General features: G+C 41.3%; 5 protein-coding genes across 7 annotated transcripts; 2 read left to right on the top strand and 3 right to left on the bottom strand.

Moving 5' to 3' along the window:
* Nucleotides 1–10,552: 10,552 nt before the first annotated feature.
* Nucleotides 10,553–19,701, bottom strand: LOC124259889 (polycystic kidney disease protein 1-like 2). Its single transcript, XM_046694111.1, has 6 exons — nucleotides 19,428–19,701; nucleotides 18,313–18,798; nucleotides 17,361–17,493; nucleotides 16,272–16,528; nucleotides 14,739–14,910; nucleotides 10,553–13,066 (listed from the first exon to the last, which is right to left on the bottom strand). Exons 1-6 carry the CDS (start codon nucleotides 19,614–19,616, stop codon nucleotides 11,637–11,639), a joined length of 2,667 nt encoding a protein of 888 aa, XP_046550067.1. The 5' UTR covers nucleotides 19,617–19,701; the 3' UTR covers nucleotides 10,553–11,636.
* Nucleotides 19,702–24,664: 4,963 nt separating this feature from the next.
* Nucleotides 24,665–86,605, bottom strand: LOC124259887. Of its 2 annotated transcripts, XM_046694108.1 has the most exons (27): nucleotides 86,502–86,605; nucleotides 86,380–86,410; nucleotides 74,111–74,628; nucleotides 72,521–72,695; nucleotides 70,117–70,283; nucleotides 68,798–69,422; nucleotides 66,917–68,344; nucleotides 66,289–66,468; nucleotides 64,085–64,308; nucleotides 62,807–62,960; nucleotides 61,833–61,933; nucleotides 60,252–61,124; nucleotides 58,828–59,057; nucleotides 56,692–56,888; nucleotides 56,047–56,055; nucleotides 50,855–51,124; nucleotides 50,088–50,260; nucleotides 48,910–49,078; nucleotides 45,674–45,777; nucleotides 45,479–45,544; nucleotides 43,968–44,093; nucleotides 31,795–31,914; nucleotides 30,867–30,972; nucleotides 30,528–30,598; nucleotides 29,273–29,521; nucleotides 25,985–26,370; nucleotides 24,665–24,747 (listed from the first exon to the last, which is right to left on the bottom strand). In XM_046694108.1, the coding sequence occupies exons 1-26, from the start codon at nucleotides 86,538–86,540 to the stop codon at nucleotides 26,044–26,046; spliced, it is 6,732 nt and encodes a 2,243-aa protein (XP_046550064.1). In that variant the 5' UTR covers nucleotides 86,541–86,605; the 3' UTR covers nucleotides 24,665–24,747; nucleotides 25,985–26,043. The 2 variants fall into 2 exon arrangements, with proteins under 2 accessions (XP_046550064.1, XP_046550065.1); XM_046694109.1 differs by lacking the exon at nucleotides 56,047–56,055.
* Nucleotides 86,606–91,936: 5,331 nt separating this feature from the next.
* On the top strand, nucleotides 91,937–96,364 carry LOC124259852. Its single transcript, XM_046694068.1, has 2 exons — nucleotides 91,937–92,011; nucleotides 95,966–96,364. Exons 1-2 carry the CDS (start codon nucleotides 91,937–91,939, stop codon nucleotides 96,362–96,364), a joined length of 474 nt encoding a protein of 157 aa, XP_046550024.1.
* A 2,528-nt stretch (nucleotides 96,365–98,892) lies between these two features.
* LOC124259880 (toll-like receptor 4) lies at nucleotides 98,893–120,308 on the top strand. Its single transcript, XM_046694102.1, has 2 exons — nucleotides 98,893–98,921; nucleotides 117,387–120,308. The coding sequence occupies exon 2, from the start codon at nucleotides 117,398–117,400 to the stop codon at nucleotides 120,038–120,040; it is 2,643 nt and encodes an 880-aa protein (XP_046550058.1). The 5' UTR covers nucleotides 98,893–98,921; nucleotides 117,387–117,397; the 3' UTR covers nucleotides 120,041–120,308.
* An 8,331-nt stretch (nucleotides 120,309–128,639) lies between these two features.
* LOC124259877 (toll-like receptor 4) lies at nucleotides 128,640–141,568 on the bottom strand. 2 transcript variants are annotated; one of them, XM_046694097.1, is made up of 2 exons: nucleotides 141,505–141,568; nucleotides 128,640–131,497 (listed from the first exon to the last, which is right to left on the bottom strand). In XM_046694097.1, the coding sequence occupies exons 1-2, from the start codon at nucleotides 141,515–141,517 to the stop codon at nucleotides 128,865–128,867; spliced, it is 2,646 nt and encodes an 881-aa protein (XP_046550053.1). In that variant the 5' UTR covers nucleotides 141,518–141,568; the 3' UTR covers nucleotides 128,640–128,864. The 2 variants fall into 2 exon arrangements, with proteins under 2 accessions (XP_046550053.1, XP_046550052.1); XM_046694096.1 differs by lacking the exon at nucleotides 141,505–141,568 and adding an exon at nucleotides 139,696–139,799.
* Between the last annotated feature and the right edge of the window lie 2,611 nt (nucleotides 141,569–144,179).

The following is a 144,179-nucleotide window of genomic DNA, read 5'->3' as shown; positions in this document are numbered from 1 at the left end:
GAGTCTGGACCAGACAGCCCAGAGACTGATATCATGAGCATCAGATTTGGATTCAGTGTCTTTCGTACAAGCCATATAACCTGACCACGCGATACATTTGATTCCATTTTTATAGGGCCCGTAAGTAGGTCACGGCACTTCGCGAGACGTTAGTACTTCCGGTGACAAACAACGTTTCATACCTTTTCGATTGGTCTCATGGTTGTCATTTTACATTAAGGAACCGATAATCCTTGCAGGTACCATCCCCAAATTAGCCAACTTTTACGCCTGTAAGAAGTTGTGACAGCCAAGCAAGGTTGTCCACTTGGTCCGGTCTAGTTAATTCATATTTGGCGGTCGCGCAATTTGGATGCAGAACTGGTTCTTCAATATAGTACGCTTGTCACCGGAAATCTAGTACCGGAAGTAAGCTGAGCCCCGTCTCACAAGTTGGCGCGCGTAAAGTAACGGCTCGCGAAACTTACAGGCCTTTTTGCATGCTCTCTTAAAGTTGTACTTTTATTCGGCAGGACATACCCACTAGTATTGATACACATCGACTGTCATGCTCCGTATAACTTTCTTTGAAATATTTGTTTCAGCTTTGCATGACCATTATTTCACGTAACATTGTCACGATTATGAGCGCATTTCAAGGTTTGTGCAAAACTGCGTGAACCTTGTATCTGTTCAGTTTCTACGACGTGGTTTACTAAGTTTCAGACTCCAAACGAGGTACTTTCAGAATTGATTTTACAGTTTAACGGGAAACTGATAGCATCGTCTTTAAATATTTATCCCAAGAAGGTCGTACATGGCAGACCAGAATGGATTTGTGAAACAGAACACCAGATACCAAAGTGAAATGTCAGGTGCGATGACACCTGCTATCTCAGCTTATATTGGCGATGTGTATGGTTTTGTTTGGATTCATCTCTTTGGAGTTTGTTACGTAACCTTAATGCCTTACATTGTTCTAAACCTACCCTGGTTCTACAATGAGTCACAATAAGTCACCCTGTATCTAACCATGGCTATGTTGCACTATAGAATATACTGAGCCCAATATCAAAATCAATACTTACACGTCGAGGTTGCTTTATACCTACGCAAAACCAACAAAACAACAGAATAGGATACATTCGGTACATAAGAATTTCCGGTTTGGATCTGGTCTAACCTCAATATATTAAAAAAGATTTAACGGAGATCGCCATATCTCCTTCTGTCATCTAAAGATATAGATGATATCATTATCAATATACGTTTTACTTTATTGATTAAAAAATGAAAGAAAAGCAAAAAAGAAAAAAAATATGAAAAAAACCCGTAGAAGATGAGACTTTTGATTGGTAACATATTTTTAAAAATCTTTTGAATGATGACTTTCAAATATGAAAAGAGGGGAATTTTCCACAGCAACATAAAGCCTAGGCCAGTAAGGTCGACTGCAAGAGCTGTTACCATTTCAAGCCAAAAGCTCATGAATAAAATAACGTCATATCTGTTTCAGGCTTGTGTCGAAATTGACGACTAATGAACATATTTGTGTTACTGCAAAGACTAAAACGCTAATAATATGAAACCAAGTAATTATGACTTTCTTGTTTGAAGAATAATTTCGATTGTTGCTAGGTAGGGAAGCAATGGTTGCCTTGGATATTACGTACAAATCGAGTAAACTCCATATCGACTTTTGTTAGTTCACCTTTAGCGAATTTTCTCAGCCCGCTCACTCGCAATAACAGGGTACATCAAACCGATGTCTACTGTAACATTTGTTTGTAATGTTTTTTAATTAATATAATATAATAATCATCATGTGTTTTCCTCCAGTTTCTTGATGTAAATCGATGATAGTGGTACTATGTCGCTTTTATTTCAGCAATGTAAATCACGACGGGGGACACTATAAATGATCTTCAAGTCGTACCCAGATTGGGAATTGTACCCCGATATTCGGCATGACGACTGAACACTTTAACTACTAGGCTAGCACACACTTTTCCCTATTTTAAAAAAAATAACAAAAGCATTTTACATATGTGCCTACATTTCCCTATTTAATTATAAATAAAAAAATACTTCTATGGTACTTTGTTCAAATATTTTGAAAAATGACTCTGAACAACAAATTCATGGTGGAACACATAAGTGGTCAAATGGGTAGAGCATCTGCCAGGAGAATGGACTTATGGTGATTCGATTCCCCTGTCCCGCCATACCAAAAGACGCTAAAGGACATTGTTGTACCCTTCCTGGCACTAAGGGGGTACAACAAGGACGTGTTACCATGGAGGCAATATACCCACCACAAATCAATGATATTTAAATAATAAAGTTTGACCTTGGTATTTATTTCTCGGATGACCTCTTGGCAAAAATGTTAAACCTTCATGTATAAATTGCTGTTTAACATTTGCTTTGTTTTAGAACAACATTAGGGAAGCGTGAAATATATAGGTTCAGTCTATTAGTTTAAGATATTCCAGACAGGAACTGGCGCGCAAAGGAAAGAATACTTGTAGTTGACTATGGAGACGTGTAACGTTTATAAATACCCATCTACAACACCGACAATAACAACGACAACAACAACAACAACGACAACAACAACAACAAGAAGACAAATTTAACAATAAACCATGTCCTCAGTTTGGTGAATTGTGGATCAATAACCCGTCCGAAAGGTCAATCAAAATGCACCCGCCACTAATGTTTAAGATTATGCATCATATCTTAAATTACCACTTTTAAGAATCACATATATCCAAATTCACCCGCTTTTAAAAATCATATTTTGCATAATGTGATATTTTACAAACCACCGGATTTTAAAATTACTTATTAACAATCCACCGCTTTAGAAAATCACCTCAATACACTCCCTTTTAAAAATCAAAGCGAATTGCAAAATTGATTAAAAATGGTTTTACACCAGCTTGTGTAATGTGCCAGCTTTACCAGGACGGGTGTTGATGAAAACGGCAACTTGACACCCGTCTTATAGACAATGAACCCCTACCATATACACCATTCCTGCAGGTGATTGTATTCTTACAATGAACATACGATATACGGTACATACCTGTTTGACCCAGTTTTAAAAAAGCCAGCTGAAAATACAAGCATATCATAAACAAACTGGCCGTTGGATTGAAACATCAGAGTAGTTAATGTTTCAAACCTGGAGAAAAGATCACACACTGTTAAATAAGAAGAATACTTACAGATATGATAACAAGCGGCACAGGTATGGAGGCAGCCATCACAGCATACTGACTGTGCGCTTTGTGGTCGCTATCGCCCTGAAACGGGTAGGAATGCCAGGAACATGACGTCACAGGTGTCCTGCGTTCTGATTGGTGCACGTGACCCATCTACCCCATGAGCTCATATAGCCAACCGGGAAGGCTATTCTAATGAATAATTACAAGAATCCTAGAGGATATGTTTCAAACAATTATCTCTTCAACACCTGGACTCATTTTGTAACGTTTTCCCTTAACAGACATTGAGTACATGTCTAAGATTCAGTTTGGTAATTGCCTGATAAGTAAGTAATGTGATACTTTTTCTCTTTCTTTCACTCTTCCTTTTATATATTTAAAAAAAAATTCAATTTACAGTTGTACTCTCTCTGCCAGTCTCTCCCCCCCTTAAATACACCCCACCCCACCACCCACACACCGTCTTTCTCACGCTCCCCCTCTCCTTAGGGTTGTGATGGGAGGGTTCTGTCGTGTGATTACTGGTTAGTGTCCCACATTACTGCCCCAGGCCTACAGTTGACATTGCCACCCCACCAATCTCTCTCTCCCCTCCCCTCTCTCTTTCTCCCCCCTCTCTTTCTCTCTCACAATATACATGGCTTTAGTAGCTTATTGACAGAGATTTGATTAAGATAATTTGAAAGAACATTTTCTATCAAAAATAACTCCAAGATTGTTATACACAATAACAGTTTTCCTTAGGTTCAACTAACTGGATGAAATATCCAATTGGGACATTCCCATTTATACATGGGTATTGCCCTAATTAATCCCTAGTCCAGTGTCTGACAATTGGGATGTCTAGCTAATGGGACGTCTAACTGATGGGAGTGAACCCTCTCAGGAGTCGGTTGTATCATTTTCAAAATTCAATTCACAAGACTAAGTGTACTCTTTATTCTGCTCGACAGAATACATACTGCGATACGATATACATTAGACTGCAATAAGGTATGACGGACAATATCGCACATACTTACAATACTAGCAGGGCCAATTACACTTTAGTATATTAAACATAACACCCATATACAATGACATTGAGCAATATAATGTACAGTGCATTCACTGTGCATATGAATTCACTGTCTGTATGTAAGTTTTATGGTTTTATCAAAGTTATTTTAAAATATCGTGCATATGAAAAGATCTAGTCAATATTTGGCATAAACAATATATTTTTGATCGAATGTATATAAGAAAGGGACGTATGTACACATCAATTTCGTTGATGTAGATGAACCTAAATATTAGTATCAGTTACGTGGTAATACTGATCAGGATATCGCCCCATCTGTCTCTCTCTCCCTGTCTCTCTCCTTCTGTCTCTCTCTCTCCCACACTCATACAGGGCGGTGGGGTAGCCTAGTGGTATTCACGCCATCTTCCGGATAAGTGGGATGGCAATCTGACCTTGATGTCCGACTGACTGACTGACTGAGTTTTGGTTTTACGCCGCTTTTAGCAATATTCCAGCAACATCACGGCGGGGGACACCAGAAATGGGCTTAACACATTGTGCCCATGTGGGGATTCGAACCCGGGTCTTCGGCGTGACGAGCCAAGGCTTTAACCATTAGGCTGCCCCACCGCCCCTTAATGTCCGAGAACAACGCTCACCAAACATAGCATTAGACATCAGTGTCTCGGAACAATGAACATCACGGTTGCCCAAACTCCAGTGCGCCAGCTATCAGGTCATGTCATTCCAAGACAAGGTGCCGTTTACAACTCGGAAACAATCGATGCGGGTAGAGCCATAAACTAGCCTTGGCATTTCTCAAGTACCAACCCGTGCGTATGGTATTCAGAAAATGTGCCGAAACTAGAGGTGTGATTTATGTTAAACATGGATGCTGTTTCATGTATTCTAATGGACCAGGTCATATTTCCACATAGTGTTCCTTTCATCACCGGGATTCCGGGGCCCAAGCAACCTATGCTGCTTGTAAGAGGTGACCAAGCGGATGGTTGGTCAATTTCAGAGTTATGTTTGGTTTGTAGCGTGTCATTGTACCAAGACGGCGTGGGTGAGTGGGTGGTGAGTGAGTGGTTGAGTGAGTGGTTGAGTGGTTGAGTGGTTGAGTGGTTGAATGGTTGAGTGGTTGAGTGGTTGAGTGAGTGGTTGAGTGGTTGAGTGAGTGGTTGAGTTGAGAGTGGTTGAATGGTTGGGTGAGCGGTTGAGTGGTTGAGTGAGTGGTTGAGTGAGTGGTTGAGTGAGTGGTTGAGTGGTTGGTTGAGTGGTTGAGTGAGTGGTTGGGTGAGTGGTTGAGTGAGTGGTTGAGTGGTTGAGTTAGTGGTTGAGTGGTTGAGTGGTTTGGTTGAGAGTGGTTGAGTGAGTGGTTGAGTTGAGTGAGTTGAGTGAGTGGTTGAGTGGTGTTGTGGTTGAATGGTTGAATGGTTGGGTGAGCGGTTGAGTGGTTGAGTGAGTGGTTGAGAGTGGTTGAGTGGTTGAGTGAGTGGTTGAGTGAGTGGTTGAGTGAGTGGTTGAGTGGTTGAGTGGTTGAGTGAGTGGTTGAGTGGTTGAGTGGTTGAGTGGTGAGTGAGTGAGTGAGTGAGTGAGTGAGTGAGTGAGTGAGTGAGTGAGTCCAGATATCCATGTCATACGGCGGCATGGTATCTCACACTACGTAGTCCATCCTTTACACAGTGTACCTATATGGGGAATGGAACCCAGGTCTCGCGCTTTAACCACTAGGCTACCCCGCCACCCATGAAAACTGGCAGGAACAGACATGGCCAATAATATTCGCACATTCCTCCCATTCTGTGACCCTAAATCGGGTATACAGCCTGAGAAGCCAACTCTCATAGATTCCCATGATTAAGAAGAATATGTAGAGACTACGTGTAATAGGAGAATACCACCAGCGACACATTATCTATTATACATCGGAACCGAGTATTAGGTGCCAAGCGCACACATAAATATCACTGACAAACCCCTTTCAATATTTATATCTCTGCTGAAAGCAAAGTCGACTGTACAATTCCGACTTCATCACGAGCGTGTATTTTGTATCACAGTCACGTCATGATAAAGTGGTGGTGTGTGGACCTATGCATAGCGCCCAGGTCACAAATAAGCAACGTTGAGCGTGGAGAGTCCTTGGGTAAGTGGGTTTAATTTTACGCCGCACTCAGCAATATTCCAGCTATATGGCGGCGGTCTGTAATTAATCGAGTCTGGACCAGACAATCCAGTGATCAACAGCATGAGCATCAATCTGCGCAATTGGGAACCGATGACATGTGTCAACCACGTCAACGAGCCTGACCACCCGACCCCGTTAGTCGCCTCTTACGACAAGCATGGGTTACTGAAGGTTCATTCTAACCCGGACCTTTACGGGTTGGAAAGTCCTTGAATGGGTGACCGTGTTTGGCAGCTTAAGTCCTCGGAATTTCTAAGACTTCGGTCCTGCCCCACTACGAAGCACAAGTGAGTTTGTCCATGAATTGTCTTTGTTCACCCAGCAGTGAATGGGTTCCCGGTGGGATAGGTAACTGGGATGACTGTAAACCTTCTAGCGCCTAACAGGCAGCTTGGGTTATCTGGGTTAATAATACGTTAGCGCTTTGAGCATGCACAGGTGCGTGGATAAAGGCGCTTTATATATAGCCATTATTATTATGATGATGCCGCTGAAAAGGTGAGCGTTCCCCTGGCACCTATCACAAACACATGCAATGGCAAGTCAGTTGTTTAACTACAGATAATCTTAGGGTGCATGTATAATACGAAGTGATGGTCATCCAACCGATACGGTTTTACCTTCTAGTTGGAATCGTTAGATTATTGAACGTGAATAGAGACGTGGATGTGTGTGTGTGTGTATGTATGTGTGTGTCAGCGTGTTCATGTGTGTTTGTGTGTGCATATGTGTTTGTTGTGTGTATGTGTGCGCAAGTGTGCCTTGGTGTGTGCATTTTTGTCTGTGTGTCTCTGTGTGTGTGCACGTGTCAGCTTGTATCAGTTTAAACTGATGTTGGTTTAATGTCCAAGCCGACCAGTTCTTGTTCCATCTCCTGCACTGGCAGCAAATACCATGCAACGTCTTCTGGGGCTTCAACTTCAGACGCTCTCTCCACTAGACTACGGAGACAGTCCTTTCTGGACACGTTGATTGGGAAAACATTCTGGACAGTTCATATGGAAAAACTTACATGCATGCATAATTACATGAACATCACTTTCTAACACTAAAACGAAATCTAATGTAGCCAAGTCCTCTTAGGCGCCGCAATTCACATTTGAGTGAGTGAGTGAGTATGATTTTAGCAATATTCCAGCAATATCACGGACACCAGAAATGGGCTTCACACATTGTACCCATGTGGGGAATCGAACCCGCGTCTTCGCCGTGACGCTTTCGCTTTGGAAAGTTCCGTCCCTTGGGTACGCCCAACAGCTATACCATATGTTCAAAACCCGATTATATTTCTGGGCGTGGCACAACCATAGGCGTTCTCGAGAGTCTCACCACAGTGGTTAATTGTTGAGACCTTCATTACCCCGGGTCTTCCTCACACATCAAGATGAATAAGGCAACTGGAAAACTGATCAAAGCGGCTAAAACCCAACTCACTCACTAATACGGACACCTGTTTATGCGGATCCAGCAATCAGAATGCCGACCGCAATAACAAGCTTCACCTCTGCATACCAAGTAGAAAATTGCAATTTAGTCCCATTCCCACTCCTCAAATGTTATGCTATGACGTGTATTATACATCTATACACATATAAAGATTATAAAGGATATAAAAATTAAGGAATCCATCTGTCCATCTATCATTCACCGGAAGTTATCATCCATATCAATGATTTATTATACTAGCCACATAAAGAAAGTATGCACACAGAATATTCCTACAGAATTGGAATACAACACAGAAAAGACGAAATGATGTTGACACTTTATAAGCTGAAGTATCGGGCCACAACAACATGTCAAAAAGAACATGAACAATATCCGTAACGATGACGTCAGAAGTTAACAATTGAGTAGGGGGTCACACGTCGAAGTCACAGTCAATAACGAGTATGACCATCATGCGCGTGAAGCACAGTAGTGCATCGACGACGCATAGATAAATGAACATTGAAGGCCTGGGGAATGGTTTGGGACGTGGTCACTGCCGTCTGGAACCTGTGTCTGAGATGAGTCACCCGAATCCATCTGTCCTGTCTTGGCGTCGTTACTCGGGGACGCCAAGAACGGGGTGGTCGGCGACGTCATTACTGTTTCCCTAACGCCTGACAAATGCAGATATCGTGTTACGATGGCATTGGAAATGTGCTGCCACCTGTTGTTGGCTCATTCCTGCTCGAACCATTCCAATGGCTTCATGACGTTGAGCAGATGTTAATCTTGGCATGATGTGCATGTGACTTTTCATGTGAATTTGTGAACGTTTGAATGAGCAAAGATCAAGCTTTCGACAGTGACAGCAATTTCTGAGTTTCACATGTTGTGTGCAGCTGCACAGGCTGCACGTGCAGTAACACATTACAAGTCCATAGGCCACCATCAATGACGTCACGTCGCCTGGCACCTGCATGAGCGTTTGATTGTCTCCAATACTTGCTATGTTCACACCTATATTTATGTATGAAGACACTGTCTGAATATCTTTATATTTTCTGTGTGCACAGTTTCTTTATGTGGCCAGTATATACATTATATACACATCGAGTGTTCAAAATGCGATACATGCTGTCAAAGAAACGAGTGAATATTGCTTAATGCCGCATCAGCAGTTTTTCAGCTATAAAAGTCGACAAAACTGACTTGTAAGAGCAATCGATACGAGTTCCTGTACAAATCAAGATAGCCGGGAAACAATCGCAGTCAATAACTACTGTATTATTAATTGAAAATCCATTATATTCAGCTTTTGTTAAAGGCCAGTGTCCGTAACCCTACACACTCAGTAGAGATAACACAAGGTTGGAATTTGGCACAGTGTCAACGTGGGCTCTTAAATGGAGCTGAATTATCAACCAGACATTTGTAGCTGTGCGTCAGATGGTTTGGGGTAATGATAGAGGGCGTGAGAGAGTTATGAATCATCCAGGAACATTATGGCACCATACAAAAGCTTTAATTTTTAAATTATGTGAAGAACTGAACACATGTATTAGACATGACGACTAAAAGCCATCACCACTTGGTACCCCTTTAGTGTTATGTGAACCGGAAATCTGTAGTGGGCAACTACGCAACTGGGATTCTATGGCGTGTCAACCACGTCAGCGAGCCTGACCACCCGATCCCGTTACTCGCCCATTACGACAAGCACGGGTTACTGAACATCGATTCTAACCCGGATCTGCACGGGTCTTTTGCGTAAAGTGAGTGAGTGAGTGAGTTAAAATGTAACGTCACCTCGGCAATATTTCAGCCGTATAGTGACCTACTGTGTAAAGAAGGAGTTTCAGGTTGGCGTAATATACTCATGCCAAATTAATAATGGTTGTCACCCTCTCCCCCAAACCCCCCCCACACACCTCACACCCCACTTTACACCCCACACCCCGTCACCAATTAAAAAAATTGAAGGGGGTGACAACCATTATTGGCATGAGTATATGAAAAACGTAAGTCTGCTGTAGTATAACGTGAACCAGACATTTTGATTTGGGCGTTAAGTGAACCGGAAGAAGGACTTCGGCTTAATGTAATGGATTTTGTCGTTGTGTTAACCAGAGTTCTGGAGTTTTGGAGTAATGTGAACAGTCCTCGGCTGTAAACATTGTACTTGATGGCAGATTGGTTTCCATGCTGCTTTCCTTGTCAGTGGCGGTTGCTACCATTAGGGCAGGACATACTCAGCTTTTCATGAACACCTGGTGTCATGACTGATTATCAGTCGACCTTTCACATACTATTCCCCGCTAATTCACCTTACATGCCCAGTGAGCCTGAAACTGATAAAAGATGACCCGGATATTGGTCTTCAACAAACCATGTCCTAAGAGGCAACTTGCGGGTGGTCTGGCTCACTGATAGCTGATGCATCTCATCGTCTTCATATAGTTGGAACGTTGTTGAGGGTGGATGGGTGCATGAGTGAGGTTTTACGCCGCTTATAGCAATATTCCAGCAATATCACGACGGCGGACACCAGAAATGGGCTTCACACATTGTACCCGTGTGAGGAATCGAACCCGGGTCTTCAGCGTGACGAGCGAACGCTTTTACCACTAGTCTACCCCACTGATCCCCTGTTCAGGATGACATTAAACAAGACCCAAACAAGCAAAACAATGAAAAACAACTAACTACACATGCTGTCTGCTACTGTCTTTTTATTGATTTGATAAAACCTTTAACAATGCAACAGATATGTAGGTCTCTATTCAGAGATACCAGATGGACGGACGCAATAAGGAAAAATAAGTTTGCATCAATGAAACAGCAGTTTTAATATCACAGTATCTTGACAATGAAACAACAGAAATATAATAAAATCTATCCAACATTAGTTAAATTTGCAGGAAGAAATCTATATGGTTGTCAGGATGTAGGCTCTTCCTCATATGAAAATAACATTGTAATTGATATTTCAGCTTTAAAAGTTCCACAAAACGAGTGTTATGCTAAGTATATTACATAAAAACAAAATTAATGAATCAATTAAATAGTTTCATTTGATATGATTTCGTTGAGAAGCATTCATCACTGATTGGTTGAAAGGCCAAAAACGTTCGTATAATGACTTGTACATTATCATGGAGAGAACACCAGGTGTTCTAATGTGAGACCAGTTTATCTCAAGTATCAATAAATTTAAAGCAACAACATAACAAACATTAACACCATAACGAGTTTCTAGAGTATCCCATTGTAATTATAATGACATAGATGGAATATTGCCGATTGGATCATGAATTATACAGAAGTAAAGCTTGACTTGTAACATGTTCGACAGGAGACATTAGAATTTCAATTCACATAGAAATTTAGAAATACACAATGTATTCTGTTTCGACTTCATAAAACGCATTTTCTTTCAAGTTACTGGTATGGTATTGACTTCAACAGTTCTCATACCGTACGGAGAGTGTATTGTATGCATTTCTGTAACTGGCGTATATAATCACAGGCAAATTTAAACTGAAACACACTGAAATATTGTGTTAGATTTTTTTTCTATTGAGATACCCGCGTCGTATTTGTGTAATAGTCTATATAAGACAACACAGCTTTTCTTCCGAATCGTTACTAACTGAACTACGATGGATACACAGAGACTGAACTAAGGAAAAACTTGACATCAAGTCGGTATGACAGTATAGGCAAAGCAGCTATTATAATGTCCACGCATGTGAGTGTGAGACTAGTGCTGGGCCTATAGAACCAGTTTAACCCACACTTAGTGAGTGTGAACTCTCGTGGGGCCGGCTCGTGTGCTGCTCGGGGCTGTCGGTCTCATCATGTTCTTCATCGCCATCTTCTTGGATTCTCCTTTGCTTTCCAGCAGCGCCCCGATGTTGTCGTCCATGTATACGTTGGAGATGGAGTTGAGGAGGCGGTCGATGCGGTCCGGGAACTCCTCCACAGTGGGTGGCTTGTTTCCAGCGGCGTTGGTTGGTGGAGTCGTGTGTACGGTCCCAAGTCCTGTCCATTTCTTGAACCGATTGACCATAAAGCTGACGATTTCGTAGTCATTGTTCTGTTTGCTGATGTCCACGCGTACCGAAGCAAAGGTCTCGTTGAGGATGGACAGGAACATGTTGACGAGGATGAAGGTGCAGGTCACGACGAAGAAGAAGACGTAGATCTGGGTAAGGATTGGTTCCACCATCAGCATCCCATAGATGTCAAATTTGCCCATCATCATCAGGATTCCGGACTCTGCTGAGATGACCATTGTTATGAAGGCAGTGCTGACGTTCTTGAAGGTAAGGTAGAAGAGCTGCATGAATGCCAGGAACATGATGCTGAACAAGACGCTGAAGTGTATAATGCTGTGAGCTCCGTTCTTCAGGGTGGAAGCGAGGAGTGACATTCTTTTGTTAAAGCGCAGTAGTTTCAGGAATTTCAGAGTGCCAAAGAACACTAGCCAGCCAATCATGTACGAGAAGATCTCATTCCAATACCCAGCATATTGGAACTTCATGTATTCGTTGCCATGGTTACGTTTGAACTCGTTAGTGAGGGAATTCGTAACGATCAACCGGTAGAAGTACACAACGACAGATGAAACTGACATTGCAATGATCGATATCTCGACAAGATTCCAAAAAGACTTAAAGTACTTCGTTCTTTCTTTGAGGAACGTACGGAACTCTTTGACGATGAATACGATCGTGAAAATAAGGTAGATAACCTCACACACGATTTGGAACAGCATCACCGACGTCATGTACGGCAGCAACGTCGCAGGTTCAAAGCGATACGACGTCAGGACACCCCCACTCGGTTCAAACTCGGCTAAAATGGTCGCGATCGCGAACAGGTTGACCTGGGGGTTGTAGACCGTAAACTCCACAAAGACTGCCCGGGTGTATCTATCAATCCAGCCTTCATTCTCTAGAGCTATCATTTTCTGTTCAAGTGTGGTTTTCGAGCCTCTGAGCTCAACGACATAACCTCCTCCGCCATAGAGTTCCCTCAGGCCTAAGTAAGGATAACCGTTCAGGTCAGAGGCGGTCCTGTACGAGTATTCCATCCTTGCTGTCTCGTTTACGCCTAATGTTTTCCATCCTGGAGAGAAACTGTCCTTCGACTCGCTGAATAGGGAGTAAGCCTCGTTACATTCGCTAATCACTGTCTGCATCACATCTACTGGGTGGCATAAACCTACAACAGAGCCAAACATGCGTTAAAAGGTTGCATTATTTTTCACAAAGGAGTGAGTGAGTGAGTATGGTTTTACGCCGCTTTTAGCAATATTCCAGCAATATCACGGCGGGGGACATATCATATTTCCACTGCAGTGCTCATTCCGCGTCCCTTCATCACCGGGATTCCGGTTAAGAGAGAGAGTTTTTGAATTTTTACGCCGCTTTTAGCAATATTCCAGCAGTAACACGGTCTTTGAAACCAGGAATGGGCTTCAAACATTGTACCCGTGTGGGGAGTCGAACCCGGGTCTTCGGCGTGACGAGTGGACGCTTTAACCATTAGGCTACCCCACCGCCCCTTCACAAAGGAAGTTGACACGTCAACAAATATGTTCTCATGCTTTTCAACATTTCACGGTCATCCATATACCTAGCACTACAAGATACTGCTTCGTCACGCCGAAGACCCCGGTTCGAGTCCCCACATGGGTACAATGTGTGAAGCCCATTTCTGGAGTCCCCCGCCGTCATATTGCTGGAATATTGCTAAAAGCGGCATAAAACACTCACTCACTCACAAGATATTGCTAAATAGCAACAACCTACTCGTTAAATTTCCAGTGGAGGGTGTGTATATTAGGTACTCAGTAGGAAAGTGCCATTTTATAACTTTCGTAATATATCGCCAAATGAATGCCAACAATAGAATGATGAACATGGACAGCGTGTACGTATGTTCCTGGGAACAAACTGAACATATACCATTGTGGCATTTTGGTTTAAAAGTAACAGAGTTTAGATTTACGTCGCCTTTAGCAATATTCTTGTAATAACACGGCGGGGCACACCAGAAGTGTGTTTTTCACTTCATTTGCGGCGAATCAAACCCGGCTTTCGGCGTAATGAGCAACGCTTTGACCACTAATTTATCCCACCTCCCCGTTTTTTAAAAACGAAAACTTATACACATCGGAAGGTAATACGTCACTGACGCTATCCAAATACGTCACCAAACGGAAAAAAAGCTTAGTGAGCACGTAAGTTCATCAATAAGTAAGCATTGATTTATATATAGCTATGATTTATTGGTTTGTTGTTTAACGCTGCCCTCAGCAATATTCCAGCTATGTGGCGGCGGTCTGTATATAATCGAGTCTGAACCAGACAATCCAGTGATCAACAGCATGAGCATCGATCTACGCAATTGGGAACCGACGACATGTGTCAACCAAGTCAGCGAGCTTGTCAACCCGATCCCGTCACTCGCCTATTACAACAAGCATGGGTTTAATAAAAATATGAAATTGAAACAGAAATGACAACTAATGTCGAAATGAATACCCTCAACTACAACCATCAAGTTTACAGCGTGTCAAGGATGAAAACAGCCTGACAAATAAATAACAAGGTACCAGGAAAGTTATTGATTCAATTTGATCTCTTCAAGTACGTTTTATCTTCTTTCAGTACTTGTAATCTTGTTTCCATGGCAACAGATAAAATGGCGCTTAGAGATTCTTAATAATAAATGCAAGCACATCAGAACATGATGTATGCGTGCAACAGGAGAAGACGGGTTGTGATGAGGAAAACCAGATGGGTAGAGGAAAGAGGCAGATATTATGTTCAGCATGGGCTGTATTAAAAGGTTGTAGATATGATAGGATAATTGTAGGGCTCATTCGCACCTTGTTCAACTCGAAGTTGTCTCATGGTGGCAAAACCCATCATCCTGGACACTTTGTCGCCGATGAATCCTCGCAGCATGAGCGGTGGGTCCTTGTTGTAGTAGCTGCTAGCCCGCACGGCGTTCACCATGCCGCTCCGTGCCCATTTCCAGTACTCCTGACCGTTGTGTATCTGACAAAGGGTGAATGTTTGAGTGAATGAGTAATGTTTTACGTGGCAATATCAGGACAGGAAGCACAAACAACGGGCTTCAAACACTGAATCCATATGGGGAATTTAACCCCGGTCTTTAGCGCTTTAAACCCAAGGCTACCCACCTCATAAAGAATTATTCCCTTAAAATCATTTTGCAATTTCGGGTCGGGGGCGGCAGGGTAGCCTAGTGGTTAAAGCGTTGGCTCGTCACGCCGAAGACCCGGGTTCAAATCCCCAGATGGGTTCTATGTTCGAAGCCCATTTCTGGTGTCCCCCGCCGTGATGTTGCTGGAACATTGCTAAAAGCGGCGTAAAACCAAACTCAGTCAGTATTTCGGGTCGAAAAAAGATAGCCCCCGAGAACGACTGGTCTCAGCAGTATTTCAGCTATAGGGCAATTGTCTGACCGATAGTGTCATGACAAAATCACGAACCACAATTTTAACATGTCCTGAGTGACATATATATTTATGTTAAATGAGGTGGTCACTGGTTGTACGCCAAAACAGAATATGACAGGAACAATCGTTCATTAAAACATTTACGTAAAGATCCGGATTAGAATTGGTTTTCGGTAATCTGTGCTTGTCGACTAACATGATCGGATGGTTAGGGTCCCTGACTGCTTCACACATGTCATCGTACCCCAATTACGTAGACAGATGCTCATGATGTTGATCAGTAAATTGTCTGGCATCCTCGATAATTTCCAGGGTATACGTTATGATCACTCTCCACTATACCCTGGATGCATCGGCGGCTTACCTCCCTTGGCTGGCTTTATTACCTCCCTTGGCTGGCTTTTTATCCAATCAGGTGTCTACGCTGGGAAGGTGAGCGAACCAATGACAACTCTCTTTCGCTTCTTAAATTATTTAACCGTTTAAACTGAGCAACACAATTGATGCAGAGGTACTCTGAACGAGGTAGAAGAAGTTCTTTCATATATTTTTTTAAAGTTTCAGATCTGTCAATTTGTCTGTATGATTTTCCCCAAAATCTGAGTGACACTGCGAACAAACCTTCGCGACTGCGACCGCTATCTTTGTTGACGCTATCAAGCTCGGATGTAACGGCGCCTAAGCTGATTGGCTACTATGAGAATGCGGAGCCAGCAAAGGGAGGTAATATAATTATCGGGCCAAGCCGTGGATGCATCCAGGGTATAGTGGAGAGTGATAGTAACGTATACCCTGGAGATTATCGAGGATGATTGTCTGGCCCAGACTTGATTATTTACAAACTGTAGCCATATAGCTGGAATATTGCTGAGTGCGGTGATAAACAACAAACAAACAAACAAACAAACCAAAACCAAAACCATATATTGCACCCACCTTGGTGAACCATTGCAGAGTCTGGTTGTTCTTGATGATCATCTTCTCTAGGGTGTCCTTGTAGAGGTATCCATTTGGGTTCCTGCTGCGGTAACTGATGACCATTAATATCCACAAGAAGAAGGAATAGAACACCAGCTCTCTGACGATTTCCCACATCTTGATTTCGTTCAGCCTCTGCTTTCTTGCCCTCTCAAGTTCCTCTGGATCTGGTGGTTTGTACCCAATCTTTCGTGGGCGAGCTGCTCCGAATCCTCCTGGGCACAAAAGTAAAATACGGTAAACTACGGATATAACAAAATCGAAGTGACCTCTAATTTTAGTTCGATTTAATCGTAGTTGGTTATCTGCATTTAACCAATATATATGACAAGGGATCAGGACAAAATGTTTTTAGAAAACCCCAAACAGTTCGTTGACGTGTCCGTAATAAGTATGTTTACTGTATGTGAAAAAGACATGTTGTTTCATGCTGATGTACCTTAAACTACTTTTTATGTCAAGTTGTGGTTCGTGGAAACTCAAATTATGTCTCATTTAAACCCTAAATCTTTGATGGGACAACTTGCAAAGTGATCGCAGTTTTCCTGTACAAAGTATTTCATCTGCATATTCATTGATCAATATTAATGCCAGTTCTCAAATCAAATGTTGTGTTAAGACTAAGTCTTTGTCAAGCACCGTTGTGAAGGTTGTTTTAGCACTTCGATCCCTTTCCAGGTCAGAGGTGCACAGAAATGACCATGCCCAAGTTTCACACTATGTTGCTGGCGAAACCCTTATTTTTGATAAATAAAAGTTGTTTTGCCAAAGCTTTCGTAGCACTAGAACTATTTTAAAATTACACAAATGTCAGTCTCGACTTTCTGCAAAACAGATTTCGCTTGGGGTAAAAGGAAAAATAGCGGTAACCATCATATGGATACATCTTTCCTGTTTTATAAGAACGGCGTTGTAGCGTTAACTTTGTGGAAAGATAAAGGGGTCCATTTGCACAAACTTACATGTGCAAGTGTACGTATTACGGGCGTTACAGTGGTCTCAGAGTTAAGATCTGTTCGTGCAAGTGGGCCCGGGTGTTTAACTCACCCGTTTGAGCGCCGGCATGTAGATACTCCTCATCGTATTCGAGTTTGGGCTCTTCCTCATCCTCAGGCCGATCGTCTTCACCCTCCCCGGGGTTCTTCCAGATCAGCGAGAAGATAATGGCGGTCAGGAACACCTGTGGAAGAAGAGTAAACTTAATATATTCAATTACAATGAACTATCCATTTCAATTTGTTTCGAAAGAGTTTTATTATCTGGCAGAATAGATGATGAAATGTATCAGTTTAAATGTTGTATAACAGTCAAATGTTGTGTAACAGTCATTATTTACACCGGGTTCAGGGCGGCGGGTAGCCTAATGGTTAAAGCGTCCGCTTGTCTCGCTGAAGACACGAGTACAACTCCCCACATTGGTACAGTGTGTGAAGTTCATTTCCGGAATGTTGCTAAAAGCAGCGAAAAAACCCAAACTCACTCACCGGGTTCGAATCCCAAACTGTTACACTTGGTCTGTTGCAACCGAGCTGTTCACATGGGTACCCGAAAGTGATGAATGTGTACATTATGCTTAATTTCTACTAACCACCCCACCCCACCCCAAGCTGACCACCCGGAGAGCGGAAGGTCGTGGGTTCGATCCCCGACCGCGTCATACCAAAAGACGTTAAAGTATGGTACTTGTTGGTCCCTGCCTGGCGCTCGGCATTAATGGGTACAACAAGGACTGGTCGGCTCGAAGTCAGTATAATGTGTCTAAGTGGGGTATTCATCCTTCACTGTGGCATGGTATCTCAGTGGGCAAGCACTATAAAACCAGCTTCAGTCTGGGCTAGTACAAGCAGCCGCACATCCACACGCATGCACGTCGTCATATGAGCGAAATATTCTCAAGCACGACGATAAACCAAATTTCACCTCACCTCACCAAGCTGACCAAGATAAGCCAATGGGATACTATTGAAATCAGCGTTACTCAGTCACGTCTTGTACACACCTTGACTGGTTGGGTAACGAAGATTGACGTGAAGAAGGACACCAGCATGGAGGTAATCCACTTCTTGCATTTCTCGTCCTGGAACATTATGCCATAGAAGGTGACAAAAGCAACCGACAACCCGGTGACTGCCCAGAGCACGATCCACCCGACGATGCGACACCACCAAGGTAACTCGAACTTCTTTTTCTTCTTCTTCTTCTCTCCAGTCTGGGACATTCCACTCTGGGGTCTGAATTCCGTCTGTGAGAGGGAGCTCTCGGGTCGATTTTTTGCCTGACTGTTCGGTCTTCCTCCCATTGACCAGACACTAGCAACTTCAGGCTTGACGTCGGTCATTGAAGCAGATGTTCTGTTCGGCATCTTTTTCAGGGCTTCCTCCAGACGTGATGGCCTCATCTTCCTGGCCTTTGACTTACGGAACAGTGTGATGACTATGAAGTTGGCTGGGAACACGATTAGGTTGCTGATGATGCCGATGTAGATCTGAAAGGGTAACGATTAATGTTGGAATCGTGTCTTATCAACGATAATGCTTGAAGAGGAATGTCAAGAATACTTATCAATTGTAAGGTGTGACGGCAATATGTGTGACGGGCATATGTGTTGCGGCAACATGTGTGACGGCAATATGTGTGACGGGCATGTGTGTTGCGGCAATATGCGTGACGGCAATATGCGTGACGGCAATATGTGTGGCAGCAATATGTGTGACGGCAATATGTGTGACAGCAATATGTGTGACGGCAAGATAGGTGACAGTAATCTTTGTGACGGCAATCTGCGTGAGGACATTTGTGTGACGGCAATATATGTGGCAGCAATATGTGTGACGGCAATATGTGTGGCAGCAATATGTGTGACAGCAATATGTGTGGCAGCAATATGTGTTGTGGCAACATGTGTGGCAGCAATATGTGTGACGGCAATCTGTGTGATAACTATCTTTGTGACGACAATATGTGTGACGGCCATATGTGTGACGACAATGTTTGTGACGACAATATGTGTGTCAGCAAGATGTGTGACGGCAATATGTGTGACGACAAAATTTATGAGTGACAGTAATATGTGTCACAGCTAATTTAAAGAACAGTTTTTTAAATATCAAGTACCTGCTGTGGACTGAGGGCAAACGGCCCGAACGTGAAGGTCGTTCCCGGCTGGTCATCTGCTAGGCCGTAGAACATGGCGTTAGACAGCATGGTGGCAAACAGGAGACACAAACAACAGGACACTCTCTGGACACGGGTGAAGCGACTCTGTGGGGGGTCGGGCGACCACAGAGAACCAGAGGTGACCATCTACAAGGTTCTTCTTGCTTCTCTCCGAGAACAGGTGGCCGAACTCCGTCATCTGGGCTAGGCCAGAAACAGGGATCACGCGGTCGACCTGCACAAGGATTATAAACGTCATTTAAACAATATTTATAAACCTAGGTTTAATCAATAAACAATAACAATACTAATGCTACTAGTTCTTCAAATAATTATGATATTGTACATACATACTGATATGTCCAAAATATGACAAAGATTCCCACGCCAATGTATACTGAGGGAAACAAATAAGGGCACAACTGAAAGTATAAGGTGATTCTATATCTTGCATGTTTAGTACTGCACTGTGGGTGAAAATCTAAAAGGAAATAAATGACAATGCGTTGAAGTGGAGTTCCTTTATTTGTTACTTTCAGTATATATGCGTACATTGTAATTGCTTTCTCAATTCCCTGTGGGCAAACGTTCTCCACACAACATGGCGTACCTTTTGGTGGAAGAAATTTTGCATTCATGCATCTTTTCCACATCCTTGTAAGCTATCGTAATTTTTTTTCTATTTGGGAAACACCTTAAATTGAGTTATTTGTCAGTACTACACCTAATTTACTGGTGTGTCACTTCTTGAATCAACAACTTGATCAATAACTAACATTTGTCACGACTGTCTTTCGACTGTAGTGAGTGAGTTTAGTTTCACGCCGCACTCAGCAATATTCAAGGTATATGGCGGCGGTCTGTAAATAATCAAATCTGGACCAGACAATCTCGTGATCAACATCATGAGCATCGATCTACGCAATTGGGGACCGATGACATGCGTCAACCAAGTCGGCGAGCCTGACCACCTGATATCGTTACACGCCTCTTACGACAAGCATGGGTTATTGAAGATCAAATGTAAGCCGGATCTTCACGGGTCTTTCGACTGTGGAACGGATAACATATGAATTTATCAAATGAAACGCACCTGTCCGTCATCCTCCTCAACAGCAAACCACCTGTTACAGATGAAGACAAACTTCTGTTCGGTCTGCACATCTCTGACAATGAGGTACTTGAGGTACCACGACCCGAACTTGCCTTTGCCGGAGTTGTCATGCCACACACGGGCGTAATTTAGGGGACCGAGGGGCCTGGAAATAGAAAATTGTTTTATATTCAGGGGTAGAAATAACTTTAAAATTGCTAGTGTACTCCTGTACAGTTGCACATGTAAAATCACTTGCCCTGATAATTTTTCCACTATACCGGCCACTTTTCTTGTTGATTTTTTAAATAAACAACATAATTAACATTGGAAAGTCAAGTGGACACTGGTACAACGTGATATACAAATTTGCTTGCCCGACAGAAAAAAAACACTGGACTGGGACGTCGGGCAATGGGCTTTTTCCACCCCTGTATATTGCTAAAATATAATATTGCTAAAAGTAGCGTAAAACTGAATTCACTCACTGCCATGCCACTACGCATTAACTAATTTAAAAGACTTAGTAATGTCAAAGAATCGTGTGTCCTTAACATCTTGTGAATAATATAATGTATAAATTTAACTATACTTACTCTGGCACCGACATCAAGAAAGCATCCACATTTCCACGCCTGAAGACCTTCCGTTTATCGTCATTGAGCATGCGCACATCGGTTTCGTCATTCTCACCGGACAAGATGAGGAACACCTGCAATGCAACATCACCATGGTAACACATGGGTGACTGCAGCCACTTGAAGAATATGATAGAAACGCCGTATCTGGCTTTTGATGAAAGGGAGAGTTTGTATTCCCAGCAGTTTACATCCAGACGTCAGAACAATTTTTAGGATGTATACTGAACGAAAAACAGTTAATGATCATGAATAATTTTGGGATATGTTTATGACACTGTGTGCTCGGTCATCACTACAAATGAAAATAATGCTAACAGAAAACACACAAAAGAGTCTTCATCCTTTTTAGGTGCTGTACATACAGTACAAAAAAAATGATAATTTAACATATGCTTTTATCTATTCAATATGACGCGCCATTTACAAGGTAAATATCTGGACAAGAAAAGAACGGCTCTGGATCAATGTCAAGAACAAGTTCCTGTTTCACAAAGCAATCGTATCGCTACGACTGTCGTACGTACGACTTTAGGAGTTACGGCAGTCGTAATGCTAAGATCGCGTTGTGAAACGAGACCCGGGCCTAGATATACATTTCGTCTCCTGATAAGGGCGAATCGTACCTTGGAATCCGTCCCAGCACTTCTACGCATGCCCGTGACGACCATGACTTCGTAGTAGTATTTGTCACGAGGGTCGTTGTCGTTCAGAGGGGTAAGTCCAAGCTGAAATAACAGTGGATATACTCAAGGAGCAAAAGAAACAATACTTAATATAGTTGATAATATATTCTTGATATTGAAATGAAAATATCTTAAGTTAAGATATCATACACGACCACGAACTGCACTGACGTATTTAAAATATGTTTTAACTGGTTTTGTTTTTCAAAATGTAATTGGACTTAAAACAATGATGGGTATCTTAGACGTGTTGTGTTAGTAAATCGATAAAATATGCTTACGTCAGAAATTTACGTTAAATTTCAGGTTGCAAGTCATTTTTAAACTACACCTCTTCGTACCAAGACATAGATTAGTGTTGTAATTGAGCGATAGTTAAGTTAACATAATAACTGAACAAAAGTTCAGTTTTTGATTAGATTAAAAACTCGATATACCCTATTTGTGCTTCTCAGTTTATGTATAGTGTTGTACTCTTTCAGGGGCAGGCTACGTTACGATACACAAGGTGTAGCGAACATGGTAAGCTATATCAAAGTTTTCCTTTAAATAGAATAGTTGCGTAAACACGCGCCTGTGACGTCACAAGCAGCGTCCAGGAAGTGCGCTTTAAAGCTACGACTCAGTCAACTGGATGACGAGTGAACGTTATTCTCATTCTGGGAAAACACTATCATGTATACTCCTAGATATCATGAAGACAAATGACTTTTCCAATAAAATTGTGGAACAGTCATGCTAATCGGAGCTTTAAACAACAGTTCAAACCAACAGAAATATGGAAATAAACCTGAACATGTTTGTGGCTTGTTCTACGCCGCACTCTGCAATATTCCAGCTATATGGAGGCGGTCTGTACATAATCGAGTCTCGACCAGACAATACAGTGATCAACAGCATAAGCATCGATCTGCACAATTGGGATACGAGTCTGACCACCCGATCCAGTTAGTCGCTTCGTACAACAAGCATGGGTTAATGAAGATCAATTCTAACCCGGATATCAATGGGTGAACGTGAACATGTTCTTTCATGGTACATTACTGACCAACGGTCAACGGTCAACAACGGAAGAGCACTTACCCTCTCCAAATCTTTTCGGTCCTTCCTCCTGGCCCAGACAACAGAGAGCAGGTACAGCACGCATATTACCATTTCAGTGATGTAGATGGTGGGGTTCTTGTAGAAATCGGCGTTGGCGAAGACGAAGTTCCAGTCGATGGTGTTGGGAGCAACAGCCCAACCGCCGCCAAATGTCGTCAAGTGGTTGCAGAAACAGACGGTTTCATTGTAGTTGGTTTCACTGCTAACCTGATGAAGAGGTTACGAATAATTGGTAACTTTTAATTTTGATCGGATGTGTAGCGTGCTAATACCAAAATTCGTGACGATTAGCAAACAGTAACTGCATAGTTCAAATATAACATACGTTCTTCACTACTGACGTACCGATGGTCATATTCACCAGCGAATCTTGGATTCAAACTCAGGGACAAATAGGTAGCCTAGTAGTTAGTGTTCGTGCGTCCCATCAGGATACAATTTCTACAATGTGTCAAGCCCTTTTCTGGTGTCCACCACCATGATATTGCTGGAATGTTGCCAGAAGCGGACTAAAGCCCTACTCGAAATTCATCTAATTAAAGCTTTTTAGATCAGTGGGAAACTCAAAATCTCATGAAGATGGATGTATGTCTTTTGCCTGATATTTCAGTATTAGTTTTCTTTTGTGTGTAATTTGTTTTGGTTTTGTTTAACGCCTCACTCAGCAATCTTACAGCTATATAACGGCGGTCTGTAGATAATCCTAGATAAACTAAGTGGTTGACATCAACCAGGCCAGTGAGCCTGACCACCTGATTCCGTGAGTCCCCTTTTAAAACAAGAATGGGTTGCTGAAGGCTCTTAAACTTCACGATGGCGTAATTGTGAAGCACTGAATATGAATGCCTTTACTTTTAAGTGAGTGAGTGTAGTTTTACGCCGCACTCAGCAATATTCCAGCTATATGGCGGCCGTCTGAAAATAATCGAATCTGGACCAGACAATCCGGTGACCAACAGCATGAGCATCAATCTGCGCAATTGGGAACCGATGATATGTGTCAACCAAGCTAGCGAGCCTGACCACCCGATCCCGTTAGTCGCGTCTTACGTAAGCATGGGTTACTGAAGGCTCATTCTAACCCGGACCTTCACGGATACTTTACTTTAAAGAAGGTGTCACCATGCATGACCATTCTTTGTGGCGAGAGTCTAATCCAAATATTCAGTATGGCGAGCGAACTAATGGCAGTAACATCCAGTGTGTCACACCAAGCTAGAACTATGTGGACTCTTAGTTCATAAGTCGTTCAGCCACAAAGTACTTTTGGGGGCAGTGGGGTAGCCTAGTGGTTAAAGCGCTCGCCGAAGATCTGGGTACAATTCCCCACATGGGTTCAAGGTGCGAAGCCCATTTCTAGTGTCATCCGCCCAGATATAGATGAAATATTGCTAAAAGCGTCGCAAAATTAAACTCACTCACTCACAAAGTGCTTTTGTCGTGCAGAATATTTTATGACGCTGATGTTTCAATGTCTTTGATATCTGCTGCTTAAATGTTCCCACTTACATAACATCCTTCTGATGACCACTTCTTCCTGGCCACATCGAAGAAGTAACAGCCGCTGGTGTAGGTGTAGACGCCGAGCTGGATGTCGGGGTGGGTGGTGTTCAGGTCAAGTTTGTGCAGGTCAGCGCAGGATGTGATCGTGCTGGAGTCGAACCCTTTGGGAACTGGTCGGAAACCAATCCACACTGTGCCCGTGAACTTCTGGACCTTCCGATTGTCCATTGTGTAAGACATGATTCGTGGGGGAGCTGTGGGTATAAAGAGTATGATACGTACAGTGAATTAAATGTTAATTTACAGACCCGTACCAGTTATATTCGGACACATGACGTAATTTCCAGGGACTTACATGTTAATTTAGTGTGGCATAAATAATTTTCACGAATTTAATTTTCGTTTAATCCAAGTCAAATTTTGCACATTTGTGAGGAATCATCTTACCTACAATCACATCTGTTTAATTTTCCGTTGCTTATTTATCGAATGGCAGCAAGTTAATCAACATATGTACAGTGCCGAGAACTCCTTTAACATGGCAGCCTATGGGATTGTGCATTGTGGAACCATACGTAAGTTGATAAATGTGATGTCATTAGTTGAATAGTGGTCAGAAAACTGAACTGAAATTATGTGCGGAGATCAGAGATGATTCACGTTTGTGTGTCACATTTTACAACTCACTTCATTAAGATTATTTATGCTACACTGAAATAACATGTAAGTCTATGGAAATTACGTCAAGAGTCCGAATATATCTGGCACGGGTCTGTATGTAATTGTTCAATGTGCCGTGATTAATAAACTATAGTAATATATAAGAATCATGTGTTTTTAAACGAGTAGTAATTATAACCATATTTTCTCGATCTTAATACACAGAATTTTGAACTTCTTTCAGTGGCATTTTAGAAGTTGGGACGGACAATACTGAACAAACCTTTTGGATAACATTCATGCTGGACAACGGTACAAGAATTTGTATCGAAGTTGTTATCCATAAAGTTGGTTCATTATAGAATTTTGAAGACAAAATAACCTATCCCTGACTCAGTCCGTTATCGCCTTATCCAGAGTAGAGTGGGTCGGTAAGGTTGTACGCCACTTTTAGAAACATCCCACAGATACCACGGTGGGGACACCAGAAATGGGCGTCACATAGTGTACCTTTGTAGGGAATCTAACTGGGTCTTTAACCACGAAGCTACCCCACTGCCTCAAAGTAGATGAAATGTTACCAGCTTAAGTACAAAGAGCTAGTTATCCCTAAATATACTGCATCGGACTCGCTGATTTGATTGAATTATGCCATCGTATCATAACTGCGTAGATCGATGCTCATGCTGTTGACCACTGGATTGTCTAGTCCAGACTCCTGACTCTATATATCTGGAATATTGCTGAGTGCGGCGTTAAAAAACAAACAAACAAACTACTAAATACATACATAATCATGCATAATACCCAAACAGAACCGGGGTAAGTTACCTAGTGTTTGTGGTATGAACGCAACGTCATCGCATATTCCTTTCTCAATGTTCCCAAGTTCACCCTTCTTGACCACAAGGAGGACCTGGATCTCGGGATCGGCAAGGTCTTGCACGTCCACGTGGATGGAAGAGTCGTCGCCGGTGAGGTTCACTCTGGTGTAGTAGAGGTTGTTCCAGTTTGCAATATGTAACGTGGATTCTGTGTAGTTCATGGGGCCGCTTGTGGAATGTGCGATGATAATTTTGATAGGTTCCTGGAGTGTTTTTAATAGGGATCGTGGAACCGTTCTGTGTCAAGAACTCCACTGTCAGGAACTGTGTGTCTGGTCCAAGACTCGACGTTGTGTCGGCAAATGTATTGATGTCTCTTTTGGTAGCAATTGCCTGAAAATTACATGTATATACTATATATGTAGCTGTAAAAATAACTCTGGCTTTACTGGAATCTGAACGCCATTATGTGTACAAGTATCACCGTTGGCATGCGGAAAACACATTGAAACATCAGTCCACCTACCCTTTCCGTTATCATAGTTAATGAAAGGAAAGTATCCATTAAAACTCGGAAAGCTCTTTTTAAATTCCAAGGGTGGAGATCGCAATAAAAAAATACTAGTTTTATTATGCATGTTTAAACTGCCCAAAAGAAGATTTAGATAAAAACAGATTCTCGGGCAAAAGAACACACGTTTCTGTCTACCGCAGTAAAAGTATGGAAACCAAAGAATATCTTGTTTACTGGTGCTACTTACGTGTCTCTGAGGGTGAGGAAGAGGATTGGGGTGAGGGGCGAAGGCGAGGGCGAGGGCGAGGGCGAGCGCGAGATGAAGTGAGCTGAGCTGAGGTGAAGTGAGGTGAGGTGAGGTGAAGTGAAGTGAAGTGAAGTGAGGATGAGGGTAAGGATGTGGATGAGGGTTGGGGTGAGATGAAGATGTGGATGAAGATGAGGGTAAGGATGAGGCTGAGGATGAGGCTGAGGATGAGGGTTGGAATGAGGATGAGGATGTGGATGTGGATGAGGGTAAGGATGAGGCTGAGGGTTGGGATGAGGCTGAGGATGTGGATGAGGATGAGGGTAAGGATGAGGATGAGGTTAAGGATGAGGATGAGGATGAGGGTAAGGATGAGGATGAGGATGCGGCTGAGCTGTGGGATGAGGCTGAGGCTGAGGCTGAGGCTGAGGCTGAGGGTTGGGATGAGGCTGAGGATGTTAGAGTTTGTTATGGAAAGGATATATTATCGGACATCAGACAGTCCAGTGAGCAATGAATCCTGGTTGGTAATACCAGAAGTGAGGATGAGGGTAAGGATGTGGATGAGGGTTGGGGTGAGATGAAGAGGTGGATGAAGATGAGGGTAAGGGTGAGGCTGAGGATGAGGGTAGGAATGAGGATGAGGATGTGGATGAGGTAAAGGATGAGGATGCGGCTGAGCTGTGGGATGAGGATGAGGATGAGGGTAAGGGTGAGGCTGAGGATGAGGGTTGGAATGAGGATGAGGATGTGGATGTGGATGAGGGTAAGGATGAGGGTTGGGATGAGGCTGAGGATGTGGATGAGGATGAGGGTAAGGGTGAGGCTGAGGATGAGGGTTGGAATGAGGATGAGGATGTGGATGTGGATGAGGGTAAGGATGAGGGTTGGGATGAGGCTGAGGATGTGGATGAGGATGTGGGTAAGGATGAGGATGAGGATTAGGCTTGGTATGAGGATGAGGATGTGGATGAGGGTAAGGATGAGGATGTGGATGTGGATGAGGTTAAGGATGAGGATGAGGATGAGGGTAAGGATGAGGATGAGGATGCGGCTGAGCTGTGGGATGAGGCTGAGGCTGAGGCTGAGGCTGAGGGTTGGGATGAGGCTGAGGATGTTAGAGTTTGTTATGGAAAGGATATATTATCGGACATCAGACAGTCCAGTGAGCAATGAATCCTGGTTGGTAATACCAGAAGTGAGGATGAGGGTAAGGACGTGGATGAGGGTTGGGGTGAGATGAAGAGGTGGATGAAGATGAGGGTAAGGGTGAGGCTGAGGATGAGGGTAGGAATGAGGATGAGGATGTGGATGGGGATGAGGGTAAGGATGAGGGTTGGGATGAGGCTGAGGATGTGGATGAGGATGAGGGTAAGGGTGAGGATGAGGATGAGGGTTGGGATGAGGCTGGGATGAGGATGTGGATGAGGATGAGCTGAGCTGTGGGGGATGAGGATGAGGGTTGGGATGAGGCTGAGGATGAGGGTTGGATGAGGATGAGGATGGTAAGGATGAGGCTGAGGATGAGGGTTGGAATGAGGATGAGGATGTGGATGAGGATGAGGGTGAGGTGAGGTAAGGATGAGGGTTGGGATGAGGATGAGGATGTGGATGAGGATGTAAGGATGAGGGGTAAGGATGAGGATGAGGATGAGGCTTGGTAGGATGAGGATGATTAGGATGAGGATGATGTGGGAGGGTAAGGATGAGGATGTGGATGTGGATGAGGTTAAGGATGAGGATGAGGATGAGGGTAAGGATGAGGATGAGGATGCGGCTGAGCTGTGGGATGAGGCTGAGGCTGAGGCTGAGGGTTGGGATGAGGCTGAGGATGTGAGAGTTTGTTATGGAAAGGATATATTATCGGACATCAGACAGTCCAGTGAGCAATGAATCCTGGTTGGTAAAACCAGAATACAGGATTATCCTCTAACTTCTGGAACATATTACGTTTTCAAGAAGATCCCTGCACGGAGTAGTTCAAAACAACACCCCACACACACACACACACACATAGTCAGTCTTTAGACCTCATTCCATCGCTAGTCCCAGATATACTTCCCATCAAAAGTTTCGACTCACTTAATATGGTTTTGTATATATATGTGGTTGCATCAAAGATTGATTTCTCCACTATCTTGGGGGGAACCAACTGCAATTCTTATGCAAATGAATTGCACGAGGATCATGCATCAAATTGCTGAAAAGCATGTGCAAATATCGTGCATGTGAACAGCTGCGTTTTAATTTGGTGTAAAGTTTTGTTAAGGATTCGCCATTTTTCACTGATTTTTACCATTTCTGGAACTCATGAGAATAATCTTTTCGACGTTACGAATTTGTTTTACAATCCATCAGTTCATGTGTTAACAGTACCTTTAAACCGTATGGAATATTTTGCAAAATTTAGTTTTAGAACATTTGCCTGAAGTAAGTGGCAATATTTACACAACTGAGTCTAAACTTTTGATGGCAAGTATAGATATGGAAGGCGTTTCTATACTAAAGACCACATACAGGGTACCATGTCTCACCGATATGACAGCAGTATCGTTCTCTCCGAGAAGGTTCCCGAAGATGTTTGCACCTGGTATGGACAGAGACGTTCTTGTGAGCGGCAACGTTACTTCGGTGCCTCCGGTCTCGCCAGCGTCAACATGGCTGATGGATCCGGTGACTGCGGGGGTACTGAAGTTTAAAGACTCCCCGGGGGTGAGAGTCCCCGACAATTTCTTCACTACGGTATCGACGATCAGTTTCACGTTGTCGGAATTGCCTGATTGCTGCAATGTCCAACACAAAACTTAAGATATTAATCTGTCGACGTAACGCTGGATGACGGTGTTTCCGTTGTTACACTAAGGTTCTACTTCATAGAACCGTATATACATATTAAGTCAACATAGATACAAATATCTACCTATATCGTAATGCTTTTTAAATTTAGATTTTGTTATTAAAGTTATTGTTCAAGTGAATATATCAAACACATTAGACGGATTCTGAGGCAACAACATATCGGCCTGTGAGCATACTTGTTTGAGACCAGGCAAGCGTATGTATGTGAGTGAGTGAGTGAGTGAGTGAGTGAGTGAGTGAGTGATTGAGTGAGTGAGTGAGTGAGTGAGTGAGTGAGTGAGTGAGTGAGTGAGTGAGTGAGTGAGTGTTTCGCGTCAAACAGCAATATTCCAGCACTATGGCGGCGGTCTGTAAACAATCGAGTCTGGACCAGACAATCCAGGGCTCAACAACATGAACATCGATCTACGCATCTGGGATACGATGACATGTGTCAACCAAGTCAGCGAGCCTGACCACCCGATCCCGTTAGTCGCCTCTTACGACAAGCATGGGTTACTGAAGACCAATTCTAAACCGGACTTTCACGGGTCGTATGTGAGTGAGACAAAAGCAGTTTATGCGTGGAGACAAATATGAACATATGTATCCGAGTATTAGTGTCCGCGACAGAATGACAGTATTATTTGGCTGATCGTAATTAGATGTGATTGATGAATATTTGTGCAATATGATGACATTGACCTGATCGCAGACCTTTTTACATGGGAAGATATGTATGAAAATCGATAAGTATAATTATGCATGAGAAATAAGAGGTATGTTTGTGTGTGAGACAATGTAAGGTATTATATATATGAAACATAGTGAAGATTTACATGTATGTGCTGGAAAATGTGAGTATATGTGTGTGAGACAAGAAAAATGTGTGTGTGCGTGTGTGTGTGTGATATATTGAGACAGGATGAATACAAGCAAGGTGCCACTTACCACCTCCTCCTGTTCCACGGCATGTACGTTTTTGGCGTGCTGCTTGAAAGGGTCAGCAGAACCAATGACACCTATGGATATAACCAGCAAACAACAACCAGTGATGTAAAAGGAAAATAAAGCAGCCTACCGAACCAAAGAAATAACTTGTAAGTGCATGATCTGTACTCGTAGATGGAGAAAGGGTGCGAAAATTAGTTTCCTACATTCGTTCAGGGTCTACTCTTTGACGAGCAACCGCTTTAACCACTAGACAGCTTATCTTGATTGAATTAAACATGTAACTAAAGTTATTTTGATAGGTAATGGGAATGGTAACAAAAAATGTTTAAATCTTACTCGGATCGGAGGACTCGAGGTCAGTGTCATAGATCGGGTACTTGTCCGATTTCTTGGCAGTAACAATATCAGTTAGAGTTGGATATTCCTCGTTTACATCGATGGCCTGAAAACAATACACACAGTTACATGTTACACACTGTTGCAGGCAATGCTGTTTACAACAATTAGTCTAGACGTTGTAAGGGAATTGTGCTCATTGCATTCTGTCTATTTACACTTTCAGTCCAGACTTTGAAGGGCGTCTTTGATATATTGGTCACTCTAAACTTTAAACTATATTTAGTCTGGACGTTGCTGGGTAACTGTGTCCCAGGGTATACTGCGTACTTCCATTCAAAGTCTGGACATGGTTGGGAGACTGTGGCGCATGACATATTTCCATTCAAAGTCTGGACATTGTTGGGAGACTGTGGCCCATGACATATTTCCATTCAAAGTCTGGACATTGTTGGGAGACTGTGACCCATGACATATTTCCATTCAAAGTCTGGACATTGTTGGGAGACTGTGACCCATGACATATTTCCATTCAAAGTGTGGACGTTGTTGGGAGACTGTGACCCATGACATATTTCCATTCAAAGTCTGGACATTGTTGGGAGACTGTGACCCATGACATATTTCCACTCAAAGTGTGGACGTTGCTGGGAGACTGTGACCCGTGACATACTGCATATTTCCATTCTTAGGTTAGACATTGTTGGGAGACTTGAGTTATTATTAAGTGTTTCGATTTACATAACATAATGTGGGTAAAAGAATTAAACTGGCGGAGAATTAACTGGACTCTGAAGTACGATCTAACCAATCCTTACTCTATTCAATACATTGTGTTCATAAAGTTAAGTAATACTTGCAATTTCAGTAATAAGTACTCACAGGTAGAAACAAGATGTTAAATAGCATGCTCATATGCTAAGCCTACCGTAACGGAATCTAACGCTGTTGTAAGGAGTGCCACGCCAAGTGCCTTGATGACTTCCGCTGATGCAGTCAAATCGGCAAAATCATTCGCCATCTCTTCAGTCTTTGAAAGGGTCACCAGCTGAAACAATAGTGCTCAACGTTGAAAACATTTAAACAAAGGTAAAAACACAGGCTACAAAACCTCTGAACACAAAACACAAATATCTCATTTGGCTTTCTCACCTGAGTATTAACCTGGAACTGTTGTACATGAGAAAATATAATTTACTTAAACTGACGCCCTCTGAGTTCATGAGGCTAGAAGAGATTAATCACACTGATCATGAGTGCAGCGGTGGAATTGTTCTAAAATCTTGATTTCACCACCGATTTCGTTCAAATTTGAGTGAGTGAGTGAGTGAGTTAAGATTTAAAGTCACATCAGCAATATTTCAGCCATATCGTGACTAAAACTAGTTCTAAATTTATAATACATACATATAATATATAAAACCCCGTCAACGAAGGACAGCAAAACCACTAGATTATCACAGATTGAGTTAAAACTAGCTAGCATATATCTTTAAAACTAGAAAATTATTTCTGGACAATACAATGTAAAATTGGGCTATAGATCGCCAACAACAGAAGGTAGATCACCATACTAGGGACCATTGGGACTTACAGTGTCTTTGCTACCTGCATGGACCCTAGTTGGATTTACACCATCCCTTCAGCCACTGGCGATTGTAGGACAAGTTTAGCCGAAATGTAAAGGAACAAATATACTCCGTTTAAAAATCGGGTAAGCAAAATTTAACTTTGAAAGTTTTAAGAATTACGTACCCTCTCAGGAGGACAATAATTTTACGCTACTTCAACCCCCTTTGAGGGTACGGCCACTAACAATCTCAGTTACTAATCTAAACTACCAATAATAAAATATGTCTCTATTTACAAAAAAGTTAACAAGTCTATTTTTTTTAAAAAGGGAATAATTAAATGAGAACTTATATTACTAAAAAGATCCTTCATAGTTTGTGATTTGAAATAGATATTCCTTGTGATGGAATATTCAACACAGTCAAGCAGGACATGCTTGACCGTGATTCTTTCATCACAAGGGATACAAAACGGAGGATCCTCACCTTTTAATGAGTATATATTATGAGTATATCTTGTATGGCCAATACGACATCGTCGCATGATGTCCTCTTCAAATCTGGATTGACAACCCAAGTAGGTGTAACCAATATGGGGTTTTATTTCATGTAATTTATTAATACCCACCTAAACTGACGGGCAAAAGTTAGTATAACGTTTTCAATTTGGTTTGGGGAAATTGAGCATGTCTAAATTCCAATGAAACATCCAAAGCAAACATTGTCAAAGTCACGAGAATATTGCAGAATGGTAGTGATGTCAGTAGATGTAGTCACGTGACCCCCTAGCACGAGAAAAAGGTATAACATGTAATCTTTGAAAATCACGAACATGCACGTGCACCAGTCGGGTAGAAATGGGATGGATACACGCTGGCATGTCACAGTAACTGAAAGCACATGCAAAAAATGCCGAAGCTGACACAAATTCAGCGAGAGCGAGCCATTGGAATGCGCGATATGGGAGCTACCCAAGCTCATCTTGCCAGAACGTTCGGCTGTACCCCAGCAACAATCTCCAGGCTGTTCACACGTTACCGGAATACTGGTAGCACTCAAGACAGGCCGAGAAGTGGACGGCCACGGGTCACTACACCCATAGAAGACCGCTACATCCGGACTATCCATCTCCGGAACAGGTTCGTGACGGCAACGTCGACGGCGGCTACGGCACTCGGGCATCGTATCAGTCGTCGCACAGTGACCCGAAGATTGAGATTAGCTGGTATAAGGGCTTACCGGCCTTTCCGCGGAATGGTCCTGACCCTCAGACATCACCTAAACAGACAGCGGTGGGCAAGGCAAGTATACAGGTGGCAAGTCCGAGATTGGCGACGTGTTCTCTTTTCCGATGAAAGCCGTTTCACCCTTTGCAAGTGTGATGGCAAAGAACGGGTATATCGTCGACGAGGGGAACGTTTAGCAAGGCCATGCATCAGAGAAGTTCATCCATTCGGCGGGGGTGGAGTCATGGTTTGGGGCGGTATCTGTGGAGACCAGAAGACCCGTCTGGTTGTAGTGCAGGGCAATCTCAATGCACGGGGTACATCGGACAGATCCTACAGCCAGTTGTGGTACCCTTCCTACAGAATCAACCCCGGGTGTACTCCACCACAACATGACAACGCGAGACCTCACACTGCCAGAGAGACTCGCTACTTTCTGCAACAGAACACTGTTGACGTCCTGCCCTGGCCAGCGTGCTCACCGGATATGAACCCGATCGAGCACCTCTGGGATCATCTGGACAGGAAGATCAGAGGTCGGCAACAAGTTCCACAGAACAGGCAACAGCTAGAGCAAGCACTCAGAGAGGAATGGAACCGCATTCCCAATGACGTCATTCGACGTTTGACGACGTCAATGAGGAGACGTGTGAGGGCATGCATTGACGCAGCAGGGGGTCACACACGATACTGATGTGCACAAGATCCTGTATTCAAGGAATGCCCCTGCTACTGACTCATAAACTCAGATTGTGATAATCGATTTATGCAAAATTCCACCCCTTGCGTGTTTACTTGACAGCGGCTCACAAACTCCTTGAATGAAATTGTTGATTTTTTGTGATTTACAGCTCAAGTGTTTTTTTATTATGATGCATTAAATATTTTTGGGAAATTTCGGTGTATGTCTTTGTTACAGGACGTTCAAAACGTCATATACTAACTTTTGCCCGTCAGTTTAGGTGTCCCACTTCTTCTGCATCAGATCGCGGATGTAAAGTTCTAATGCTAGAGACCCGTGAAGATCCGGGGTAAAAGAATTAAACTGACGGAGAATTAACTGGACTCTGAAGTACGATCTAACCAATCCTTACTCTATTCAATACATTGTGTTCATATAGTTAAGTAATACTTGCAATTTAAGTAATAAGTACTCACAGGATGTTAAATAGCATGCTCATTTTCTAAGCCTACCGTGACGGAATCTAACGCTGTTGTAAGGAGTGCCACGCCAAGTGCCTTGATGACTTTGCTGATGCGGTCAAACTGGCAAATTCACCACCGAGTTCAAAGTGAGTGAGTTAGTTAAGATTTAAAGTCACATCGGCAATATTTCAGCCATATCGTGACTAAAACTAGTTTCTAAATTTATAATACATACATATAATATATAAAACCCTGTCAACGAAGGACAGTAAAACCACTAGATTATCACAGATTGAGTTAAAACTAGCTAGCATATATCTTTAAAATTAGAAAATTATTTCTGGACAATACAATGTAAAATTGGGCTATAGATCGCCAACAACAGAAGGTAGATCACCATACTAGGGACCATTGGGACTTACAGTGCCTTTGCTACCTGCATGGACCCTAGTTGGATTTACACCATCCCTTCAGCCGCTGGCGATTGTAGGACAAGTTTAGCCGAAATTTAAAGGAACAAATATACTACGTTTAAAAATCGGGTAAGCAAAATTTAACTTTGAAAGTTTTGGGACTTACGTACCCTCTCAGGAGGACAATAATTTTACGCTACTTCAACCCCCTTTGAGGGTACGGCCACTAACAATCTCAGTTACTAATCTAAACTACCAATAATAAAATATGTATCTATTTACAAATCAGTTAACAAGTCTAATTTTTTTAAAAAGGCAATAATTAAATGAGAACTTATATTACTAAAAAGATCCTTCATAGTTTGTGATTTGAAATAGATATCCCTTGTGATGGAATATTCAACACAGTCAAGCAGGACATGCTTGACCGTGATTCTTTCATCACAAGGGATACCAAACGGAGGATCCTCACCTTTTAATGAGTATATCATGAGTATATCTTGTATGGCCAATACGACATCGTCGCATGATGTCCTCTTCAAATCTGGATTGACAACCCAAGTAGGTGTAACCAATATGGGGTTTTATTTCATGTAATTTATTAATACCCACCTAGGTGTCCCACTTCTTCTGCATCAGATCGCGGATGTAAGTTCTAATGCTAGCTTTGTAATCAGAGTATGGTATAAGAAGTGGTGTCACAGATTTGTTGAGTGCTGCCTTAGCAGCAAGATCAGCCAGTGTATTCCCAGAAATGCCAACGTGGATGGGTAACCAACAAAAGACGATGTCGCATTGGCCAGTAGCAAGCTCATTATACAATTCAATAATTTCTAATAAAAGTGGATGTTTACAAGAAAGATTTTTAATAGCCTGAAGACACCGAAAGAGAATCAGAAAAGATGATATATTGTTTATATTTACAGTGTTTATTTATATATTTAAGAGCTGTTAATATAGCGTTAGCTTCTGCTGTGAAAATAGAGCTATTATTAGGTAGTCGAGAAGATATTGTTCTGGATCCAATGACAGTGACACAAGCCACCGCGCCACCATCCTTGGATCCATCTGTAAATAAGGATTTATATGTATTATATTTATTTCTTAATTGACTAAATTTTTGTTTATACTGTAAATCATTAGTTTCGGATTTTTTAAATGTGGTTAATGTTAAGTCAACCTCTGGCCTCACCAATTGCCAAGGAGGAGAAGAAAGAAGACGAGAAGGAGATATATTCTCCAGCTCAATTCCGGCAGCAGCAATGAATGGTTTAATTCTGTGTCCAAGAGGCGGAACAAGAGAAGACTTTTTGTTATACAAATCCTCATAAAGAGGATTGAAGACACAGTTAAATGCAGGGTTAGATTCGTTAGAATATAGTTTGGTAATATATTGTGAAGATAATTTTATACGGCGTTGGGAAAGAGAAGGCTCATCTGCCTCGACATAGAGACTATCAACTGGAGAAGTTCTAAATGATCCAAGACAAAGTCATAGTCCTTCGTGGTGGATAGAATCAAGTAGTTTAAGGTTGCTTTTGCAGGCTCCGCCATATTCGATCGAGCCATAATCAAGTTTAGATCGCACCAATGATCTATATAAGTGAAGCACTGTAGTTTGATCCCCTCCTCACTTTGAATTGGAGACAACCTTTAACGAATCGAGTGCCTTCAGTCATTTAGCTTTAAGGGATTTAATTTGTGGCAGGAATGTTAAATGGGAATCGAAAATTAGGCCCAAGAATTTGGCCTCCTTTACAACTTTGATGGGAGTGCCATTTAAAGATAGTTCTGGGTCCTTATGAGGCTTATATTTACGGCAGAAATGTATACAATTAGTTTTTGATTTAGAAAATTTAAAGCCGTTTTCAAGACACCATTTATTTATCTTGTTTAAACACGACTGTAGTTGCCGTTCAATAGTATGCATATTTTTAGCACGACAAGAAATATTGAAATCATCCACAAATAATGATCCATCAATTGAATCATTTAAAACCTTTGATAAACTATTGATCTTGATGCTAAACAGTGTGACAGACAAAATACTGCCTTGTGGGACACCCTGATCCTGATTATAATGGTCAGACAGAGTTGAGCCCACTCGGGCTTGAAATTGCCTGTCTCTTAAAAAACTGTGATATAAAAAGAGGTAAACGACCCCTTAAACCAAAACCATGTAAATCCTTCAAAATGCCATGCTTCCAGGTAGTATCGTATGCTTTCTCGAGATCAACGAATATCGATACAGCATGTTGTTTATTTACTATAGCATTTTTAACAAAGGATTCTAAGCGTACCAAATGATCAATGGTACTACGATTTTTCCTGAAACCACATTGAATATTTGTTATAAGGTTATTGGTTTCAAGATACCATGTTAATCTATTGTTTACTATTCGTTCCATGGTTTTACAGACACAACTCGTTAAAGAGATTGGTCTGTAATTAGAAGGATCAGTATGATCCCGGCCAGGTTTTGGAATGGGGACTACAATGGCATTACGCCAGGAAGTTGTGAAATTTCATGAAGTCCATATTGTATCATAAACATGTAGCAGCGTTTCCAGACATGATTCTGGCAAATGCTTCAAGAGCTGAAAATGGATATCATCAGCCCCTGTTGCTGTATCATGAGCTTGCTCAAGGGCAGTACATAGCTCATGTAATGAAAATAATTCATTATAGTCTTCGCCGTTATCCAAGGTAAAATTTAGTCGTTTCTTCTCCTGTTGTTTCTGGTATGTTTGAAATTCAGGGACGTAATTGGACGAAGAAGCATGTTTGGCAAGAGTTTCACCAAGCTTATTGGCAATATCAGTCTTATCCGTCAATAAATTGTCACCATCCTTCAAATGGTGGACAGTAGATTTTGAGCCTTTGTCTTTTATTCGTTGAATGATGTTCCACACCTTTGACATCGGTGTGCGTGAATTAATTTTGGAAACATAGTTTCGCCAAGACTGACGCTTATTTTGTTTAAATGCGCGTCGAGCCTTGGCATTTAAAATTAATATTTTTCTGCTTTCTTCTTACTCTTTCTGGCCTGTTTACAGTCATTATTAAAACATGGTTTACGAATAAGTGGAATTGCAGAGGACTTAGGTATAGTTTCGTTAGCAATATTCTTCAGTGTATCAGAGAATAACTGAATAGGATCTAGAGCACTGTAAAAAAGTCGGATTTCAAGTTGTCAGTACACAGTGTTTGAAAAAATGGCCAGTTGGCCTTACTAAAATTCCACCTTGTTGCAGGTGGATCATCATTCGAGTTTATAGCCTAAAGTATTGTGGGGAAATGGTTACTTCCAGACGGGTCATCGTGGACTGACCATTCCAATTCGTAATAAATATTGGGATCTGTAAGAGACAGATCAAGTGCAGAATAAGTTCCAAAACCAGGATGTAAAAAAGTGGCTGATCCATCATTAAATATGCATAAATTATTATTAGAAATGAAGTCTTCGAGGATTTTCCCTTTTTTGTTAGTATCGGTACTCCCCACAAAGGGTTGTGTCCGTTAAGATCACCCATGATAATACAGGGTTTGGGAAGCTGATCGAAGAGATCCTGAAGATCGGACTGCTGAAGAGCCGAAGATGGAGAAATGTATAATGAACAAAGCGTGAATGTTATTTGTAAAGAAAGGCGGACAGCAACAGCCTGAAGATTGCTTATAAGAGGGACAGGGCTATGAATCACACCCTGCCTCACCAAAATTGAAGCGCCACCAGTGGCTTTCTAACCTGGGGATGAAAACGAATGAAATGAATTGTACTGACGAAAATCAAATTTATCTATACTTTTCAGGTATGTCTCCTGTAAACTAAAGGCTGATGGTTTAAAATCTTGTGATAATAATTGTAGATCATTAAAATTGGTCTTAAGGCCTCTGCAATTCCATTGTATTAGACTAGGATTCCGTCTCATGGTGGTTCTATTGGTGATCTCTCAAGAGAACGTGGGGAAGAACTCCTATGTTTGTTTTCTGAAGGTGGAGTTACCTCCATCTCCAGGGGCTCAAAGGAGTTGTAAACCTCTATCGTTACAGGCGTCTCTACAGTAGAGGGAGTTTTTGATGTTTGTTTCCGATTGAAGCGTTTCCGCTGAGCTTTCGACATTTCAACATTTTCCTCAACATTAACAGTTGTCTGAGCAATCGTTTGCTCTGATTGGCTGACAGTCTGAGAGGCTGATGTCACAGTGGTCTGGCTATTAGAAGTAGTTTGCATAGAGATAGGTTGTTTGGATTTAGTCCAAGTCAAATCGGTTTGGCATGAAACCGACACTGATGTGTTTTTTCTGGAGACACCAGCTGAATAACTAACTATCGAAGATGGCTTTGACAGCATTTGATGCACTTGTTTTTTAGCCTCAAAAAAGGAAATATTACTTTCATATTTCAACTTCAGGATTTTCGATTGGATCTGCCATTCAGGGCAGGATTTTGAAGATGAAACATGATCACTGCCGCAGTTTACACATTTAGGATCTTTGCTGCAGTCAGCATAGGATCCTCGCTGCAACGATGACAACGATGAATATTTCGGCAGGATTTGGAGCCATGCCCAAACTTCTGACATGCATAACATCGGAGTGGAGTGGGGATATACACCTCCACTCCGATATTGAAATAACCAGCTTTTATTGATTTCGGGACTGTGCTCAATGAAAAGGTAAACAGATAAGTGTTGCTTGGAACAGTTCTACCATCTTGTTTCTTGACTGTGAAGCGCTTTACAGACGTGACATTCTGATCTTTAAGTTCGTCAACGATTTCCTCCACTGACATGTCCGACAAACAACGGACTCTGTCCCGAACAATGCCTCTACTCGAATTGAGTGTTTTATGTTCTGTGACCGTAACGTTGACATGTGCAAATTGTTGTTGTTGTAACAGATTAATTGATTGTTGTTTCCTTGCACATTCTACAAAGAGCTGACCACCTCGGAGACACGAGACGTTTTTGACTTCTCCACATATATACTGAGTCAAAAAAGAAACTTCACATTCTTTCTTCAGGGCACTATAAAAGAACAAGAGATGGTAAGATGGTTAAATTGTTATTATTTCATTGCTGAGATCTGTGTGATGTACTCGATACACTGACAGTGCCATAATCAGTTCCATTAGGCTACACCGCCGTTCCGAAACATGGGTATACAGAATATCAAGTCACAAGAATAAAAATGCGAAATTTCTCAGTTCAATATCGTGTATGGCCGCCCCGCGCATTCACCACTGCCAAACACCGTCTCCTCATCGACTGCCTGATGCTTGTGAACACGTGGTTGGGATTCTGCGCCATTGCTCTTGCAAGGCAGCGCCAAGTTCCTGCAAATTCTGAGGTCGGTTCCTAAGACCGTGAAGCCTTCTCCCAAGTGCATCCCAAACGTGCTCTATTGGATTAAGGTCAGGGGACCTCGATGGCCAGTCCATGACGTTGATTCCAGCGTTTTGAAGGAAATTTCGTGTCAACATCGCGGTATGCGGCCGAGCATTATCATGCTGGAACTGTAGACCAGGGCCATGAGCCGCCATGAAAGGAACGAGTTCAGGGGTGAGCACCTGGTCGCGGTAAGCAGGAGCTGTGAGGTTTCCACGGATGACCAGAAGTCGGGAACGGTTGTTCCCACAGAAAGCACCCCACACCATGCAACTTCCGCCCCCGAATCTGTCGACTTCCTGTACACAACATTGGGCATACCGTTCACGACGTCGTCTCCAGACTCTATGCCTGCCGTCCGCGAATCTGAGGGTAAACCTGGATTCATCGCTAAAGACGACTCGATTCCAGTCTCTGGGTCCATCGGAGGTGACGTTGGGCCCACAGCAGACGTTGACGTTGATGAAACGGCGTCAATATTGGCCCACGATATGGACGTCGATAATGGAGATTGGCAGCCCGCAACCGATTTTGAATGGTCTGTGAGGACAGTCGACCTCTAAACATCTCAGCCCTGGTTCGTGTAGCCGGCAGAAATCTGTCACGTAGGTGACGTAGGACGATTTGACGGTCTTCTGCTCATGACGTCACACGTGGACGACCCGACCTTGGGCGATCAGAAGTGGTGCCAGTTTGTTGTAGACGACCTCACAAGTCATACACAGTACGACGGCTGCATCCCATTGCTCTTGCGACGTCAATAACTGATCTTCACGCTTGCAACATACCAACGGCACGTTCACGTTGCACATTTGACAATCGTGGCATTTCAAGTACCGTTAGAACTGTGGTTTAAAAGTGTTTTTTTCAATTCTTGAGGCCAATGCAAACACGTGCATATGAAGAAAACTTCGATGCGAAGACCACGTGATCGACTGCACGTGCAAAACCTGATTTGGCACTAACGTCATTTGCACGACGAATGGATGGGTTTGAGTGGGTTTTGCTAACGTTTTTCTAGAGTCGAAAGATAGGGATCCCATTTCGGATACATAGATGTATCATCATAAAAAAATTATTCATTATTTTTCAAATTACATTTTGTGAAGTTTCTTTTTTGACTCAGTATAGATTGGATAGTCTTGGAAATCAGAAAAGGATTTAATTTGAGGGGTTCACCATTTGTAGCCTCAACGACTATAAATTTTGACCAGTTGTCCTGTTGTTTTGGAACTGAAATATCTTCAGCCTCCAGACGCCTTTTCTTGTAATTTCTAGCGGAACCAGAATGTATTTGACTCATGATGTATCGAAGATGTTCAGCACCCTTGCTCCCCACCCGCCACCGAGTGTCAACAAGGACAGTGTCTATCTGCAACGGATATCCAGCATGCAAACACCAGGGATACAAGGGTGATATACTCCAGTAAATAACTATATTTGTCTACCAAATATAATGTCAGGCTGGTTCGGCTCTAACATAAACTTGGAGACATACAGAATTTAGAGGTCGACATCACCAGATTGGCCCATGAGCCACCACCTTCTGGCATAGGACTCTAGGCAATTTAATATTGTATTTGTATATGCCAAATCGAAAATGACAAATACCCAATAATTTAAATGTGCAGAAAATACTTTCTATGCACAGGGCATGGCGTGACCAGCCGATTGATAGAATCGGGCCGATTCTACCACCCGTCTAGGTGAAGTAAGGGCCGAAGTGGTGTGCTGGGCAATAGGAACACGGTTCCAGGCTCCTACTGCCCTCAACCACCAGGCTACCGTCCTCCACCGACACAGGGGCGCAACCCACGGCAAACGGGTTGGTGGACCAAATATACCCCCGGGTCCACACGGGGGTTGAAGAGCTCTTAGCGTTACCCAGCACCCACCACGAGGAGGTGGCTCTTCACTGGTGCCCGTTCAAATTTGAAATATATGTTAATCATAACATATAAAAACAATATATGACTGCAAAGGTCTAGATTTTTATTTTCAAACATCATTGTCCAAACAGGGATTCGAACCCCTGTGGTTTCTTCAAGGAAACGGGAGTGCTGCTGTGCGGTTAGGCAAAAAATGCTTCCATTTTAAGCTAATTGTATGAATGGTGGGTGCTATATTCTTACCGTTTCTGCGAACACCTGGTGTCATCACTGATTTTCAGTGATCCATTCATATAATTTTCACCTGGTTTTCCATTACACCAAATGGACTTTGTTTCTTGGGAAAGTCAAAACTGGCTACTCTCTTGCACTGACTTTAAAGTTTACACAATGTAGCCGTGCTTACACCGTGACGGGCGAAAACAAAAAAATGAGCCATGGTATTTGTCTGCCCACCAACACCTGACAATACTCCTGTGACAAATACGTTCAGTTTCGTATGTTATATTTGGGAATTACTAATCCCAAATATAACATACGTTACATTTCACCACTTTCTAACTTGGCATTGTGTATTTCATAATTCAGTTTCTCACTCACATAACCACTATCACTGTTTTCCCTCTGTCTGTTGAAATGTTTCAGCAGGTAAACGACTGACGCTTAGCGATGATCAACATCATGAGCATCGATCTACGCATGCGCAATTGTATTACGATGACATGTGCCAACCAAGCCAGCGAACCTGACCACCCGATCCCGTTAGTCGCCTCTAAGGACAAGCATGGGTTACTGAAGACCAATTTTATTCCGGATCTTCACGGATCGATAATTATTTTAGATTTACATACAAGTGTATCACCCTGACTATCATTCAAACACTTGTTATTCTTCACAGGTATTCCAAAGACAGTTGATACTCGCTTAATTATTAACACACGCGGTCTTATATTCAAGGGTCTTGATAATATTACCGGAGGGCTTCTGTGTACATGTTATACTCGTCATAATATTACAAGACTGACTGACTGAGTTTGGTTTTACGCCGCTTTTAGCAATATTCCAGCAACATCACGGCGGGGGACACCAGAAATGGGCTTCACACATTGTACCCATGTGGGGATTCGAACCCGGGTCTTCGGCGTGACGAGCCAACGCTTTAACCACTAGACTACCCCACCGCCCCCATAATATTAAGAGGGACACTGAATAAGGATTGTATCGAACCTGGATTTTCATCGCTGCGAGTCAACACTTCAACTAGTAGGCTAACTCACCGTAATACTAATTCAGTGAGTGAGTTTAGTTTTACGCCGCGTTTAGCAGTATTCCAGCAATATCACAGCGGGGAACCCCAGAAATGGGCTTCACGTTGTAGCTATGAAGGGAATCGAACCCGGGTGTTTGGTGTGATGAACGAACGCTTGAAGCACTAGGCTACCCCACCGCCCCCGTAAGTGCCAGACCTACCTGACAGTGTCTCGTGCACTCATTAGCCTCCGAGGCAACGGTGTGGAGGCAGGTGAGTACTTGCTGCATAGCCGCAGGATCTGGAGTCGTCATGTTGGCGCAGATGTCGGCGATGTGGTCTCGGACCTGTAACATGTTACACAGTTACGTCAGTTTCAAGATACGATGTTACATCTATAGTAAAATCTCGCTAATGCAAAGTACCTAGTCATATTTCTCTTATCGATTAAGTGGTAAATATGGATAAGAACTTACGTCGGTAAAAGTGACGTTAGTGAGTGAGTGAGTGAGTTTAGTTTTACGCCGTTTTTAGCAATATTCCAGCAATATCACGGCGTTGCACACCAGAAATGGGCTTCACATATTGTGCCCATGTGGGGAATCGAACCCGGGGCTTCGGCATGACGAGCGAACGCTTTAACCACTATTGTACCCCACCGCCCTTAAGAGACGTTAGTGTTAAATGAGTAGTGCCACTGTGTTAAGAGTTTAAATAGTATCATTACAATTGGCGAAAATAATAGTGATGATTATAAAAAATTTGGATATTTTTTTTAGATCAGATTCGTTTTTTAGTCAACAATAGGTCTTGCATAGGCCACCATCATCATCTATAGTTGTCTTATTTCATACGTACGCCATTGGACACCTATTAAAAGATACTAGACGCAACATAAATTTGTCTTGTATTATTAATTATTGCGGAATAAAACAAATAAATAAATAAACAAAGAGTTTTCGGATGTTCATGGCACGGGGTGTTTTGTTTGTTTGGTGTTTTACGCCGCACTCAGCAATATTCCAGCTACATGGTGGCGGTCAGCAAACGATCGGGTCTGGACCAGACAATCCAGTGATCAACAGCATAAGCATCGGTCGACGCAATTGGGATACGATGACGTGTGTCAACCAAGTCAGCGAGACTGGCCACCCGATCCCGTTAGATGCCTCTTACTCATGGCGCAGTGAGACTGGTTAGACTCATTATCAGCGCTGGGTCAAACACAATGCCAAGACACAGTACCCTCACCCTCATGGTACTCTCTGGAAGCAACCCTTGAAGACCCGGGTTAGAATATATCTTCAGTAACCAATGCTTGCCGTAAGAGGCGACTAACGGGATTGGGTGGTCACGCTTTGATGGCTTGGTTGACACATGTCATCGGTTCCCAATTGCGCAGATCGATGTTCATGCTGTCGATCACTGGATTGTCTGGTCTATTTATAGACTGCCGCCATATAGCTGGAATATTGCTGAGTGCGGCGTAAAACTAACCTCACTCACTCACTCTGGAAGCACTGCCTAGGCCCACCGACTGATAACATATTTCTTCTTCTCACGCGATCGTAATTTTAAAAAAAACATACACAAGGAATCGTAATTCGAACGAATTTTAGAACTCCGAACTCGACCAGCGAATCCTAGTACGAGAAAGGGACGCAACTCTTTTCCTCAAATGTGTGCCAGAACATATATAGATATTATCTCCGACGTCGGGAACAACACTTACTGCAGCGTTGTTGTCTCTCTGGATATTGTATCGCTCAAGAAGGGCTGCTTGATCCGCCAAGTTGGCCTAGAACATATTAAACATAAGACGCAACTTATTCATGATATGAAACCAGAAACCAGACTTTATTCATTATACTTAAACACATATTTTTCTAATATATAATTTGTGATATCAACTGCTGAAACAACTTACCTGTGCTTGTGCATCGTTCATCCCGTTGGCAACGGTGTTGTCGCCGGGGGCTAAGAATGAAGTGTATTCGTTGTTGGGGCCGATTCCGGGTACTTGTTGGTATTCTGTGTAAAACCATGAAATACACCTTACCGCTTACTAAATCACAATCCGTACACCGTTGAAGTCAGAAATATAATGTAAACAGAAACTGACTTTGAATTATTATTATTATAGGATATTTATATAGCGCACATATCCAGGCAACTAGTGCATGCTCAAGGCGCTGAATGTGGCGATACTCTTTATATGACAAACAACTACAACGTATGAATATTACAAATACGTCTGACACAATCGTTGAAATATGCGTAGTTTTTAAATTCTACATTAAATTATATATTTTGTGTCACAATAAAACTATAAATCTGTCAGTACAAGAATCGTATTGCTGGCTCATTGTCAGCATATATGATGACCGCCGCCATATTGCTGAAATATTGCTGAGTGCAGCGTTAACCAACAAAGTATTAAACCAACCAAGCATACAAGATTATTATTATTATTGGTTTATCTGTTAGTGACGAGTTAGTAGAGCGGATTGCAGCCATGACATTCAGGTCATGCAAGGGGTCGTGTTAAGTTGTGTCAGATGTGTAATTTGTGTTAAGATGATTATATACATACTGACATGGGCGAATTATAAACCAACACCGATATATGCATGCACACACACACCTACTAGCACCAGGTACTTCAAAGTGTTAAAATTTCCCTTAATGTCGATCAATGTTAATACCTCAGGAAGTCACTATTCCACGATATCGATTAATTAGGAGGACAAAAATACTGCACACTATCTTATGCTTAAAATTGTTTTCAGATTTTAAAAAATCCGCATTCATACAACTATCGCTCAGAAGGTCTTTGATCAAGGTTCATGATAAATGACGTGAATTTTTAATGATCGACATAGTTTCCAAATAAAAAACAAACAACTCATAAAATCATTAAAAATATTGATGAAACGTCTTACATAAAGGTTCTACCCTATGATGTTTTCACACATTTTACAGTCTGTGATAAATGTACGTGGTATAAATGGTGTATTCCCATACTGCCTACAGTTCCAAACTGCCTACAGATTAAAACAACATGATACGGTCCAGTGATCAGGAAGTGAATACACCAATCTGACCGGTTCTACCCCTGCTAAAATGAACTTGACTAGTTAGCTTGTTAATTCTATGGTGTCTTCCCACTCTGCCTACAGAAGTTTAAAAAAAATGACAAGTGTTGGTTGGTAGGACATCTTTATTCATTCTGAGAATTCTCAGACTTTACATGGAGACATGGATTTATCATGAGTTGGCAGTGTGGGATGTAGGCAGTTTGGAACTGTAGGCAGTATGGGACCTAACCGGTATAATAAGACTATGTTTCACCATTAACCTTCATAAATTATTAACAAGTAATGAAAATTGTTAGTGTATAGTGAACATATGAAATCAACATGCATATTAGTATAGGATAATTGTGATAAATGAACATATACGAACATAACGAGCATAGACATACACTGTATACATATTATACAAGTCAAATACCAGTACAATGTTTATTACAAGAAAACGGCCATCCTATTGAAAATACGAAATATATAAATATCAAGTGTAAATATGATTTTATCTTCATGTTTTGAATTTAAGTTCTGAATTTGAAATAGACTCTTTTTCCATGAAAAGAGATATTAATAACATATTTTAAAATATCAGTATTTAAGCTCGTTAAGGTATCCAAATGACCGTTCTTGTAAATTGTATAATTGATGGATTATGCATACTTTCCGTTAACCATTCGATGTTGTTCTACACACATATATAGATAACGAATAATACATATATATTAAGTTTTCCTCATCGAAAGGTTCGTTAATGGAACGAGTAGCCGCATTCGGAACCACTCGCTTGTGGTTGGACGGACCCGAGTAAACCAGGGGGCCAGAGTCGAGTCCCGGTGTTACACCAGTGGCTCCGAATGGGACACATCAACAATACCCTACGTGTTCTGTGATGGTTCCACATCATCAACACCAAACACTTAGCTGGGATTTCCTTTGGGAAGATGTCGTTGATCAACAGAAACTGACATTCATCACATTAAAGTTCATGCCTCCTGTGGTTTTAAAATTACAAAACTAATACTCTCTTTCTTCACAGATGATTTGGTGGATTTTAATTGAACTTCTTAAAAGACGCCCTTTTCAGCAGATTGATAATTTTTATGATATCATTCTGTAAAGACCTGAGACAGCAATATATATGTGAAGCGTTACCCTGAGGACATTCTTGACAACATTTCGAGTTTACCCTTACGCCCTGTATTCAAGTTGAAAAGGACCCCCAGAACGTGTCTGTTACATGTTTCCTGGTTGACACTAATCTGGGGCACCAACCATTGACCATATTTCATGATCTGCGTCTTGATATGCAAACCTTTCTGTATTTATGGCACAAACGTAAACTTGCTGAACTTCATTACGTAAAAACAAAATATTTGTCTTCTTTGATGACACTTAATTGTGATTCAAAAGCACGTTTTTACTGAAGATCTGCACATTCTCGTTTTTCAAAGAAAAAGGTGCATGCTCAAAGGGCTAACATTATTACCCCGGTCAATGGGTCACTACAACCCAAGCTGCCTATGAGGCGCTAGAAGGTAAAAAGTCTTATCACCTTCTCATCCCACCGGGTACCCATTCACTGCTAAGTGAACAGAAGCAATTTTGATGTAACAGAATATCGACATATTTAGCTTTTATTCCATGAAAAATGAATCAAACATATCTTTTATCTCCTACACACCGTCTTTCCTCTCTGAAATTTGAAAAAAACTCCATCGTAGATGAAAACAACCCGAACGCCCGTTTAGCACCCATCGTGATGGAAGGCATCTGATCATGACGAGTGTAAGAGTGACCGAGTCAGTTGAGTTTTATGTCGTTTTAAGCAATATTCCAGCTATGTTAGGGCTGAGGACACCAGAAATGGGCTGTCCAGACAGTACCAATGGTCAGGAATCGAACCCGGGTCTCAGGCGTGATGAGCGAACGCTTTAACCGCGTGGCTTGCCCAGAACCCAGACCGGTGTAAGAACATCGAAGAGGTGTGTAGTTCTAATTACCCTAGAAGAAAACTGATAATAATGGACAATAAACTCCATCGTACGAACACCAAGCAAAGCAGCGGCATGCATACCTATCTCGCTCCTCTTACTCTCGGTGTTCAATAGTGTCGCAATCTGGGTCATCTTCTCCGTTACCGCTTTCTGCTCGCCGCTTGCCGCCAGCTTGTCAATGGCCGTCTGAGAGAACATCTTCTCGTTTGAAGTCCATGCCCGTATCTGTTCTGTACTGCCTGGCGTGACCTACCAAACAATTCGTTGACATTAAGAGTGAGTGAGTTTAGTTTCACGTCGCTTGTAGCACTATTCTAGCAACATCACGGCAGAGGGCACCAGAAATTGACTCACACCATTGTGTAGCCATGTGGGGATTCAAACCCGGGTCTTCGGCGTGACGAGTGAACGTTTTAACCGCTAGGCCACGTTCAGAACCATATCACAATGACTGTGTCGTTGGCGTCGTTTAGACCGTGAATATTTATCATCTACAGCCCATGCTTGTCGCAAGCCTAACGGGTGGTCAGGCTCGCTGATTTGGTTGACACATATCATCGTATCACAGTTGCGTAGATCAACGCGCATGCTGTTGATCACTGGATTGTCTGGTCTAGACTCGATTATTTACATACCGCCGTCACACAGCTTAAATATTGCTGAGTGCGGCGTTAAACAAATAAACAAACAAACAAACAAACTAGATCTGAACGAGATTAAGATCTGTAGAAGCTTTGTAAAACTGATCTAAATAATCGAGTTATCCAAAAGATTGGGTATTTGGGTATTCGAACCAAGCACGTAAATGTGTGTAATCTCGACGCTAACCCCTATTTGACCTTTAGCTCCTATATACGTGTGATCATCCTGTTTTAGTCCTAATTTTCCCAAAGGGTTTAAAGAAATATTTTAATTACATACAAATCGATCCTTAATTATTTCAGGATGGAGTCAATAATTCCAGGAATCCTTTTCTGAAAATCACTCTGAGGTAGGTTTGTTTGATGTTTAACGCCGCTCTCAGCAAAATTCAAGCTCTATGGCGGCGGTCTGTAAATAATTGAGTCGGGACCAGACAACCCAGTGACCAACATCATGAGCATCGAACTACGCAGCTGGGATACCATGACATGTGTCAAGCAAGTCAGTGAGCCCGACCTCCCGATCACGTTAGCTGCCTCTTACGACAAGCATGGGTTACTGAATACCAACTCTTCACGGGTCTCTGAGGTAAGAATGTCGTTCATGTTTAACTAACCGTCACGGTGTCGATGAAATAGCTGTAGGCGGAGCCTAGGGAGTCGATTACGTCCACCCACACCGCTTCCTTAAAGTCATCGTAATCCGCACCAAGTGGCGGGTCGATTGTGATGTCATCAGCCTCTCTGAAAGTCGTTATCTGCTGGGGGAGTTCGTTATTCTTGTGTTTACCTGGAGGAAAAATCGGCAAGAAAAAGGTTGACATCAAGCGTACATTTCAGCTGCTGTTAAATCCCCAAGCGAGGCTTAGATTGATGTTGTTATTCTATTTTAGGATTACTGAGCGTAAGGGAAGGGGTGGGTGGGTGGGTTGTGTTTCAGAAAAATCTGTTTACCCTGTCTGTATCCAAAACTGTGTATTTACAAAAGACCATCAAACAATGTATTCATACCAATTATGACATGTGGGTCTGTCCATTACACGAACTATTCGTTTTCTACACCACAGCTCCGGTTCCAAGACTATTAATTAGAGAAACATTATCGAACGAAGTATTGATTCAAATCCCTCCCTCACCCCCACCCTCCAATAGAAGCAAAATGAATGCTCTCTTATGTGATTGTAGGTAAGATGATTCGTCACAAATGTGCAAAATTTGACTTGGATCTTACAAAAATTAAATTCAGAAAAATTATTTATGCTGCACTAAATTAACATGTACGTCTATGGAAATTACATCAAGTATCCGAATACTTTTTGCACCACTCTGTAGGTTTAAATCAAGCTGCAAACGTTTTTAAGAGAAATGTGTAAAGTTTCTTTACTGTAGAATGTAAACCCAGCAATTCCGTCGCCATCATGCCACCCCGAGCACTTAACGTTGAATGCCCCAGTTCCTTCCCATGTGAGGGTGCTGCTCTGGGGGGAGATGACGCATGTTCCCGGCTGAGGGGGACGATTCAGGTTGATGTTGAGGGCAGCTTGGCCTTCGTCACCCCCGGGTTGGGCACACTTGACCGAAAACCGGTATCGGGTGACATTGGCATGGATGTCGTATAACGTTGGATTGATGCCGATTGTTTGCGACTTCATCCCTGAAACGCAAGCAGCTTCATATATATAAATAGACACACACATGTATGTATGTATGTATGTATGTATGTATGTATGTATGTATGTATGTATGTATGTATGTATGTATGTATGTATGTATGTATGTATGTATGTATGTATGTATGTATGTATGTATGTATGTATGTATGTATGTATGCATGCATGCATGCATGCATGCATGCATGCATGTGTGTGTATGTATGTATGAATATTTGTGTTTATGTAGGTACGTATGTATGTGTGTATGCATGCGTGTACGTATGCATGCATGCATGCTTTGGGAGCCTCGTAATGTCTGAAAGCTAATTTTTGTGCTGTGTATGCATGCATACGTGTGTGTATGTACATGTATGCATGCATGTATGTATGTGTGCGTGTATGTATGCACGTATGAGTCTCGTAATGTCTGAACGCTATTTTTTGTGCTAATGTGTATCATAGTTAACTTACATCTTACCACAAACCACACGAATTAACCCGTTTAGATAGTCGGCAATATAATACTCAAGTTTTGCTAACGTTCAAGCCTTTGAATATGACCATGTTAGTCCTAAATAAGCAACGTGTGGTATTGTATTCTGGTTAGGCTGACTATAACTGATTGCTAAGCAACACAAAGTCTTTGGTAAACTCTGGCCACTGGAGTGGCTTGTGTTTCGTCACCTTTGAAATGGTAACCAAACAAGCATAATCATTGGCTAAAGGGATATTATCCCTCGTAAATGTGAAGAGAATACATTAAATTGGATAGTGGATAAAATGACTTCTTAATACATGGACAATAAAATGTTACTAAAAAGGGAGCAGCACATATATAATATAGTTTATGCCTCCTGTGTTACCGCCGTATGTACACGTCTTTTACGACATAGGCACACACACATGCACGCACGCACGCACACACATGTGTACATGAAAGTTACTCAGTGTTTAAGTGAATGTGCTTAAGGAAGAAACTCATGCAGTGACTGCAATAGTGCATGTCCGTGTTTCAAGGTGAAAGTGCATGTCATGCTGTGAAGTATCAGTGCATATCAGCTTTGTTGCGATATTGTGGATATCCGCATTGATTAGGTATTGTGGATATCCGCATTGATAGGGTATTGTGAATATCCGCATTTGATAAGGTATTGTGAATATCCGCATTGATAAGGTATTGTGCATATCCGCGTTGTTACGGTATCGTAAATATCCGCATTGTTATGGTATTGTGCATATCCGCGTTGTTTCGGTATTGTAAATATCCGCGTTGTTACGGTATTGTGCATATCAACATTGTCACGGTATTGTCCTTATCCACATTGTTACGTTATTATGTATGTACCCTTTGATAAGGTATTGTGTCTATCCGCGTTGTTACGGTATTGTGCATATCTGCGTTGTTACGGTAATGTGCATATCCGCGTTGTTACGATATTGTTCATAAAAGCGTTGTTACGGGATAGTGCGTTTCTCCTTTGTTACAGATAAGTATATATCCATGTTGATGTTTCAGAATACCGCGATTTATACTGGACAAGACAACTTAAATGGTTTTACCGTGCATGCAAGCATTGTTCTCGGAGAGTGGATGTCCGAATTAGTTCCGGACGGAACATGTCAGCGTTGATAGTGATAGCGATAATGCATCTCTCCGCTCTCTACTCCCCTCCCCTCCCCTTCCCTCCACCGGAGATGTCCGTTTTTAACTGGATGGCACTTGCTAGCCACCTCTTTTAAGGGATAGCGGTTGTCCATGTTGTTTCGGTTGTGTGTTTTTCCGCGTTGTTTTCGTTGCATGTTCGCGATGTTACAGCATGTTTCATGTACACGTTGTTTAAGGGTAGTATACGCATAAATAAAGATCGCATTTGTCCAAATATATTGTCACATGATGACAATGACAAATGACAATGACAAATGACATATCTTTTATTCGTACGAAAGCCACTGCCCCATATACTGAGTGTATATATGATTGTGCATATTACAATGATACATAACTTGGGCATAATATACACTACGTTAACGTTGTTCCAGTGTTAATAACAACGTGTCTCATTTCATAAACTTTGAGATATACATTTGAGAGAAGATGTTGCTCGTTAGTGCTCGCGATCGATTTCACCCTCCTCCATTTCACTGATGTTGGGGCAGTGTTCAAGTGAGCGTTTGAGTGAGTGAGTGAGCGTCACATGCGAAATTGAAAGCATATCTTCAGTATAGTGGATAGAAGAATGTCCTAATAGCATGTTAAGAAATATCGAGGTTGTGGACTTAGATATATCCCGTACGTTTTATAAAAAAAGTGTTATGCAATGCAAGTTAGAGTAGCCTCAGAAGACTGACATCAGCACAATACGGTTATAACGAGTGAGTGAGTTTAGTTTTACGCCGCACTCAGCAATATTCCAGCTCTATGGCGGCGGTCTGTAAATAAAGTCTGGACCAGACAATCCAGTGATCAACAGCATGAACGGTTATAACGAACTCAAAGGAACCACTTATTTCAGTTAGCTATAAGCAAACTTCGTTATACGCATTTCAACCAAAATATACAGGGACAAAACATCAGTTCGATATGTCCGTTATTTCGTCATAACCGTCTTCGTTATAAACATAGTTTAATGTATTGTCCTATCGGAATGATTCCTGGTCATATCAGATATTTTAAAACTGATTTTCGAAATCTCAACTAAAGAACGATTTCCGTCAAGCATATGAAGCAGTTACCTAAATGTATACATGTTTCTCTTCAGAGATTATGATTATTATTATCATATCAAAATATACTACACACACTTTGCTAAGGATTTAAAAAATTCACAACTTTACTTAAACGTAGATTCATAATTTGAAATTGTATCCATTTAAAACTGGATAAATAATAATGTGATAACCCCTCTTTAGTCAAACAGCTACTTTAATCTAACCTTATGCACTTGGTACATGAGTAACCAAAAAAATGTTTTTCATGGCACCAATCAACCACTTTGCAAATCATAGAACGAGTCATTGACAAAAAAAACAACACATGTCAAAAGCAGGTATGGGATCCACAAGATGCAATGACATACTGAAACCTAGGATCCATACTTACATTAAGCTTAGGTATTTAAACCAGATTTGACCCCATATAATATATAGTTTTCTGTTGAATCCATGATTTGATCCCCTAGCAAAGTGTGAATAGTATATACGAATACAGAGAGTTGGCCTGGCTTATCATCGCCACAGGGGTATTCTCCCTTTGCAGTCAGCCCAGACAGCGATTGGGAAGAAGCCCTTCCTAGAAGCATCCACCATGATAATTAAAATTAAAATTATGATAATGATGATGATGTTTATTATTATTATAGAGACCATACAGACAGGATTGGACAGACAGATTAATACAGGACACATTGAGACATAGACAGACAATCTGACATTATGGCACACAAATATTGTACTAGAAGAGATGTGTCGTGACACCACAGTGATGTCTTAACTATTCTATACAGTTAGCCCAGCGTCTATCAGGGCCGTGATTAAACAGTGAGATATGTGATACGAGGGTTGGTTGCTACGTTGGGAGCCTCACGTACAAAGAATCGCATAATACCGGATTAAAATACTATGGGGATTTCATGATGGCACAGAGTGAGTGAGTTTAGTTTCACGCCGTTTTAGCAATATTCCAGCAATATCACGGCGGGGGACACCTGGAATGGGCTTCACACATTGTACCCATGTCGTATCGCACCTGGGTCTTCGGCGTGAGGTGAGAACGCAATAAGCACAAGGCTACCCAGCGGGCCGATGACATGGAGATTCATCCACTTCCTTGGACGGCCGCGTCAGTAACGGAGAACATGATCCAGAGATCCCACGATACTGATGAAGGTCCGGTGAATGACGGAGCCTCATTGTAAAGAGGTGTGCTGATCATTAATCAGGAAAACGCGCCAGTGACAAAATAGGATAAGTCATTGCCGTATCTACGACCCACCTCGTGCAACCATCCATCGTATTCTTCTGATCCTGCTCCGTCAGTTTTCATCCACTGAGTGAGTGAGTAATGTTTTATGCCGCTTTTACCATTATTCAACTAATGCAACGGCGGGAGACACATATTCGAACCCGGGTCTTTAGAGTGACGAGTGGACACTCTTTAACCACTAGGCAACACCACCGCCCAGAGACGAAGTAAGCTCTCGGTGGTTCTGCAGAGAACCTGTAGGACCTCTGCCAAATAGGGTTTGTGGACAAAGGTTCATGGTGATGTTCGAAAATACACCAGATCAAGTCTTTGCACGTGGGGCTCGGAACATGAATCACCCCTCGCCTAACCAGATCTAAGGGTCGTGCACGTGGATATACAGATTCAATTTAACTGGAATATGGAATATCAATTAATACTTAATCTGTATTGTAAAACAATAAAAGCGAATTTTGAATGTTACAATTAAAGTTTTTTATGTTACACAAAGAGTGAGTAAATGAGTTTAGCTTTACGCCGCGCCCAGCAATATTCCAGCTATATGGCGGCGTTCTGTAGATTATCGAGTCTGGACCAGACAATCCACTGATCAACAGCATGAGCATCGATCTACGCAAATGGGATACGATGACATTTGTCAAGCGAGTCAGCAAGCCTGATCACCCGATCCCGTTAGTCGCCTCTTAGAACAAACATGGGTTACTGAAGATCAATTCTAACCCGGGTCGTCACGGGTGTGCTACACATGGATATAAATATATATCGTACCTAAGACGTAACACTGTATTTATTAAAACTGTGTATGCTGAGGGCAAAGCTAGTCTATATGTTGACAATGAACACTGAGTACTGTGTGACAGAGAGTTCTATTTTAGTCTTTCTGGTGGAAGGTTTGTGACGGTGCAGAGATAGAGAGTGTCCCGTGATATTTCATACCCTTACCATCAATTGCTAAACGGAAAAAAATAACCAGTATGTGTTAGTCAAATTGATACACAAATGAATCGCATCCAAATGGTGCTACTTAAAAGGTACATTAATCAAAATAACAACAGAGGCCTGCAATTTTAACACTGAAATTACGCGTTAGAGTATTCAGGCACTGTGTCATGAAGATATCATAATAATATGAACATTCCATCTGAAATTGAACTGCAATTACTAAAATCAACATTATGAAAAAAGTTCAGATGTATATGAATACCGCTTACAAGAGGCACGGACAGAGACAAGCAACTTAATTGTCAATACTGTTTATGACCTTAAGAAAACCTTAATCCACAATGGCTTTCAAAGTTAAATACGACGCGTTTCTCTCTATCAATAAATATTATTTTTAGGATTGAGAATTACAAAGAACCATTTTACTTATACAAACACCATAAAATATATAATATGTAAATAACTGTTCCTAAAATTTAGAAATAAATAGCTTCAGAGCGGTTTGTAACCCTTTAATGACGACAACATTTTACACAGGTAGATTCAGATAAAAGTTTCTTTAAGTATATTTAAATCCTTGCGATTCTTGTGTACTTGTAATTAAAACTGATGCTGACATATTACTGACAACGGATAAATACCCACCAGAAAGATGAGGCTCAACTTCGCTGTCGAAGTATGCTCGCCAGGGCCATCTGTAGTCGTAGGAGGCGGCTGTCCACTGGCAGCTGAGGGCGACGTTGGCGGGGCAGTCCTTGCACTTCACCTCCAACGCCAGACGTTCCTGCGACGACACCAACTTACCGTTCGCTTGCTGGGTCGTCATGCTACTGCCCGCCGGCCTGAGTCAGTGAGTGAGTGAGTTTAGTTTTACGCCGCTTTCAGCAATAATTAACCGAGCAATATCAGGGTACAGTACACCAAAAATGGGCTTCACACATTGTACCCTTTCGGGAAATCGAACCTGGATCTTCTACGTGACGAACGATTGCTTTATCCACTTGGTTACCCCACTAAAGTCGGAGACAATGTTTACCATCTAACGAGGTGAGGTGTGGTTAAATTGGGTTTTACGTCGTGCTTGAGGATATTTCGCTCATATGACAACGTGCATGCGTGTGTACGTGTATGTGCGGCTGCTTGTACTAGCCCAGACTGAAGCTGGTTTTATAGTGCTAGCTCACTGAGATACCATGCCGCAGTGAAGCATGAATACCCCACTCAGACACATTATACTGACTCCGAGCCGACCAGTCCTTGTTGTACCCATTAATGCCGAGCGCCAGGCAGGGACCAACAAGTACCATATTTTAACGTCTTTTGGTATGACACGGTCGGGATCGAACCCATGACCTACCGCTCTCCGGGCGGACGCTCTAACCACTACACCACGGAGGCGGTCCAACAATCTAATGAGGTCACATTTTGACGCCATTTGTCACTTGAATATATTTTGTATACATCCCGTATGGGGAAGTGCAGAGTTGCCTCCCTTAGAATTACGCACTAATGTATGATGCGAATTGAGCCTGGTTCGTAGGTTGGTTGCTTGGCTTGTTGTTTAACGCCGCGCTCAGCAATATTCCAACTATATGGCGGCGGTCTGTAAATAATCGAGTCTGGGCCATACAATCACCTGATCCGCTGCATCAGCATTGATCTACGCAATTGGGATACGATGACATGTGTCAACCAAGTCAGCGAGCCTGACCACCCGATCCCTTTAGCCGCCTCTTACGACAAGCATGGGTTACTGAAGATCAATTCTAACCTTGATCTTCACGGGTCGTGGGTATCACTGAACCTGCCAGAGGTAAGAATGGTTCAAAACGCAAATGGTACCGATAGAGGTTGAAAGAGTGTTAAAGGGACCCTAGTTACAATCCTCGAAGAATATTCATGGAATATATGAATCCCTTTCTTGATGAAATATTCCCAAACACAACTTTATGATTTCTTTCACCTGATTCTCTAACCGGCTCTTCCTTATGACTGTAGTGACATAACTAGAGTGACGAGAGTGTATGGTTTAACGCCGTTTTTAGCAATATTTAGCAATATCATGGCGGGGTACACCAGAAATTATCCTCGATAATCTCCAGGGTATACGTTAAGATAACTCTCCACTCAACCCCGTATTCATCTACGGCTCGGCCCGATGATTTTATTAGGCATCTTTGCTGGCTCTGCATTCTCACAGTAGCCAATCAAATAAGTCGCCGTTACAACCAAGCTTGTAAATATTAGCGGTCGCACCCGCCAAAGTTTATTCGCACACTTAGATATGGGGAAACATATCTACAAATTGACAGGTCTAAAAACCTTAAAAAATATATGCAAGAACTCCTTCTTTCAGAGTATCTGCAACAATATATTATTGTGTTGACAAGTTTAATCGGTTAGATAATTGAAAAAAAGCGAAAGTGAGTTGTGATGCATCCAGGGTATAGTGGAGAGTTATCGTAACGTGAACCCTGGAGATTATCGAGGATGACCAGAAATGGGCTTCACACGCCGTACCCATGTGGGGAATTGAACCCGGGTCTTCGGCATGACGAGCTAACGCTATAACCACTAGGCTACACCCCTCTCACCCCGCCACGATATAACTAGAACATTGCTGATTGCTAAGTTAACAATATGTAAATACATTTTTCTACAATTCATTAATAAACAACATAAGGGCGGTTCGTAATCTTAAAAACACAACGTCGCACGCTCAAAACATACACCCCGTGTTATGCAAAGCTGATTATGATTGATATAAAATAATATAATTACATGATGTATAAGTTGAGAGGATTGCCTGTGACAATGTTGACCACAATGGAGCCGACGGATGTCCTTGTGTCTTTCGATACGTTACAAGAGAGTTCCACCTGCTCTCCTACCACGAACACGTTGGTGTTGAAGGTGAGCACGCCTCCTGTTCGACCGTTGATCGTGTCGCAGGCAGTTGGCAAGGATAGGTTCTTCAGCAACTTACAGCTCCACGTGAATCCAGCGAAGGGCTGCACGAGAACGTTTTAAAAAACCTTTTAATCTTATAAACTTTTGTTTGATTTGGTCTTATCATAAACCTTCATTGTTAATAATTCTTCTTTGCTGGCAATTATATATATGCACATACAACTCTTCGTATTTATTTTAGTAGACGAATTTAGTTTAGAAGATATTGAAAATAAATTTGCTTAAACGTGTTTTCAATAAACACTATAACAATAATTTTGAAATCGTGAGTACTTTATAAATTAATATGATACCCTGAATGTAGTCACCTAATCTGCTGGCTAGATGTCCACAATGGTTGTTTTTTTTATGGACAGTATTGTTATCTCTAACATACATGCTTATGGGCTATTTGTCTTAACAGGCAACCGCCTACAACAACAACATAGAACACGAAGACATTTATATTTCACTCGTGAGTCGGGCTCTGCAATTCTTCGTGCAAAGATCCTTTGAGTGAGTTTAGTTTTACGACGCTTTCAGCAATATTCCAGCAATATCACGGCTTCACGCACTGTACCCATGTTGGGAATCGAACCCTGGTCGTCTGCGTGACGAGCTTTAACCACTAGGCTACCCCACTGTGTGCAAAAATGAATGATGGTGGATTCAAATCCCATCCTTCTTGATAATCTTTCTGTTTGTCTGAACCATATTCGATTGAGTGAGTGAGTTTAGTTTTACGCCGCCTTTAGCAATATTCCAGCAATATCACGGCGGGGGACACCAGAAATTGGCTTCACACACATTGTACCCATGTGGGGAATCGAACCCGGATTTTCGGCGTGACGAGCGAACGCTTTAATCACCGTCCAGCTCCATATTCGAGAGGCTGGATTTCCCGAAAGTCGAATTTTGACATTAACCCTTATTATGCTGATGTCGTGACGCAACAAACGTTTTTGTTTTTTAACGCCGCATTCAAAACTTTCCCAGCTATGTGGCGGCGGTCCGTATATAATCGATTTTGGACCAGGCAAACCAGTGATCAACAGAATGAGGATCGATCTACGCTACTGGGATTCGGTGACATATGTCAACCAAGTCAGCAAGCCTGACCGCCCGATCCCGTTAGCCGCCTCTAACGACAAGCATGGGTTACTGAACACCAATTTTAACCCAGCTCTTCACGGGTTACATAACGAAAGTAATGCTATTAGAAGTGTTGAACCAAATTCTCATGTCAATATGCTTACCTGCTGAACTGCAATGTCGGGGTCGAATGAATATATCTCAGGGCTGAAGGTCACAGCAAGATTCTCACCACGGTCAACCTCACTGATGCCCCCTATCTCTAGGACGACCACGAGGTCAGACTTGATCACCTCGAAGAATGTGTGAGCATAGGCAATGAAACTTGTTCCGTCAGATAGGTCCATCTTAATACTGTATGTGGCCTTGTATAATCCGTAGTCCAGCTGTTTCGACCGGATCACAAGTTCAGCTTTGTCCGACTCAAAACCAGCGGAGCCTAAAGATGTCCCATACTCTTCGTTAATCTTGTCAACTTCCCATCTTTTGGTATTTTGAAGCGTAGCAGCGCATGTGATGTTTGACTTGCCTCTGATGACAATGTCAGCGCTTTTCTTGAACTTGAGGGGCGTTTTAAAATTTGTGATGCCATCTTCAATGCTAACCTCTGGCTTGCTACAATCTTGGGCGCTAACCGAATGGTATAAATTGATATGCGTTGAAGAGAAGGTGTTGAAAATAGTGGCGTTGATCCTGTAGTTACCGACGGCGTCGTATTTGAAGCGTACAATCATTGGGTTCACCAAGGATCCTGCATTCCTTCCTCCGGCAAAGTCTGGATAGATGGAACAGTGGGCTGGGTCACCGTAGTTGTATGTAGTGCCTGACCCGTCGTCGAAGTCAACGTTCATGCAGCTGTCTTCACCCATCTCGTCGAACTGGAACTGGAAACTCTTCTCCTCGCCAGCTATGGCGTTGGGGTTTAGCTCGGTGACGATTATGTTGTTGACTGGTTGACGCATGATGATGGTTTTCGTCTCCGGGGTAGATGACCCAAGCGGGTTGATGACTTTCACCTCCACCGAGTACTGTCCAGCCTGAGATGGATATAGTTATTCAATTAATGCATGTCTACAGTGTGGATACAAACATATGTTCTTATTGTGAATGAATACCTGGGATCTTGAGATTTGTAATCAACTCGTGTGCATGCTTTGGTCCGTAAACCTAGAAAAACCGAATGGGCGAATGATGAATACAATTTATGCTGAGTGTAATAAAACCGCAACGGATTAGTTTGGTTACTGTTTATGCCACATATAAAAACCCGACCCTAAGATATTAATTTCTTTAACGCTAAAATTCTTTTTTACATTTACAAGTTTTGATTTTCTGTTGGAGAAATCAAGGTTTTTGGACATAAGATAAAAAAATGTAAAAGTAAAAGCAGCCCTCCCGACCCATTTTTTATGCGGCCTTACCATAAAGCCATAATCCTGATGTTTGAATCTATTCTTTTAAAGTTATTGTTTGTATCCGTGTGCGTGTCTGTGCGTGCGTGTGCGTGTGCGTGTGCGCGTGCACTAGTCTCCACGGGTCCAGGGAAGTAAATCAAACACTAATGGTATATCTTGTGCGTGTGCTTGTGCGTGTGTGTGCCCGCCGGTCTACGCGAAGAGAACTAAACACTAACGTTAGATACCGACAACAAACTAGAAAGATGGGGTAGCTGTTAATACCCGTGAGCTTAAATTTGGTAACCTGTAATTTATTGGGGTTGGGTCTGATCAGGGGAGGTAACTCACCTCATTCAGCATGCACGAGAACACACTGGTGGTTTTGTTGCACACGACCACCGGAGTGCCACTGGTGTGAACAGCCGTCATCACATAGTACACTGGGGTTCCTGGACACACCAATAGCATGAATCAGGTAAATACAATAATAGAACTTCATAGTTATAGGGCCTGTAAGTCTCGCGAGGCGCTACTCCCGATACTAAGCTGGTTCCCGGCTCCCTTTGCGTTCGCCAACATGCGATATGCGAGATGGGGCCCAGCTTACTTCCGGTACCAGATTTCCGGTGACAAGCGTATATTCAAGAACCAGCGACCGCCAAAAAAGACTTTACAAGACCGGACAAAGTCACAACCATGTTTGGCTGTCGCTAATTGTTGGGGATAGTTAGATCGAAAATTTGATATTCCTGGAAGGATTATCGGTTCCTTACTGTCAACTGAAATTTGAAAGGTATGAAACGTTGTTTGTCACCGGAAGTACTGAGGTCTCTCGAAGTGCCGTGACCTACGTACGGGCCCTATACTGTTGGTAATAGTAGCCATCCACCGCTCATTTAATACATTTCTTAAAGCCCGATATCGTTTCATTATTATGATGAACATGCACTTGCCAAGTTATATGACAGCCGTCTGTAATTACATATGTATAATCTCTTTCTTAAGCAACCGGCAGCCGTGCAACCGACAAACGTCTATAATGGTATTTTAGAAGGCGGGAAGAAAACCATTTTCAAATGTTCTGAACAACACCTGAAATATCCCCCATTGCACCCCTGTATGGGTAGAGTGAGTGATTGAATGTGGTTTTACGCCGCTTTTAAGCACTATTCCAGCAATATCACGGCGGGGGACACCAGAAATGGGCTTTACACATTGTACCCATGTGGGGAATTCAACCCGGGTCATCGGTGTAACGAGCGAACGCTTTAACCACTTGGCTTTCCAACCGCTCTTGTATGGGTAGAAGACAGTGTACCTACCTGCTCCTAGAGTTGTAGTGCAGGAGATAGGGGTTCCTGTGGGGAAATTCACATTACTCCCTTCCAGACCATTCAGCAAGGGGCCGTTGACAGGAATGTCAGGCTTGTACTGACACGTGTAGGCTGTGGTGGTCAGCGGGATGTAACTGCCCGCCTGGGAAGCACAAAGCTCAAGATCAATGGTTATATCTACAGTTTTCGACATTCTGTGTCTACTAAAGAAAACTCAAGTCGAAATTACTAGAACTCGCTCCCCTAGATGTAACGTTGAGATTATGTCAGAATCTGGATGAGAATGATACGCTGTTTCGGATACTTGCCCCGAACTATGTGTTATGTTACGCCGCTTTCAGCAACTATGTGAATGGTCTGTGAATATTCATCCTCGATAATCTCCAAGGTATACGTTACGATATATCTCCACTATCACCCTGGATTGTATTACCTCCCTTTGCTGGCTCCGCCTTCTCACAGTAGCCGATCACATAAGCTTTTAAAACCGAGTTTGCCGTTGTCAACAAAGATAGCGGCCGCAGCCGTGAAGGTTTGCTCGCCGTGCGATTCAGATTTAGGGAAAAATTCATACAGACAAATTGACACGTATGAAACCTTAAAAAGTATATGCAACAACTCCTTCTACCTCTTGACATTACTGTTTACCGAAGAAGTGGAAGTGAGTTATGATAGAAGCCTTGTGATTGGTACGTTCAACTTTCCAGCGTAGACGCCTGATTGGATATAAAGCCAGCAAAGGGAGGTAATACATGGATGCAACGTGGATGCATCCAGGGTACAAGTGGAGATTTATCGGAACGTATAGCCTAGATATAATCGAGGATAATGAATATTGATACTGAACCAGACAATCCAGTGATGCGCATCGCGAGTATCGATCATCGGGAGACGCAATAACATACATCAATTGGTCAGTTAGCCTGACCACCCGGGTTAGAACTGGTCTTCAGCAACCCATGCTTGTCGTAGGAAGCCACAATAACGGGATTGAGTGGCCAGGCTCGCTGACTTGGTTGACACATGTCATCGTATCGAAATTGCGTAGATCGACTCTCATGCCGTTGGTCACTTGATTGCCTGTTCCAGATTATTTACAGACCGCCGCTATGAGGCTGTAATATTGCTGAGTGCGGCACAACAAACATCCAACCAACTTACCGACAGATCATCCGATCCCCCAAGTTGTTTCTTATGACACGTGTGGGTTGACTAGTTCTAATCCGAGTCTTCACGGATGTGACAAAAAGCTTTACGTGCACTTACAAACAACGTTGCGTTGATGCTGGAGCCTCCGTTAGCCATGGTGAGTTGTGCGACGTAGTGGCCGTCAGAGGCAGGGGTGTAACTGTGGATGAGTGCCCGAGTTCCAGCCGTCAAAGCGGGAACATTAACTGTAACTGGAGGAGATCCATCCCCCCTGTCTATAGTCACCTGGGCATTAGTCGGCATTGGATTGGTAGCGCATTCTACGTAGAATTCAATTTGATCTGAAATGCCAAATGTAGAATATAACTTTTTTTTATCAGCGACGGAGGTAACGTAGCGGATTCCTATAATGTACTGATATTGAAAATCGACCCGAGGTCATCGGGTCAAGGCTGTCATCGCGACGCTTTATCTCCATACCCAGGGGCGGTGGGGTAGCCTAGTGGTTAAAGCGTTCGCTCGTCACGCCGAAGACACGGGTTCGATTCCCAATATGGGTACACTGTGTGAAGCCCATTTCTGGTGTCCTGGAATTCGTGATGTTGCTGGAATATTGCTAAAAGCGGCGTAAATGAATGACTCAGTCATTAATTCTGTGATTGAGTGAATTGGATTTTAAGCGCTTTTAGCAATATTCCAGCAATGTCACGGCGGGGGACAACATGAATGGGCTTCACACACTACCCATGTAGGGAATCGAACTCTGGCTTGACAGGCGTGATTGGCGAACGCTTTCAACGTTTGTTTACTGAGAGTATGCAGCAAGAAAACATGTACTAAAGGAACTATAGTCTGTTTGCAGTGAAAACGTACCGATGAATTTCACTTTAAACTAAAACGTAAATCAAATAAAGTGAAATCAGAAGTGCGAATCCTCATGATTTTACCTTGCCAATTTAGCATTTAAATCTCAGAATTTATTGGTTTGTATTTCAAGGGGTATGTACATTAAATGAAACACCGAGAACAAGTAGGGTTGGTCTAAGTTAATGCTCATCACGTACTGTACGTGCATTTGTATCACTGTTCCAATTACTGCGTTTACTCCCTTGTAATACAAACCAATAATAGCGATTTGAATCTATGATCGTCTGTTAAACAACATTTATCCTAAGTTAAGTAAAATTCTGAAATTTAACTGTTTAATCGGCAAGGTAAAATTATGAGGATTCGCAATCTTAATTTCACTTTTTTTTATTTACTATTTTGTTTAAAGTGAAATTCATCGTTACGTTTTCACTGCAAACAGACTATACATTCGACTGTATAGTCGGGTTGTACTACTTTCTGATGTATCCCCTACAATCTACTGTATAGACCGGTTGTACTACGTACTCGTGCAACACGCAATTGCGTAGATAGATGCTCATGCTGTTAATCACTGGATTGACTGGTCCAGACTCGATTATTTACAGACCGCCGCCACAAAGCTGGAATATTGCTGAGTGTGGAGTTAAACAAACAAACCAACAAACTTTGCGATTAAGATCTGAGTAATCCGAAAGATTGGGAATTCGAACCAAGCATACCTGGACTGTCCTTTAGCCTGCGTTAATTCCCCATTAATTAGCATAACGGCTAAAGTCATAACGTCTGTCTGAGGTAGGCTGGCTCCTTGACAGGTGATGCCAAAGACCTTTACAAATGGTACTTGTTGTTACTCTGACTTCCAGGCGTTAAACAACATACCAACCAACAAACCAATCCCTCCATCCCCTCCCTCCCCTCAAACCGACACCTCACTCCTTGACTTAGTATCCTTGGACGGACCAAGACCGCCTCCGTGGTGTAGTGGTTAGAGCGTATGCCCGGAGAGCGGAAGGTCGCGGGCTCGATCCCCGACCGCGTCATACCAAAAGACGTTAAAATATGGTACTTGTTGGTCCCTGCCTGGCGCTCGGCATTAATGGGTACATCAAGGACTGGTAGACTCGGAGTCAGTATAATGTGTCTGAGTGGGGTATTCATGCTTCACTGCGGTATGGTATCTCAGTGGGCTAGCAGTATAAAACCAGCTTCAGTCTGGGCTAGTACAAGCAGCCGCACATACACATACACACACATGCACGTCGTCATGTGAGCGAAATATTCTCAAGTACGACGTTAAACCCAATTTCAGCTCACCTCACCTTGGACGGACCAAGCGAGTGGAGAGCCTGAACTGCCAGACAATGTGAAACGGCCATTATACAAAGGTAGGTAACTGTTGTAGGATTTACTAAAGCCCTGTTAGCAGTTACGACAAAGGCATTCGTACTTACTGGGATGGGTGACAGGGTAGTTTGTAGACAGAACACAGTCATTAGTGACAGGTTGATCCACTTCTATCTGGTATGTTGCTGTCTCAAACTGAAGCGGAGTCGTGATGTCGCACGTGATGGTCTTTGTTCCTAACGTAGCGTACGTCACCTGACGTACGTCTTCACCGTTCTGTCCCGAACCTGGAAGTAAAGGTTTGCTCTCATGTTTGGATTATGGGGATGGTGCGTTCAAGGCTCATGTCATGACACATTTTACGTGTCACGCGTTGTTCATTCAGGAATTAAATGAGTGAGAGAGTGAGTGAGTGCGTTTAGTTTCACATGAAGATCCGGGTTAGAATTGATCTTCAGTAACCCATGCTTGTCGTAAGAGACGTCTAACGGGATCTGGTGGTCGGGCTCGCTGACTTGGTTGACAAATGTCACCGTATCCCAATTGCGTAGATCGATGCTCATACTGTTGAAAATGGGTTGTCTGGTCCAGACTCAATTATTTACAGACCGCCGCCAAATAGCAGGAATATTGCTGAGTGCGGCGTAAAACGAGACTCACTCTAACTTTATAATATATGGCATTACTTTCATTGTCGTTTTTATCGAAATGTCCAAAGGTACCAATAAATGTTACCTGTCCGTTGCCAGGTTTGTGCTCCACTACCGTCGCCAAAGTCGCAGGAGATGTTTGCAAACAGACCGCTTGGACCACGGTACATGATGACCTTGATGTTTGCTGCCTGACTTATTATAGCTCCAGGTGGATCTGCTGTGACGACCAGGTCCTCCACGGGATCAATCACGCACATCTGGTGGCCTGTGAAGTTCTTGCCACTTACTTCATTCCAGATTTTAGCCTGAATAGCATAACAATCGGGGTCCCTGTAACTGTGGGTATAGTTGTAATCCATTTGAAGCGGCATTGTCTCGAGGCCAAGGTTGTCGCCAAAGTCGAATTCCGCTTGAGCCTCATTCGGCGTCCCTCCAGCAGTTTCAAAGGCGAAAGCTCCAATGCCAGGAGGAGCGAAGAATATGGTTTCTCTGTGGACCAGCTCGACGTCAACGACGCTCTGTATGACGAGAACTGAGTGGTATTGACTTTCAGAACGGTCGTTATTTGCGCAAGTGATGCTCACATTATGTAGCTTGCCTATGGTGAAAGAATGGGTACGAGTTTCAACAGGGTTGGCGCGGATAGCCCAGTCAGCGGGTCCTTCATCGTGGGTAACCGCTGGGGTACCGTCATCGAAGTCCCATGTACATGCAACGTTTGATCCTTCTGTCATCTGCACGTTGCAATTTACAGGCATATTGGTGCCGGTCTTCGCAGTGTCACAGCTGCTTGATACGTCCCTCATTGCAGTTTCTATGATGAATTTTTCGGTGATGTTTCTGGAACCAAGCATGTTGGACACTATCAGAACCAGGGGATATTCGTTCGCCGGCTTCCCAGGAAGGACCGCCGTCTGCCATTTCTTACTGACAATATCTCCAGACTCAAAAGGAATGGTGTTGCCATCAAATTCCAAATTAAACACGCAGTCTGATCCTTGAGTCAATGTCCATTCGATTCTGAAGTTTACTAATTTCTCAGCTCCAGTTCTGACCAACGCCAACCCAAGACACTCTTCCTGCACTGCTACAATAAAGACGAAGACGATAGAACTAACGTGGTTTGAGCAATTAGCAGTTACTGTATAGTTGTTACCAATGCTGTAGACGTGATTGACGATGTCGTTGTTACCGTAGTCGGCCTCCTGAGTGGTATTGGAAGTGGAGTCGCCGAAGTCCCATTCGATAGTGTAATCCGACCCCCCTGTCAACTGGATCGTGAAAGGGCAACTGGTGAGGGTCACGCAGGGGCTGTACGAGACTGTGAAGTCAGTAATTCTGTCCTCAACGAGGACTGTTGTGACGTTGGATTTACTGGTCAGTTGATTCCAGGATATGGCCGAGACATTGTATTCGCCCTTTGATGTGAACGTGTGATTGTAGTGGTCAGTTGTGGTGTCGTTAATTGTGGATCCATCACCAAAGTCCCAGTTGCGTTTTACGTTGGTTCCTAATGGAAACAAAGGTTGGTTTCAACATCATTCACTCAAAATTAAGAAAGCAACTTTTGTCAGCACGGAAGAAATCATAATAGTAGGCTGTCATTGTCTTTTCGTAATCAGATGTAATTCGAACGTATTTGTTATCATTCATATGTTAGTTCATTACAAAATGTGCTATAACTATATAAGCTGAATATTTTTCTAAAGTCGATTTTCAGAAATGTTTCGTGTTAAACCATGATTTTTGTCACTTGTGTTAAATGTTTTAAAAGTAACAGCCTGGGTATGTTATTACGCCGCTTTTAGCAATATTCCAGCACTATCACGGCGGAGGTCAACAGAAATGGCCTTCACACATTGCACCCATGTTTGGAATCGAACCCGGTCTTCGGAGTGACGAGCGAACCCTTTAACCACTAGACTACCCCATTGCCCCTGAAAGTAACAGAAGAAACCCTTACCTGTGTGTGGCAGGATGTTTAGCGTTCCCTGCTCATTTGTAACCCAATACATGGCAGCTTCAATGACAGTAGCATTAATGCCTTGTAAGACTTCGATCTCGGTGATGTTCATTTCGGAGAAGGGAATGTCAATGTTACTGACGTTGGTGGTCAGCGAGTATGTACCGGCGGTGGTGAAGGTGTAGGTGAGGTACACCTTGGTCTGACTTGAGTAAATGGCTCTGAGATGATGGCGGGTATTGGACATCGAGGTTCCAGCTGCTTTTGCAAAATTGGTTGTGGAGGCCGGATAGCTTCTGTCACATTCTGTTTGATTGTAGGACACTGTCAATGCAGCAGATCCTGCTGATTTTCTGTAGGCGATGATATCCCCAGGATAGACGTGGGTGTACTCTTGAGAGTCGATGACTTGATAGCCGGTGGCTGTAAGCGTGAGGGTGACTGTCTGACGGATCGTGTAGTCAGATAGGGGGGCGGCACAGGGGTGTCTGTCGAGAGGGGTACATCCTGTGGAGCAGGATTGAGCCCTGGGGCAGAAGATGTCGGGGTTGGTGCAAGTCAATCCAGTACACGCTCCACATGCATTAGACTCATAGCAATAGTCAGCGCATCCAGGTTTTAGGATCTATAAATGCAATAAAATAAATGAATGATAAAAATCAGGATCAGCAGGAAAAGTTCTGAAACGAATATCTTTACATCCAGTAACAGTACTGACAGAACGCAACTGGGCACACAGTAACATAGGTTTGACAATGGTTAGATCCGCCGTTGTTGGCTTAAATACAAGAATCACCCTGACAATGACCCTTGGTTACCCCTGCCCTTGATTTAATCAAAGTGGTATTCATCTCGCATCACGTCATCAAACATCCTACATAACTTCATCAAACAACCCGCACCACTCCATCAAGCATCATGCATTATTTAATCAAACACCCCGTATCACTCCATCAAACATCCTACATCGCCCCATCAAACATAATGCATCACTTCATCAAACATCCTACATCACTTATAGTCACATGACTTATCCCACAGGGTACCCATTTTCTGCTTGGTGAACAGAAGCAATGTTGAACAAACTCGCTTGCCTAAGGTGAGACCACATGCATCACATGTGCTTCGTTGTGGGGCAGGACTGAAGTCCTAGAAAATTCTCAGGAGTCAAGATGCCAAACACGGTTACCCATCCAAGGACTCTCCGCGCCCAACGTTGCTTAACTTCAACAGATTTGTTTGTGTCTTGAGCTCTATGCACAGGACTACAAACCACCAGACCAGATCGTTGTTCATAATATCAATCACTGGTCACGTACCAAGAGCGTTAGTGTCCCAGTCGTCTCTGCCCAGAGCTCCCACTGCGTGACCACGCCCTCGTACTTAAACTCAGAGGCGTACATCATGTAGTCGTTGTCGCTGGTGGTGGCCTCTTGAAGATCGGACGTCGACGGCACGCAACAACCAGCGCCATCCACAATCGGATCTGTCAACGACAACATACCGGTAATAAATGTTTATTTAATATTAAAATAACAGCGAAATCCTCCCAAAAGCATATCTCAAAAGGTTGATATATACTAGGCACATAAAGAAACTGTGCATACAAAAATTTAAAATCTAAATTTATCAAACCTGTGTAGACACATAAGGATTTAAACTCAGAGATGAATGACATGTATCCAACATGCATGTACGTCCCACGTTCCGTGACGTCAGTGGGTTCGTCCTTGAGACGTGTAATACGTTGTTGCACGTGCATTCCGGGAAAGAGAAACAGAGCAAATGAATGCCACACAATACTGTCACTTTGGAAAGCTCAACCCCTGCCCTTGCGATCGTTCAAAAAATTAAACGGCTATTGGAACGCATAGCATGCCAAGGCTCACGTCTGCACAACGTCATGAGGCCATTGGGATGGTACGTCGGGGAATGTCTCAACGACAAGTGGCTGCACATTTCCACTGCCACCGGAACACCATTTCTGCACTGGTGAGACGCTACCAGAACACAAATGACGTCATCGATCGGCCACGTTCTGGACGTCCACGTGTAACAACGCCAAGACAGGACAGATGGATAAGGGTGACCCATCTTCGCCACAGGTTTCAGACTGCAGTGATGACTGCCCGAACCATCCCGGGACTTCGCCGTATCCACCCCTAACACAGTTTGACAACGTTTACGTCATCACGAGATCAGACCACGACGTCCCGCCATACGGCCTATCCTGACACAACGTCATCGACAAGCTCGCCGAATGTGGTGCCGAAATCATGTCCGCAGACCCTTGTTTTGGTGGAGAAATGTTGTTTTTACAGATGAGTCCAGGTTTAACATTTCCCATAGTGATGGACGTCAACGTGCCTATAGACGCGTGGGTGAACGTTATGCACAGGCCTGTGTCTTGGAGAGGAATCGCTTTGGTGGTGGTTCCGTGATGATTTGGGGTGGAATAACAGCACGCCAATGAACTCCTTTGGTGATTGTTCAGGGCATTTTAACTGGTGTGGGCTACAGGGATCAGATTCTTCGACCTGTGGCAATTCCTTTTCTGCAACGTCATGGCCCTGGGTTAACAACATTCCAACAGGACAATGCCCGCCCTCATACGGCGAGGGTTGCTATGGATTTCTTGCAACACCACAACGTTGACTTACTGCCTTGGCCTCCAAATTCACCGGATCTCTCCCCGATAGAGCATGTTTTGGACGAGATGGATCGACGTCTACGCCGTCTTCCTCATCCGCCAGATAACGTCCTTGACCTTGCAACAGAACTTGAGAGAATCTGGCGTGACATCCCACAAGCCTTCCTTGCACGTTTGATAGGCTCTATTCGTCGTCGATGCACTGCTGTTCTCAGTGCCGATGGTGGACATACCCATTGTTGAGCTTGTGACATGGTCGTTTGACCCCTGTCCCGCTTTTGGACTCGTGACGTCATTGTGATTGACTTTTCAATTGAAATTCTCCCGACTTCTTATGGTCTCATGATCCCTCCATTAAAGTTTATATGTACCTTTGACATTGTTATCGTACTTATCAACTGGGATAGTATTTTGACAATGCACAGTTTCTTTATGTGGCTAGTATATGAGCATACATTTTTGTTAGATACTTTTCTTACGTACTCTCTATGAAGAGATGCTCTCAGATTTTGACAATTTGAAAATCCAAGTTATTAAAGCTTATTATTGTCTCAGTCTTCAAAAATACTATCATCTACGTAGAAGATTCCAAATGTAAATGATACGTAGATCTATGAAGATCATGGTTATATCTGTCATGTTCTTGGGTTTTCAAAGTGTCAAATCTAAATCGCGATAGGTTTTCGACGTTAAGCTCAGGCCACTTATCATAAACTGCAGTCAACTTTTCTTTCAAGACGCTACAGGGATAGCTATATAGGAATGTATTCGGACTGATTAAGTAGATTCATGATCAATTAAGTTATTATTCCTTTGCTCAGATTTCTACTTCTAGCGTCTCGTCACGCCGAAAAACCCTGGTTCGATTCCCCGCGTGGGCACAATATGTGAAGCCAGTATGTCTGATATCAAGACGGCAGTATGTCTGATATAAAAACAACAGTATATCTGATATAAAGACAGCAATATGTTTGGTGTCCCCCGCCGTGATATTGCTGGAATATTGCTAAAAGCGGCGTAAGAACTAAACTTATTCACTGTGATTTCTACTGTTATGTGTTTGTCCTCTTTACCTGCGACGTCAATGGTCCTTTCTGTGCTGTCCACGGTGTCCGTCAAACGTAAATGAGTCCCCTCAGTGATGGTAGCAACACACTTGTCCTCTTCGTCGGTGACGAACAAGGGACACTCGACGGTGATGTTCTTGACGGGCGCTTGTACGACTAAACCTGCCACGTTGGACTTCGGCTGTAAAACACCATAGCAATATGTCTCATATAAAGACAGTAGTATGTCTGATATAAAGACAACAGTATGTCTGACATATAAGGACAACAGTATGTCTGATATAAAAACAGCAATATGTCTCAGTTAAAGACAGGAGGATGTCTGATATAAAGACAGGAGTATGTTTGATATAAAGGCAGCAATATGTCTGATATAAAGACATCAGTATGTCTGATATAAACAGCAATTTGTCTCATTTAAAGATTGAAATCAATGGATCTATATATATCCTAAACACAACACTATCACTAAAACAACACTAGAACAACACTAAAACAGCACTATCCTTACCCTATAATGTTGACATCTTTGGTAAAAAACTTTGATTGTTGTATGTTACAGATAGAACTGATTACTTTATATTAATAGACCACATGCCACCTTGGGATATATTGTAGTGAGTGAGTGAGTGAGTTTAGTTTTACGCCGCTTTAGCAATATTCCAGCAATATCTCGGCGGTGGGGGACACCAGAAATCGGCTTTACACATTGTACACATATGGGGAATCGAACCCGGGTCTTCGGCGTGACGAGCGAACGCTTTAACCATTAGGTTACATGTACCCCACCGCCCTGGATATAGTGTAGGTAACTGACAATTGTATATAACGTATTTGAGAGGCATTTAGTCCTAATCCAGATTTGTACTGTACAGGCATCTCCTCACGCTTGTAAATATGCTTCTCTATCCTTTAATTCTGTTCATCACATGTTAGACTCTACACCGACACGTCGCTTTCAATGTGAAGAAGTTGTTCATCCATATATTGTCATCCTTCCGACAATTGTATATCTCGAGATGTTTTCTCTAGTACTGTTCCAAGGTTGATGATACTTATCAATTGCAACTTACTCAAACAATTTAAGAAAGGAAATTTATCGCCAACACACTGGGCAATCCATTTGAAAGGAATAAAAAGCTTTCTGCAGATGCATATCTTCGATGTCCACAGTTCCATGTCATGGTAGATAGCGTATCATAGACTTTCTTGGGGCGGAGGGGTAGCCTAGTGGTTAAAGCGTTCGATCCGGGTTCGATTCCCCACAAGGGTACAATGTGTGAAGCCCATTTCTGGAGTCCCCTGCCGTGATGTGGCTGGAATATTGCTAAAAGTGGCGTTAACCCATACTCACTCACTCACTCACTCACTCACTCACTCACTCACTCACTCACTCACTCACTCACTCACTCACTCACTCACTCACTCACTCACTCACTCACTCACTCACTCACTCACTCTATCAATCAATCACTGAATAAATAAACAGATTTGGAATTGGTCGAATCGGGGCCTTTCTATTTCCGAAAGGGCTTTGCGGAGGGGAAATAACATATTTTAGGGGCTGTTAGACAGACTAAAAAAATACAGACTCACCACAATAGCCCCAGCAGTGTCCATAGCGGTAACCATTGCGTCATGCTGACCAGGAATCGTATACGTCTTCGTCAACATACCCGTAGCGTTGTTTTTCATGTCACCATTACCGTCATCGTAGTTCATCTGGTACGTCAAGATCCCACCAGCGTCGACGTCGATGGAAAACGCCACCGGGTCTCCTGTCTTCGCGAATTGTGGAGCGACGCTCAGATCCACCTTCTTGATTGGTTGGGCAGACTCGTACACACTGAGGTAGTTCTCACCCCCGCACATTTGAGACCCGTCCCCGGTACATGGGGTGGAACAGCTGGCGGCGCCGGTAGCATAGGTAGCATTGGGCGCCTTGTCACCGCAAAAACAGAACCGACCTGATATCAAACCTGCGTATATTGCTGTGTAGGCGCCACACAAGTTGGTACACACTTCTACGGTGAGGCCGTTTGGGTCATAGTAACCGGGGCTGAAGGGGAGATGGCGGTGTCTGATGTCTTCAAGGAAACAGCCATGGGGGGAACCTGCCGTGGAGAATATGCATGACATTGTCAATATTATAAAGACAGATATAAAGAAAACACACGCTTGGTCTTATGGTATTATTTTCAAAAATACATAATTTGAAAGTGTTTTGATTATGACCTGACAGTAACATATACTGTGTACGTGTTGTCAGCCATCTAACCCACTCAGCCAACTCAGGTCTCTGGGTGGGTTAGACCGCTGACTCAATCCTCGAAAAGTATTAAAATCTGTACTTTGCTGAGAAAGTGTAAACCTAAATTAAAACATATGTTAAAATAGTTATAAAATTAATCCTTAAGCACCAGATGTGTACTTTTTGTACGTCAGTTTATGTCATGATGTTGTCAGATGTAACTTAAAATCAAATGCCAAAGAGTTTTGATCATCTCTGTGCTACAACTGTTTTATTGAACAGACAAGTCAACAACAACTCATGCTTTCTGAATAGTCTGAAATGGGAAATGTTTGGAGATATTCTATTAGCTGGGGTAACGAGAACTTAACTCTAAGACTATCGTAGCCTTTACATTCAGAAAGGCTAACGACAGTCACAGTGCACCTTAATCAAACAGGTTTGGTATGAGTGTGGAATATTCGTATCCCCCTAGATTCCATTTATTAACTTACACTATAAAATATTTATACAGTTCCTCATTGTTTCCCAGAAGTTTAAAAGCGGCGGTGATACAAATGAGCCTCTCTCTCTCTCTCTCTCTCTCTCTCTCTCTCTCTCTCTCTCTCTCTCTCTCTCTCTCTCTCTCTCTCTCTCTCTCTCTCTCTCTCTCTCTCTCTCTCTCTCTCTCTCTCTCTCTCTCTCTCTCTCTCTCTCTCTCTCTCTCTCTCTCTCTCTCTCTCTCTCTCTCTCTCTCTCTCTCTCTCTCTCTCTCTCTCTCTCTCTCTCTCTCTCTCAGTACACATCCAGTTTTGACAGTTTTGTCAAAGTCAACCGGAGACCCATGAAATGCTGCCAGTTTTCTTTTGTTTGCTATATTGCTATGTCGAACTGACTTAATTCTGAAGACAATGATTGGAAGATACAAATAAAAAAGTTCGTCAACATTTCATAACTTCTTTAAGTGTCGTGCCTTTTGGAGTACAAATAATGAGTCCAGGATTACAGATTCTAATATTCAAATATGAATTCGAAGAAGCTCAGTTGGATAGAAAGGACGTTGAAATATCCAGCGTCAAATTTACTGATGGGATGAATTCTTCGAAAGAGGTATTTCTGAACGGAAATAAAATGGGAACCCAATATTTACTCGTCACATCTGACGCACAATGGATTGAACGGGTAAAAACCAGTATTCCTTTGTTCTTGCACTAAACTGTTTACGTATATAGAAATTCTATAACAAAAACGTTCGTGTTTTTGTTGAACACTCATATGAACTTATATTGCTAAAAAAAATTCATTTTGAATTAGGTGAGTCTTTTCTATTAGAAACTTTGCTGAATGCTAATTTAGTTAGAGAAAAAAACTTTGGGGTGTGTCTTTCTGAATGAATTATATAAAACACTTTACCCTGAAACTATCTTAGAATTTACTCGATATTCTCTCTACGTTGATTGTCTTGTCTGGGATTCCGTTACGTGTGATTGGAACTGGCGCTTACGATCTGTACAATTGGGAAACGAGAACAACGCTTGACCACCCGATCCCGTTAGTTGTCTCTAACGACAAGCCTGGTCAACTGAAGACCCGAATCTTTACGGGTTTACATAGTATGTATCATCGTACGTGAACGCCTATCTTGAAGTCAACCACCTATATGCCTAGCCCAGACTCGGCCATTTACAGGATGCCTTGATATCATTGGAATCCTTTGCCTGAAGCAATATCGGCTCTATGGCGTGATAGATTGATTATCATTCCTTAGTGTATTATTATCGATCGAAGCGGTCGTATAATATGGACTCACCTGTCCTCGTTTTACAGCTTACCATCGCATTGGTGTGTTACCGCGAATCGTATGCGGGATTACAGCGGTATGATTGCGGAATTAAAGTGATATATTTTAAGGATGACCGCGGTATGTTTGCGGAACGAGCGCGGTATATTATATTACAGATTATGTTTGCGGAATTATCGTGATATTGATTCAGGATTATCGCGTCATATTGGCGAAACTGTCGCGGTATATACACGGAAGGAATAGAATCTTTACGGTATTACGACGGTGTGTAGGTGAGGTGAGGTGAAATTGGGTTTAACGTCGTGCTTGAGAATATTTCGCTCATATGACGACGTGCATGCGTGTGTATGTGTATGTGCGGCTGCTTGTACGAGCCCAGACTGAACCTGGTTTTATAGTGCTAGCCCACTGAGATACCATGCCGCAGTGAAGCATGAATACCCCACTCAGACACATTATACTGACTCCGAGCCAACCAGTCCTTGTTGTACCCATTAATGCCGAGCGCCAGGCAGGGACCAACAAGTACCATATTTTAAGGTGTTTTGGTATGACGCGGTCGGGGATCGAACCCGCGACCTTCCGCTCTCCGGGCGGACGCTCTAACCACTACACCACGGAGACGGTCGACGGTGTGTATGAGGAATCACTACGGTACTATTTCTTTGGCAAGTTCAAGATCTACTTTGTACATACAAAGACAAACTTGAAAATCTATCTAGATGTCCTACGTTAAAGTTTCCAATACATTCATCCATTGTTCTGATCTGCACTGATTTACGGGTCAAACCGTTTGAATGACCCTCGTGTGTGTTCTTGAAGTCTTTCTGAACACCGCACTGATTGTATGATATATTCCGTTGTGTTCAGATCCAATAAACATCGATACACTGGTTATGGATCTAAGCGTTCTATTATTCCTTCCACGCAACCGTTGCTGTCCACAACCTTTCACAGAAGAGCTTGGAGCAACTAAATAGGATATAACACTAAGTACCGATGTTGTTCTTCATCGTACACGCTGCCGTGTGAAGTCAAACAAAACGACAACCAGTTAAACAGGTTTGAAACGATCTATACGTGTGTAGCCAAGGGAAAAGGAGGACGGATTTCCAGGCTGTAAATAATTTTTATCGATTCCCATAGAGTCAGTAAAACGTTGAACGTAAGTGAATGTGTTGATGACGACAGATCAATCAGCGTCTGATGTTGCCATGGAGACACGACACAAGCAGGGAGATCGATATTGATCCATAATTCTATCTATAAACAATTCTCGTATGCAAGTCAAGGCTTTGCACGTTTTATAAAATTGTATTGATTTGTTAGTTTACTAAGGTCTGTGTAAACAAAACAGGACTGTGAAATATACCACGAATAAAGGGTCGGGTGACAGATCGATTATCAAATAACATGCTTGTTGCCACGAACTGTATGGAAGTTTCCAAAGCCGTTGAACGAATCTGTGATGTTTCAAGAGGTTTCAGATTTGTTGCAATATGATGACTTCCAAAGGGAATTAACAAACCGTGCCAAAGTAAAGTATCGCGGGCTTATTTCGTCTCTTTCGAACAGGAAACCCAAAGGCGGGTCGTGTCACTTATAGTTTCTTAAGTGAGTGAGTAAGTGAAGTTTTACGCCGCACCAAACAGTATTTACATAAAAGTATATTTACTCATGCTTTACTCATATTATGACTATAGAGATGAACATCGACATGTTATACGTTTATGTATGGTTATTCATACAGTAGATTTTCATATAGTATCATATTGTTTCACTAACTCTTTTGCAAACGGAAGCGACAAAACCCTTGCCACATTCATAAGAAAACGCTGCTAAAAGCAGAGTCGATTGTACAATTGTGACTATATCATGAGCAGATATTTGTTTCATTAGCATTACATCTGTATGATATTGTTTGTAAACAAATCGAGTCGGGGCCAGACAATCCAGTGATTGTCACCATGCGATACGATGACAGAGCATGTGTTTATGACAAGTCAGGTTTTACAAAAAAGATGATTATAATAACTTTTTGATTGAAAAACAATAGGGATGCAGATGATGATTTATCCTATTAACCAATGAACACGGGTATAGACAGGGGCGGATACAGCTTTTTGAGAAAGGAAGGGTGCACACTATTGAGAAAGGTGGGGTGCACACTTCATTTTCACGAGAGTTTCAATGGTCATTTAATAAAATTTCAGGACAAAAGTGGGCTGCGCACCCCTGCACACCCCCTCTGGATCCGCCTATGATAGAGTTGACAAATGAGGGACAATGTTTGTAGAAAATCGAAAGTAAAAGCATCCTTGCAACGGAGAAGGGACAGAACTCTGTCAGAGGTACTTTGCTATAAGTAGCCATAGTCGGTGCCCTGTGTTTCCACATTGGACATACAAGCCCTGTATTTAATTATGGAAATAGTGTCGACCCTGGGCACGAACATCGGAGTCCAGTAGCTAGTAACTGAATATAGTGTTCCGCCACTTTTAGCAATGTTCTAGGAATATTACGTTGCACTCTCGGGGAGTATCGAACCCGGTCTGTGTTGTTACGAACGACCATTTTAGCTCTAAGCTAACCTACGGCTCCACCAGCAATACTGACCCACCTTCCAGGGACCACGAAAGTCAGGACCGGCGGCGTTAGCGAAATGGTGAAAAGCCGGATAGAAGCAAATATAGACATTGTAGTAATTGTGCAGAAAAATAACTAAATATTGCAACAGCATTACGTTTGTGAAGACCATTTTGTAAGGGGTTTCAGATTTCTTTGGTCATTTTTCAGGGTAAAACGTATGTAATAAATTGTCCTTGGCGACATTTGTGGTCAGAATATCTTTATATACAAGAGGCAGTCCAGGAGGTGTTCATAGAATTTAGTAAGGATATTGGATCTAAAGTTATTGTATTTTACTCTAGCAACCTATTTCCTGGCATCATAAACAAAGAAATACTTTTCAAAAAGAACATTCCAGATAATAGAGAAAACAATGATTTAGTCAATGTTTTAAAATCTGTTTCACAAGTAATTGTTATTCTGAACAAAATGGAAAATCAATGTGTGTTGTCAAAACAAACTGTTTGGTTCCTTGCAGATAAGTGTTTGTTTTGAAGCAGTGTTCGAAAATGTATTCTGTCGCTAAACAAATCCCAGGCGACCAAGTCTAGCTGCAACCTTTGTCAACGAATCAAGTTGCTGTTTCGTTACATTGTACGAATGCAGTTGGGTCGACAGACAATTAGATCCGGGTATCCATGACAGACGGTGGCATGGTATCGCGGGGGAGTAATACACAAACCTGCATAAGTCCGGACTACTACGTTTAGGAGTCATAACCCTGACTGATTGAGTAAGGTTTTACGCCGCTTTTAGTGAGTGAGTGAGTTTAGTTTTACGCCGCACTCAGCAATATTCCAGCTATATGGCGGCGGTCTGTAAATAATCGAGTCTGGACCAGACAATCCGGTGATCAACAGCATGAGCATCGATCTGCGCAATTGGGAACCGATGACATGTGTCAACCAAGTCAGCGAGCCTGACTACCCGATCCCGTTAGTCGCCTCTTACGACAAGCATAGTCGCCTTGTACGGCAAGCATGGGTTGCTGAAGACCTATTCTACCCCGGATCTTCACGGGCAACGCCGCTTTTAGAAACATTCCAGCAAAATCATGGTGGAGGACACCAGAAATTGGGTTCACACACTCGTTATTGTTTGTTGTTTAACGCAATACTCCAGCTATATGGCGGCGGTCTCTACAGAATCGAGCCTGGACCAGACAATCCAGTGATCAACACCATGAGCATCATTCTACGCAACTGGAATACGATGACATGTCAGCGAGCCTGACCTACCGATCCCGTAAGTAGGCTCTTAGGATAAGCTAGGTTTTTTTTTGGTGCATTTGGCGGATCCAGAGGGTGCATTGGTGGGGTCCAGTGGGGGTGGTCCCCCTGAAAATGATGACCACTTGAAGATTATTTTGCGTTGGCGGAGCCAATGGGGGGTTCAGGGTGTTCGAACCCCCTGAACCCAACCAATCGAAATTCCTGGATCCGCCCATGTTTTGCATCTGTTAATTCAATGAGAAACAGAATCATCGTATGCTTTTAATTAGCTGAATATTGATGCTATATATTTTGATACACATCAGGAGCATGCAAAGTCTATATTGTAGATTAATTCATCAAAAATGATTTGATGATTTCACATTAATTTGTATGTTCTGCTCGTCATGTTCAACTTTCAACTTTTACATGCGTTAATAAGAACAGGGTACAATGGCAGCTTTGTAAATCAACGAAACCGTTGTGCACCTATTATATTGTGTGTCATGATCATAAACATGGCTGTTGTGTCTGTCCCCTTGCTTTCTGGCAGCAATTTTGAATTTCTAATAAATTTGCCCTTTGTGCGTTTTCCGGTACGACCCTGAGGTATCCCTAATTAACACTGCTTAACTGGTTAACTGATTTAACTGATATAATATGAGAGACGTTTCGGTGCAGCTACTAACACCGTTATCACCGTTATCAAGCAAATCACTTGCACCGAAACGTCGCTCATATTATATTAAAGAAGTTGTTTATCCATAGAACTCTCCCCGTTGTACTTATATAAAGAGCTTTTAGATATGAATAAATCATTCCTGTGACATCACACCATTGTATTATGTCACCGAGAAAGAACAAAGGAGTGTGAATTTCACAAAATGAGCTATTCTTTGTTGCTTTTCTAAGACATAAATAAATCAACGGCGAGAAGGATCCGACGAGCAACACAACCAACAACAGCTATGTTGAAATCAAGCAGGCGATGCCACATAAAGTTAGAGGTGTCGGTGTACACATTTTGATGAACGCGGTGAATGAATCGGAGATGTTCATGTTGAATGGGTCTTTTTTAGCAGTTTTGATGAAATTCATCTTGGAAAACAAATAAATCTTCGAAGAATAGAGAGAAGTCACGATAATTATATATTTCCAATGAAAACTTCACCGGAAATCGTAACCCCTTATCAACCTGAACCATTCCACTGTGATCGCCTATCTCCGAGTTGTTAGATTCGTTTCTGACTTTTCCATGTGTTTTCGTGTGTACTCGTGATCATGAAAAACAACAGTAATGTTTTTTTCCCAAATAGAAACTCTTCCGTTCTTCCTGCAAGACGGCACCAAATATCGGTGCCGAGTGTATTATTTTTTTCTATATTCCGAGCCTCGTTGACTACTGAGAATCATGTACCAGCACTGTGGCGGGTTAACGTGCCCCAAAGAGTTTTATTGTCTGTGGCGTTAAATCAGCGGTTCATCTCTCCTAATTTACTTTATGGTTGAAGCTGTTTGTCATTTAACGCCGCATTCTACAATATTCCAGCTGTATGATGCCAGTCTGTGAATAGTCGGGTTCTGTACTTGACAGTCCAGTGCTTGACAGCATGAGTGAGTGAGTTTGGTTTTACGCCGCTTTTAGCAATATTCCAGCAACATCACGGCGGGGGACACCAGAAATGGGCTTCACACAATGTACCCATGTGGGGATTCGAACCCGGGTCTTCAGCGTGACGAGCCAACGCTTTAACCACTAGACTACCCCACCGCCCCTTGACAGCATGAACATCGATCTAGGTAATACGATGACATGCGTCAACCATGCATCGGGCCTTGCTTTCCGATCCCGTTAGTCGCCTCTTATAACAAACAGAGGTTGGTGAAGACCAGATGCAACCCAGAAGTTCACATATCCATGGCGACAGTGGAAGGTTACAGGTTAAAAAGTTGACGTCAACTCTCGAGAAACACACAGTTTATCACGTTAATTGTCATTTTTATTTAGGTTTTATTTACTTTGAAAAGCTCTTTAATTATCAAGATTTACGAGATACTTCTTTCTAGTTGGGATTATACAATGGGACAACCTTATATTTCTTATAAATATTCTTTAAGTGGCATTAAAACGTTGGTGTCATAAACAAAGGAGAGCGCTTTTTTGATAGAAGTGTAAGGATCTACACTGAATCATCGCCTCAATTGTAAGACAGAAGTTGTGAATCCGACCGAAATATTGAGGAAGAAATCAAACTCAACATTGTAGTGAGTGAGTGAGTGAGTTTAGTTTTACGCCGCACTCAGCAATATTCCAGCTATATGGCGGCGGTCTGTAAATAATCGAGTCTGGACCAGACAATCCAGTGATCAACAACATGAGCATCGATCTGCGCAATTGGGAACCACCGATGACATGTGTCAACCAAGTCAGCGAGCCTGACCACCCGATCCCGTTAGTCGCCTCTTACGACAAGCATAGTCGCCTTTTGTGGCAAGCATGGGTTGCTGAAGACCTATTCTACCCCGGATCTTCACGGGTCAACTCAACATTGTAACAGTAATGATGCAAGTGAACTCGGACAACGCGTACAAAGTGTAGTGTGCCAGATTTACCATTGTCATGTAGACTCGGTAGTCAGCAGATGCATATTGTTTTGCTGCAAAGAAACGCTCAAAGGCACTGTACTGAACACATTGAATAATGAGAGACGTAACTATCTCGAGCATGACATGTTTGCAACGCTTGTACATGTTCGTACCATTGGCATGTTGCAGTTGTGCACACGTCAGAAACTTGTTGGTTGTTATCAATCTGACATGAGCTGAGTGTTGACCCGATACCAACAAACTCTTAACCGTCGCTTTGGACGCCCAAGGGCAATAACTCTAGTCCAAGACACTGACTGACTGACTTTGGTTTTACGCCTCTTTTAGCAATATTCCAGCAACATCACGGCGGGGGACACCAGAAATAGGATTCACACATTGTATCCATATGGGGATTCGAACCCGGGTCTTCGGCGTGACGAGCCAACGCTTTAGCCATTAGGTTACCCCATCGCCCCTAGTCCAAGACAGGTTAGGCAGAGCATTATAAAACGGTTGCAAACTTCCACTAAAATAAGGGACTGTTAAAACCGGCAAGTGGTGTACAAATACACCATCGTCTGCATAGATGCTCTTTGCGTCCACGACGTGCACGTTTTAGCTCAAAATGCACGTAATGTAACTTGGGGGCGTCAGTGGTATATGGTTTGTGAACCTTGCCTTGATCGACGTTGGGCAGAATCCAGGTTCACTCTCCACCGAAGGAATCAACATTGGAGACGTCCCTATGAGTATATATTTTATGGACTTTGACGACCAACACTGTAATCGTTTTTGGGGCTGGCCCTTAACTGTATAGGGTCCATATTCACTAGCCGAATTGCGCTCCATATTGTCCATGTCACATGCCAATATTATAGGGTCACCCTTCACCATTTTCACGTCGTGTTGAGAAACAGTTTATCTTTCTGTATGAAAACGCATGTGCTCATCGTGCCGAATTTGTAATCTAATTCTTCCAACTGTAAAACATCGACGTCATGCCTTGGCCAGCACTCCTGGCCTATCTTCCAGTGAACCTTTCTGGGACGTCACTGGCACACGTTGACATCAACGTCAAAATCCATCCACTTCTCACAATGAAACGCGGTGCTGCACTCAGTGATGTGTAGAACAACACGATCCAAGTAGACATTTGTGGACTCATTAGAAGACTGCCCAGAAGAACACGTCCATGTGTGGCAGAGAGGTGGTTTTATTCGACATGAGTAATATTGGCTGGAAATGACGAAGGTGACCCCCGACCTCTTTTTTGACCCGGTGGACGACAATCTCACCACACCAACCACTAGTATCCGTTGGAGGAATACTTGTTTTATTTAAGGATTTTGCATAGCAGAAAAGGTTGGGCGGAAGGGAAAGTCGTGTGGTTTAGGAACTGAGACACACAATGTAAGGGTGTGTGTGGCTACTTGTCTGGACGTGTGTAAGCGCGCTTAGATATGATACCGCATTTTAACAGGGATGCGCCCTTTAGACATATCATACTGACTCAGATCCGACAAGTCCTTGCTTTATTCCTTTAATGCCGAGCGCCAGGCATTCTAACAACAAATGTCATCTTCTAAAACGTATTTTGCTAGGAATGCACCCCGACCTTCCCGTATCTTGGCAGACTCCACCAACTGCACAACGCAGGCGGGTAGTTACAACCATATATGACTTACAACGCAACGATTCTCGCAGCGCTTGTTTATAGCTTCATTTGGGTAGAGTTCCCAGGTTTCATGATATTAAGACAAACTGGATAATCACAAACAAATTGGCTTTAGCAATTTTGAATGTTTCAGTACATACTATTAGCTAAATTATATTTGTATTCTAAATACCTCTCAGTTGGCCAGAAAGGGGAACCAGACGGAGAAAGCAATGATGATATTTTTTTAGAAAAGATACACTGACTGACTGACTGTGTTTGGTTTTACGCCGCTTTTGTCTTCGGCGTGACGAGCTCGAGCCAATGCTTTAACCATTAGGCTACCCCACCGTCCCCGAAAAGATACATAGTGCTACTGTAGGGCCAAGTGGGAAGAACCAAACATTAGACCGACGGGAAACAGTGAAACTTTAGGCTGTAAGTTAATAATGAAACTATTGGCCGAAGGAAATGGTGAAATTACGTGGCGAAGTGTCATAGTGAAACGGTATTGCTGCAGCGCGATAGTGAAACTACAAAATAAGCCGGAGGAAATTGTTAAACTTTAGGCTAAAGGGTAATAGTGAAACTATCGTACTAAGTGGAATAGTAAAACCAATGGGTACTGAAAATGAAGAATGAAGGGTAACAGCGAAGCTGTTAGATAAACGAAATCAGTGAAACCAAGGCACGAAGCGGAATAATGATACTAAGGGAGGAAGGGAATAGTTAAACTCTTTGACGAAGGACAATAGTGAAATCACGGGGCAAATCGGAATAGTAAAACTACAGGGCGAAAAATAATAATTAGACCGAAGTGGAACAGTGAAACAATGGTGAAATAGACGAAGTGGAAATGGTGAAACTAAGGCGCGAAGAGGTATTGAGATAATTTAGGCTGAAGCGGTATAGTGAAACTATAGGGCAAAGGAAAATAATAACTAAACGTTATGCCAAAGGGAAATAGTGAAACTTTAGGGCGAACAGGAACACGGAAACTATGGGACAAAGGAGAATATGACTGTAAACTTAGGTGAATAATGTTACAATGGGGCGAAGAGGAATAATGAAACTTAAGTTGGTAATGAAAGGAATTGTCAATTTATACGTATGCTATGTTTCAAATCTTATACCTTTACAAGGACTCTCTTACACTTAGTAGGTGAAGACAATATTGAAGAGATTACAAACAGGATACTTTGGGATACTTATATCAATTCACAAATACACAAAACGCAAAGAATTTGTGAAAATATACGTGTAGTTGTCCTATGGTCCTTTATCATCAATGTGACGTGTCTAACGCTTCGCGTCATTTAACAGAACACAAATTATGTAGATAGTTTGCTGCAGAATAGTGGTTTTAGAACATATTTCAATTGTAAATGTTTAACAGCAATACCAAGCTATCAGGCTATGGCATTTTTGCTATAGTCATACATAATAATGGACTGTTCTTAAACTTCTGTTTACTTACATGTACACAAATCAAAGTAATAAATCATAGATAGGAACATTAATTTTGATCTTTCATATTTTGCAATGGCAAATTAGAATGACTATTTTGTAATTACTTTTAAATAAGCTGCATTACATGTATGTGAACAATTAATCCGAGACAAGATACATGTCAGTACGTAGCTATCAGATAGATTGTTCCACAAAACACATTTCCTCGACAACATTTACAAAACACTTTCCATATACGCTTAGGTGTCGCGTGGGACCATTAGGGAACGTTCCACTTACCTGCGGAGTAGACTTGTGTAGCTTGTAATACCTACAACAAAAAATGCACGTATTATTACTGCCCATCACTTTACAGGTAATTTTATTTAAAAAAAACACGTCAGTATCACAGTCGTACGTACCAAAGATGCAAGAAGTAGTATCATTGCCCCGGCCGCCATTTGCTCATTGTCAAGTAAGTATTGCAGGGTTGAGACCAAGACCGCGACGGGTACAGGCAGGTGGATTGGAGACGTCACAGGTTTACTGATATCTGATTGGTCCACGTGACCTTAGCAGTACCAGCAGCGCTAGACAATCCCTCGCTTAAAGACACCGCGTGAATTATTAACGTTGTGGCGGTTTGTTTCGTTTATACAAAAAGTAATGTCATGGATCGAAGATGTAGATTGCAGACATGGAAGCAATGCCATATATAACAAGAATTGTTACTCTCGTGGGATTGGCATAAAGTTACTAAAATCTATTTCTGAAATAATAACTGGTATTGATTCTCAATTGATTTTCCACTTATAAAACACGTGTATAGCCAATAATCAAGATAGTCGGTGCTGACTGATGGAGCAGTTCTACAACAACGTCGTCACGCTGTGTGGAGTATTGACCGCCATTGATAGACACCACTAACAGTCAAACTCCACACATGACAAACACAACCAGACCAACTTCAGTACCACAAAACACTGTCAGCTCTACAACAAGGAAACAACCAGGCCTATTAGAACAGTGTTCCCTTCCATGCTAACAAACGGAATTGATTAACGAGTTTATTTTCCTCTGTTATTTTCTCTTAATCTGGGTCCTTCCAACATCATTGTTGGCCGAAATTACAAAATGCCCCTAAGGGAACAGAACGATCGATATAATACAGCAATCAGGCCATGGCGCTTGATCACGGACGCTGGTGGTTGTCAAGACGTCACCTTTGTAAGCTGATTTCTAGAACAACAATCCACCGCTCTAAACATAGCTACCAATCTGCATTCGCCAGCTATGCTAGCAATTTAAAGGATTATGTTTGAGCTGTAATAATATTCTTGGTGTCAGCTAAGGTATGAAAATCGGTATTGATGCTGTTTTGATCGTCTGTGAGTGATGCTGAGCGGCTTGCTGGTGATGGAGGGACATTATAGCCGGTTCCAGTGCTGAAGCTGTACAGTAAGCTGTTGCCTTGGTCACCTACGACATCAACAACTACCTGCTTCCCTCACTGACGATCAATTGCGGTCTTAAATGCATTGTGTTGGAAACAAAAAAACATTACAAGACAAACATCCCACAAAGACGGTTCTTCTATGTTGGTTGTATGTCACCTCATACAACATCCTGGAGAATGGTTTTAAGAGCACCCTATATTTACAAGGACCTAGCGACATGGTGTAAACAATGCGTTATCATATTTATTTACTGCCTGTTCAATATCTGTACAAGCTCTGACGACAAAGAGTAAAGATGTATTTCTGGGACACTAAGATCAGCTTGCGAGGTTCCTTTTTAACCTACAAACAGCCATGCCCTAAGTAACAGGAACCATAATGGGTTGATTGTCCAAACAAGACATACGTGTCCTAAGATAGTCTGATTTATGTATTTAGGACTGTCCGATTATGTATTTACGTACACAATCTCATGGCATCTTTCGGTTAGATTACAGCTCGACTAAGGAAAAGTAAGAAACAGGACCTAAAAGGAAATTTGTGCTTTACCTCAGTGTATTTGGACATATTTCACTGCTTATGTATGTCACGATATTATGACATACCACTATAGCATCACAAGTCATATATACTCCGAACACATATAAATCAGTGTGTTATCCCATATATTACAATTCATTATATACTATTCATACTTTGCTAAGGATCAAATCAACAGAAAACAACGATGTGGGGTCAAACTGGATTTACATATCAAAGCTCATTGTAAGCATGGATCCTAGGTTTCAGTGTGTCATTTCATCTTGTGGATCCCATACCTGCTATTGACGGGTGTTGTGTACTTGTCAATGACTCGTTTCATGATTTGCAAAATGGTTGATTTGTGCCATGAAAACCATTTTTATGGTTACTCATGTATCAAGTGCATAAGGTTAGATTAAAGTGATTGTTTGCCTAAAGAGGGATTACCATATTATTATTTATCCAGTTTTAAATGGATACAATTTCAAATTATAAATCTACGTTTAAGTAAAGTTGTGAATTTTTGTGATCCTTAGCAAAGTATGAGTAGTATATAGAAATGGCACATGTAACCTGTCACATATTACATGTATCAGTATTACGATACCTTACACTGGTATGGTGACCTTAGCAAAGTGTGCACATGCAACCTTAGCATAACATGTATCAGTATTACGATAACACTGGTATGGTGACCTTAGCAAAGTGTGAGTAGTATAGAAATGTCATATGTAACCTGTCACATATTACATGTATCAGTATTACGATACCTTACTGGTATGGTGACCTTGCAAAGTGTGAGTAGTATGGTGACCTTAGCAAAGTGTGAGTAGTATATAGAAATGGCACATGTAACCTGTCACATATTACATGTATCAGTATAACGATACCTTACACTGGTATGGTGACCTTAGCAAAGTGTGAGTAGTATATAGAAATGGCACATGTAACCTGTCACATATTACATGTATCAGTATTACGATACCTTACACTGGTATGGTGACCTTAGCAAAGTGTGAGTAGTATATAGAAATGGCACATGTAACCTGTCACATATTACATGTATCAGTATTACGATACCTTACACTGGCATGGTATGTTAAAGTGTTAGTGCATATGTATTACCTTATTACTACATTTTATTAGATTGTACAATGTGAATTATTAACATTTCCACAATCATAAGCAATCCCTGCTGAATCGAGAGGCCTTTGTACAAATCCAATTACATCATAAACACGTGCTTATGAACATTTATAAAAAAAAACAACAGTAAACGTTCTCGAAAAGGTAGCGTCTCCTGTGCCAGATGTGGAACGTAACTCACAAACAAACACAAGCACTAAGGGCAGCATTTTAATTTTTTTGTTTCTCATCGCCCGACCGACCCTTCTAATTTATTATTTGGATAATTTTGTCTGTATTAAGTTTTTTTCCCCGACCGACCGACCCATGTTCAGAATTTGGTGATTCCGTGAAACACATAAAAAATGACGCCTTAACAAACAAAAACACAAACATATAAACAAAGAAACAAACAAACAAACATCCACTCACGCACACGCACGCACGCACGCACACACACACACACACACACACACACACACACATACATACATACATACATACATACATACATACATACATACATACATACATACATACATACATACATACATACATACATACATACATACATACATACATACATACATACATACATACATACATACATACACCCGGGTCTTCAGCGTGACGAGCCAACGCTTTAACCACTAGGCTACCCCACCGCCCCCGTAAAGATGTAATTATAATTAGTTGCTGAATATTGGGATGAGTGAATTCCATTTAAGATTTTATAGTTTCTCTTTGAAATATTTTTTTCTGCAGAAAATATCTCTTTTAATACCTTTTTGTAATTAATGAATTTGGGAATTGATTTTCAATATTACATAAATTGATATGTTTTTTAGCAGAGATAATGATTTGATTTAGTAAGCATCATTATGCAATGTACCAAACAAATAAAGTATTTTGTAATGTTTATGTTTCGAGGTAAATAGTTATTAATCCAGAGTTCTAGATCATTCCAGAATTTCATGCTTTCACAACATTCCCAATAAACATGACAAATGCTCTCAGAAACATCATTGCAAAAACTACACAAATCATTGTCGATCAGGTTCATTTTCATTAATTCGTTTTTAGTATAAATAACTCTTTGCAAAAATCGGTATTGAAAATGAAGAAGTTTCACATCTTTCAACCCATGTCTATAGAAGTTAAAAATCTCTGTTATAGCTTGTCTGTATCAATATTTAGCTTGTCATCGCTTCCACCAAACAACCCCAGTGATGAGAGACGCCTCATTACTTCGCGTCGCTTCAGCTGACACGGTTTTGATCCAGCAATGACGTAGTGATATTTAACAAAGAACACATTTCCTTTAGTGTCTCCGCTTGAATACTCACTAGTAGGGTAAGTGAGAACGAAGCTCAGGTTATGTGTCCAAGTGTTGCATTGTCTATATTCTATCGTGGATACAATTTGTTCTTTAGAAATGCAGGACTCTGGTTATTGTTTTCACTACTTGAAACTACCACTTTCTTATAGATATTGTAGGGTAGCCCAGTGGTTAAAGCGTTCGTCGTCACGCCGCAGACCCGGGTTCGATTCCCCACATGGGTACAATGTGTGATGCCCATTTCTGGTGTCCACTGCCGTGATATTGGAATATTGCTAAAAGCGGCGTAATGCCAACTCACTCACTTATAGATATTGTCACATTTTTATTCCCTTTTATTTGTTCCTGAACTGTGAAACTAGTTGGAATTACGGGTTATTATTCGGCCCCAAAAGGAAGAAGCGACTAAATGAATCTGGGCTCGATGACCTGGGAGATGGCGTGTCAACGTGCCCCGACGGAATAGGTCGTCATAATATCAATCACTGGATCTCGGCTATTGACATGCCGCTGTCATACAGCTGAGCATGATTTGAAATATGCAGTAAACATCTACGACATGCGACATTTTGGACTTTACTTGACTAGCCTTTGCCTTGTGTTTATAACCATGCCACCGTGGGGATTGGATAACCTCATTTGTTTCGGAAACACCTCGTATCAACACTATTTGATACTGATTCATACACACATGTTCATGAGTTAGGCAGAATAATACATTCGACAATCGTGTGTGGCAGGTGTTATTTAAGGACGTGGAAAGTTTTCTTTGTATTTCTGTCATGCATAAAAATGTTGAGGTTAAAAAACCTATCTGACTGACAGCCTCACTTATTCACGCTCTCATCATTGGATACACGTACGTTTGATATATACCAGTCTGTGAATACTAGTGTCGTAAGGTTTAAAATATATGTCAATGTCCTCATGCTTTGAAATAATGAATTGTTTAGCACCGCTTAAATTGTCCGAAAGCACTGACGTCAACGCTATCAACGCCAACGTAAAACGTAAATACCACAAGCGGCGGGCGACATTAATACCCCATGCTCCACGACTGCCAATCACGCGTGCCAGGGCCAAATGTCCACCCATGATCCCCTGGTATAAATACATTAACCCGTCAACGACGTTCCCGTTGCCGGTCACGAGGGAGCGTCAGATGAACCCGCTCGTCGCTCTCCTTGTGGCGACCCTAGGTGGCGCTGTCCCGACCGTGGGACAACTGAACCCCACGGACCGCGTGTCTCGAGTCACGTGCCGGCAGGCCCCAGGGTCAAACGACACCATCTACGAGCACAAATTCCGCGATGTGTATCATCAGAGGATGGTGAAGCTTGATCACTACAGCGGGGACGTCGTTCTCATCGTCAACGTCGCCACCTACTGACAATGGACCCGGCAGTACCACGGCATGAAGGCACTCCAGCAGGAATTTGGTTCGCCCGGATTACGGATTATAGCTTTTCCATGCAACCAGTTCGGCAAGGTGGGATATCATTCCGTTATTCACTGAAACCTCATTGGTTCGAGTCTACTTAGTCCTACATTTCCGTTTTAGGTGTGGTTACAGCATCATGTGTAAATATACTGAGGGAAACAAATAAGGGAACACCACTTCATGGCAGTGTTCCTTTATTTATTCTCAGATTTCCTCCCACAGCCCTATTCAAAGTTGGTGATGAAAACTGGAAAATATTACAGGAACCCTTGAATGTTCCCGTGTTCCTTTATATCAATAATGGGTATGACCACCATGTGCGTGAAGCACAGCAGTGTAACGACGATGCATAGAGGCTACCAAATGAGCATTGGAGGCCTGGGAAATCGTCTGGGGCGTGGTCACTGCTGTCTGGAACCTGTATCTGAGATGAGTCACCGAATCCACCTGTCCTGTCTTGGCGTCGTTACGCCGGGCTTCAGAACGTGGGTGGTCGGCGACGTCATTACTGTTTCGATAACGCCTGACCCATGCATATATAGTGTTACGATGGCATTGGAAATGTGCTGCCACCTGTTGTTGGCTCATTCCTGCTGCAACCATTCCAATGGCTTCATGACGTTGAGCAGATGTTAATCTTGGCATGATGTGCATGTGACTTTGTGGATTTGTGAACGTTTTAATGACCAAAGATCAAGCTTTCGACAGTGACAGCAATTTCAGAGTTTCACATGTTGTGTGCAGCTGTACGGGCTGCACGTGCAGTAACACATTGCAAGGCCATACGCCACCGTCAATGACGTCACGTTGCCTGGCACGTGCATGAGCGTTTGATTGTCTCCAATACTTGCTATGTTCACAAATGTATTCATGTATAAATACGCTGTGTGCCTATATTTATATTTTCTGTGTGCACAGTTTCTTTATGTGGCCAGTATATATAGTTTGTTTCCTTCATCTTTCTTTAATCACCTGAAGAAGGGGCAAGAAGTCTGCTCAGAAATGTAGTGTTATACAAAAAAGAAGAAGTTGCCATCCATATACTTGTCTTATATATTCACCCTTCTAAAATTCTCAAGCCGCGGTAAAACTAATTTCACCTCATCTAAATGCTTATCAAGAATCTCTTCTAATGTTTTTGGAAGACAATCAGTTAATGATGAGAAATTGGGCCTGGCACCTTGACATGGTAGTGTCTGACTAGAGGGGTGCCCATCTCATCTCTGAATCCACCCATGCAACTTTTGTGAGCTCTACATGAAGTTTACTTTAGCAGGGGTTTTATCCAGCATGTTCAACACAAAGATCTCCCAATGCTGTCAGATGCTGTTAATCTCTCCATAAGAACAATGAGTGAGTGAGTTTAGTTTTATGCCACTTTTAACAATATTGAGGCAATATCATGGCAGGGGACACTTGAAATGGGCTTCACACATTGTAGCCATGTAGGGAATTGAACCGGGTTTTCGGCATGACGAGCGGACGCTTTAACCACTAGGCTACCCCACCGCCCCTTCATAAGAACAAAAACTGATAATGATACCGATAAACAATAAATAATGTATCTTGCAAAGTTTCATGTGATAAGATACTCTATACTTGTACAAGATGATACTTATTCACCTAATTTGTGTAAATGACACAAAACACACAGTTTTCAAATATATGCAGATCCAGAACCATTGCACTTTTCTGATGCATGTGTAGTGGCCATAAACTTTCTGAATCCCCACGGACCTTCTAATTCGAAGTCGGATGCCTTGTCCACATGACCAAAGAGGTTAACCCCGTCAGCAAGATGACAAGGTAAGGATGTCATCTGTGGGATGACTCCACGCCCTGCTACACATGTTTACACACATTCTTATCATATTGTAATGTTCTGCAACTAGTCTTAAGTCAATTTGGGATATATTGCTCACTGATTTATCATATCGTTCTATGACAGTCTTAAATATCACTTCATAATTTGCTCATGTCATGTTGCTGATGTGAATTCCAATTTGAACTCACATTGTTTACAGAGTTTATATTTGCATTAATTAAAAATATTCAATTTCTGTGCTTCATGTGTGGTGAAGCAATAGCTGAATGTTTCTAATGCTGCAGGTTGCCTATGATACATTTATTGGTTTCAACTGTTTAACAAACAAGCCAAAGAATGTGAGCAAGGCTTAGTAATATCCCAACTGTCTCCCAACTTTAGCTGCAAAACAATTAATAATGATTATTCTTGATGAAAATACAAGATTTGTTTCAAACCTTGCAGTGCAATGCCCTGTAAACATCCTCTAGATATGGAAGGTGATTCTCCATGTGAAAACTATCCATTCAAATGTGTTCAAGTTTAACAAATGTTCCTTTTGGTTTGTTTAAGATCAAAATATGTAAGTTGATGCAATGCTTTCAAAAATCAGAAAATTGGAACCAATCTTTGCACTGCATGTGTGCTTTAGACAAAGAACCTGTTGTCCAAATTTGAAAATATTTTGACCAAAACTTCTGAAGTTATTGGTTGAACAAACTTGTTTAAATTTGTAAATTGATGTAATTTCTTTTAAAAAATCAAATATCATATCAAACGTTTTCAAGTTAATGGTTGAACAAAATTTTCTTAGTTCAAATTTCCAAATTGCTGTGATTCTTAAAAAATTCAAATATCAGAATCAAAATTGCACTGCATCTCTTCTTTACACAAAGAAGGGGGTTCCAAAATATGAAAACAATTTAACCAATAATTTTCAAGTTATTGGTTGAACAAAAATATGTTTGGCCAGATGAATGGATGGACAGACAAACTTTTGACATAAACAAAACATTAAATTCAACACTTTCATTAACCAAGATGGTGTCAAAGAGGCCTGTATAATTTATTGTTTTCTTCCCACAAAAAAACCCAAAGAAGTTGATTCTCATTGCTGTAGGACGAGTCTATCTGGGTTTGTGTCTAGACATAACAGTTTGTCTGGGCACAATACTTGGTATCAAGGAAGCCTGTGTTATTTCATGTTTTCCCCCCACAGTGTTCAGTCGAGGCAATGGTCTTTCGGGATTCTCAAATAATTTATTAATTGGTACATAAAATTTACGCTTAGTGGGACATCTGCTGCTTTTATGTAGATGGGTCTATTTAATATAATTATTGGAGTCATTGACTGTGTCATTAATCTTTTACATCACTTTGACAGCTGCTTCAATTGTTGAATATAACTGTAATGAAAGTCCTCAACGACCTCAGACATGGTATTGACAGTGGTAATGTTGGCCTCCTGGTGCTGTTAGATTTGAGCGCAGCCTTTGATACCATAGACCACCAGATGCTACTCTGAGTCGCCTCAAGGATGACTTCTTCCTCAATGGTACTGTAGGGTCCTGGTTCAAATCCTATCTGTCGAATCGGTATCAATCAGTGTATATCGATGGTGTCTATTCAGCTCCAGTGAATCTGTCAAGTGGTGTGCTACAGGGGTCGGTTTTGGGTCCAGTTCTATTCACACTGTACACCAAGGCACTTGGTTCAATCATTAAGGTACATGAGATCAACAGGCATCTATACGCAGATGACACTCAGCTGGCATTACTCTTCAAGCCTAATCAATCTGAAGGACGGTGAGCAGCTCAAGCTATGACAAACTGCTGTCATGACATACAGAAATGGATGTCGACCAACAAGCTCAAGTTGAATGCTGAAAAAATGGAGTGTGTTGTGGTTGTACCAAAGTCATGGTGTTAAGAGTCCGGATTCACTACCTTGGTTATTGGAGATACTGTCAGGTACCAGTGTCAGAGAGTGTCAAAGACCTAGGTGTAATCTTGGACTCGGTCCTCTCCATGGACAGTCACATCAGTCAAATAACCAAGATGTGTTTTCTTCAGTTGAGGAACATCAGCAACATCCGGAAATATTTGACCAAAGAATCAGCCATCATTCTCATACTGTCCCTAGTCATGACAAGGATCGACTACTGTAACAGTCTCCTTGTTTGAGCCTCTGCTGTGCAGATAAATCGTCTCCAGTGTGTACAGGATACGGCCACCAGGATTGTGTCACTTGCCCGTAAACAAGACCATATCACTCCAATCCTGAAGGATCTACACTGGCTTCCAGTGCAGCACAGGATTACTTTCAAGATCCTCTGCTTAGCCCACCGGTGTCTGTCCGGCAACACTCCAGGCTACCTACAGGACCTCCTGCCTATCTACTCTCCCACTCGATCCCTACGCTCTGAGTCCAAGCTACTGTGTCGCATGCCCAACATCAAGACTGTGAGATATGGCCAGCGTTCCTTCTCATATGCAGCGACATCCCTGTGGAACAGCCTCCCAGAATCAATCAGAAGATCTCCAAATCTAATGTCTTTCAGACGTCATCTCAAGACCTATCTCTTTCAACAGCTCTGAACTCTTTTTATTTGACTGTGAGCTTCGAGCATGCATCAAGCATGGAGTAATTCGCAATACAAGTGGCCTATTATTATTATTATTATTATTATTAATGATTCCTTTATGAGCTTCAATTTCTCCTGAATTAGTTATATTTGTGAAAGTGATGATCACTGGCCTGAATTTCATATCACAGTTAATTGTAATAATAATTCATGTATTGCATACCAGAATACATTAAGTACCAGAATACATAACATTATTATGTAGTAGTGCTGAAGTGATTAATCGAACAATCACTCAATTGATCAATCTTGCTTGCATCAGTGATTATCAATGAGCTTGGATGGGGGATGGACAAAATCCCAACCAGACAAAATCCCATAGGACAAAATCCCACACCAAAATGACCAACATAGGACAAAATCCCATTTTTATACAGTAAAATACCTTTATAACGAACTCCAGGGGACCACTGAAATTAGTTCGTTATATCCGTAGTTCGCTATTCACCTTTTTATATGATAATATAAGGTTTATTCAGGACTTTTAAAACAGTTTGCTATAGCCGTCAATTCGTTATATCCGACGTTTGATATAAAAGTATTCTACTGTATGTTCTTGCTACCCTTGTTTTCATGACAGAAGCCAGTCAGATAAGTAGATTAGCATGTTTTCGCAACAGAGGCCAGTGGCTGCATTGATAAATTTTACAAATGTGTCTTTGATGTTGACAGATTTATCAGTGTTCCAAAATGGAAGAACTGAAGAGCTTCAAGGGACGAGTTAAAGTAGCATTAGATGGATGTTTGTACACTAACAAGGTTACAAATAAGAGTAGTATTAGGTGGGAATGTTCACGAAAAATTGCATTTGAATGTCGTGGGTCCATGAAGACATCTTTGACAATGGAGAATCCGGTTCTTGCTACATCTCACAGTCATCCAGTCATACATCAATTAAGATGTACAATGACAATGATGTTCTAGAAAGATGCTTTAATGGATGATTACATGTACCATATACCAAATATACCAGGATGAGTGAGTTACTATTTAACGTCACATCGGCAATATCTCAGCCATATCGTGACGATATACCAGGATGATGCATTATGTTATGAGATTACATTGAATCATGTTATTAGTGCTTATGATCAATACTGCTTATTTATGAGGGAAAATATAAATATCTATTACAAAATATATTGTATGTCATTTTTCACAATGATGGGTTTTGTCTGCAGTGTGCAGACATTTTGTCCTATGGAATTTTGTCTGGGTGGGATTTTTGTGTGGATGGGATTTTGTCCTACCCTTGCTTGGAGTGAGTGAGTTTAGTTTTACGCCACACTCAGCAATATTCCAGCTATATGGCAGCGGTCTGTATATAATCGAGTCTGGACCAGACAATCCAGTGATCAACAGCATGAGCATCGATCTGCGCAATTGGGAACCGATGACATGTGTCAACCAAGTCAGCGAGTCTGACCACCCGATCCCGTTAGTCGCCTCTTACGACAAGCATAGTCGCCTTTTGTGGCAAGCATGGGTTGCTGAATACCTATTCTACCCCAGATCTACACGGGTCCCCTTGCTTGGAAGAATAAACTTTAGAAAGTATGTTTCTCATTGTTATATTTGTTATAACAAGACATAAACAACTGATGCAGTTTCCTGACTCATAAAACTGCAATGTAAACAACAGACTATGCAATCTTAACAGGAAGCAGCCTTGATCGTCTTGTGGTAGAACTAATCATGCCTGTTTCATTTTCACAATGTTATGATTGTGTCCTGTTGTTGCCCACATGAGTTTAGAGCTGGGGTTTATGATTATATTTGATTATTGATCGATCACTGAGCTCTGATTGCTGATCTGTATATTGTGAGAGATAACCAGCACTACTACGTACCACAACATACCAGTGTTCACGAATAGCGTCTGACCATCTGACAAATCCGGCAGATTCGCCAAAGGTCTGATAGAAGTCTAAAACCCACTGGCCCCAGTGTCTGACTGTATATTTCACAATGACTTTGACCGACGTTGTTATATGTGACATGTGACACTTGTTTGCTGTTTATAAATCTTATGTTTGTTAATAATTTCAGTGCCAATTATAAGACATGTTAAATCTGAAATGTGTGTTTAATTTTATTCTTTGGGTCCTGTGAATTTTCAATGGGTCGGACAGACATCTGAAGCTTAAAGGACCCAATGTCCTGTTACTTTGAAACACCATTCGTGAACACAACATACATGTACCACAACACACTATGAACCACAACATGTTAAATGCATAGTTTCATGTCGTATTGTTTATTAACCTGAATAAAAATACCGTTCCCAGCTCACATTTCCACTTTCTGAATGTTGCTATGGCAACAACGGATGAGGAGGTAATCGGCACATTATATACAGGAAACTGATCAGAAATAGTTTTGTTTTTCAATGACAGGAAGTCGTTGCTAATTTCCTGATTCCATCATTGCATAAATTTTAACATGTTGTCGTCACTAATGTAAATATATTACTACCAAGATCAAGATATGCCTGATTTTCAAAACAAAATGTTCAATGTTTATCCAAACTTACTCTGACATACATTTATATTTGTATTTCATATGGTAGTATAGCAGAATAATTAGCAATGTATTAGTCAAGTACAGAAAGTTTGGCATCTTGCACCAGATGGTAACCATGGTGACCGACTGAGGAAAGGTTGAAACAGTGAAGGTAGAAATATAAAGAAACATGGTGAGTGAGTGAGTGAGTGAGTGAGTGAACTGTTCAACTTCTTGTATGGTTATAGGTGTAATTTCTTGTTAGTGGAAACCCTGTACAATCCTAGACAAGTATTAACTTTTTCAGTAAAATTCAATCACAGTAATTCATAAATAATATACATCTAAACATTTCTAATTACCCAACTTCAGTCATTATTTTATTGTTTTATCTCTAAGATTGATATTACATAACCACATATATATTTTATGTTACCTACATAAACTGTAATTCTCCCTTTAATGCTTCATCACAACAACCTGTCAAATAATCTAACATAACAAATATAGCCATCTAGTTTACAAATGATACAATCTAAGACAAGTACTCACATTTTCAGGAAAATCCAACCACAATATTTACCCAACGATATATCTGACATGATTGCTATGTTACACAACACCTCTCCAAGTCACCGGATACACATGCACGAGCATCTTGCTATACACGCAGCGTTATCAACTCCTACTCGACGCGGTCGCTAGCTGTCACCTATCCCACCAAAACATTCCTCTTATGCAGATTATAATATTTACCTGCTTATTTATCTTATCACATTATGCTTGTTTTCCTTTATAAGTATAGCTTGAGTGCATTACAACTTCCAACAAGAAATATTTTGTTTACTTTGTATGCTACTTGTCTCTATGTTGTGTTGTATGTCATTTTACAGTGAAACAAGTGTGGCAAAACAACCATTACCCACGCTTTCCAATTTTCTATATTTCCAACCCAACCGTCCCTATGTATATTTACTTCCTTCCTTATGCTTGGTGGCGGTTATTATAGGTCAGCTTGGGAGGGGGTGGTGGTGTGTAGAGGTGTGTTTTTATCTCGGTAACTCAGAGCTCCAGGTAAGATTTAGCTCATGTGGGTACTGTACCCACTGTATTTTTTTGGGAGTGGGTATTATGAATGTTGAGTGGGCATTTCATTTTCCGTTACCCACTGCTTTCAAACATGTGCGTATTTCAGCCATTTTACTCACCTAAGTATTATGTCATTGAGTAAGTTTACTAAGCAGGTATGTTCTGCCTTATGTCATACTTAATCAAAACCAACTTAAATATAATGGAAATGATTTCCAGTGTTCACGAATGGTGTTTCAATGTAACAGGACATTGGGTCCTTTAAGCTTCAGATGTCTGTCTGACCCATTGAAAATTCACAGGACCCAAAGAATAAAATTAAACACACATTTCAGATTTAACATTTCATATAATTGGCATTGAAATTATTAACAAACATAAGATTTATAAACAGCAAACAAGTGTCACATGTCACATATAACAACTTCAGTCAAAGTCATTGTGAAATATACAGTCAGACACTGGGGCTGGCGGGTTGTACAGTTCTATCAGACCTTTGCTGAATCTGCCGGATTTGTCAGAGGGTCAGACGCTATTCGTGAACACTGGATTTCATAACAAATCACTCATCCTATACTGACAGTACAACACTTGTCCTATACTAACAATACAACTTGATAGCAATCAATGTCTTTTTCATTACGCAAGCGTTTTTTTAAAATATATTCCGTACGCATTTGTTTTAAACTTTTTGCGTATCTAACATTTTAAATGCGTAATTGGTACGCAACAATTATATAGCCATCTACACTGTTACAATTAACACAATCTAAGACAAGTACTCACATTTTTAGTAAAATCACAGTAATTTACCCAACGATATATCCGACATGATTGCTGTGTTACACAACACTTCCCCTAGTCACCGGACACACATGCACGAGCATCTTGCTATACACGCCGCGTTCTCAACTCACTTGACGCGGTCGCTAACTCTCACCTATTCTGAATCCTATCCCACCAAAACATTCCTCTTATGCAGATTATATTATTTATCTGCTTTTTTATCTTTTCACTTTTTGTTTGTGCTGCTTTTATAAATATAATTTGTGCGCATTACAACTTCAACAAGGAAGTTTTTGTTTACTTAGTATGTTATTTGTCTCTGCTTATGTTGTACTGTATGTCATTTTACAATGAAACAAATGTTGGCAAAAAAATTTACCTACGCTTCCCAACCGTCCCTATGTATATTTACTTTTTACTTATGCCAGATGCCGGTTGATATAGCTCAGTACAGGCGGGCGGTTGGATTATTTCACTTGCATATCTCCAGCAAGGCACGTTGCTCATTTCTCTTATTATCTATATTATATTCTTCTGTCTGTATATACAAACTAAAAACTCCCATCTTCCTTTTTATTTCAATATTATTACTATGCTGTGGCGATAATCATACAAATCCTGGCTCTTGCAAAGACGGTAATCTGAAGATTGTTCATTTAAATGTAAGGAGTCTGAAGGATAATGTAGATTTACTCTCGTCTGAACTCTCTTCATATGATGTAATTTGTGTGACAGAAACCTAGCTACATAGCGGTATTCCTCAGAGTGATATTTCGATTCCAAATTTTCATGTGCCTTACCGTACTGACAGCCCAAGCCCGGATGGGGTTGTAGCTATATATGTTAAAAATAATTTCTACGTTAACGATATGGATCACCTATCAATACAAGGACTAGAAGCAAAATGGATACAAATCATATGTAAAACCAAAAAATACTTAATTGGAACCATTTATCGTCCAGATAAAAGCGAAGCCTATTGGGAGTTAATAGATCAATCAATATGCAATGCCATGTCCTTAAATATTCAAACTATTATAGCGGGTGATTTTAACCTTGATATCCTAAAAGAAAATAATTTTAAAATCGAAATCTTAAAGGCAATGTACGGGTTGAAACAGCTCATTACCGAACCTACTAGGATCACACCCACTTCTAGAACATTGATTGACTTGTTGTTTGTAGCGAATGTTGATAGCGTGTTATGTTCAGGCATGTCTGATCCAATATGTAGCGACCATTGTCCGATTTTTGTAACCTTTAAGGACAATATTCCGAACAATATTAATTTTAAAAGGACAATTTATAATTACAACAAGATTGATAAAGACAACCTTATTGAAAGCCTAACTTCAGTTCCTTGGCAAGATATCTTGTCATCTGACACAATTGATGAAGCAGCAAACTCGTTCTCTAAGTCTTTCTTGGGATTTGTGCTAAAAATATCCCTAACAAAACAATTACTATTAGACCCAATCATCCGTTATGGATGTCTGGCGAAGTGCATAGTTTGATACGAAAACGTAACCGTGTACACAAAATCGCTAAACGACGCAACCGACCCTCCGATTGGGCTAACTTTCGTAAACTCCGAAATAAAGTTGTAGCAGCTGTGTGCACAGCAAAGAAAAATTATGTCTCTAAATTCGATAGAAAGATAAACGACTCGTATGGTAGTTAGCATTGGTGGCGCTAATAGTCAAAAACTACTTGAAATGCACCGGGAATAATACAAAAATCCTCCAATTAAACATGGGAATTTAGTATACGATGATCTTGATGATATCGTAACAATTATGAATTGTAAAAAAGTCCTGACCAAAACCTACTAGAATTAATGATAAAAACGGATCAAAGATTATCCTCCATCACATTGAGCTCCAGTGAAGTTAAAGATATTTTACTTTCTGTTGACGGTATCGGTAACTGAGTATTAAAACTCAGCGCTCTGGTAATATCTGACCCATTATCTAAATTGTTTAATTCCTATCTGAATAACTCAGTATTTCCAGACATTTGGAAAATGGCTTCAGTAATACCAATTCATAAGAAAGGTAGTATAAATGAATGTAACAACTACAGACCTGTAGCACTAACTAGTTGTTTAGCCAAAGTATTTGAAAAATGTGTTTTCAAATATGTATTTAATTATCTCAGAGACAATAACTTACTAACAAATCTTCAGTCCGGGTTTATCCCTGGAGATTCACCATCTTACCAATTGGCTTACCTTTATGATTTTATTGCTAAAGGATTAGATAAAGGGAAGGAAATAAGAGTAGTTTTTTTCGACATGAGCAAAGCATTCGATAAAGTATGGCACAGAGGAATCATTCAGAAATTGAAAGCTTACGGTATTTGTAGCAAACTACTTTTATGGTTTAAACGTTACCTCGACGATAGAAGACAGCGTGTCGTAATCAACGTCTTCAGTTCCGAATTTAAACCAGTTACAGCTGGCGTACCACAAGGTTCCGTCTTAGGACCGCTATTATTCTTAGTTTATATCAACGATATTGTCGATGGCATTGACAGTAATATACATTTGTTTGCTGATGACACTTCACTCTATGTAGTAATAAACGATCCAAATGTAGCAGCACAATGTATGAATAATGATTTATCTGTAATATCAGACTGGGCTAAAAAATGGCAAGTTGATTTTAATCCAGATGAAACGGTCTCTATTCAATTTACTCGTAAACACATTCAGAATATGAAACCAGTCTTATCGATGGATAACACTAACATAAACGACGTCACATCTCACAAGCATTTGGGAATAGTTCTTCAACAAAATTGTATGTGGCATAGTCAAATTGAAAATGTCATAAAAAAAGTCAGTCCAATGATAAACTGGCTAAAAAGTTTTAAATATCGCTTCAACAGGAAAACGCTGCTGACAATGTACAAATCATTTATTTTACCAATATTTAACTACGCATGTCATGTATGGGATAACTGCACTAAAGAGCAAACGCTTCTTCTAGAGAAGTTAAATCTAGACGCTATCAGAACTATCTGCGGAGCTGTTCGCGGCACAAGTCATAACAAACTATATTCTGAGACAAATATTTCCTCACTTGAAAATAGAAGACGCCGCCAAAAATTATACATATTTTACAAAATGGTTCACAAACTAGTTCCAGATTATTTGTCTAGTTTAGTTCCAGAAAATGTATCATCTGTAAGTGGATATAACTTGAGAAATAATTCTGACCTACAAAATATTAAATGCAACACTAGTTTGTACTCCAGGTCATTTATCCATAACACGGTAAACATCTGGAACTCTCTCCCTCCTGATATCGTAAACGCCAATACTCTTGGGGAAGTCAAAAACAAACTAAAAGAACACAACACCAGTGAAATCTACTTTAATCTTTCCCATGGTTCAAGATCATGCCAGATAATCCACTCCCGACTTCGGCTTGGGTGTAGCGATGTAAATGGAGATAAGTTTTCCAGACATATATCTGACAGTCCTAAATGTAACTGCGGGCATCACACCGAAGATGCATTTCATTTCTTCCTCATCTGTCCCATATTTAACGACATAAGATCAAATGCATACTTCTTTAGTAGAGGCTTTAATTTGTCATCAATCTTATTCGGTCATTCGGGCTCATCAGAACAGGTAAACCTGGAACTACTAAAAACAGTACATAACTACATTATATCTTCCCGGAGATTCTCGCAATTGATCTAACTTAGTTTTATTGTACATGCCGTACCTTGCTGTTATACTGAGATCACAGCAGCTTCTAGTTTATTTGCCTTCAACGAAAGTTTGCAAATTGTAACACATTATATCGTCAATATAATGAAGATTCACATTACCTATATTTTGCACCCAGCTCATGTGTATGTCACTATCATTATTGTTATTACTATTGTATCATTGTTAGGGAGCGGCATTGATATAAGCATGTTTTATTGCTTGTTTGCCAATCCCATCATGAGTAAATGAATAAATATGTTTAAACCAAACCCTGTTTGGTCAAAACAAATGTAACATAGTAAACAGACATTTCAAATTTTTGTTTTATGAATGAGCGAGCAAGTTTAGTTTAACGCTGCTCTTAGCAATATTCCAGCAACATCATGGCGGGGAACACCAGAAATGGGCTTCATACATTGTACCCATGTGGGGAATCAAACCTGGGTCTTTGGTGTGACGAGCAAATGCTGTAACCACGAGGCTACCCTCTCCTAGAATGAGTACCTTGAAGAGACATGCTAATGGCAGTGACCTACAAGCAGTTGAGGCGGAAAATATGACCTGAGAAGTAAATGCTGCATTATGTTAAACCTGAAAAAGATACCCTGTGAAACATGTTACATGTTGATTCCCAAGTTGAAATTAAAAGTTAACTGGGGATCAGGACTCGGAGTGAACTCAATTCACAACAGTAGTCACTGTTAAGGGCAGCTATATGAAAGTCACATTCTCTTGCAAACATATAATGTGGGTCAAAATATATCCTGGCTTAAGATTGCTGTTCCTCTGCACACAGAGATGAAGTTTTTCAAGTGTGCCCCAGCAGCATACGTTACTTGTTGAAGTGTGCCCTTTGGAATTGAACATGAAGTAACTTTGATCCCACTTAGAACCTGGTGAAAGTCTTTTCACTGCGAGCAAATAATAATTAGTCATAATTTAGAAAGCTTGCAACTTCCTTTCATTGCGATTGATACCATTAAGAGCTTCTGACTCCCCATGTAGGTTTTGTGAATCATACTGACCATTAGCATCGGTTCATGTGTTCATAACTTTCTGTGTCTTGGGAGGCATTAAACAACACATAAACAAACAAAAGATGTCTTGTCAGTGTAGTTGTTTGAAAGGTGGCCAGGCAATAAGCCCACTGGGACACAAAGCCCTCGGACAAAATAACCCTAGGCTAAATGCCCCCATGACAAAAAGCCTTTGCAAAATTCCACCCATAGGATAAAACACCCTTTGTGTTGATTTTGAGTTGACAGGATGACATGATGTTTTCTAAGCACTTCCTCCCACTGCTGACAGTTGTTACAGGTAAGTAGCATATGTGAAAACCATATGAACCCAGGCTCCTCAGTGACGATGTTGTTATTTTAACAATGGAATGAAGTCTGCTAAATGTTGTTTCAGAGAATTGGCTTAAATTGGTCACTTCCTCTTATGTTCATTATTGTTGGACAGGTACTCATTGTGGCATGTCAGTGAGGTTGGTGTTTATTAAGATGGTCTTTTAAATGTTGTTACAGAGAGCATATATGTTGAGTACAAATGAAAGTAAATTAAGTGTATATAAGGGGTTAAGATGGTCAAGTGTAGTTTATCACACTGCATTATGGAGCTTCATCGGAACAATAAAGGTGGTGTCAAGCTAGCGCTAGATGGGTATACGTATACCAAGAAACGTTCATATAAAAGTCGTACTAGGCGGCAATGTTCAAATAGATCAGCATTGGGTTGTCCAGGTATTCTCCACACCAACCAGAGTATGGAAGATCCGACTGTGGCAAAGGAACATAACCATCCTTCTGACACTACCAACATAATATCATCAAGTTCAAGAAAAAACTGTATGATAGTGTTCCTGTAACTCTTGCCAAGCCTGGGAAGATACTTGCAAATGCTCTTCACTCAGCATCAGATGAAGTAAAAGCAGAAGTTGAATTTTTTTTTTGTCATGGGGGCATTTAACCTAGGGTGTTTTGTCTGGGGGATTTATGTCCTTGTGGACCTATTGTCCTACCACCGTTTGAAAACATTAAGACATTACCTATAATCAAGGTGATAATTGTGATGCTCAGTCATTGGGAAGCTCTCATGCACAGAATTGAACATTCCAGACGACTCATGAAAACTGATACCTGAGAAACATTATATTGTATAATTCTTGACTAAGGCTATAGTCTGTTTGCAGTGAAAACATACCGATGAATTTCACTTTAAACACAAGTAAATCAAATAAACTGAAATTTAGATTGCGAATCCCCATCATTTTACCTTGCCAATTGAACATTTAAATCTCAGAATTTTATTCAACTTAGGATAAAAGTTGTTTAACAAACGATCATAGTCTCAAATCGCTATTATTCAATTTATTGGTTTGTATTACAAGGGGGTATGCACATTAAATGAAACACTAATAGTAAGAATATGTAGGGCTGGTCGAAGTTAACGCTCATCACGTACCATATGTGCAATTCTGAGATTTAAATGTTCAGTTGTCAAGGTAAAATTATGAGGATTCGCAATCTTAATTTCACTTTATTCGATTTACTTTTTTGTTTAAAGTGAAATTCACCGGTATGTATTCACTGCAAACAGATTATAAAAGTATTAATCGCATGGTTGACACACAGGATGTGTCAGGATTCCAAATTTTTCAGTTTATCATGTAAAAAACTTGGAATGTGTCATACAATGTACGCAAGGCAACTGAATATCCATTTAAACAGTTAATTAGTTTGTTCATTCACATGAACAGTATATTTATCACATTATTTGAAAAATACATGAATAATAGGTCTGCAATGCATCTACTATGAAGTGAATGTGATACACATCAGGAAAACAGGGTAATGAATATGAATATATACTCTCCCAAAAAGAAACGCATCATGAAAATAGCAATTTCATGTAGCAATGAATTAAAATGTCATTCATTTTACAAAAGGTTTTGCTCTGTTTAAGAGTCCTATGGTGTTTATGTTTTGAAACATCAGAAAGGCACCATCCGTAAAATACCTGTATTTAACAGCATGATTTTTAATTTCGGCGTGTAGTGTCACAGAATACACAATTCACATGCAATGCACATGAAAGTTGGGTATCAGATAGTCTCAATGATGGGTATTAAAGGTTGATCGCTGTCTGTCGATTATTCACTGTATTTGGAATATTGTTGACGAACGCAAAATGCCACGTCTATGTGAAGCCAACCGTCATATCGCCATTGGTTTGCTTGAAGCTGGCCAGTCTCAACGTGCAGTTGCCCGACGCATGAATGTTCACCAAAGCACCATTTCACGGCTCTGGGAGAGATATCGCCAGTGGAATGAGGTAGCAGATGCCCCTCGTAGTGGGCGACCTCGAGCAACCACTGCGGCGCAGGATCGCTACATCCGGGAACATCACCTGCGTCATCGAACAGCTACGGCGACCAGTACCGCTCGACAAATACCCGGATTGAGGAGGCTTTCTGCACAGACTGTCAGGAACAGGTTGAGAGAGGCTGGTTTACGTGCCAGAAGACCTTATTTTGGCCCTGTGCTTCGACAACAACATCGTCGACATCGAGTTCAATGGTGCACCAACGTTCAGGCCTGGAACCTACCGAATTGGCGTAGAATCTGGTTCAGTGATGAATCACGATTTCTATTCGAACGACACGATGGAAGAATGCGGGTGTACAGACGTCGACTTGAACGTTTCGCCGACGCTGGTGTTCCCCAGGTGGACAGATTCGGCCGGGGCAGTGTTATGATGTGGGGAGAAGTCACCTGCCGTAGGAGAAGTGATTTGGTGATGATCCAGGGCAACCTGACAGCTCAACGGTACTGTGACGAAATCCTATGCCCACACCTCCTTCCAATCATTGATCGCCAGAGGGATTTGTTTCAACAGGACAATGCCAGGCCCCACACAGCACGTCACACTACAGACTTCCTCCAGAACCACAACATCAATGTGCTCCCCTGGCCCTCAAGATCACCAGACTTAAACCCGATCGAACATCTGTGGGATGCCCTGGACAGACGGGTGCGATGCCGTAACCCTCAGCCCCAGACACTTCAGCAACTCGCACAGGCACTACAGGCAGAGTGGGCTGCGATTGGGCAACAAGAGATTCTGAGACTAATTCGTTCGATGCCGAGGCAATGCCGTGAAGTTCTGGATGCCCACGGTGGTCACACGAGGTATTGACTTCGGCGCCACCACACGTCTCCATGTGACACTCAAACTGACTTTCCTCGAGTTGGTGCCAAAGACTGATAAGTCTGCATTCCCAGTGTGCAATTTCGCTGTATTTCATTGACCCATAAAGCCTACAAGATGTTTCAAAATAAACATAAAAATACAGTTGAAATTCCTATATGCGTTTCTTTTTTGGGAGAGTATATATTTATGAATACAATAAGAAGTCAGCAGTTGATGTTTTATTCATTATGTTCAGTGAAACAACAACAGAATGTGTATTTTTCAATATTTTCTCCAAATTGCCAGTCTTGATTTACAACATCAATGAGCAGTGATCACATAACTGTGGAAATTAAATACCTGTATATATGAGAGCAAGCATTGGGAAAGGCAGGGGCCATTTTGCACATTAGGATAAAAAATGGCCCATTAAAAGTTTGAAGTTGTACTATTGATACAAGACCAGTGGCCCATTCTAATTTCACAAAATAGCTAATAATCCTGAAAATGGACCATTGTCAAAATTCTCTATCCCAATCCCTGTGAGAGTTGACAATTATCATGATTATCCTGCTGGGCCTGGTATATTCCATGTTTGGAAAACTGAGACATTAAGAAACCCACACATTTCATTGAAACATTTGTGAACATTTAATTCATGATTGTTAATAACAAATTGAATTAATGAAGGCGTACGGTATGATTAGCAGAATATGAAAATGAATGGTAAAAGCCCTAATGTATAACATTATTAATCTTTTTTTAATTAAAGGTGTGAACAACAGATTCATTACATCCATATCGAGGAAGAAAAGAAGCAAATGTTATGACAGTTTTATGCAGCTGTAATATTTCATAATATTGCAGTGAACAAATTGATGAACTGCACACCTGATTTTTCACCTCAATCTGTGCATGAGAATTTCTATGGCTTCAGTCCTGCAACTGAAATATGAGTTGAGTCTGATTTCTTCAAAATATGCCTATGTTCACCAAGCAGTAAATGGGAGCCAAGATGGATGAAAGAGTAATGTAATTACAAAACGTGTAACACCTCACAAGCGGCTTGATCCGAGAAGGAAAGAAAAAAAATATTAAAGACTGCAGTCTGAACTGCCTTTTCACCTTACTGAATTTCACTGCAGGTAGATCAGTGTATACATGTTTAATGCAAGGACATGTGACCTTTTAAAAGTTAAAACCTTGTATATTCTTCTCTGAGCTTGCATTCATTAGTTCAGCTAAAGGAGAGAGGTGTCAGTGGGGGTCACCTACATCTCCTGTAAACATCAGTGGATAGAAAAAGATTAACTGATAACAAGCCACAATTTCACTTGTGACCACTGCAGATCTGGACCAATCTAACTGCCTAATTTGGCAATGCAGTCCAGTCAGTCAACTTGAATTAGACTCCTTTTTCAAATAATTTCAGGGACTATGAAATGCAAAACTTTATAGTTTGAGAGCAAAAGATTCATTTGAGGTCATTGCCCTAAATTTGGTCATGGTTATTGGTGCATGGATTCATTTCACAGTTTGGGGCGGTGGGGTAGCCTAGTGGTTCAAGTGTTTGCTCATCACGCCAAAGATACAAAGATTGGTACAATGTGTGAAACCCATTTCTGGTGTCCCCCACCATGGCATTGATGGAATATTGCTAAAAGTGTAAAACTAAACTCATTCCCTTGTGAACGTTTCACAGATGATATACTGACATAGTCATGGGTAAAATGACCTCTTTGGTTATACGCATAAGGCATCCTACATCGGATCAGAAGATCCGAGGTTATCATTTGATTGAAAATTAATGAGTGGAACACTGTCGTCAGTCAACCTTTGTTTAGAAAAGGTGTTGGCACTCAGTAGTGATTTGTAAGTTGTTTTGACATTCTGAAATCGGGCAACTTGACAACAGCTTAGTAGAGAGTGAACTTTTGATTTTATCAATACGAATTCCCATAAATCTAAAAATACCGTAATTTTACTTACCAATTTCACTCCTTCGATGGTATTTTCGGGTGAATCGTACACCCCAGCTCGATGAAGAATAATGTTTTGTTTGTCTTTTGTCTTCCCCGAACCCGTCGTCTGCTGTAATCTGGAGCGCAGGTTCTCGCCCGAAATAGCGGGGATCCGGTATACTTGAAGGAGCACAAATGCTGCCCCAGTTAACAAAAATGCGACCCCAACATTGGTAAAAGCGTATATGACAATAAAAACGTAAAACCCATTTAACAGGAGACAGGACTGTCGCGGTGAAAACATGATCACAGTTTGTGCTTGTTGACGAAGGGAGACCACTCTCGTGTTGGACCAAATTAATCGTACCACCAAAAAAATATTATTTCCGTCACTGATTGTACATTAAAACACTGCCTCACCAATAAAAATGTGAAGCTGCGGTATGTCACACGTGACAATAAAGTTTTTATTTCACTCTCATTAATTCTTTTTCATTGTGATCTATATTATATTGTTTGGTGGTGCAGGTGTGTTATGTTAAAACGAAACCATGAGGAATGTTATGTGAACTTGTATATCATTACATCTATATTATAATTGATCTCAGACAAATGTCATATAAACTCGCGAACTTGTTTCCAGCATCACACGTTTATATGACAAATGAATAGTAAATTACATTAATCTGAGATCTTAAGTTCATATAATATTGAAAATGAAAAAGAATTTCTAAACGGCCAGTCACGTCGGACGTGCATCAGATAAGAAACCATAGTTTATGACCATGTGCAGTCGTTGCTCTCGCTGGCTCTTATTTCTGCTTCTCATTGTATGAATTGCTACCTTAAGGATGATGTCTAAACATTAGGATATACCAATAATGTACTTGCATACTGCAAGCTAATATTTAACTGGTCGCAAATACTATTAATTTTCTATTCAAAATGAGCTTCACTGATATGAAGTTTTGACCCAAAAGGTATACATTTATCCCTCCCCGATCTCTGCAAATTATATACAATCATAATTTGTGGAGTGAGTGTTTTGGTTTAACGCCACTTTTAGCGATATTCCAACAATATCACGGCGGGGGACACCAGAAATGGGCTTCAGACATTGTAACCATGGGGGCAATCGAACCCGGGTCTTCGACGTGACGAGCGAACGCTTTAGCCACAAGACTACCCCACCGCCCCTTCAGTTACATCAAGACCCGTCAGCTTAATATGGGAGGAAGGAGTGAAGTGACACGGACCACGTTGGACAGAAAAAAAGGTTTTCTTTATGGGTGGTATTTTAGTTTTAATTTTAGCATCATGTTAACAAGGGGCGGTGGGGTAGCCTAGTGGTTAAAGCGTTGGCTCGTCACGCCGAAGACCCGGATTTGATTCCCCACATGGGTACAGTGTGTGAAGCCCATTTATGGTGTCCCCCGCCGTGATGTCGCTGGAATATTGCTAAAAGCGGCGTAAAACCAAACTCAGTCAGTCAGTCATGTTAACAAATACAACAACAATGTTGAGAAATATGGTAAGTTTTCATCACTTGATGAACATTTAAAAAAACAAAAATGTACACAAAAGATCCAATCACAGCTACCAGATGATTCATTCTGCACTGAAGGCTCCACGACCGGAACGGCAATACCCATGATAAGCAGCTAACACCCCAAATATCAATAAAGTGGTAATTTTAGTTTTCTGTTGGAATGAATGTTTTGGCAGCCCAGTTCTTATTTCCGTTGAGAGTAACATCCATAGGCTTGACTGTACTTCACTTCTACCACAAGCGCCCCTTTGCGCCCATCCTCCTTTCACCACTGCCATCCTATTTTGTCTTGCCCTGGACTTTAGCCAAGCTGCTGACTACATTAGAAGACGCCCTGGTTACATGAATGCTACTATACGACTAATTATATTTAATCGGAGCCTGCGGAGCATTGCCTCATCCCTAGTCTACCCCTTCAACACACAGGCCCTCCTGTCTTTGAGAGGATTAAAGATTTAAAAAAATATATAACATTTTTGAGATGACCCCGAATCGAAACGCTTCATTATGTCATAATACATGTATATTGTACTGTGAAGCATTTCGAGTCGGGGGTCATCTCAAAAACAATATTTTTTAATCTTTAATCGCCACAAAGACACGGGGGCATATGCTCGAGCACACTCACATGTCATTCATGCACTCATAGTTACATTAGAGACTACGGTTTCTTTTGCCAGAAGACTGAACAAAATTGGGTATCTACATTCAGAACTGATAAATGGATTTTTTTACTTCTGATAATTCGCAGTCAGCAGATAATGCAGACGAAATGAATTATTCATACAATGCACGTGCCGAAATTTAATTTTCCAAACAGTTCACATCCCGAAATGATATTATTTAAGCAACTCACTTGCCAAATTTATTATTAAAACAACAAACATGTCGGAGAAATTAATAACACTGACAGAAATTGTTACTGAACAATGCTGACACTAAACTATAGCATTCAGGATGATGTATGATTACGTGGCCCATTAATATCACTGAGAATAAAAGAATCACCTCACATCTTAAAAACTGCTGCCACATTGTTTTATTCTTCATAGATGAGATGAACAGACATTTACCAGGCTATCTGTCTTAACTCATGTCCCTTAAACATATACACTTTCTTGACAAGAGTGAGTGAGCGAGTGAGTTTTACGCCGCTCTCAGCAATATTCCAGCTATATGGTGGCGGTCTGTAAATAATCGAGTCTGGACCAGACAATCCAGTGATCAACAGCATGAACATCAATCCAGCAACCCACAAAAGGCGACTATGCTGTTGTAAGAGGCGACTAACGGGATCGGGTGGTCAGGCTCGCTGACTTGGTTGACACATTTCATCAGTTCCCAATTGCGCAGATTGATGTTCATGCTGTTGATCACTGGATTGTCTGGTCCAGACTCGATTATTTACAGACCGACGCCATATAGCTGGAATATTGCTGAGTGCGGCGTAAAACTAAACTCACTCACTCACCCTTCTGCCGGAGCTACCGCGCCTTATTTCAGCTGGAGACCCGTGAAGATCCGGGGTAGAATAGGATCTTCAGCAACCCATGCTTGTCACAGAAGGCGACTATGCTTGTCGTAAGAGGCGACTAACGGGATCGGGTGGTCAGGCTCGCTGACCTGGTAGACACATGTCATCGGTTCCCAATTGCGCAGATCGATGTTCATGATGTTGATCACTGGATTGTCTGGTCCAGACTCGATTATTTACACACCGCCGCCATATAGCTGGAAAATTGCTGAGTGCGGCGTAAAACTAAACTCACTCACTCACTCACTCACTCACCCTTCTGCCGGAGCTACCGCGCCTTATTTCAGCTGGAGACCCGTGAAGATCCGGGGTAGAATAGATCTTCAGCAACCCATGCTTGTCACAGAAGGCGACTATGCTTGTCGTAAGAGGCGACTAACGGGATCGGGTGGTCAGGCTCGCTGACCTGGTTGACACATGTCATCGGTTCCCAATTGCGCAGATCGATGTTCATGATGTTGATCACTGGATTGTCTGGTCCAGACTCGATTATTTACACACCGCCGCCATATAGCTGGAATATTGCTGAGTGCGGCGTAAAACTAAACTCAACTTGTTGACTGGCGTTTAAGAATAAACAAACAAAGCAAGTAAAACATGATACTGCAAATTCAGCATTGATTGCCTAGTTTCATTTTCCTCTTCCTTATGATATTTGCAATGGGCTTTATGGGTTTAATGATCATCTACTGACTGCAATATTACTGACTGCTTCGCTTCATATGGAAAGCCGTATTCTACATTAATCTTATTTGTTTCCATCCTGTAACAACAAGGTATGACATGTTTTAATATTTTGAATTACAATACACGATCGCATTGTTGAACTTTTGGAATCAAACTTAATTTATTACTCGAGATACATTTCTTTACGAACTATCTGATGTTAAGATGTAAACTTTAACGTTGTCAACATGACCCGGCCGGCTCTGCATTTTCCAAAATGTGCTTTTTTATGATTTTAAAAAATCACAACTTTCTCAAAAATGGAAAAAGTGGATATCATTGGCCCCTGTCATGGTCCACAGGTTCAGCGTTTTGTAGTAATGTTATCTCGCACGTATGCTTGTGACGAGCTGTGTTTTGAGATTGCACAATTACGAATGTATATATTCATTTAATTTAAGTAGTTTTTACAGTTCGAACAATCTTTTCCTTTATGTTAAAATAATTTTACAACAGCTTCGTGATGACAGAAAGTATACGCCTGAAGTGCCTTAAGCTGAGATCGCAATCTGTAAAACCAAAATGTTTCACAATCTCGCAGTGATTATGTCTCATAAATGTCATTCCAGGATTAAATGTTTCTTGTTATATCGGCAACAAACCATTCAATATAGTTAAGTGAGGTGAGGTGAGGTGAAATTGGGTTTAACGTCGTGCTTGAGAATATTATGACGACGTGCATGCGTGTGTATGTGTATGTGCGGCTGCTTGTACTAGCCCAGACTGAAGCTGGTTTTATAGTGCTAGCCCACTGAGATACCATGCCGCAGTGAAGCATGAGTACCCCACTCAGACACATTATACTGACTCCGAGCCGACCAGTCCTTGTTGTACCCATTAATGCCGAGCGCCAGACAGGGACCAACAAGTACCATATTTTAACGTCTTTTGGTATGACGCGGTCGGGGATCGAACCCGCGGCCTTCCGCTCTCCGGGCGGACGCTCTAACCACTACACCACGGAGGCGGTCAATATTGTTAAGTGTGCAGGTTACATCGAAGTAGTCGCCACTGCCCTGTAAAACATGGTTTTAGTTTTTAGTTTTATTGACAAGATATTGCCTGAAAATGTGTATGCGGCCACCGCCAAATGTTTTATTGCCAGATGGATAGAGCCAGGTTTACAAAGAATCATCCGAAATGTATCTAACAATAGTTTCGAAGATTGTAAATGTCCTGAATTATTGTAATAACAATGAAGAAAAATATAACGAACATTCATTGGATTTTTGTATCATCTGTATCAAAATGTATGATTATTTTTTCACTGGAAATGTTATTTGCACGACTCAACTCGCTCCATGGTAAAGGCTTCTTGTAACCTGCATCTGAAACTTCATCACTCTCTACAGCTACATGCCCCCTTTAAACAACTAGAGCATTTACTGGGTTTCTTCATCATGCATTTTCTTGGTGGGACATAAATGTAACACATATTTATGTTAGTTTTGCTAGGGCAGATCAGTGGTATATAGGATGTTTCTTCTGCCAAGAAACATTACAGCGAAGTCAAGGACTTAGAATGGAGTAAAACCAGACCTTTACAGTAAAAGACATATTTCATGTAACTGCGCCTTATTGTCCGTTTATTCAAGTATTTTTAATGTTATAAATTTTACCTGATATTCCTAAAGACGCACAATGCAGTTACATCTTCGGAATCACGAGTTTATACTTCATCAAAGTTCATATATACTTCTCTTTAAAAGTTTAGACTCAATGAAAACACTCGCTATATGTTATGTATAGATATATGGTTACATCGAAGATTGGTTTCTCCACTAACTTTGGGGAACCAACTGCAAACTTTATGCAGCTGAATTGCACGAGGATCATGTTTCAAATTGCTGAAAAGCATGTGCAAATATCGTTTTGTTTAGAATTCGCCAATTTTCACTGATTTTCATCATTTATTGAACTCATGACAATGATCTTTTCAACGTTAAGAATTTGTTTTACAATACATCAGTTCATGTGTAAACAGTATCTTTATACAGTATGGAATATTTTGCAAAATTTACATTAGTAAAGTTGCTTGAAGTAAGTGGCTATATTTACACTAGAGAGTCTTTTGATGAGAAGTATATGCTACTTGAGTATTTTTTAACAAACTAATTATTTTGATACTTATCTGTCGTACCCAATTCTCGAGAAATTGACAGAAAGTTGATACAGACCCGTTGTTAACTGACTAAGTGGGTACAAATATATCGATTTATCATTACATGACACAGTTATGAAACTTGACACATATATGAATGGCTTAATAATCAATAATGACGATTGGTTTGATTTTCAAACAGGAGATAGGTTCATTGGGGTATTAACGTTTCTATTGAATAAAGTAACTTTTCATTTAAATGTGTGAAAGTTTGGTTTGAAATTTTTACACATTTGAATTAGTTACACTCAAAAAGGGTCGCAAAGTAACTGGTCACTTTCACGGTCTGGGTAACGATAGGTACGATAAAAAGAATCCATATGTGGAGATAAGAAAGCATCATCGACTTTGAAGAACGTCTCGAGTACACGTGCCTCTCAGGCAACTGTGACACATATACCGCGTTAAAACATGAACCAGGAAGTCTCTCAAGATTATTCAGCAAATGAAATTATAATTAGCCGGAAATATTTCATTTGCAACCCTATCAATTAGACATCCTCGTGTAGTATAATATCTTAGTCGAAATTAGTCGAACTAGAATTAGTGGAAGTATATTTAATAATAATGATAATAATAATAAGAGCGAAAAAATACAGATATAAAGTATATATACTGTTTGATTCTTCACCAAAACGTCTCTATCATGGTAAACACTATTGACATTCATTTGTAGCTGATTACATTGATACACAATTGTTGATATAAATGCTTGCTCATTGAATTTTAAAAGACAGATCTTTTGATTGCAGATAGCTCTACTATGAATACAATTTTCCTCATGGTCTTCACGTTGGCCCATGAAGTCCTCACACTGACTTACAACACTGGTGATGAGACTGACAGTTGTAAACGTCTCTGTCACTGTTGGCATGACAACAGCAGCTATGGCGGAGACATGTACATAGCGGACTGTTCAGACCGGGGCATATCTTCACTAACTGAACAACTCGCCCTTCCAACAAACACCAATGTGATCCTTCTGGGACGTAATAACATCAGTAAATTGGGAAATGACGACTTCAGAAAATATTCTAATCTGACCTATTTAGAATTGAGCTCTAACACTATATCGATTGTTGAAGAGAGATCGTTTGAACAACTGTACCAACTGGTTTTCCTTAGCTTAGAAAAAAATCATATCACTCTACGCCTTTTGAGCCAAAATCCAAAATTATTTCAAGACCTTGCCAACTTGAAGGTTTTGAAATTGAACGGTAATTTCATTAAAATTGGCAGTGACGATGTAAGTTCTGTTGAAATGAAAACCATCAACACCTACCCTGATGTATTTCATTGGCTACTTTCACTGGATACCCTATTCATTGACGGAATAACCAACGCAACCTTTGGTTCAGGATTCTCCAAGCTTACCAACTTGACCAAACTTATAATGTCTGGTGATAACGGACAATGTGCCATAGGAAACCTTCATAATGCATCCTTTGAACGCGTACCATACTTAACATACCTGGATATATCAAAATGTTCTTTAACTGACATCGAGGCTGGCACGTTTGCACATACACCAAACCTTCAAACCCTGAACATTTCCTCTAACACCCGCCTTGGATTCGCGAAATTAGGCAAGGCCTTTTACGGCCTACAGTCATCAAACATTAGCGTTCTGGCGGCAAACAGAATCGTACGAATGCATCCAAAATGTGTCGTGATCAGACAAGAGGACGTGCAATATCTGAAGAGCACTTCCCTTACTCACCTGTATATTGATGACAACACTATCATGAACATCGATCGGGGTGTGCTGCGTCTCTTGCCAAGAACTTTACGATTCATCTCTGCGCAACGACATAGATTTGATTTTGGGGCGTACGTCTATGAAGTGAAATATCTTACAGGGTTAAAGTATTTGCGCCTCAGTGGAGTGAACGTCCCTATAGACGAGCCAATCCGAAATATGTTGGAGATGCAGTTGTCCGATGAAGTCGTTGCTGGTGCCGTTGACGACTCTGATGATAACATTATCCATTCAATGCCTTGGGATTATGAAATACAACCGTATATATATCCTTATACTACAAAGCCTGTTTTAGTGGTAACAAATTTAACACTTCCTCCAAATCTGGAAAAGGTCCACTCGAACTTTACTCAACTGACAAGCAAGCTGGCATCCATAAGGATTCAAGCTGAGAGTTTACAACACGTGGATCTGTCCAGCAATCTTCTTCAGTTTCGTGAGGGTACTTTGCTAGGGTATGACAATGTAACGTTTCTAGATTTATCCAACAACGTTGCTAGGTGGCTGTCTCGAGACCTATTTCAACAGTGTGCATCCTTAGAAGTACTCAATATGTCACACAACTTCTTTAAATGGGACATATACAAGGATACAGATGGACAGATTTTCAGAAATTTGTTCCGCTTGAAACAGCTGCACATTGCTTCTAACGGTCTCATGTTTGTTCGAGGGAGGATATTTCGTGATCTGACATCCCTTGAGATTCTTAACTTATCCAGAAATGACATTTTCGACTTTTCCCCTGAGCTGAAAAATCTGAAAAAGTTGAAACAAATAGATTTGTCAAATAATTCCATAAAGTGGCTTATGCCAGATGTTCGAGAACAACTACGTACATTGAAATCGGTTTCCCCGAACCTGACTCTGGACCTGAGTTGGAACCCATTACTTTGTTCGTGTAGGAATGTGGAGACTTTGACCTGGCTGCTTGAGTCAGGAGTGACCCCTGATAATATGTATGGGTATTTTTGTTTACGGTTCAATGAAGTAAGGGTCATTACAAACAAAGACGACTTTGAAGATCTGATCCGCGATCTGGAGAACAAATGCTTTTCTGCTGTAAGTTTAATCTGTGGCACATCTGTATTAATCGTTTTCTTCTTCATAGTCGTGATTGTTGGGCTGCTTCGAAGGTACAGGTGGAAGTTGCGCTATCTGTACCACTCTGCCAGAATCCAGTACAAAGGTAACCAAAATACTCCAGATGACGCGCACTTCATGCACGACGCATTTGTCTCATACGCTGACGAAGACCGAGGGGTTGTCGTCAATGACATGCTTTACTACATGGAAATTCATGACAGAATAAACCTAAACATCCACCACCGAGACTTCATGCCAGGAGAACCCATAGCTGCAAACATAATTTGCGCCATCAAGAACAGCAGGAAGACTCTGGTAGTTCTGTCGCAGAACTTCCTGAACAGTTATTGGTGCATGTACGAACTGCGCATGGCCCAGATGGAGAGCATCAGCAGCGGGAGGGACATCCTGATCATCATCATGTACGAAAATATTCCAACCAAGGACATCCCGCCAGAAATTCTCAAACTGTTGCATACAGATTCTTACATAGCTTACCCCACTGATGAGGAAGACAGGGAAGAGTTCTGGAGATGCTTGTGTCAGGCTGTCAGACCACAGTGAACAGGACATTTTATATTTCGAATATAGCGAGGTCGTACATGTGACATTTGTGTGGTAAAGTCATGTATGTTTTTATTATTATCCTCTCGTAGTTGGGCGTACATGTAGCTGAAATTAACTTTTGAAAGGCAGGTTATATGCTTATTGTTATCCTGTCTATGTTTGACTGGTGGACAGACAAAAGCCCTGAAGGACCGAAGCCCTATAGACAAAAGCCCCTCGGACAAAAGCCCCATAGCAAAAATAACAAATGAGACAAAAGCCCCAAATCATGTTTTCTCAAGGTGGTCTGAGTAGGAAGTTGGTCTTGAGAAGGAGGTTGGTCTTGAGAAGGGTAATCAAGAAATTGGGTTTGAAAAGGATTAATTAAGACACTTAAGTGTTGGTTTTTTTCAAGGTGGTCTTAAGGAGGAAGGTGGTCTTGAGGGTGTTCTCATTGTTTCATTCATTAATTAAGCGTTCAGTGTTAACATGATCTGCTCAATGTCAAGACTGTAAACTCAACAGTATCTCTAAAATATTCATATTAATTACCTTAATTATGTCTTTATTTATAATATTTATATAATATGTAATTAATTTTTAGATGGAGAACCCACAGCTGACACGTGAGCACAGTCACCTTGCAAGATGTGACAAGTGCTGGGCTATGTTGATTTTTGATATTAGAATGTAAATATATCTTGTTAAATTTGAATTGTTTTTGTATATATATATATATATATATATGGCGCTTTTGTCTGTGATGTCTGGGGCTTTTGCCCAAAAGGGCTTTTATCCGAGGGGATTTTGTCTGTGGGGCTTCGGTCCTGCGGGGCTTTTGTTAGGCAATAGTTTGATTTAGTTATAAGAATTCATAAATCGCTAATGGTTTCCTGTTTGGACAAAAAGAGCTGTAAAGTTACTGTAATAATATTGCTGAAATGAATTTGCTCATTTCGAATATATTATTTCCTCGGAAGGAAGGACATGGCTCGTCGAGAATGTTTTAGAACAGTATGACACGAAAGACTTCCTTATTTTCCTTTATTTTCCCACACTTTTCATTTCGGTTCCGTCATCGTAAATCGAAATGAATACTAGTATGCAATGCATGTGAGCTAAAGTCGTTAGTCCGTATCCTACTACTACAACGACTACTACTACTACTACTACTACTACTACTACTACCACTACTACTACTATTACTACTACTACTACTACTTCTATTACTATTACTATTACTATTACTATTACTATTACTATTACTACAATCTTAATCCTATTATTCTCCTGTTTGTCATTTCACTGACTTCCTCCCAATAACCCACCCACCCACCCCGGGAGCACGACAATTGCCACCCGGACAATTCCCATCTAGGACAATTTGCGTTCTTGTGTAAACATCCTCCAACCTTGTACATCAACCTCATTAATTGTGCAAACATCATTCAATCACTAAGTGTTCAAACTTTACTATGTATATATAACCTTGCCTTCAGTATTGTAATCACTTGCTGTTAGTAGCTACACCGAAACGTCGCTGATATTATATTAAAGAAGTTGTATATCCATAGAACTCTCCTCGTCGTTCATCACACCAACTTCTAAATGCCCCTCAAAGGAATTAATCACAGCAATCATAACTTCTGCTACTATTACTACTACTACTACTACTACTACTACTACTACTACTACTACTACTACCACTACTACTACTACTACTACTACTACTACCTACCACTACTACTAACCACTACTACTACTACCACTACTACTGCCACTACTACTACTGCCTACTACTACTACTACTACTACTACCTACTACTGCTACTACTACGCTACTACTACTACTGCTACTACTACTACTACTGCCGCTACTACTACTACTACTACTACTACTACTACTACTACTACTACTACTACTACTACTGCTACTACTACTACTACTACTACTACTACTACTACTACTACTACTACTACTGCACTACTACTACTACTACTACTACCACTACTACTACTACTACTACTACTACTACTACTACTACTACTACTAATACTACTACTACTACTACTGCCACTACTACTACTACTACTGCAACTACTACTACTACTACTACTACTACTACTACTACTGCCACTACTACTAATACTGCAACTACTACTCGCACTACTACCCTACTCCTACTACTACTAGTACAACTACTACTGTCACTACTACTACTACTACTGCCACTACTACTACTGCCACTGCCACTACTACTACTACTGCAACTACTACTACTACTACTACTGCAACTACTACTCCCACTACTACCCTACTCCTACTTCTATTAGTACAACTACTACTGCCACTGCCACTACTACACCGCTATATCATGATGTATCTGAACCATCCCAGTTTTATGAAAAACACTTGTTCGTTCTTTCCTCCTTTTACTTGTTTTTGTAGTTTCTTGCATGCTAGAATAATTTTCCGTTCCTATTCGGCCTTTATGGCGAGGCAATATAACATTGGTATCTTTTTAGGCAACACATAAACACTCTGTCATTTGTATAATTGTTTCTATTTGTTAATACTGTGTTTGGTGTTGGACTGATCAGAAAAATGAAATAAGTGTAGATAGAAGTCGACGCACCCATTTTTATACTGTATATTTAAATAAACGTGATGGAGACGAGATGTTTAACAATTGAAAACCTCTAATGTCTGAACACTTTCAATAAAGTCGTTTAAAATAACAATCAGCGTTAGTCACTCATATTCGAAATGTTCATTTGTACCAAGACGCCCAAACTCTGCTAATTGTTGTCTCGAATGAATGAATGATGAGTAAGTAACATGCATTTAACACCGTTGTATCGAACTTGGATTTGTCGAATCCACAGTCCACACACGACGTATCTTTGAATTACGTCCATTAAACTAACAACCACTGTTAATTAGAAATATCAGTCTGTACAAAGAGCCTTGTAATTGGCGGCTCGAGTAAGTGAGTGAATGAGTGAGTTTTTTGGATTTAACGGCGACCTGAACCGTTGTCGCGAACAGGCATGTATCGAACTCACAGTCCAATGAACTCTTTCATCCGGATATGTCGAAATTATGTGTTGAATTCAAGGTTGTTTAGAACGCACTAAATAGTCCCAAGAAAACGTATGTTAACCTGATACTGATAAGTCGAACTGACCACAAGTTTGTACCAGTTCGAATTTGTATTCGTGATACCGAGTGAAACATCAAAGACCGAAACCAAACTGACCGAGTATGCTAGTAATTAAAAGCATATGGATAAAATATTTCTACACCTCAGTTAGTAATAACTTTGAACCGGTATGTCGAACTCCGAGTAAGTCGAACCATGTAGACCACTGACTACAGGCGCTAAGATCATCATGAAATTATTCCCTGCATTCCCCCAAAACGTAGATATTCATGAAATATATATCATTTGATTAGCCGACAGACAGAAATCAGTGTTTGCGATACTGAGAACGATTTTGGGACCACACACACACACACACACACACACACACACACACGATTGTGCACGATTGAATTTCACACTTCAGCGAAATGTCATGAAAGGACTCTTGGCCATAAGTGGCTTTTATTATCAGCAGTAACACGGAAGTATTTAACATTTTCTTGTCGGATTATAAATGCGTCGTATTCCTCGTGATAAAATCAATGCTTGTCGTAAGAGGGATCGGATGAGTCAGGCCCGCTGAGTTAGATGACACATGTCATCGTATCCCAAAAGCGTAGATCGATGCACATGATTGTTGGTCGCTGGATTGTCTGGTCCAAAAATTCGATTATTTTCAGACCGCCACCATAAAGCTGAAATATTGCTGATTGCTGTGTAAAACTAAACTCACATACTCACTCACTCATAGTGACAAACCCAATAAGGCCTTTGACTTGCTCCAAAATGGTAGAATTCGGCATTCATCTCTCATTACTTCGGGAGCAGGGGGTAGAATAGTGGTGAAAGCGTCCGGTCGTCACACTGAAGACCGGGGTCGATTCCCTACATGGATACAATGTGTGAAGCCCATGTCTCGTGTCGCCCGCCGTGATATTGCTGGAATATTGTCTAAAAGCGGCGTAAAAATTAAACTCTCTCACTCTCATTACTTCGTCGTATCTTTCAAAATCTTTCCTTCTCATGGAAACTTTGTTATACAGCAGGATAATATGTTTGGCAAAACCAAGAAATAACAACGAAATATATAGTTAACTACTGTACACTCCATAATAACACGCACCTCTTCTTGTACGGAATGATAACCTGTCCCGCTATTGAGGGAGGATTTTACAAACTCTCTGTATTTCATGGGTATCTGTGAGATCCAGGAATTTTCTTCATAAAGAAGTGACTGACTGACTGAGTTTGGATTTACGCCGCTTTAAGCAATATTCCAGCAACATCACGGCGGGGGACACCAGAAATGGGCTTCACACGTTGTACCCATGTGGGGATTCGAACCCGGGTCTTCGGTGTGACGAGGCAACGCTTTAACCACTAGACTACCCCACCGCCGCCATAAAGAAGTGAACCTCCTTTCACTTCGGGCGGAGAGGTAGCCTAGAGGTTGAAACGTTCGCTCTTCTCACCATAGACCCGGGTTTCATTCCCCACATGGACACAAAGTGTGACATTGCTAGGATATTACTAAAAGCTCGTAAAACCACATTCACTCACTAACTCTTGTCGTTTGGCAAGTGGCGGCCTCCGTTGCTATGGTGATGGAGCGGCTGTACGGAGTGTGGACGGTCGGCGTGTTATCCACAGGCCGCGTTACACCAAATAAAATGGTACTTTTTGTTACCCTGCCTGGTGCTTGGCAATTAGGGTGGTGGAACAACGACTGGTCAGTTCAGAGTTGGTATACTGGGTCCGAGGGAGGTGTTCATGATATTCTGCGGCTTGGTAACTGCATATGATAGAACTAGATAAAAACAGGATTTGTCCGGAAGCTGCACGCACAGACGCAAGCACAGACGAAGGCAGTAATCCCGAACCAGTACTTCACCTCCTTGGCTACATATTCGAGCAGTGAAATAGGGGTAGGTAACAGCGCGACATTATTGGTAAATCTATTGAAAATACCTCATACCAATTGTCAGCGATATGTACCCATATACTATTATACAAGTCCCATTTACCTTCCTTTTGAACACGTGATGAGCAATGACATATTGCAAGCAGGAAGACAGTGGGTACATGTCCACAATACAGGCAGGGAAAAGGACAAGGTCCAAGATCAGCCCGTTAGCTGTTCTTGTCGGTCTCGAGTGCGCCTTGGGTCGTATGGGGGCTGAGAATGTCCTCATTACTTTCTGCCGGTCGAGAAGGTTCGTCGAATGCGGTCTCCGATTTTGTCTTCAGTAGCATACGCCTTGCTGGTCGACAAAACCGACAAAATGAGAATCGGATGAACATGCAGAACCAACAAACCCTTACCCGGTGTCATCACTGATTTTGTTGATAATGGTGATCAGTATTTTGTCTTTTACGCCGATCTGAATCTGTTTCGGCAGATAAACGAAAATGATAAGCCTACATTAACCCACGACGTGACAAAGTGGATCGGTTGGCGGATCGATGCACATGACGTCAATTACTGGATAAATTAGTCCAGGGTTAATTTGACCTTGCTTATTATGTCTGGCCAAGATTCGATTATTTAAGACTGCAGTTATAACAGTTTTATATTCCTTGATACCCATGAAGATCCAGGTTAGAATTGATCTTCAGCAACTCATGTTTGTCGAAAGAGGCGACTAACGGGATCGGGTGGTCAGGCTCGCTCACTTGGTTGACACATGTCATCGTATACCAATTGCGTAGATCGATGCTCATGATGTTGATCACGGGATTGTCTCGATTATTTACACTTCGCCGCCACATAGCTGTAATATTGCAGAGTGCGTCGTTAAACAGCAAACCAAAATAACGTTTCTTTGCATCAACGTCATGTTTTTTAAAACAAATCAACGTCAAATAACCAGACAAGCCACTAATATGGACTCTTATAACACAACAGGTTACATTCTCTGCAATAAAAGAAACGCCAAAGTACAAAAACCGGTAATGTCTGTTTTGCTGGTATTCATACAAAATGAATACCAAACATGAATTCATCATGTCTGCTTGTACCGGGAGTGATTTGTGCGGGTAACCCTTTGACGGCACAACGCTGGAGAAGAGATTCTTCGGGCACACGTCCTTCCGATTTTCCAACAACCACACGTCACAATTTTCACCACGACAACGTCTGACCTCACCTGGCAAGACAGACGTTGACGTTCTGTCATGACCCTCAAGGTCTCCAGATCTAAACTCCATCGAGCGTTTATTGGATGCTCTTGATCAACGTCTTCGAATACGTCAGCAGTTGGCACAAGCACTGCAGGAAGACATTCCCAGACCACAATTCGTAATCTGATTTGTTCCATGGGGCAACGACTCTCATGGGGGCCATACAACCTATTGAGAACAGATGACCTTCGTCCTGGCGTACAATTGTTTCCCGTGTGCCATGACGACTGACTGACTGACTGAGTTTAGTTTTACGCCGCTTTTAGCAATATTCCAGCAATATCACGGCGGGGGACACCAGAAATGGGCTTCACTCATTGTACCCATGTGGGGATTCGAACCCGGGTCTTCAGCGTGATGAGCCAACGCTTTAACCACTAGGCTACCCCACCTCCCCTGTGCCATGACGAACCTCGATAAGTGACAATGAAATGTGCCAAGTTTGAACAATTTATTTCAATCTGCTGGTAATACATATCATACATAAAGTTACATCTGAAATCCACATGCGTCTCATTCTGTTTTTGCAGAACATAATACGGTATCGTTAAAAATATGTTTGTTATGATAATTGGTATTACAAACAAAATGACGCAGGCTCATTATATACAATGCCTTTTCTTTTTTTAATGGTTTATCTACATATATACACAAACTACCGTGTTTCCTAAAAATAAACACCCTTAAATATATATCGACCCCGCGATTTTTGAAGACAGTTCGATTATGATCGTCATCAGCCGACACATTGTTTTTAATGACTCGGGTCCAAAGCTTGCTTTTCCCCAGCATCAGGAGAAATACGGTACATGACTATATGAATCGTGTTACAACATCGAGCTTAAATTCCAAGCTTAAACGTATGGACTATATTTAATGCGAATACGGTTGTGAATACCTTTGTGATATCGTGTTCTATTGGGTACATCTAATCGTAATCCTCAAAGGATACACCTTCAACAAACATATCTTAACACCATTACCAAATTACGATTTGAGATTTAAACATAATTCAAGGTAATATTTTTACCATATTGTCATAGATCAAAGAAAATATATACTCACGTCCAAAAGAAACTTGACCCTATTATTTTCGCTCTAAAGAAACTGTGACTTTTTAAACATTGCAAAATACTATGTCCCGAGTTCTCCCGTGTTCATAGAGACTTGAAATTGTATAGCGGGAACGCAACAGTTCCAAAGCATGGTTCACAGGCACGGTCCTTGTAAACTCGGTTTTCTCGTAGTTGCACGAACCGCACGTGCAATTTTTGGTATGAAATGCCCCCATATAACCCTCTGTTGGAAAACCACATCAAGAATGCCGAGACTGACAGCAGAACAGCGTGAACGAGCCATCGGTACCATCCAAATGGGGGCTTCTCGTGGTCACGTTGCGAGAACCTTCGGTTGCTCTACCACGGCTATATCCAACCTCATCCAGCGGTTCCAACAGACTGGCCAGACAAGAGACCGGCCCAGATCAGGCAGACCCCGCATCACAACGGTACAGGAAACCAATACATCCGTAATCTCCACCTACGTAACCGCTTCCTGACGGCAACAACGGCATTGGGTCGCCACCTCAGTCGACAGACGTCTCCGTGCCTACGACATTAGGAACTACAGACCGTACAGAGGAACTTTCCTGGCACTTAGACATCGCCAGAGTTTACAGTGGGCACGTCACGTACGACGCTGGCAGAGACGTGACTGGCAAAGGGTACTCTTTTCGGACGAGAGCAGGTTCTCTCTGTTCCATAATGACGGACGGACATGAGTTTAACGGAGAGTGGGCGAACGAATGGATCCTTGTTGCATGCAGGAGACGGAGCCTTTCGGCGGAGGGGGTGTAATGATCTGGGGACAATTTTTTGGAGACCGGACCACTAGACTTGTTGTGTTTGACGAGACACTGACTGGTCAACGCTACATCAACCACGTTTTGAGGCCGGTAGTTCTCCCTTTCCTGCAGCAACACCAGCGAGGGACTCTCTTCCAACATGACAACGCTAGGCCACATGTTGCTAGAGTTGTAATCGCAACAACGTCAACGTTCTACCCTGGCCCCCAAGGTCTCCTGATATGTCACCGAACCATTACCTCTCGAACCTCCACAAACACGTCGGCAGCTGATCCAAGCGCTGAGGGAGGAGTGGCAGAGAACACCAAACAACGTCATCAGGCGGCTGACGTCATCAATGTGCAGATGTGGCCCAAGGAGGACACACCCGTTATTGACAAAGCTTTTTGACCACTCTAAAAGTCTATGAAAGTGTAAAGTCTTTATCTTTTGGCTATGTAAATTTCAAATTTCACCCCTTCAGCAAATGGCACGTCAATACATCATTTAATGTTAAAAAGATCTTGATTAAATTTTGTGATGTGCTTCTCAATAGATTTATGTTCATATTACAATAGGTTTTAGTGACATGGGACCGAAATTCTGCACACAGTCAGTACTTTGTCAGGTATCAAGTTTCTTTTGTACGTGAGTATATTACGTTACACTGTCACTATGGGACGGCTTGTAACGATGAACTCGTCGAATTCTGACGATGTGATCGATGTCTTAGGGCTCGAGCTACTTGTTTCCAGAAGATGTCACTGTCGCCTTCATCACGGGGGTACTCAATATAGGAATCAGACTGCAACATGTGAAGGAATTCTGGGGGGATGTTCTTAGCGGGTACCGACTCATACATGATGATGAGGATGAGGTCCCTCCCGCTGCTGATGCTCTCCATCTGGGCCATGCGCAGCTCGTATGTGCACCAATAACTGTTGAGGAAATTCTGGGACAGTACCACCAGGGTCTTCCTGCTCTTCTTGATGGCGCCGACAATGTTGGAAGCAATGGGTTCTCCTGGCATGAAGTCTCGATGGTGGATGTTGAGTGTCATACCGGTATCGTGTTCCAAATGCGCTCTCATATCATTTATGACAAACCCACGGTCTTCATCAGCGTAGGAGACAAACGCGTCGAATAGGAACTCATCTTGCTCTTCCTCAACGTCAGTGTCCCTTATGTAGCGCAACCTTGCAGCGTAATATAGGTACCTCAGTTTCCATCTGTAGCGATATAGGATTGCAGAAATCATTAGAGTAATTGATGCAACCACAATGGATGCACATCCTAGCGCAAGCCCGAAATTATTCTGACAAGCCGTAGTTTGCTCATCGATCAATTTCTTAAAGTCCGCCTTGTTTAGGATGACTCTTCGGTGGGTGTTCGGCATCAGACAATAGTAGTCAGCCATGTCATCAGGTGTTATCCCCGATGTAAGAAGCCACTTGAGAAACGGGAGCTGATTGCATGAACATGAGAGTGGATTACCTCGAAGGTGTAATGTTAAGTTTGGAACTTTAGATTTAATTTCGTTTATGTCATCCATAATGTGGTTTGGCATCCACTTGATTTGGTTATACGAGCAGTCAATAACCTCAAGGTGAATCGAGTTGCGGATGTTGGGCTTGAAGGAGTACATTCCGTTGTCTGACACGTTTAAAATCTTTAAGGAATGCAGATCTCGCAATACCTCGCCACGCATATATTTCATGTCATTATTGGATATAACCAACTTTGTCAGTTGAGTCAGGTTTTTGAATATTTCACCTTTCGTATCTTTCTGTATCTGCCAACCAAAGAAATTAAAGGAAATGTTCAAGGTACGAAGTTTTAAGCAGTTTTCGAGTAAGCTGGTTGACATTTTCCTGGCTAGATTATTTGATAGATCAATGTATGTCACGTTATCTAGTCCTCTTATAGTTCCTTCGTCGAAGAGAACAAGATTGCTGGACAGATCAAGATAAGACAGGTTTGATGTTTGGAAGTGGATCTTCCCGATTGGGAAAGCCATCTGGGTGAAGTTCGACACTATCCTCTGCAGATTCGGCGGAAGTGATAAGTTGAAAGGAGACTGAGGAGGATCCCTGACTGTCTCTGGCTCGTACCAGACACTGCGAGACTGAAGTTCACTTGCCAGAACATCCCGTTCGTCTGTCTCATCATGGAAACAATATGGCGCCTCAAACTGGTCATCCATGTAGTCATCAAGAGTGTCAACGTTCGGAACTACAATTGGGTATGATTTTCCACTTAACCAAACTTTCTCTAGTCCCGTCAAAGAATCCAAGTCACGCAGATAGTGTCCGTAGCTAAATTTATTCCTCTGGGCAGATACCAATCGTAGAGTCGAGGGCAAGAGTTGCAGGACACCGTTCTCAATATTCTCGATTTCGTTATCATCAAGGTACAAATTTTCTAGTGAGGTGTTGCTGAGGTGAACAACATATGCTTTACGAATGACAACACAGCTTGTATGCTTTACCACGATTTTGTTGGCTATCAGAGTTGTGATGTTCGTGAACTGAAGTCCATAGGCTCCGTTGCCGAAGGATTGAAACCCGAGTCTAACATTATCAGAGATATTAAGACTTCTAAGTTTTGTCAGTGGCGAGAAAGAATCTTTTTCAATGTGAGAAACATAACATTTTGATACGTCTAAGTTTTCCAAGAACACGGTGTTAACAAATGTAGAGTTCGACAATGTTGTTTGGTTACAAAACCCGTTGTTTCCGGAGATCGTTAGATGAGTTAGTTTTGTTAGATTTCTAAACCCCTCTCCGAATTCCCCATCTGGAACGCCGTTGATGAAAAGAGCTTCTAAGGAAGTAAGCTGGCTCAAGGCTTCGTTAGGGTATTCAGCCATGTTGTTGTTATTCAGCTTAAGAGTTTTGAGATTGGCTAAACCTCTAAACACCTGGCTTGTCAACACCGATGGTTCCATAATACTGTGTGCTAAGCTAAGGAATCCCAAGCTGCTCATGTTTTGAAAACCATCATCCTCGATGGAGTTTATGTCATTGTAGGAAAGGTCAAGATGAGTCAAAGTTCGAAATCTCGCAAATTCAAATTTTCTTATCCATGATAAATTGTTGTGGTCGAGGAGAAGAGTATTGACTTCATCTGGATTTGTAACGTTGGGCAGAGACGTCAGTTGGAGGTGGCTGCAGATTACGACTTTGTTGTCATCACTGACATTACATCTTGGTTGATCAACGTTGTTGATGTCACTTGCAGTAGTCTTGACATTCTGCATCTCTGATAGAAGTAAGGCCCCAAAGATAATGACAGCATGGAAAGTATCTGAAAATAAAGAATCAGAAAAGTCACAAAGGATAATCCTTCACCACAAGTCTATGAAGATTAGTTTCCGCTGTAGGTCTATCTCGACAGGACGATTCGTTGACGACAAACATTTCCATATTTGGTTTCTTAAACGACTTAGAGAGAGAGAGAGAGAGAGAGAGAGAGAGAGAGAGAGAGAGAGAGAGAGAGAGAGAGAGAGAGAGAGAGAGAGAGAGAGAGAGAGAGAGAGAGAGAGAGAGAGAGAGGAGAGAGAGAGAGAGAGAGAGGGGGAGGGGTTAGAGATTTCTTTAAGTCTCGCCCAATACAACACATAGTTAAAATACATAAAATAAAAAGCTTTTTGTCGTATTAGCCACGCATATGGGTTATGGGAGACATTTTCCCTAATTTATACTTAAAACAAACAAACAGAACTGAAACAGACGACACATTCTTCTCACATCCAGGACATATTCACACTTCTAACAACCAATATATACAACACAAGCCACTACACACACCGACAACTCTCCACCCCAATTCCCCCACTCACAAAACCTCTATCCCCATACTACAACACACCATCCTTCACTCACTCACACACACACACACTCACACACACCACACCACACGCACAACACACCATCCTACACACACACACACACACACACACACACACCCACACACACACACACACACACACACACACACAACCACAACACCACACACACACACCACACCACACACAACCACACACATACAACAACCACACACACATACCACAACCACACACACAACCACAACCACACACACACAACACACACACACACACACACACACACACATACTCTTACATATATACAAGTTTAGACACAAACATAAACTCATAACGTTTCAAAAACTTCATCATGTATCATTCCCTCGTACAAATCGACATATTTAAATAGAATGTTACAAAACCATAAGAATAATAGATTACACAAGATAGTTTAAAAAACAATTTAAAGCTAGATACAATTAAAACAGTAGATTGGGAATTAATTTATAAGGTTACATCTTCTGGCAAGCATAGCAAATAGGGCATTTCCTAGCTTTTTTTGAATATCACATAATTGCATTAAATAGGTTATTTTTTCAGACGAAGTGAGGTTTGTAAAGTATGGCATTACCGCAGTATCTTTCAAAAGTTCGTATCTGATATCGTCATAAGTAGGACAGTCTATCAGAAACTGTGTTCCATCCTCAATCACATCACAGAACTGACAGAGGCGTTCGTTGAGTGGCCATGGGGCTACAGGTCTGTTATAGTGTCCTGTTTCCATGGCGAGAGGTAGAGTCCCGCATCGAAATTTAGCTAGCACTTTCATTTATATCTTGGCACTGGACAACAAAGATATGCCTAGGTACTCTATCTTTCTTAAATGTATGATATGTATATTGCATGCTGTTTACAGGCCTCACCGTTAAGCTATTGTTCCAAGTTAAATCACACTGGTTACATAATCACCTGATCAAAAATCACAGGACATAGAATGAATATCGGTTTGATATTGATTATATTCATTAAGAAGAAATTTCGCCTTGACGGTTTTTGTATTGGATTACCTGTTCCCTATGAACGAATAGCATCCAGGTTGATTCCGAGGTAGATTTTAATACTTATGTACAAAGTATTACTTGTGAGCGTGTGTGTGTTTGTTCTTATTTTGAAATTTTGATGTGACTAACATATTTTAAAGATGCACTACTTAACAAAGAGGAAGGGTCATCCGATTATTTCATACAAATTAAGTTTAATCTATCCCTCAATGACAGATCAACTATAATTATTCTTAACTTGTTTTGTGTAAAATACTCATGGAAACGAATAAGGGAGCAGTATGAAAGTACAAGTGTTCCTTTATTCTTTTCGAGGTTTCTTCACAAGGTATGTATTGCATCGTGGGTGAAATTTTGGAAATTAATAAAGGAACACTTGTACTTTCGTGTGTTCCCTTATTCGTTTCTATGAGTATAATTTATACATGTATATGGAAGCGAAAAAATTCACACCTCACTCTTACTGTTGTCTATTTAACTGTTGTAAAGGATTCAAAGATGAAACTATTAGTGATATACAATTTGTTCGTAAGAATACGACAAAGATTTGCTGCCATATTGAAGTAAACTATACCAATTCTGTTCATAAATACATTTAAGCCGACACAGAAATTCAGAAAGAACGAGGTAGGAAAATAAACAAAGTGCTGTTCCCAAACAAAAACAAAACCCAAACTGTACAACATATCTCGACACTTCGAAGCCCAATTAAGTCTATTATGATCTAAAGCCTTAGCTTCCTGTATTAACATTTTGGGGGATGACGAAAAACAGACATACCTAATAATATTAACCAATACTTTATTACCCTTTTGTATACAAGGGTATATAGGGGATACCGCCCACATTCACCACGAGCTATATTATTAGGAGTAGAGATCGTAATGCATAGAAACCGTTTGCAAGCCAATATGTGCACAGGTTCAATATAATCTTTCTGACAGAATCCCCAGGCCTCGGCACCATAGCGCAAAATACGAGCTATTTTCATATCAAAATATTTACCTGTTAGTTCGATATTTTTCTTGTTACTTAAAGTTTCCTGATGAAAGTTGAAATAACAATGAAATACGCGAAGCAACGAGAATAGAAAACCCTTTCCACATTCATCTGTTTTGTTCAACATTTTTGTTTAACATACTACCAAGGTAGTGATAGTGACACTCAAAGTTTTTTTAAAAGAAACTTGAAGAAACGTGAAAATAATCGAATTTCCGAGAACATGATTGAAATAACAAGAAAGTAATCAAAGCAACGGGAAATTTCAATAAAAAAATTGAATTTTTCTACAAAGGTTCCAGCACAAGGCTTTACAATATAACGTAAACGATAATTGCCAGGATTTGCCACAATACCTTATCACTCTCTGTTTCTACTGCATTTACATCCGAATTAGCTACATTGAAGTGACCATGAGCTGTCGGTGGTGTGCCCGTGTTTCTACTGCATTTACATCCGAATTAGCTACATTGAAGTGACCATGGGCTGTCGGTGGTGTGCCCCTGTTTCTACTGCATTTACATCCGAATTAGCTACATTGATGTGACCATGAGCTGTCGGTGGTGTGCCCCTGTTTCTACTGCATTTACATCCGAATTAGCTACATTGAAGTGACCATGGGCTGTCGGTGGTGTGCCCCTGTTTCTACTGCATTTACATACATCCGAATTAGCTACATTGCCCCTGCTGTCGGTAGTGACCATGTGTGCCCTGTTTCTACTGCATTTACTGTCAGCTACATTGAAGTGACCATGGGCTGTCGGTGGTGTGCCTGTTTCTACTGCATTTACATCCGAATTAGCTACATTGAAGTGACCATGAGCTGTCAGTAGTGTGCCATTGTTCTGTTTCTACTGCATTTACATCCGAATTAGCTACATTGAAGTGACCATGGGCTGTCGGTGGTGTGCCATTGTTCTGTTTCTACTGCATTTACATCCGAATTAGCTACATTGAAGTGACCATGGGCTGTCGGTGGTGTGCCCCTGTTTCTACTGCATTTACATCCGAATTAGCTACATTGAAGTGACCATGAGCTGTCAGTAGTGTGCCATTGTTCTGTTTCTACTGCATTTACATCCGAATTAGCTACATTGAAGTGACCATGGGCTGTCGGTAGTGTGCCATTGTTCTGTTTCTACTGCATTTACATCCGAATTAGCTACATTACATTGAGTGTGACCATTTACATGAATTAGCTACATTGAAGGTGGCTGTCGGTTGTGCCCCTGTTTCTACTGCATTTACATCCGAATTAGCTACATTGATGTGACCATGAGCTGTCGGTGGTGTGCCCCTGTTTCTACTGCATTTACATCCGAATTAGCTACATTGATGTGACCATGGGCTGTCGGTGGTGTGCCCCTGTTTCTACTGCATTTACATCCGAATTAGCTACATTGAAGTGACCATGAGCTGTCGGTAGGGTGCCATTGTTCTGTTTCTACTGCATTTACATCCGAATTAGCTACATTGAAGTGACCATGAGCTGTCGGTGGTGTGCCCTGTTTCTACTGCATTTACATCCGAATTAGCTACATTGATGTGACCATGGGCTGTCGGTGGTGTGCCCCTGTTTCTACTGCATTTACATCCGAATTAGCTACATTGAAGTGACCATGGGCTGTCGGTGGTGTGCCCCTGTTTCTACTGCATTTACATCCGAATTAGCTACATTGAAGTGACCATGAGCTGTCGGTGGTGTGCCCCCTGTTTCTACTGCATTTACATCCGAATTAGCTACATTCCGAATTAGCTACATTGTGACCATGAGCTGTCGGTGTGTGTGCCCCTGTTTCTACTGCATTTACATCCGAATTAGCTACATTGAAGTGACCATGAGCTGTCGGTGGTGTGCCCCTGTTTCTACTGCATTTACATCCGAATTAGCTACATTGAAGTGACCATGAGCTGTCGGTGGTGTGCCCCCTGTTTCTACTGCATTTACATCCGAATTAGCTACATTGATGTGACCATGGGCTGTCGGTGGTGTGCCCTGTTTCTACTGCATTTACATCCGAATTAGCTACATTGATGTGACCATGAGCTGTCGGTGGTGTGCCCTGTTTCTACTGCATTTACATCCGAATTAGCTACATTGAAGTGACCATGGGCTGTCGGTGGTGTGCCCCTGTTTCTACTGCATTTACATCCGAATTAGCTACATTGAAGTGACCATGAGCTGTCGGTGGTGTGCCCCTGTTTCTACTTGCATTTACATCCGAATTAGCTACATTGAAGTGACCATGGTGGTGCCCTGTCTGCATTTACATCCGAATTAGCTACATTAGGTGTGTGCTGTCGGTGGTGTGCCCCTGTTTCTACTGCATTTACATCCGAATTAGCTACATTGAAGTGACCATGGGCTGTCGGTGGTGTGCCCCCTGTTTCTACTGCATTTACATCCGAATTAGCTACATTGAAGTGACCATGAGCTGTCGGTGGCCATTGCCCCTGTTTCTACTGCATTTACATCCGAATTAGCTACATTGAAGTGACCATGGGCTGTCGGTGGTGTGCCCCTGTTTCTACTGCATTTACATCCGAATTAGCTACATTGAAGTGACCATGGGCTGTCGGTGGTGTGTGCCCCTGTTTCTACTGCATTTACATCCGAATTAGCTACATTGAAGTGACCATGGGCTGTCGGTGGTGTGCCCTGTTTCTACTACTGCATTTACATCCGAATTAGCTACATTGAAGTGACCATGAGCTGTCGGTGGTGTGCCCCTGTTTCTACTGCATTTACATCCGAATTAGCTACATTGAAGTGACCATGGGCTGTCGGTGGTGTGCCCCTGTTTCTACTGCATTTACATCCGAATTAGCTACATTGATGTGACCATGAGCTGTCGGTGGTGTGCCCCTGTTTCTACTGCATTTACATCCGAATTAGCTACATTGATGTGACCATGAGCTGTCGGTGGTGTGCCCCTGTTTCTACTGCATTTACATCCGAATTACATCCGAATTAGCTACATTGAAGTGACCATGAGCTGTCGGTGGCTGTGCATTTATATCCGAATTAGCTACATTGAAGTGACCATGAGCTGTCGGTAGTGTGCCATTGTTCTGTTTCTACTGCATTTACATCCGAATTAGCTACATTGAAGTGACCATGGGCTGTCGGTGGTGTGCCCCTGTTTCTACTGCATTTACATCCGAATTAGCTACATTGAAGTGACCATGAGCTGTCGGTAGTGTGCCATTGTTCTGTTTCTACTGCATTTACATCCGAATTAGCTACATTGAAGTGACCATGAGCTGTCGGTGGTGTGCCCCTGTTTCTACTGCATTTACATCCGAATTAGCTACATTGAAGTGACCATGAGCTGTCGGTGGTGTGCCCCTGTTTCTACTGCATTTACATCCGAATTAGCTACATTGAAGTGACCATGAGCTGTCGGTGGTGTGCCCCTGTTTCTACTGCATTTACATCCGAATTAGCTACATTGAAGTGACCATGGGCTGTCGGTGGTGTGCCCCTGTTTCTACTGCATTTACATCCGAATTAGCTACATTGAAGTGACCATGAGCTGTCGGTGGTGTGCCCTGTTTCTACTGCATTTACATCCGAATTAGCTACATTGAAGTGACCATGGGCTGTCGGTGGTGTGCCCTGTTTCTACTGCATTTACATCCGAATTAGCTACATTGAAGTGACCATGGGCTGTCGGTGTGTGTGCCCTGTTTCTACTGCATTTACATCCGAATTAGCTACATTGATGTGACCATGAGCTGTCGGTGGTGTGCCCCTGTTTCTACTGCATTTACATCCGAATTAGCTACATTGAAGTGACCATGGGCTGTCGGTAGTGTGCCATTGTTCTGTTTCTACTGCATTTACATCCGAATTAGCTACATTGAAGTGACCATGGGCTGTCGGTGGTGTGCCCCTGTTTCTACTGCATTTACATCCGAATTAGCTACATTGAAGTGACCATGGGCTGTCGGTGGTGTGCCCCTGTTTCTACTGCATTTACATCCGAATTAGCTACATTGAAGTGACCATGGGCTGTCGGTGGTGTGCCCTGTTTCTACTGCATTTACATCCGAATTAGCTACATTGAAGTGACCATGAGCTGTCGGTGGTGTGCCCCTGTTTCTACTGCATTTACATCCGAATTAGCTACATTGAAGTGACCATGAGCTGTCGGTGCCATTGTGCCCCTGTTTCTACTGCATTTCAAATTACCTGTAAACGTATAGAACTTGTTGAATTGTTTCCGTTCTTATCGTTACTTCAGTGTTAGTATAGGAATTGAGGAAAATGTGTTGTTTAGCATATAAACCAACTCAGCAGTATTCCAGCTATATGAAGGCATATATACTTGAGTCTGGACCAGTCAGTCGAGTAACGGACATCATAATCGTTCTACACTGTTGTCAGTACAGAACTCATCACAAGCATGAGTTGCTGAAAGCCTGTTTTAATCCCCTGTTTTAAACACCTCTATTACACATTTGCAGTCCAACCCCAGGTGATGGTTGCGGAAATGTAATGTCATTTCCCCTTTGCTTAACTCAAAACATTTTTCTAGACATGCAAGATGTGACAAAATGATTATAAGATTAAAAGGGTACAGTGTCCGAAGGATTTGTCTCAAATAGAACTCGAATATTACTTTCGCTCTGGGTATCCCAGGGTTAAAAGTAACCAATCCACCCAACAAAAGCTAATATTGTAGCGCAAACTCTAATTTGTACGGGATAGAATTCCACGTCAGTTCAACAATGAATATTACTCCCAGTCAGATTAACCTGACAATAGGATTCAAGATCGCAGCTGAAGCAAACTTGTTTTCTGACTGATAACGCTTACTTATGCTCAAGGTGGTGAGATTCAGTGATCGGTTTAACATCGCTTTCCATGGCTAAAGGTCCAACGTGATTCATGACTCGAAGTTGACCTGTTTGTTTAAACCCAAACCAAGGTATGAAATTGTTTTTTAAAATATGAAATATCCATTGTGTGAGCAATCTAACAGTATAATAAATTGTTTATTTCTCACCCGTGGAAGATACTGCAGTGTAATATGTTTATGGCAATTCTACACTAGTTTATTAAATTCTTAAGGGTGATATACTGTAAATATTGGTGCGAAAATAAAAATGGTATTTTCACTAGAGTACAAAATAACATGTTATGTCACTGAGTAGAATAGCACTTTTGCCTCTAACTCAAGGCTAGACTGTAGTTGGGTTGCGTAATAATATGCAGACTTACTCGATGTCTTGATCATTTATAAACAATGATCAAAATATAATATATAAGAATATTTTGTTAATGTTTTCGATAAAATGTATATTATCTCTTCTTCTGACACAGTTGATATATGTTCACTCACGATCGTGATTGCGACTGTTAGCGAGTTTCTATAAATTTTATGATGAAGCAATAAACAGAACATTAAACTGTCTATTTCCGTGAAATACCATTTTAAACTCGTGAGAGATTTAGCATCAAACTCGCTTTCGCCTCGTTTGATACCAAATCATCAACTCATTTAATAAAAAATGGTATTTCACTGGAAGAATCGTTTTAATATCCTCTATATCAGTAATTTATTCACACGACGTATCAAACTGAATTACTTTGAAATGAAACGTGTACTTACTGAAATTCTCCATGATTTAGCCTGACAGCCACTAACAGCGGGCAACAGGGACGCGATACGGCGGTTTATCCCAGTCACTATTTAAGTGTAAGAGACAGCCAGGAAGTTTTTTGTCAGGGGAATTGTTTTTAACTTCCTCTTATCCACGTACAATGGACGAACAAGCACGGCCTCCTAATGACGTGATTTCCGTGCTTATATTCATTTGATGGGCATTGTGAAACAATCATCAAAACAATTAAAGATTGAGACTTATTTGTAGCTGATATTGTATGATTAATGACGAGCTCCTCCTGTAGACAACATGATCCACATGTGTCTGAATGTGTAAAGAGATGCGAATATGTAGAATATGATCCATATATTGTGTGAGATGTGCAGACAGAGTATGTATATGTATAAAATCGATCCATATATTATTGTGAATGTGCAGACAGAGAGCGAATATGTATAAATGATCCATATGTGTGTGAATGTGCAGACAGAGGCGTATATGTTTGTTTAGCATATAAACCAACTCAGCAGTATTCCAGCTATATGAAGGCATATATACTTGAGTCTGGACCAGTCAGTCGAGTAACGGACATCATAATCGTTCTACACTGTTGTCACTGAACTCATCACAAGCATGGGTTGCTGAAAACCTGTTTTAATCCCCGTTTTTAAACACCTCTATTACACATTTGCTATTCCCCAGGTGATGGTTGCGGAAATGTAATGTCATTTCCCCTTTGCTTAACTCAAAACATTTTTCTAGACATGCAAGATGTGACAAAATGATTATAAGATTAAAAGGGTACAGTGTCCGAAGGATTTGTCTCAAATAGAACTCGAATATTACCTTTCGCTCTGGGTATCCCAGGGTAAAAGTAACCAATCCCCCAACAAAGCTAATATTGTAGCGCCAACTCTAATTTGTGGGATAGAATTCCACGTCAGTTCAACAATGAATACTCCGAAGTCAGATTAACCTGACAATAGGATTCAAGATCGCAGCTGAAGCAAACTTGTTTTCTGACTGATAACGCTTATGCTCAAGGTGGTGAGATTCAGTGATCGGTTTAACATCGGTTCCATGGCTAAAGGTCCAACGTGATTCATGACTCGAAGTTGACCGTTTTGTTTAAACCCAAACCAAGGAATGAAATTGTTTTTTTAAAATATGAAATATCCGTGTGACAACTAACAGTATAATAAATTGATTATTACTCACCCGTGGAAGATACTGCAGTGTAATATGTTTATGGCAATGTTACACTAGTTTATTAAATTCTTAAGGGTGAAATACTGTAAATATTGGTGAAAATAAAAATGGTATTTTCACTGAGTAGAATAACATGTTATGTCACTGAGTAGAATAGCACTTTTGCCTCTAACTCAAGGCTAGACTGTAGTTGGGTTGCGTAATAATATGCAGACTTACTCGATGTCTTGATCATTTATAAACAATGATCAAAATATAATATATAGAATATTTTGTTAATGTTTTCAAATAAAATGTATATTATCTCTTCTTCTGACACAGTTGATATGTTCACTCACGATCGTGATTGCGACTGTTGGCAGTTTCTATAAATTTTATGATGGAAAGCAATAAACAGAATATTAAACTAGCTTCCGTGAAATACCATTTTTATTAAACTCGTGAGAGATTTAGCATCAAACTCGCTTTCGCTCGTTTGATACCAAATCATCAACTCATTTAATAAAAATGGTATTTCACGGAAGGTCGTTTAGTATGCTCTATATCAGTAATTTATTCACACGGCGTATCAAACTGAATTACTTTGAAATGAAGCGTGTACTTACTGAAATTCTCCATGATTTAGCCTGACAGCCACTAACAGCGGCAAACAGGGACGCGATTACAGCGGTTTACCCCAGTCACTATTTAAGTGTAAGAGACAAACAGGAAGTTTCTTGTCAGGGGAATTGTTTTTAACTTCCTCTTATCCACGTGAAATGGACGAACAAGCAGGGCCTCCTAATGACGTGATTTCCGTGCTTATATTCATTTGATGGGCATTGTGAAATCATCAAAACAATTAAAGATTGAGACTTATTTGTAGCTGATATTGTATGTTAATGACGACTCCTGTGTAGACAACATGATCCACATGTGTCTGAATGTGTAAAGAGAGGCGAATATGTGAATATGATCCATATGTGTGTGAATGTGCAGACAGAGGCGTATATGTATAAATGATCCATATGTGTGTGAATGTGCAGACAGAGGCGAATATGTATAAATGATCCATATGTGTGTGAATGTGCAGACAGAGGCGTATATGTATAAATGATACTTATGTGTGTGAATGTGCAGACAGAGGCGAATATGTATAAATGATCCATAGACTTATGTGTCTGAATGTGTAAAGACGTACATAGTATGACCAGACATTATTGAGAATTTTAGGAATGTGTTTAATTGGATTTCTAGTATAAACAACCTTGACCAGCTATCAAGTGCTTGGTTTCATTCAAGAGAGACAACTCCATTAATCCTTTTTCATTAGTTTGTGAAGAGTTATCCCCCTTTGTTTACTAGCTAGCAGACGACATTTTCAGTGATCATCAGTATGGATGATTTAGAGAAGAGAAAGTTGATTTAAGAGTATTTAAACAAGGCCATCAGATCAGCAAAAGTGATTTCAAGTAGAACAAGCATCCCTTTGTCCACTGTTTATCGTGTTTTGAAAATATTGCAAATGGATATGGCATTGAGCACCAGGGAGGCGCAGGTAGGCCCAGAAAATTGACTGTCGGTGACAGGAGGCGGCTTGGTATTTTTGTTTCTAAAAACAAAAGAAGGAGTTTAGAAAACTTAAGGCTGGATATGATTGATAGAGGAACTGTGGCTGTCTGTAAGGAGACAATTAGAACTGAACTGCATGCAATGGGTTGGCAGAAAAGTCGAGGAATTCCATCACCGATCATGAAACCTGAACAAAAAGGAGCGAAGGTTGAACTGGTGCTTACAGCATAGACATTTTGAACTGGGACAATGTGATTTTCTCAGATGAAAGTTCTGTGTGGCTGTTTCCTAATAAACTGAAATTCTGGACCAAACAAACTGAAAAACCTTTGTATCAGCGCCCAAAGTACAGTCCGAAATTTAACGTGTGGGGTGGCATATCTGTGTTAGGGGCAACGCCCCTCTGTGCATCTGAAGGGAAAATGAACAGTGAGCGGTACATAGATATTCTCGAAGGACATTTACTTCCATCTGCTCACGTGTTCTATTGAAATATTTGGATTTTCCAGCAGGACAACGACCCAAAACATAGTTCAAAGCATTCACAGGCTGGTTTCGGACCCAAAATATGACATTATTAGATTGGTCAAGATATAGCCCTAACCTAAATCCAATCGAAAATGTTTGGGGACTTATGACGGAAAGTGTCAATAAGAAAAATCTGACAAATATTGCTGAAATGAAAGAAGAGGTGGTCCGATATTGGGACAGCATGGACCACGACTTTCTAACTTCTTTGATCAGCAGTATGCCCCGCCGCATTGAAGCCTGCATTGCTGCCCATGGTGACTTGACAAAATACTAACTGTTCACCTGTCTTTGAATCTGGAGTTATGTTCTGCTAATATTCACATTTAATACGTGAGTAATGAGTGAAAATAAAATAAAATAACAATCTTTTAATTATCAATAATTTCTGGTTGTACTGTATGTGAAGATGCTTCATATATGTGCAGAGGCGTATATGTGAAGATGATCCATATGTGTGTGCATGTGTAGAAAGAGAGATATATGTGAAAATGATTCATATGAGTATGAATGTTTAGAACGAGGGATATATGTGAAAATGATTCATATTTGCTAGTTTGTGTAGAAAGAGGGATACATGTGAAAATGATTAATATGTGTGTGAATGTGTAGAACGAGGGATATATGTGAAAATGATTCATATGTGTATGAATGTGTAGAAAGAGGTATATGTGAAAATGATTCATATGTGTGTGAATGTGTAGAAAGAGGGATATATGTGAAAATGATTCATATGTGTGTGAATGTGTAGAACGATTGATAAATGTGAACATGATTCATATGTGTGTGAATGTGTAGAAAGAGAGGTATATGTGAAAATGATTCATATGTGTGTGAATGTGTAGAAAGAGGGATTTATCATCCAAAACTATGTTCCACAGGAGATATCGCTTGTGTGAGATCAAACGATATCTCCTAGGAGATATCGTTTTGACAGTAGATTTTGTACAATGCCCTGACAATGCTATGACGTCATGTACTTGATGACGTCACAATGCTATGACATTGCTGCACTGCAAGTCTAATGGCAGTACCATGTTCAGAGATGTACATTTTTCATTGAAAATTAATGAAGAGTGATTTTGGATGATAAATAGAATCTCACCCTCGTGTCTTCTGATATCAAATATATCAACACTCGTTGATAAAGTAAAAATATCCTGGGCAAGCCTCGGATATTTGTAACTTTATCAACTCGTGT

Source organism: Haliotis rubra, unplaced genomic scaffold (genome assembly GCF_003918875.1).
Source record: "Haliotis rubra isolate DU_JTF1 unplaced genomic scaffold, ASM391887v1 Scf74, whole genome shotgun sequence".
In the NCBI taxonomy this organism is placed as follows: Eukaryota; Metazoa; Mollusca; class Gastropoda; order Lepetellida; family Haliotidae; genus Haliotis; species Haliotis rubra.
The sequence above is the reverse complement of the archived record's forward strand: the minus strand, read 5'-3'. Positions and strand labels throughout refer to the sequence as shown.

Excerpts from the sequence above, each read along its gene's own strand:
- LOC124259852 (XM_046694068.1), top strand. The coding sequence starts at position 91,937 with ATGAAGGCACTCCAGCAGGAATTTGGTTCGCCCGGATTACGGATTATA. Across the intron at positions 92,012-95,965 it reads CATGCAACCAGTTCGGCAAG|ATAAATCGTCTCCAGTGTGT; the intron begins GTGGGATATCAT and ends TCTGCTGTGCAG.
- LOC124259880 (XM_046694102.1), top strand. The coding sequence starts at position 117,398 with ATGAATACAATTTTCCTCATGGTCTTCACGTTGGCCCATGAAGTCCTC.
- LOC124259887 (XM_046694108.1), bottom strand. The coding sequence starts at position 86,540 with ATGGCGGCCGGGGCAATGATACTACTTCTTGCATCTTTG. Across the intron at positions 68,345-68,797 it reads AAACATCCTGCCACACACAG|GAACCAACGTAAAACGCAAC; the intron begins GTAAGGGTTTCT and ends TGTTTCCATTAG. Across the intron at positions 62,961-64,084 it reads GCATCAACGCAACGTTGTTT|GCGGGCAGTTACATCCCGCT; the intron begins GTAAGTGCACGT and ends TGTGCTTCCCAG.
- LOC124259889 (XM_046694111.1), bottom strand. The coding sequence starts at position 19,616 with ATGGTCACCTCTGGTTCTCTGTGGTCGCCCGACCCCCCACAGAGTCGC. Across the intron at positions 16,529-17,360 it reads ACATGCCGGCGCTCAAACGG|GAGGATTCGGAGCAGCTCGC; the intron begins GTGAGTTAAACA and ends TTTTGTGCCCAG. Across the intron at positions 13,067-14,738 it reads ACAACTTCGAGTTGAACAAG|GTTTATGCCACCCAGTAGAT; the intron begins GTGCGAATGAGC and ends GCTCTGTTGTAG.